Below are 140,192 nucleotides of genomic sequence, written 5' to 3' on the forward strand. Positions count from 1 at the left end.
CTGTGGTCAAAAAAGCAAACCCAGTATGTTGCATTTCACTTCAATCTGCTGTTGGAGGTCTTCCAAGTACTATGAGTGCAAGGGTATGACCTGCACCCCCTGCTCATGACCCCTGTGGGCATCTAGCCCAGAAGGCTAGTCCTGGCCTTCTGACAAAGTGACCAGTGAGGGGCCAAATGTGATGCTGCTCTTCATGCTGCAGGCAAGGCAAAAGGTTTGCAGATCTTGCAAAGGATAACAACTTCCTCCTCTTTACCAGCTAAACCTAGTTTCTCCTTCATCAGCTAAACCAACCTGAGTGATGCTGGCTGTTGATTGCAGAGCTGAGGGAGAGCAGACAGTGTGGATGGGGAGGGGAGGGAAGAGAAAGGGAGTGGAGAGGAAAGGAAGACCAGATCAGACCAGACCTTGCTTGAAGGAATCTGCCTGCAGTGTGGAGGGGCTTTAATCTCAACATGTTCATGTGTCACTGCAGTTCTGGTATGACCTATGGCCCGTGGATTAACTTTAACACAAGGCAGCGAGGATCCTCCATCAAATAGGAAGACGTTTTTTAGCTGGGTGGCGCTGCAGGAGCATCCTTGTCCTGCCCTGCCGGCGAGCTCCCTTCTGATGCCTCTACTTTCAGGTTGAAGCAATTCCTTTGCTGCAGTGCCATCGTGAGGCTGTAGGACCAGTGCTCCTGCCGGGAACCCATGGATGAGTGAGGCGAGGGGCACAGTCCCAGCGGCGCTGCTAGATCCTGAAGCAGGGCAGACAACCTGCCTCTGCAGTTCCCCAGTAGAAGCTCTCTTTAGGCTTCAACTTGGTAGCAGTTCTCCCGAGGAGTTGTGCTCGGTGGTTCCCCCGCCTGTATGATTCAAGGTTGGGTCTTGGGTCTGAGCTGGTGATAATTCTGTTGATGAGGAGTGCAGCATAGGTGAGAAAACCCTCCTAGAGAAATCTACCACTGTACAGCTAAAGCTGGGGTGGAAATAGCATGCATGGAAGGGGGTGGTCACGCATGCAAAGTGGATGGGCAAAATGATGCAGCATGTGTCTCCCTCACCAGTTTCTCTAGTTTGGGGTCACCCTGTCTTCCAGAAGCACTGCTTTCCATGTACCTGCCACTAGTTTTTAAACAGCTGCTGTTTTCCTTCATGAAATAAGAGTAAGCCTGAGGCTACATCAGTGAGAAGGAGCTAAGATGTGCTTTCTGAGCAAGAATATGGTTCAAAATCTTTTTCCCCTCCCTTAGGCTCAACATCTATTTCCATGGGTGTGTTGTTTCTATTGTTGCTGCTACATCTGTCCACAGCAATTTCATTATCCACTTCTGCATGCTCTTCTCATTTTTGTCTCCATGAACACTCTTAAAGCAGGCTATAATGTCTGTTCATGATGGCCAAAAGTTTGTATGACTTCATATGCAGCCTGTAAAGGACTTCTCTTTACTCAATGAGAATGAGCTATAGAACATACAAGCTATATTAGAGTAATTACTATTAATTTCAGCACCCCTCACCTAAAATGGTCCTAGATCAGAGGTTTCAAATAAACCAGCTCTAACTGATCATCAATGCAATTTTTCACAGATGTGGGAGATGACAATGTCTCTTCACACCTGTGTGCACACTGGTAAGCGATATTTGGGTTTGTGTGTCCTGCGGGGAAAGTAACAGTCAATGCTGAATGGCTGGTGGCCATTTTCAGGGCGGCAGCCCTGAACAGCAACATGTGTCAGAGCCTGCCTCAGCAGAAGGCACTGAAATTACTCAGTGACCTCTGTTTCCCCAAATGCTGCCCTATCTGTGCAGAAAAATTTCCTGACCATGGCTTGGGTGCCAGAGTCAGCAGAGGTTTTGCTTCTTCAATGACTCAGAGGAGTAAGAAAGCATTGAATGCTAAGGCACTGCTTGTCCAAGCTTCCTCTTTGCTCTAAAACTTCTCATCCCTCGTCTGACGGGGCTGAACTATGTATTGTCCTTAGGACCTGCCAGGGAAGATTGCTTTAGATGATGTTTTAGCAATAAAAGATCTGAAATATCATCCCTGGGTCGTTTTGTCCCTGGTTCCTGTTTGGCTACTTACCAGGGTTGTCTGAAGCCGGTCATCAGAACTGCAGCATGGGATGCAGGAAAGAAGTTCCTATGGGATATCTAGTCAGGGCAGATGTTGCTGGTAGTGAATTCAGTCCATGGATTGGGCTAATGAGGAGATTAAGTAAAGGGAACACTGCTTGAGGGAAAAGACTCTCACTTGGCTCAGTTTTGCTCTGCATGGCAGAGTAATACCTGGTACACTTTAGATTCAAGTATCTGACTTTGTTCTCCACTGCTTCCAACATCTGCTCAGAAATTCCAGAGGAAACTGCTAGCTGATTCTAAGTCCTCATAAACTGTAATGAAGCCTGTGGCAGAATGCTTTGCTGAGATCTCATCCTAGCCACCTGACAGGACTGAGGAGTGCAAGAACCAGCACTATTCACTCTTAGACTCTAGCATATTCCAGCCAATAACCATATGCATACATTTGTTTCAACAAGTTTCACTCTCTGGACTGCTCAGTAAGCTTACATATCCCATGTCTGAGTCTAGACTCAGACATATCTGAGTCTTCCTTTATTTTGGTTTGAATTTGCTTATTACATAGTTATCCAGACCTATGAACTGCTTCAGTTTCATTTTTTTTCCATAGGGGATCTCGAGGAAGCCATTGATGCCAGACAAAATAGCAATGATTTAGTCGGGAGCACTCTTTCTGTTGAGCCAGGCTTTAACCAGCACTTATTCATACTGCTTGATAATGCACCACCCCCACCACAGGCTATGTAATATTACTTTCAAGGAAAAAGGAGGTAACTGGATAGTCTGTCCAAATACATCCAGGACAAAGTATTTTTTTATTCCCTAAATCTCTAGTTCAGTTTAGAGTATTATCTTATGCTTCCTGCTGTCATCTACAATGTCTTTCAGTAGTGTTTACTATGATAAACCACTGCCTAGTTTTCTCTCACAGGAAATGATTTCTGTGGTGAGGCCAGGGATTAGTTGTGCATCTTGTAACTGGGCCCCTTTTCTAACAGTGATTGCTGGCAGCAGCTGGCACCACACCTGTACACCACTTGTTGTATCTTACATCTGGGCTTTACAGTGAGCCCAGTCTGCAGACACTAAAATCTGGGAGAAATCTGTTCACTTGAGCTGCAAGCAAATTATTATCAATCACAGGTGATTAAAACACAACTATTATATTATTTATGTATTTATTTTTATTTGTCTTTTTAATCAACTCTGAAGCAGAACTGAAAGACAGACAGGGCTACAATCTGATTTATAGCTTCTGCTTCACTTCCTGGAAGCAAACAAGGGACTGGAGCAAAGAGCCAATGTAGGGATGTGTTTGCTGTCATCAAATGGCTAAGAGCTACAATGACTTTTTCTGTGATCTGGAGAAGGTGGAGCTATATACCTGCTTGGACAAACTGCAAGGGAATAAGACTGTATTCTGCTGTCCCTGCTGGGCTTCTTAGAAAGGTGGATGTGCAGTGTGAGATTCTAATCCTGCCTCTGGGTGCCCTGTGATACAGGGAGAGCATCCGCTACCTCAGTCTGGGCTTGTTGCAAAGGAGGAACTGTAGTATAGGGCTCTAGTCCTGCTTCTTGGATAAATTGTGAGAAAGTGAGGGCATCTGCTTTCTTTCCTGATCGGGACTTTTGCTCTAGGAAGAGACCCAGAGTGTCTGTGTGTGGGAGGGCAATGGATCTGCTGAAGAGAGGCTTCTCAATCCACAGCAGCTCTCGCACGTGTCGTGAAATCTCCTGAAAGACAAAACAAAATACAAGAAGGTTTCCTTTCACACAGTAACAGCTAATACCATTCATTCTGTGCAAGAACAGCAGGAAAACGAACTGAATTTCTGAATTTTGGACTTTTCACTTTTGAAGTTGCAACTCAAGAGGGATCTGAACCCATTAGCCCCGTGTGACATTGCAAAAGCACAGCACACTGCTCAGTCTCCAGGTTTACTGGTAGGGGTGGCATCACATCTGGTCTCTTAGTGGCACAAACAGCTCTTTCCACTTGCAAAACAGACAAATTATGGGTGAATGAGCTGGAGTCTGTTCTGCCTAAAGCAAAAACTGGTGTTTGTTAAGTTACATTGTCAACAACAGAGAATATAGACAGAAGAGATGTAAAAACTAATTTAAACCAGTAAGTCATATTGCTCATTAAGGAAATGATGGGTGACTGAGGCAGCTGGTCAGTGAAAAGAGCTTTGCCATTATTTTTTAAGTCAACTCTGAGAGTGTAGCCTTCTGATTTGACTGAAACTTCAAAATATAATTCACAAAGTTTTGCTGATCTTTCACAGTATTTGCTCAAAACTTTTCTCCAACTTTAGCTTTGAAGAGCAGTACCACACCTTGTGCAATATCAAAAGAACACTGGACTAGTATCTTCAGTGATTTTGATATTTAAAATACCAGTAGTAACTTCACTTGTCCATGCAGTGTAGCTTCCACATAATTCGCTGTGTGGCTGCTCTCTAGCCAAGTGCCATTTCCCCTAAATTGCAAAAAAAGTGTCTTTCATACTGAGCTGATGCTATCATGTTTATTTCTATAGTAACTATCTCAGTTTCAACTGTTCACAGACTTTCACTGGTATTTCTAGTTGGGAATCTTATGTGCCTGGGACTATGGCCTTAATTTGTATCTGCTCTGCTACACATTTTCCTTAAAGACCCAACGAACCACATCCTCCTCAGAGCTCTGCAGACTTGGATATTATCAAGAGTAAAGTTCTCTACAACACAAACAATTAGAAGGATAGTGCACAATCTTCAAGAACCTCTAGGTTCCACTCAAGTCTGTGAGATGTCCCAAATTCACTTGCAAGCTATGGAAAACTCTACAGAGAGGCTCATTTCAAAGCCTGATGCAATATGCTGGCTATTACTTATCCTGTCTCAGAGGAAATTCATTTTCTGCAGGAGGAAGAATGGATTACAGTTGACATCTCTAACCCACAGCTTAGTGTTTCTCAGCAGCTGAACTACCACCACACTTAATCCTAATATCCCAATGTGAGGCTTACAAAGCCTGTGAAATTCTTGACATCTTTGGTAAATGCAAATGGCTATAAATGCTGTATCTGCTTGTACTAGAAATACTCTTCAATGGCTATTGTCCGAAAAACTAAACTTAATTTGGTGCCTTCTCCTTCACCTAACAGGCAAAGTCATGGCACTAGTCAGTAATATATTTCATTTCAAACAAACAGTTAAGATTGTGCAGCCAGACTGCGGGAAATTTGCTTTTTGATGCTTTAAAATGAAAAAAAAAAATAGTGTTCCTGCTCTAGCCACTGGACCACAAAGATTTTTCTTTCTTCCTGGTTATTTGAACTTCTACCATGTGTCCTCTGGGGAAAACAACTTTAAAGTATGATGCAAAACAAACAATTTGACTCTAAATGTAGCCCTTTGTGGTTTCCATTAGCCAGGAGAAAAGGGTACTAAAATGTAAGTCAGCTTGCTTATTTTCTGAACCTTCAAGAAGTTTGGAAGGCCAGACCATATCCCTGAACTTCAGTCTAGTTAGATTAACTATCAGTGCTTGTTACAGAAAAGATGTAGGTTTGAAAGGAAAACGAGCAGACAAGTACACGTTTATAAAATGAGGAAGATGCTGTTTGTGTTCAGCAAAGTGTAGAACAAGGAAGTAACAATGAGTTCCCCTCTGCTGCCTGGGATCAGTGGCTCAGTTGCTGCAGGTCAGCTCTGACTAGATTTTTAGAAGTACTGCGAATCAGTAAGTGGAAAGTTACTGAAAAAAAAAAATCTGAGGGATATATAGGCTTCGTTTCAACTTACACAATTGCATGTGGCAAGAGGAGCAACATAGTCTTAAAGATAGGCTAAGTACTTCCAGCTGTCCAGTTTCGGCTCAGTCTTTGAATACCAGCAATCCGATCAGTAATAGTCTAACTTGCACGCTAACAGAGCTGGGCTCCGAGGGGCTAAGGTGCTCTGGGACCCGCAGACGGCCGCACCTGCATGTGGCAGAAATCCGTGATGCCCATGGCGGGCAGACTGGAGCAGTTCACAAGGACGAGACGGCGGCCAGTGATGCCGTTGGCCCTGAAGCACTCCTGGGCAGATAAGCAGAAGGAAAGGTGAATGGGCAGCGGGTCGCCCTCGGCCACTGTCGCCCACGCGGCACACTCGCTCACACACAGAGAGAGTTCGGGGCCATCCGTTCAGGCGGCGGTAGAGGAGGGGGCTTCCCGCCCGGGCCGGCAGTGCCGCACCTCGTACTGGGGAAAGCCGAGCTGCATCACCCACTCAGTCACCTTCTCGGCGCTCCAGGACAGGATGGGACAGGCGAACCGCGGCCATCCCGCGTGCGGGGGCTCCGAACCCTCCTCGGGTTCCGGACCCTCGGCCACTCCCGGCCCCGCGGGTCGCGGGCTCGGCTCCATCGGCACCATGGCCAGGCCACCAAGGCAACGCGTCCTTCCGGGCTTCCCATGGCAACCACCACTGCCACCACCCCCACTCTGCTAACACCCGGCAAGGACGCCTGCGTCCCGCGCCCCCTGGCTCTGCGGAACTTTGTGATTGGCTGTGTTGTCGTGGGGGGAGGCTGAGAGGAGAGCACGTAGGCGCCGCCCTCTCCCTTCTGTCCGATTCAAACGCACCCAGTCGGTTCTTGTTGCTCCACCCGCGTTCACTCTCGGGGTTTTTCGCTGACGGCCGCGCAGCACTCTGTCCTCATTCGGCTCTTTCCGCTGACGGCGACCGCAGCACTTCGTCCTCACTCGGCTCTTTCCGCTGCGGCGGGCTGCCGCCTTCGGCTCCGCGCGCGCCGGCCGCCCGCTCAACCCTGCCTATGTCGGACGTGCTGGCTGCTGCCGCCGGCTCCCGCTTCGAGCCCCCGGCCACTGGGACGCCGGGCGGCCGCGGCGGCCCCGGACCCCGGCACCCCTCAGGTACGGGTTCGGCAGGGGAGGGGGCAGCCGGTCTGGTCGCGGCGGGCAGCGGGAGCGGCTCCTTGCCTGCGCTCTTCGCTCCCGGCGTCAGGGAGCGCCTTGCAACCCGGCCCGGGTCCCCGAGAAGACCCCCCCAGCAGCCGGTCGGGCTGCCCGCGGGCTGCGGGGCAGTGACTGAGGGACCGCCGCGATGAGGCGGCAGGCCCCGGGACGCATATTTTAGCGCTCGCCTTGAGGCCAGGGAGAGTACCCTGAGTTTCCTTTTCGGTGGTAGGTTTCCTCGTTTCTCCAGGAAAGCTTTATTTCAGCAGTGACAGTTTGCTTCGGTACTGTATACTGTACCGCTTACGAAGAGCAGCATCAGGAGTTGTCCCTTGGATAACAAGTGCTGTACCGGGTGGGTGGGCTGCTGCACGGCGAGGGGCCGGCCGGGATGTCCAGGCATACCCCCCTGCAGCTGGCACCCGCACCTGCCAGGGGCGCAGGGTTCCACTGCCGCCCTGCACCCGAAACTGCAGCAACAGTTCCCGGCGGTTTTTTCCTGCAGGCCAAAGACTAACGTAGGTTTATTACAAACAGTGTGCTTCCCTCCGTGAAAGAGGCCCCTGTCTAGTTGGGCGCTGGACTGCCTCACTTGGGGTCTCTCTCGTGAGCCGGCGTCCCGGTGCTGTATTGGTGGAGAAACCTCCCAGCTCGAAGCTGGCTCCGCGAAACAGCCATCAGAGAGCTGATAAAGACGTGTTGCTGCTGCAAACACAGGAACTTGCCGATGCCCGGTTCACTGCCTTAATACGATCAGGCAGCAGGGCTGTGGCGCGTGGGGACAGAGCTCTCCCGGAGTTCAGGAGACTCGGGGAGACCAGGAGCCATCTTTGTAGACAGTCCTTTTAGCAGTGAGCTAGGAATTTCCATCTCGTCAGAGCCCTGTGGGAACTACATGATTGCTTTTTCCAGGGCTTTTTTAGCCCAGTTTTACATGATGCAATTTGGCCTTGTTCTGTCCTAAAGCCAGGGATGGTGGTGCATGAAATAACTCTGTTTCTGAGAGCAGTTCTGCACGAAAATCACGCATGGGTTTTCTTCTCTCAATCCTAAGGTTAAGACAATTGCAAATCTTTGTTCTGCAAGGTGCTAGGTACAGCTCATAACATGAAAAACTAACTGATGCAGCTCTTTGTTCCATGACCATATGACCTTGTCAATGAGCGGTAGCTGTACTTTTTCCTTTATTCTAAACCCCAAAATGTGTTTCACCTTCTGTCTGTATATTCTATTTGTTTTTAGAAAATGACAACTCAGCCCAAAAGACAGAGCCTGAAGATCAGCTGGTTGATTCTTTGGAGTCCAGCACTTCTCAGAACAGGTGGGAAAATCCTTTTCTGTGTTGTGACCCATATGCATGACAGCCTGTTACACCCCTGTGACCTCCTCTCTATGGTAGTTGATCGTGTGCGGGTGAAGGGAAGGGACTGGAGACAGAGTTGTCTGCTTTGTGATAGAATATGCCAGAATTGGTATAGCAAGGGCTGTTCATACAGGCTTAAGGTTGTTTCGAAGGTTATGAAGTGAGGAAGTGTTGTTCATGGCTCAGCTATTCAAATCACAGAATCATTCCATTTGGAAGGAACCCTGCGAGGTTTTGTAGTCCACTGTAAGAGCTAATAATCTCTCATAAGGAATTTTTCTCTATCTTCTCCAAATAATATTTTAGTAATTGGGCATTCCTACTGTCTATAATTCTGGTGGAAGCTGAGTAAGAAAACACCTTGTAGTGTCATCTTGACAGTGTTTTGGGTTTTTTTCTTCACTTCGTTTTCTGTGTCACTCCTTTGTTAACGCTGCTAATTGATCCCGTTATGTTTGGCTTGTTATCTGTTGAGTATGTGCTTGTGGCCAAGTCATTGCATTGGTTAGAAGAACTAATATCCTAGACAGTGGAGTTTCATTTGCCATCATACATTTGTTGCACAGGATACAGTTTCAGAAATGTGTGAGTTAATTACATCAGACAGTAGATATACCCCAACCTCACTGAAAACGAGCAGAAATAAAGTCTAGGGAAAAAAAAACAAACACAAAACCAAACCAAAACCAACCAACCAAAAACAATTTAAAAAATCCCAACAACTGAAAAACCCAACCCAATCAACTGAAAAAAACCCACAAGGTTTATTTGAGGTAGAAAAAAACCCCACAAACAACAGTGACCAAAAAAGAGTTAAAAAAAAAAAGTCTCTGCTGCCTACAGAGGATTATTCTGGCTGGTGATGGTCAGTGAGCCTGCTTCTCTCTTCTTCTGCTCTCTGTGGCAATGGGTACCGGTTTAAAGTTTGTTTCATGGTGTTATCCTTTCGCAAATACAAAAGGAATAGTGATGAAGCAGATGCAGATCCCTTCTGGCCTCTGCTTCCATCATTCCTCTGACCACAAGCTTGGGAAGATGTTTTCATTCTTGCCCATTCTTTCTCTGCTATGTAACTTTCTTTTTGTTCTAACTTGTCTACCTCCTCTTGACATAGAATCACGCACACAGAGTCACAGAATGTTAGAGGTTAGTGAGCTGCTATTGTGCTGCTGTTGTATGTTTTATGATTTGCTTCTCTGTGCAACACATTTGAATATGGCAGAGGCACCTGGGTGCTCCCAGTATCTCTTGGGATTGCTAGTAGGAAAGGCATAACAGGACACTTAAATAGGGAGAATTTTCAGGATGGCTGTCAAAACTGGTTCGAATTGTTTTACTGATCCAGCTGACCTCTGATGGAATATGCAGAATGGCTCGCAGTAGCTGGCATAGAAGTTGCTCTTTCTTGAGCGGAAAAGTTGCTGCTAATTTCTGCACTTAGTACAGTGCTGGTGAGCAGGCATGCTGTGGGGCAAGAGCAGAGAGCTGCTGCTGTCTGAAGGGCAGCAAGCATGGAGTATCTACAACTGAAATTGCTTTCTCTGGCTCATGTGGAAGATAAGCGCATGGAGATGAGGACAGGACTGGGGTGCAGACGATTCTCTGTGCAGTTGGCAGGTGCTGATCACAGAAGCTTTTCCCCTTCAGTCCATTTGAATTTGAGTTCCAGAGCAGAATGATTCCTCTGGCTGTACCCTGGATGTAAGTGCTGAATTTAGTGCGCTCCTCCTCTGACAGATCACAGATTGGGTCGCTCCTGAATGCTGGCAGGACGGAGGATTTGAAGCAAGAAGCTGGCAATTTGAAGGACCAGGAAGTTTCTGAAGTAAAAGAGAAGCTGCCTGACCAAATCCAGTCCCTCGAAGAGGTAGGTGGGTGTACTTTCTATCTGAAAGCAAGGGCAGTGGTACAGCGATAGTTCTTCCACTCTACTGTTGTGCATGTGACTATGAAACTGAGGCTTTAAGGGTTGTGTTAAGGCAAAAGTAGAGTTACCATAGATTCAGTTGTACTTCATTCTGTGCATTATTTGGAGGTAAATGTTAACAGTCTGACTGGTTTACAAAACCCTTCTTGTGACTTTGGATAGTCCTCACTTCCTTGCAGTTTTTTGGCTCACTAATCTTCAAGCTTATTTTTACCTTCTGCCTCTTGTCTGGGGCTCTTGGGAATTACTTCCCTGCAGCTTTATGGAAGGGGGAACTGAAAGTGACTGCTGTCTCGTTTGTTTTGTTGAGCAGCCAATTTGCACTACAGATGAGTCAGAAGAACTTGTGCAAGTGGCACCTAGCTCATGAGCTGTGACTTTCCCTATGTGAGGAGAAAGGACTGGCTGCAGTGAACCAGATGAACTTGTAACTAGAATGCAGCAAATGACAGTTTGATTGTGGCTGTAGTCTAGGTGCATAGGGAGCTGAAAGGGTCTCCCCATGGAGAGACTCATGTCTTGGGAATTCTTTCAGCTAAATCTGTATGGCTATTGCTTTGTTGAGAGATGACAATTAACTCAGGCAGATGCAAAAATGTGCCTGCCCAGGGACTCCTGGTGAGGCCAAGGGGTGTGTAACACAACAGTTGACTTCAAAGTTCATAACTTCAGTGCATTGGGGGAAATAATGCAGAGAGGTGTCTCTGAGCCAGCCATTCTGTTTTAACTAATAGAAACTTCTGCAGGTTCTTGGCTTCAGAAAGATGCCTGAATTATTAATGAGTTGTTTTATACACATCTGGGGACTTTCTTACCACCAGGGTCTTTATGACGATGGTTTTTATGTTCTTTGTGCAGAAAGCTGTTAGGGTAGACGACTACCACGTTCCTCAAGGAGCAGGGGATATAGTCATGATTCAGTCAGATCACACTGGTGCTGTGGATATCCTTTCAGCTGAGCTGGAGACTGCAGACCTCCTTGGGGAGCAGAGGAAAGGTGAGTACTGAGGCCCCTCCTTAGGTGCCTGCTCTGGCTAGAAAAGAACAGAGGCTATCTGCCTGCTCTGGCTAGAAAAGAACAGAGGCTATCCTGGAGACACTGTTAATTCCTGCTGGGGATTTGGGTTCCTGGCTTGCGAGTGGGAAAACTCCACAACCAAAGCTTCTGAGAGCAGGGTTCAGAACGCAAAAGCCTTATTAGAAGTAGCTTCACTGATTTCAGGTAACAGTTTGTGAGTAGTTAAAAGTTGGGTGAACCCATGATCTTTTCCCTTGTTTCAGCTCAGCCTCCCCCTCTGGCTCCACCCACCATGTGGACCACTGAGAAGATGAAGGAATTCAAAGCCAAGATGGGAAGGGAGAAGAATGGCCAGATGGTGGTGAAGCGAGGCGAGGTGGTGACAGTCCGTGTGCCAACTCATCCTGATGGAAAATGCATTTGCTGGGAGTTTGCTACAGATGATTATGACATTGGGTTTGGAGTCTATTTTGACTGGACCACAGTGACTAGCACTGCCATTACTGTTCAGGTCAGTGAATCCAGTGATGAGGAGGATGAAGAGGAGGAGGATGAAATTGAAGGTTAGTGCAAAACTTACCAGGGTTGATTTGTGGTGCTTGTTACTGTGCTGCTGAGAGAGTCTGCCAAATGCTGTAATTTCTGTCTACTTTGTTGCTCAGACCACTTGTTATCTTTGCAGCCTTTTGGGTTCTTGGTTAGGCTATGATGAGAAAACATTTAGTCCTTCCTGCTGTAGCACGTTTCAGTGACTGTCCTTCTCCAAGAGTCTTCTTAAAATTTAACACATTGAAAAATAAACTCAGAATTAATTTGTTCAACTTTTAGTTGATAAACAGATTAGAATCTGAAATTTTAACTTGACTGTTGTTCTTAGTTTCTCAGACTGAGAAATTTCTGGTGGTGAGTAGGAGCAAAAAGGTTAGGGTTTATGTGTGTGTTTTGTTGTTTTGGTTTGTTTTGTTTTGTTTTTCCCTAAGTTTTTATTGGTTGTTTTTTGTTTGATTGTTTTTTGGGTGGGTGGTTGGTTTGTTTGGGTTTTTTTCTCCCATTACATTAGTAGCTCCCACTGACTGCATTTGAGAGGATCGATTCCTGTCTTTGTGCTTCTGGAACACACAGTGACATTGCCTGTTCTGTTGCTTCTGTGTATGTGTAGCCAGGGTAGCTGGGAGGTCCGTGTCAAATTAATTTTGCAGGTTTTCTTGTGTAAGGAATCCTCTTGGAGAAGAATTGATGGCACAAACACAATGACGTTGTAGCTAAGAGCTTTCCCACCTTTCCTTTGCTTCATGTCTGTGTCACTGGATCACTGTCATATGTGTAAAAGCAGTGAGGTATCTAAAACGTAAGCCCAGGGAGAGAAGACCAGGCTGGCAGACAAGTGGATACTGTCCTATCAGTATTCCCAAGAGAACTGTTTCTCACCAAGTCCTTTGTCATGACAAGGAAAGCTGGACTTTTTGGGTATTATTTGCTGTGAGGTCAGAGCAGATGCTATGGGTAATGCTATCATAATTAGCCTTCTGTAGACCTGCCTGCCTCTGACACATTCTGGTCTTGATGGTGTTTTGCTGGACTGCCTAATAGCTTAACTGGCTCTGGCCTACTTACTTGTCTCCTCTTTTGCACTCAGGACTCGCCCCTGTTGGTGATGTGGAGAGAGGGTCCAAGAGCTACCTGCGGAACCGCTACGGGGAGATCATGCCTGTGTACCGGAGGAACAGCCATCGGGAGGTGCAGGCAGGCAGCCACGAGTACCCAGGCGAGGGCATCTACCTGCTGAAGTTTGATAACTCATACTCTCTCCTCCGCAATAAGACTCTGTTCTTTCGTGTCTATTACACTAGCTGAAGAAACAGGAAGGGGCAGGGACAGCAGGCAGGTACTGGTGAGTGCAGCAGGCTGCCACCCAGCCCTGATACTGCCTGGTGGGTACCATTGTGTGACAGAACTAAGGCACAATTCTGCCGGCTTCTCTCCAGATGCTAACTGGTTTCTCCCCACACCCTCCTTGCCTGCTGTCCCTGTGGAGAAAGGTAGCTATTACCATGTAGTTGTCTACAGGTAGCTGCTCTTTCTGTAAAACTGTGGGAGATCTGCTCTGTGTGGGCATCAGCTGGACCTTCATGTCACAGCTGATAAATGCCCAGAGGCCAGGTTCAGGTGGTCTTGGTTTCGATCTGTTGTGCTGGTATGAAAATGAAAATATTCTTGACCTGTTACTATTTCGTGAATACCTTTTCTGACTCTCCTGTTGCACCTACGTCACTAGAGGGCAGCTGTCAGCTGCAGTGAGATGAAAGCACAGCTGGCGAGTCACTTAGCCACCTATAGCCTCATCACCTGCCACCAGTACAAGTCCCCCAGCAGCCAGTGCTTCCTTCGCTCCAGTAGGTGGAGGTGCATCTGGCCAGTGGCAAGGCAAGGCCACAACAGGCAGGCCCCAAATGGCAGTCACAGTGTGTAGCTGAATGGAATGGGGGGAGGGTGCGCACGTAGGAGCCCATAAGAAGGTTTTCCTACATATTAAGAATACCTGTGGATTGTAGGAATATGTGTGATGATTAAAACTTGTGTGACCACCGGAAGCTTTTCCTACAATCCAGATGTGAAGCAGAAGAAATTGCTTACTGCTGTGCTGAATAAATACAGAAAGGTTGGTGTACAATGAATAAATGCACAGGAAATGTTTCTTAGTAGCAGCCTGGTGGTTCACTGGTATTGCTGCCAGATGGGTAGTATCATGTGTGGCAAAGAAAAGGCTCCCAAGAGAAGTATAGCTTGTCAGCTGCCATTGCTGTTGCGAAGGTATTGTTAGAAAAGAACACCTGTGCTCAGAAACTCGGAAGGTGTGAGATTTAACCAACCTTTTCTGTGAACCAGAATCACCAAGGCCATTGCTAACCCTGACCACATGAAAAAGGATGGAGTTTCAGGGCATGTGCTGGTGGCTAGCAATGGCATTAGTGAACATCTTCTGCTCAAGTACCAGCAGAATTGAACAGGGATTAAGTTAATCCTTCAGAGATGAATTTTAAATCACGTTTATCTGTAACTGTTTATTTTAATACTTTTAACTTGAAATGATTCCCTTTTCTAAGAATACTGCTGTATTTATATTTTGATACCTCTTTGCAGAGAAAGAATGTGGCTGTTTGCAAGGTGATCCCAGTTGAGTCCTGAGTTTTGTTTTTAAATCCTCTAGGTAAAGCACCTCTGCTTGATCCATTCCCTCTACTGAGAGGAAATGATGGACGAAATGATTTTGGAGTAGTTAAAGCCAAAGATTTCACTCTCGTAGGAGGGCTATATATTTCCTATTTAAGGCTATAGTGTAATACTATACAATTTACCCATATTCAAGCTCCTCTGCTTACTTACTTGCTGCCCCAGAGAGCTCAGTAGGTCAGAACTGTGTGAGAGAGAGCTGTCAATCCATGAGAGAGCAGGCCAAGATGGGAGCAGGAGGAGAAACACAAAACCTGCTGATTGGAACACAGAGCAGGTGGGGTGCAGAGTTGGTCAGGGTAAAAAAGCAAAAGTTCTTGCTGGTTTGGGTTCTGAAACTAGGAAAAAAACAAATGCCTTTTGTAAAAGAGAGTGAGAGTTGCACACGTGGGCAGGGGGAACTGCAAAGCTGCCTTATTTAAGTAGGGGCAGCCACAGGACAGCCTTGCATGGAGACAGAACAGCAGGGCTTGGTACCTGTCAGAGTACCAAGTCAAAGATGCTCTTTCATTTAGCAGCTTGGGGAGCATTGTTCCTTCCTTTAGCTTCTCTTGGGGGAGATGAAGGACCATCCTGTGGCCTTTGTACCAAGCACTTGAATCAGGCCTGAGCAACTTGGGTAAGGCATTCTCCTTTTTCATCCTTTTCCTGTCAAGTTCCTAGACACTGAGTAGAAGAAAATAAAAAGGACTTTTCAGTCTCACCACAATGTCAGCACTGTCCCACTCAAATTACTTTGGTCCTTTGCCTTGAGATCCACAGAGCTCCGTATGCACTTGCTGGTTAGTGTATGATATACTGTCTTGTGACTCACTCTGCTTTGTAATTAGGACTTGCTTATGAAGGAAAGCCTGACCTGTACATAACAATAGACACTCTGAAGTTACTGATCCTCAGTTGCACAGCTTATTGCAGGCTAGTAAGTTATCTCCACTAAAAACTATTTCCCTTATAGATTGGCCTCCCTGTTGCTAACTCATGGCTACTTCCCTCTCCTGTCTGTGTATTGCTTATATTGAGGTTCAAAATGTGTTTTGTCATCTTGTAAGAAGTTAATAAGCCTTCCCTCACAACCAACTTTGATCACTCACTGGCACACAAATAGTGTTGTGTCAGTTTTCAAGCCATTAGTTAGTGGTTTTAGTAAAGCTGCACTGTAGGTGGTAATCTGTTGCTCAGTTTTACCTGTCTGAAGTGTGGGTCAACCGTTAGTAAGGCTCAGGTCACTTGTTTGGCATCATGCCTGTCTCAGTCTTACTGACTTAGGCCCAACAGCAGCACTGAATGTGGTATCATCCCAGCCAGCATGCACCTGGTCTGCAAATGCTGTCTGCCCATAGATGGGCCTGCTGCAGTGGAACTGAAAACATTCAGTGTCTGTTACATCACTGCTTAACTTTTCCAGAAGTATCTGGTATCTCTTATAAACACAAGAGTATTTAATCTGTAGGAAACAGAGAAGCTTCACAGTTGTACAGGATAATTCCTCTTTCCCCCCCCCCTTTGTTTTCCTTTAATTTCTACATTACACAATTATGTTGTTTCTGGGGTACACACCATTCATTATCCAAGTGACAGCTTCTCTTTGGACAGATATGTAGTTTTCATTAATTTTCTGATAAAGCCAGTAGCTTGGCTGCATGACTAGTGATTAACAGCAGCCATTCCCATTTAAAGTAGAGCTTGTAGTTGGTTCAAAGAAGTAATTTGTTTCTCATGCATCCTTTTTCAGTTTGCTGTATCTCTTAGATTTGCATTGAGTCCTGCTCTCTGGCTGAGGCAGTGATGGAACTTTTTTATTATTTTAATTGCAGACCTCTGGAACTAAGTCTTGGGTTTAGGAAGCAAGATGAATTTAGAAGGCAGTTCCACTCCAAGAGGGAAATTAATCCTTGAGAAAGGAAAATTCCTTCTTTGTTGCTGTAACAGGAAGATTTTGGATAAGTGTGGGTTTTTTCCTCCCTGTAAATTGTGTATAAATTCAGAAAGCTAAATCAAGAAAGAAGCTTCTTTTGTATTTTGGGTTTGCTTTTGTGAAAGCACAAAATTGTTTTCCTTTTCCTTTTTAATATAATTCAGATCTGGAAATAAGACTTACATGTTAAGTAAGAGATACAAGACAAACCTGTAGTGCAGGATGTGTATAAAACTTAGCTTGTGTAATTGCATACTTACCATAAGAAGCCACAATGTTTTGGGCATTTCTTTTATGTCAAAGATAGTCATAAGATCTCCATTGTTTTCTCTTTTTCTCTTCAGGAGTAATGAGTTTAAAATGTATTTTATTGAGGACAGAGAGTAAAGTTGCTTCAGTCAGGGACTACTTGGACTGATCCAGTTTACTCACAAACTCTTTGGAAGCCTGCTTTATGGCTTCTTGTGAAAGGTTACCAGTGTCAGACATAGCCTAATTGCAAATTAATGCTTGGGACCCATTTAATAGTGACAGATGATTGTTAGTAGTGAGCTGTTTAAATGAGCAGGTAAGGTAAAAATGTGGTAAGAGAGAGAGCTTAGTTGTTGACTTCAGGTGCTAAGAACAGAGTTGAGTTACTATGCAGCTGAGTCTAAAAGACAGCCACACACCTTTCATTTTGGCTTTACCCTGCATGCTTGTCTACTGTAGCTGTGCACACATGTAACCTTCATCCGTAGCTGCCAGTGGGTCAGTTATTGTGGTGCTGAACCTTGTGAGGTGGGTTAGGGATCACATGTCTATTTGCTGAAAAACTTGTTCATTCTTGTGGGGAATCAGAGTAGAGATCCCTAAAGGAGTTCACATCTAACCCCACTACTTACACCCTTATTTTTTGTCTCACTACCCTTACTAAAGCCACTCTACAGAGGATTTATTACAAGGTGCCATAGGAACAGGGAGTGCGAATGAAAGCCATAGATGTCATTAATCCAAGAGACTTTTGTTTCTCTGCCCATGAGAGTGGAGGAGAGATGCTTCCTAAAGTCAGACAAGGAGAGCCCCTATAGGCTCTTTCTGCAGATTTAAGCTGTTCATTAGAGACTGTCTTACTGCTGTAAAATTAGTTTGAGTTTCCTGGTGCCATAAGATCTTTGCCTTGTGAAATCACACATTGCTGTCAGATATTGAGAAACACAATTGAGGACTAATCCTTTTGATATACTGGTGATAAACCTGAGGACCAGAGGAACACTAGACAGACATAGAAAAACATTCCTTGTGTTCATTCATTTTCTCCAAAAAAAGTGTCTGAATCCAGTGGTGTGAATGGTGCGTTTTTATATATATTGAGGTTGGATAAGAGACCAAAGCAACTAAAGGGTTTTTTCTATCTACAGGTATGAAAGAAAAGACTTTCTCCTTTTCTCATAACTAGGAAAATACTGGATCTGACAGTGTCATGTAGATGTAGCAGAACATCTCAATGAAAAACTGGGAACTGATCATGTTCAATACCTTGGTTAATTAAGACTGTGAAAAAAGGCAGTTTAGCAGGTGTCAACATGCTACATCATTTATCTAAATAAGTTATCTAAAGCAGTAAATACCAACTAAAAGTTTTAGAAGGTACGTAAAACTGCAGAGTTAAAATACATCTTGCTAGGAGGGGAATTTTCGCTGGGGTTATTCCATGTTTGCCTCCAAAGAATCTCTGGCGACTTAATCACTGGTGCTGAAGACATATAAGGCTGAGTGGATGGTGGGTCTAACTCCCCTTGGCTTTTGTGTTCCACTCTGCTTTTACATGTTGCTTTCTCAGAAGCTCTGTCACAAGAAATGTACCCTTTAGCAGGTAGGGAGAGAGAAAGAATTTTGTAATCTCTCAGTGAGTTATCTGGTATAAGCCCATCTGGACTGGTGAGTCAAATCCCATGGGCAAGATGCTGGATGCTAGCCATTAAGCTCAGAGCTAAGGAGGCTTTGCCAAGTAATGAACTTGAAGTTTAGGAACTGCATTTGGAAGTTAAAAATAATTGGAGATGGTCTCCCTGCAACCTCCAGGATGCCCAGATGGAAAGTCTGCTCTCAAGTCACTGCTCCAGGCTGCTAGCATAGTCTTTTAATGGGGAGCACCTTGTAGTTGGTCATACCTTTTACAGACCTATATTCCTGTGAACTGAGGGTTGTCTGTCAGTCCTTATCTATGTGATGTGCATATCTTTCATGTCCTGTGGTTTCAAAATTGAGTTCTCAGTGCCAACTGTTTGCTTTTTGTGTCCTCTCAAGATACAAGTTCTAAATGGAGGAGAGGATATTTCAATAAAATGTGGCACTGACTCTTGCTGAAGGGCACATAAGAAGACTATAGCGAGATTGCATTGCTTCTACGCTTGGTTTGTGTTACTTTTATTTGTGTTATGGCTGATTTATAATAGTATATTGAAACTTATTCTCTTTAAATAAACTTTTCACTATGCAACCAGAACCTTTGTTTTCTGCTTAAAGTGAGTGCCTTGATATGAAAAACTGAACTACAGACTCTCCAACAAGACAAGAATGCAATTATAATTAGCTCTGTGAGCAAAGAAGAGGCAAACATGTAACACACTGAGCATTCTGGTTGCAGATGGGTAGGGAAATACTCTGATGTCAGCAGTAAATGATGGTTCCAGCCAGGAAGGTTTATCTGTTAAACTGACTTGATATTTATTTTACTTCTTTAAATTTTCTGCAACGCTTGAAATTGTACTAAATGCCTGAAGAAGTATAGAGGAACAAGCAAGTAGCCAAGCTCATATCAGGGAGATGTGGAGAATTTGAATGTTTAACCCTCATGTGCTTCATATTAATACTTTTCACATTCATTTGCAGAGATGCCCTCTAGCTATTTTAGCCCCATTCCATTACATCATCTTTCAATCTGAAGGATTAAAAGCATGTTCTTCAGTTACCAGGTACTCTTATTACCCTTCATAGTTCCTGATAGCTGCCTACCCATCAACTTTATCTGACTATGAAGACTGTATTTATGTGGCCTGGAGAAAGCACCTGCTGCTCAGAATGAGGAATGATATTGCAGCCTGAGCCATCCTTCCTCACTTGTGAAACTCAGTAGGGCAAGTGCTGCAGAAGTTCAATTGTGTGTTTCTAATCTGTGTTTCCTTGGAGCACTTTTATAAAATAATTGATGGGCAGAAGTAATCATGAAGCAAGCTGATCAAAGGGATAGATGACTGCCAAGTTAAAGGCATTTCATCTTTTTAAGACCCCTGAAGAGAAACAGCACACTGATTACTGTGCACTTCTATGAATTCCTGTCCTTGAGCTTGGCTCAGACACAGGGCGAGGAGGAAAAATAAGTAACTCAATGGAGATGCAGGGAAGCAATGTGAAATTTACTTAACATTAGCTCTTTATCACCCTTTCTGTGATTTTTGTGGCTGAGCTGCAGCAGAAATGCTCTGATCATGAGCTGCTCAGCAAATACCTTGCAATAGGCTTTGTTGGCCCTGACTGGGAAGTGATTCTTCCCTGCTTCAGCTACACGGAGAGACAATAATTTTGCTACTGAAGCCCCGTCATTGCTTTTAGTGGTGTTGCATTATCAACATCAGCTCTGACTTTAGCAGAGCGATTCCTTGTAACACGGGTGGTATCAGAGACACAGCAGAATCCCGTGGGAACTCACACACACAGACGTCCTGCCCTCTTTTGGCTAGCCTTGTCTGTAGAGTAAGAGAAAAAAGTTTCACACCTGCTGGTTTTTATGAGAGCTACAGGAAATCCCCCGCAAAGGGATGTGTGGTTTGGTCTCTAGCGATGAGTGCAGCTTGGCCCGCCGGCGAGGTGGGCCTCGGCATGAGGGGGCCGGAGCCGCTGCCCGTGCTCCCCTGACCTTCTGCCTGCTCCCGGGGCTGAATGGGGGCGGGCGCGGCAGCTCCGGGCCCTCCTAACGCCGACCAAAGCGGTGCGGACGGGCGCTCCGCGGCGGGTGCCCGCGCAAGGGGGCCGGGGGGCGGTGGCCGGCCGCACACAGCTGCGCCGCGGCGCCTTTATGGCGGCAGCCCGCAGCTGGCGCATCCACTTGCTGCCATGCTGCCCGCCTGCCGCCGGGCCCGGCCGAGGCCGTGGGGCAGCGCCCAGGAGGGCGGCCTCACCTTCTATGTGCTGTGGGGGCTGCTGGAGCCGCCGCGGCGGCTCGGCAGGTGCGGAATGGCCCAGCCAAGGGCAGCTTCGTCGCGGCAGCGCTTGCTCCGGGGGCTGCGAGGGAGCGGTGGGATCGGATCGGCCTCGTCTGTGTTCCGGAGTGGGCTCCGCGGCGGGCCGGGGGCGACCTGCACGCCTTGCCTCTCGAGAGCTCTGTGGAGCTACCCCAGCTCATGGCAGCCCTCCCTTCCTAGGCTGCCTCTTGCTTCTCACTGCATTCCTGCGCAGTCTCAGCTGTAAATTACACAACCCCTTTCTTTTTTCCCTACTGTGGTAGAAGTGTGTTTTCAAACCTTTCCATATGTTTTTTGGACCTTCCACTTTACTCCTTGGTGGTTATCTCTTTTCTGTTGTGTTCCCCCCCCCGCCCCGCAGCCAGTCCAGCAAGATGGGTTTCCAGGCTTGGCTGCCCCTGCCATTGCCAAAGCAGCTGGTGGTGTTTGCGCTGGGAGACTGGAGCTGTTACTCCGCGGACACAAGCGTTGTGGTGGACGTGCTGGTGACCCCAGGCATTACACCGCAGCAGGTTGGAACGCTGGAGCCTGCCTGCAGGTCCGACAGGAACTGGTGGTATCAGGAAGGGTGCACTGGAAAAGCTTTCTGCTCTGCAGTGCTGCCTGGTTTTGCTGGTGTTGTTCCCAAAGCCACTCAGGCGTGCCGGTCCTCCACCATGGCACCATGGTGTTTCTTTTTAGTAATACTTTCGGCAGCTTCCTTGTGGCTGCTTTGAGGGATGGATTTTTTTTTTTTCTTTTTTTTAATTTTTTTTGGGGATATGACCAGCTAGTGTGGGAGTAGGAATTTTTACCTGGTCAGTGTCTCTTGTGGGCTGAACACCCCTGGTCACATGTGCAGGTCTCTGGTGTGGGAAGGTGACTGGAGGACAGATATTTTCATGGCCTCGTTGAAAGAGATGGACAAAGGCAACTATGTGAAGCTTATCCTGACTGTCAATGGACAGGTAAAAGAACTGACATCATCCTCTCTTCTTGCCCTGCATCCCAAACATTGTCACTGCTGAGCTACAGAACTTCCTCTCCCCTCTTCTCCTTCCGTTTGCTACTCTAAGGCAGAGCTGCCTCATGTGGATCTGTTAACGCACATATGCTGAGCCTAAACCCTCTTGTGATGATCCAGGCCCATTGCCTAAACATGGCTTTGACAAAACACATTGTACATTGCAGGAGATGGGTAGAAGAAAGCCATTTACTGGGTCTGTGGTACTTACAAGGTTGTTTTACCTTGCACTGGAGCTCTTGGATTTAGCATCTCCCAGTGCCTGGCTTTGCTTTTCTTTATTCTGTTGGTGCTGGAGATGAAAGCTGGGCTATTCCCTTGTAAGGAATTTGTCACTTGCAAGACATCTTTTGGATCATCCCTTGTGGGTGGAGCCCAGCACCCTTGGCATGTCCTTTTATTCTGTTACTGTTTCTGCTGCAGCTGCTCCGAGGTGTCTCCAGCAGTACACCAGCCCGCCCTTTCCTTGTTCCAGAAACCAGCCAGTCACCAGTGCTCCCAGCAGGTGATATGCCCCAGGGCCAGGACGTGGAGGAACCTACTACAGTATGTGTGTACCCTGGAGACTTCCTCTCGTTTTTCTCTCTCTCTTTAGTATCTTCTCCTAGGTTTTGAGTTGATACCTAGCAGACACATTTGCTGCTGTTGTCTTAGAGGTGGCCTGTTTAGGCAACTTTTGGAGCTGAGGATTCACTTGTGGTAAAGAAAGTGGTACTCTTCACTGAAATGCCTTTGGAAGGAATAAATTTAACAGTCCTTGGTGGTATATTTGATTAGTCTGCTCCTAGCACAGATGGTCTTTCTGCCTTTGCAGTTGCCTTGTGCTAGCTGTGCCCATTGCAGCCAGCAGTCTGAAAGCAGACTGCTGGGCATGTAGCAGCAGGTAGCAGCATTGCTCAGCGTTTACTTGGCAGCTGATACTGTTGGCATGCTAGCCCTTATGACCCAAAGGGAAGGAAGATGAGTCTGAAAACAGTCACCACACAAAACTGATCTCTGGCCCAGTAATAACAGTGGCCTCAGGTCTTTTTCTTCAGGGCTGATTTGACTGAGACTCTTGTCACAGGTTAAGGGTCAGAGCTCACAGGTGACTGCTAGAGCATTCAGGCCTGGGAGGAAGGACATCCACCCACCACTGAGGACCCTGGTGAACACCTGTGCCCTTAAGCCACCATCCGACAAGGTGGAACCCAGTGAGGCCTGGAAGAGGAGTCCTGTCTACCTCAAGAAGCCCAGGAAAGTTTTATTTGAACCCACAGCATCTGAGAGAGATCTCAGTGAAGAAGGTAAGTCTGGCAGCTTCCAGACTTGTTTTACAGATCTTGTCTGAATGCTGCTGGGCAAGAAGCTCCCAGACCATTTCTCTGTATACCTCAAAGGCAAGATGGGCTTGACTAGTTAAGCTTGAAAAATACTGAGAACTGTTCTTTAGTCCTGGATAAACTGCTTGATGATTTTTGTTTTTGCCTGTTGGCAAAAGGCCAGAAATAGAACATGGGATACTTTTAGTGCCAACACACTGTACCATAACATAACTCTTTGTAAAAGTGCTTTATAAATGAAAGCAAGTATTGTTAGCCTTGTTTTACAAAAGAGTAACCTGAGGCATAAGAAAGTTACCTAATATGATGTTGTATAAATTCTCCAGTGCTCTGCCTGTTCTCCTACTCACACTTGGTCCATAGAAGACAATGGTTGTTATTATTATAGAGACTATGAAAAGGAATTATATGCATAATTAGTATAATTGTGCTTACTTTTCAGTAGTGAGAAGGTAGCTGCCAACTGCTTTGAACCTTTAGCTTCTGGAGTGTTAATTGGTGTGACCAAGTTTTTATGTTAACATTTGACAGTAACTCAGTGGTCTGCATGTAAAATGATTTCTTGGGGCTTGACTTGCTTCTTACAAAGACAAATATAGCTTCATCATAAAGTCACTTTTGCTGTAGGCAATGTGAGAAGGGGGTAAATGAGCTTCCTTCGGAGGGGTGAGATACATTGGTGACAGCATGATGGCAGAGAAAGCATGCCCTGCTGTTACCTGTCTTCTGCATTTCTTCTGATAAGACTTTCTTCAAGATTTTTGGTCTTGCATCTTGTTTGTTGCATTGAGGTAGCTTTGTTCTAGGAGCAGGAAGAAGGCTAAAGGGCTTGCTTTAAATCTTAGAGCTTAGCACTTTCCAGGGTATGTCTGCTGGCTGCATTCTTTATGGGGCCATTTCTGTTTCCTCTGCAGATCTGGCAGTGGAGGAGTTGCAAGGTGAGAATCTGGTTCCTAGGGCCTGATTTGTCTTTTCAGCCACTCAGTGATGCCATTCCCTTTAATGCTACAGGCCTCTCAAGGTATCAAGAATACCAAGTAGGTTGTGTGTACATACTGTTCTTCCCCATGCAAATGCGTTCAGTATATGTGCTTCCAGTACTGCCAAGCTCTCCAATATGCTTCTGTAGCCCCTCTGAATCTCAGGCACACCTCTGGGTGCAGAGCTGATTGAGGCAAAGGGTAAGTAAGGTGTGAAATAGACTTTGATTGAAAAGTATTTTTTAGCTTGCTCAGCCAACCACCTGGGCCTGGGAGAAGAAAGGAGCAGGAACAGAGCAGTACAAGCAGTGCCTCTGGAAGCAGTTCCAAGCTTCTGGTTGCAGTATCTCAGGCCCTGACAAGCTGTCCCTGGGTAGCCCTCCCTCACAAGAAATAATACACAGGGGTACCACAAGTGGGATATTCCTTCTGGGGATGGGTAATTAATTGGGGCTATCTAACCATGTCTGAAGTGGCAGCCTGTATACATCTTAAATCCAGCCAGACTCCTTGCTGGCTCCCTCTGCTAGCAGTGTCTCTCCTAGTACAGCAATTATTTTCCAAAGCCAACAGAAAGCCTTCCTTGGGAAGCTGTCTCTTGCCACCCACAGGGAAGGAACGTAGGGCGTTTGCCTTCCCACTTCTTCCCTCTGAGCCATTAGCTGCCTTGTCCCCAGCAGGGAAGGGAACTGGGGGTGTGTTGTCTGACTGCTCACAGCCCTGTGCTCTCCCCTCCCCAGGCAGTCCCAGCCCACGGTGGTGTCATGCTATGTGCCTCAGTGACCTGGGGACAGCTGTTCTGATCGGTGGACAAGGTGTCAATCAGCAGCCCTGTGAAGATGCAGTCTGGAAGCTGGAAATAGGTAGGAACTTAAGGGTTATCAAAGGTAATGAAGTCAGTAGGACTCTGGGGTAGCTCCTGCGCATGGGAGGAGGTACTTGGGGGTCTGTGCATAAGGAGGGGACCAGGCATGGTCACCAGGCTGAGCTAACAGTGTAGGGTGCCATGAGAGGCTGTTGGGTTGTGTGTGAGGGCCCTCTAGGAACCAGAGTGTAAGTTCTGGAAAGCGTTGGGTGAGTTTTAAAGGGTAAAAGCAACAGTGCAGTTTGCAGTCTGTGTGTTATGACCGGTGGAGAAGCATGAGATAAAATTCCAGTGCCTCACAGCTTTCTGCACCTCACCAATTCTATCTTTGTATTCCCCACCTTGTTAGTGTTTCCCTTCATTCTTTAGAAACATTTCTGTATGAGGCCCCTCTAGGCCTGACGCAAAAGAGAGGAGATGAAGGAAGCAAGGTCTTGAGGAAAGATTTTATGACATATTCTTTAAATATGGGAAAAAACAAGAGCATCTTTGAACTCCCACACCATCTATCTGGTGTTGTTCCAACAGACAATGATTTCTGGGTTCCGGTGGATTTCCAGCTACAAAACAGCACACCATTGTGTTTGTATGGTCATACAGCCACCTACGACCCAGACACCAAGCGGATCTACATCTTTGGAGGAGTAAGGGAGGACAAAGACTGCAGCAGCATCTACATTCTGGACACAGTCACCTGGAAATGGCTCCTTGTGGCTGTAAGTACTGCACCTCTTCCAAGCTAAAAGCACAGGACCGGTGTCAGGTCCTGCCTCAAGGTGGCAATCAGTGTGCCCATACCCTTACTCTGGTAGTCTTGGGCCACAGTTGCTGCAGGTTTTCTGAGCTGCTTATTTGGGATTGACATATATAAGAATGCTATGTTGAAGGGCTACAAGCTTAGAAACCAGGGGCTGTGCCTACAATGAGTGAAGCAAAGTGAAAAGATAGTTGTTGTAGAGTGCTGTGCCTGACCAAGGTCATGGTAGGAGGATTCTACAAGCAGCAGAGGGAAATAGCCTCTCATTTGATATGGTGCTGTTGAGAGTTGCACTGAATGCCAAGGCAAAGACCTGGTCTTCTCAAATCATGGACTGCTATGGGTACAGCAGATCTCTAAGCTCTTTAGTTGCCTGTCATGTCCTTACAGAGAGCTTTCCTGGCTGTCACAAAATTGCTTTTACAGAATAAGCCTAGATGAGATCTTTCTGTTCTCTGTCTTCTGAGGAAGCTGGGTTAGGAGATTGACCTCCCTCTCTCATCAGAGCATTTTGGTGGTGCAGAGTATGCAAAGGATGTACTGTCTGCCTGTATGGCAAATTTCTGGCTAGGGAGCAAATAAAGTGAAAATTAATACTTGTTGAACTCACTGCGTGATGTGGGCCCCTTTCCTACAGGTCATGCAGCAAATGATGCGCTTCTCATGACAAAAGTATACTGAACTTTTTCCAGGCTAAAGGGAGGGTGCCATTGCTCACCTACCACAGTGCAACCATCTACCACAAGGAGCTCTTTGTTTTCGGAGGGACTTTGCCCAGGAAGGCATCAGTGGCAGTTGGACCCTGCAGCAACATGCTCTATGTCTTCAATCCAGAGCATGAAATTTGGTACCAGCCCATCTCAGAAGGGGAGAAGCCTCTCCCGAGGCTTGGGTGAGAGTGCTCTTATTCTAGCCCTCCAAAATAGAGCAGGAAAACTCTGCTCACCTTCCCTCCCACCCCAGTATAATTTCCTAAATATCGGGTGATTGTTCTCCAACGTTTGCTCTTTAAGACAGGGCTATGGTTTGAGCAATGTGACTCCCAGTACTTTCTGTCATGAATCCTGATGGGATTTTCTCTTTGGGTAGCAGTGGCTGAAGGCAGAGGCAAGTGTAAACTGAAGCTATGGCAACCCAAGGCTGAAATGTCAGTTTTGGGAACCTGATGAAGATACAGAAGTACAGAATATATCTGGTTGCAAAAAACCTCAAAGATCATCCAGTCCAACCCTTGACCCAGCACTGAAGGGTCAACACTAAACCATGTCCCTAAGTGCCAGGTCCACACACTGCTTGAACACCCTCAGGGACTGTGACTCCACCACTGCCCTGGGCAGACCATTCCAATGTTTGATAACCCTTTCAGTGAAGAAATGTTTTGTAACATCCAGCCCAAACCTTCCCTGGTGCAGACTACAACCATTTCCTCTAGTCCTGTTGCTTGTTATCAGGGAGAAGAGGCTGGTCCCCTCCTTGCTCCAATCTCCCTTCAGGTAGTGGTAGAGAATGATGAGGTCTCCCTTCAGCCTCCTCTTCTCCAGACTGAACAATTCCAGCTCCCTCAGATGCTCCTTGTAGGTCATGTGCTCCAAGCCCTCCATGAGTCTGGAGTACTGTGTTCACTGGCTTCCTCACTACCCAGGCATTCAGCTACTCTGCTGAAGAACAAGCTGCTGATTTTTGGGGGTCGAAGAACTTCTCTCTACCTCAGTGACATGCATATCCTGGATCTGGGTAAGAAAGTCTGTGCCAGGTGGATGGGGAAGGTCCTTTCTAAGGCAGGGACTGGGAAATGAGGCATGCTTGATGAGAAGGTAGGATTAATTTACAAAAAAATTACTGACTAGGCAATGGAGATGGAAAACTAAAGCGTGGATAAAACCTACATTTCTGGGGTAATTATGGGGAGTCTGCTTTCTTGGAAGAAGCTGAGTAACAGAGAATACAGGGTCCTGATGTGGCAGAGTATGTCAGTTTCTGTCTAGTCATGAGGCTGAGCTTTTTGAACGTTTCACTTGCATTTTTCCTGGCTGTCAGGTTTCATGGAGTACACACCAGTGCCCCTCCTTGCAGGGCAGCCTTCTGCACGCTGGTAAGATACTACTGCAGACTCATGAGCCCTCTTCCTCTGTCCTTTCTCCTTGAAGCCAGGTTTAAACAGTGCCTGTAATCAGACCCAGTTGTGTTTCTCTGCCCCTCTGCTGTGGGACCAGAAAGTCCTGTACTGTCCTAGTTGGTGCCTCTAGGATGGAGGAGGAGTACAAACTCCTAGTCTCCATGGAAATCTGCCTTTCCGGCTAGGGCAAGTTTTCTGCTGTGTGCTAGTGAGCTGTGTTGCCTGCTGTTCAGTCTACACAGTACCTGGAATACCACAGGCACACAGAAAAGAAGAAACAATCAGGACTAGGCTGCTTCTAAAGGGGACACTGTTGTCCACTAGAACAATTACCTAAATCTGACCAAAACCTAGCTAGCCTGCTATCTCGCTCCACAGAGCAAAACACAGGTGTTTCAATAGCTCCTTCTGAGATAATAAAGTGCTTTTCAGGCCTCATTATGGCCTGACCTGTAGAGGCAAACAAACAGCTCTGTCAAGGTTATTCAAGTCAGGGCAAAAGAGAAGCAGAAGTTAGCTTCCATTCTGCAGCTTAAGCCCCCAGCCTCCTGCTGAAGTCTGCCCACCACTGCCCATTGCAGACTGAGGTAACTGCAGCAGGTTTTCTTGTAATCACCTTTTGCCTTTGCTTTTGTCACAGTTTTCATGCAGCTCTAGCTGTGTCAGACCAGAAGGTTTTGATCAGTGGAGGCTCCAATGCCAAAGGAGCCCTGCAGGATGCCTTCATCTTTCACCTAGGTGAGTGATTCTCCCTCCCTGTTTCCATAGCTCTATGGGGCTGCAGTGGTGTTTTTGAATACCTAGGCTGCCCCATTTGTTGTTTCATCCTTTGGGCTAGGAATGGGCTTGTCAGTGTTAATAGCCCCTTTCTACTTCAGATACTCTTTCATGGAGCACAGTGATCCATCACGACCTCTGCTCTGTGCCCCGAGCTGGCCACTCATTGCTTGACTTGACTCCTGCCTACCAGATGGATGTGGACCAAAAGAACAAACAGGAGCATAATCTGCACACAGTGTTGGTCTTTGGGGGCTCCAACTGTGCTGGGTCCTTTTACAACAGCACAGTCAAGATCCAGCTGGACCTAGGATAATGCACAATACTCAGAATGAGCCTGTAACAGAAAGGGCTTTTCACCAGCCTGAATACAGACATGCATGGCAATAAATGAGTCCAAGCAATGTGGCTGTCCAAGTATCTGTATCTAGGCAAATGCTAGCTTGGCCCAAGAGATCATGGGTTTGTGAAGTCCTTCTGAAGGCAGTGGTATTGCCCTCTTATGGTAGCCAACATACAGCATCAGACTGGCAGAAATGTCCTCCCATTTCTCTGGCTTGGTACCTGGACTTGAGTGCCAAAATGCTCAGTGGGATCTGAACTGAGCCTGCACAGGAACACAGTCACAGGCTTTTGAGTTTCCCTTCTTGCTCTACAGGTTTCTGGGCTGGAATTCTTGAGGTGTTTTCACTCAGGTAACAGTGGCAGGTTGTTCAGGGAGGTCATGGATGTCCCCTTCCTGGAGGTGTTCAAGGCCAGGCTGGATGAGGCCTTGACCAACCTGGTCTAGTGGAGGGTGTCTAGTGGAGGCCCATGGCAGGGGGGTTGGAACTAGATGATCTTTAAGATCTCTTCCAACCCAAACCATTCTATGAATGGGATTTACTCCTGCTGCTTGGAAGGACTTCACAGTGAAAATACAGGCATGATTCCAGTTTGGAGGGAATCTGAGGTGGGATTCCCTTGGGCAAGTCTGCAGCTGAGGACTAGGAAAGCACCCAGAGCAGTGTAGAGGGTTGGAAGAGAATGCCATAATTTTGAGTGGGAGTGAGCTGGTTTTGTCTTGCTGACTATGACACAACCACCTTGCTTTGTTTTGGACAGGCTTTTGTTACCAATCTCACAAGTCTGTTGCTAGACATAAGGAAGAGGTACAAGTCAGCTGTCCAGGAAGCAATTCTCTTGTCATTGCAAGGGGTGGCAGACCTGCTGACTGATGGCTCTCACAAGACCTGCAGGACCCAAGGAGGGTTGGGATTAAGCTGTCTCTGTCAGAGGCTAGCTCTTAACTATTTATATCCACAGCACTGGTGACTATGCCATAGCTCTGAAGCAGCAGCAAGGACACGCAGACCTGCTAGGTTAGTAGCACACTATGTGCACTGGTTCCCTCATGCACTTTGTGTAGATGGTAGAAAGAAGGCCCTGTGGAGAGTCCAGAATCAGCTCAATGCTTCACAGTTGTTCCTGGTCACATTCCCCAACCCAAAGCCATACAAGTGGGACTTCTGATAATTATGGATGCTTCTGCTTTAATTGCTTCATGGAGATACATCAGATAGAAAAAACATAGTCAGAAGTAGCTGCAAACTTTCCAGCACAGGCATAGCTCCTGTAAATCACCCAGGCTACTTCCAGATCCTCTGTCTGTCTTCCCACTCAAATGACAGTGAGACAATGGTAGTAGGGCTTCTGGCTGGTACTGAAGTCCTACTCAAACTGTACCTGTTTTCTTCTTTGATGCTTCAGCTTACTTGATTTAATGAGTAGAAGGGCTTCAAGCTCGCAGCTCTGCAGGAGTATCTGGCTGCCGGGATGGGTGGCTTACTTTGAATGCCTCTAACTCCAGGAGAGCTTTGTTTATTCTGGTTATTGTAGGATATGGACCCATGTCCACTTTGTATCTGCAAAAGGAAATGAGTTTGTGATCAGAAGGGCAGAGCAGCATGCTGTGCTTGCCTGAGATGCAAGAAAAGGTTCATCCTTGTAGGTTTAAAAATAAGTAGTAGAGGAAAGGTTAATTCTTCCATCTTCAGGCTCTTACAAGTGTGCAGCATAGCTTAAGAAGGCACTATGTTCTTCCTGGGAATGGTGCAGCCACTACTAGCATAGGTTTAAGGTTTTCAACAAATATAGTCTGATTAATCTTTTCCCACTGTGTGCAGTGTAAATATAGGGAAGATGGGGAGAGAGGACGTGGAGCATGAGCAGCCTTAATTTTTCTAAGGGCATAGGATCAGGTTTCTCCCAGAAGCCTCTGGACACAGCACAGCTTCTTATTTCCAAGAGCTTCCAAAAGAGACAGTATTTGTGACATAGAAAAATGAATGCAAAGAAGAATCCCTAACTGGATAGGCCAGGCAGGAGGGATGCTCTTCTAACAGGCACAAGGAGCAGCAGAAGCTAAGCTCTGATAGCCCAGCACAAGGAATAGGTGCCCTTGAAGAGTGCCTCAAGCTTAGCCTTAATTACCTTTCAGCATTGAAAACCTGAGGCACCAAGCACAGATCAGCCATGGAAACCTGCAAATGTAGCAGAAAAAAAGAGGTCAGAGTAACTCAGAGCCTGCTCCATCACATCTCACTGTGGCAGCAGGCTTGGAAAGCAGGAGGGAAATTATTTTGTCGTCCAGTACAGAGGACTTGTCATGACAACCTCATTCTTCAATCCAGCAGTAATAATACAACAATGGTGCATGGAAAGGAACTTCCTAATTGTCACTAGCAGAATAAGCCATCAGCCTTTGGGGAGTTTCATATTTACCAGCTAATTGTGAGGACCTCAAGGACACAGTGCTTCTATGGCAACTGCCTCTGAGCAAACAAGTCTGCTGGCAAGCTGCAGAGGGAGGCAATGGAGGGAGGAGGGAGTTTGCATGGCTGGGAGAAGATGAGTAAATTTTGCATGTTTGTATTGCAGGATTATCTAGCAGCTCCTGCCAATGTCAAGACTTGATATGTGATAGTGCCTTTGCACACAGGCTCAGGGACTCACAATCTGAAAAGACTCAAGGACTTGCTGCTTAGCAGTACAGAAGCAGTTGCCCTCATACCACCCCCCAGGTCACAAAGTCCTGACTGCCCTTCAGAGGGCACTCAGCACAAGATCTTGTAACTAGCCTTTGTTCACCAAGGGTTCCAGTTCCATAAGGCTCCTATTAGAAAATCCTCTGCATTACAGTGTATTGCAGGAGCTTTCCTGTTTTGTCAGCCTTTTAGAGGAAAGATCCAATTTCCTGCTAAGTAAGACTACTAAATGGGAGAGGCCCAAGTGGCCTCTACCTTGGTAAGGGTCAGAACAGCTTGTGTGTTAGCTCTCTGAAATCTATCCATGTTAAAACTGGACAAATAGAGCAGAAAAATATGGTACAGCTTGGTTAAAGGTTCCACAGAGCAGAGCTAAGAATTGAATCTGTGTTTCTTGAGCCAAGCCTTACCCCTATGACAGAACTTCAAATCTCTTAAAAGATGAAACATACATAATCTGTTTCCACATTCTATAGCAGCAGCAAGATCCTAGGTACAGCTGCAGAGTGGCCAGCAGCAGGTTATAGGTAGGGACAAATAAACATCTTTGCAACTACTTAGTAATGGCCTAAGTAGGATCCATGCAGCTGTTTCTCTTAGGGTGAAGGTACCACATGTAACTCCAAGCTGTGCTGTCCCCACAACTTCTTTCCTTTCCTATTTTATGGAATATACAGGGATTCTCAGTTCTTCAATGGTACACAATGCTCTCTCAGATACTTACTTCATCCTCCACACAGTAGCGCCCAGCAGTGTGCTGCAGAATCTGCTCCAGTGCTGTCAAGAGAAGTGGAACATCGGCATGAGACACAGGAAACTCATTTTGAAAGGGACACCAAAGATCTTTTAGACTGTGGATTATGAACAAGTGCCTTTTGACTCTGAGATAAATATCAAAAAGGAACTGTATGGAACAGAACCTAGAAGGAACAGAAATCTTACAACAGTGTAGTCATGGGAGCCTTTACAGTCCTTCAGCTTTTTGGGACCAGGGTTTTCAGCTGCTTCACACAATGCACCTGAAATACTAAGAGGGCACTGTGGGGGTACATAAGTGGAGAAGGGAAAAACATAAAGGTTCAGTCAGTTTTCACCTTTGCAGAAGTGAAGAAGTGCCTTCCAGCACATGGGAGAAATGGATTTTGAGGAAACAAAAAGCACCACATTTCTCCCAGGGAGGTAACTAAATACTCTACTACTTGCTAGATTCTGTGGGATTTTGCCATCAGGTATCTTACAAAAGCATATAAATATAGACTGATATATCCTTAAAGCAAAAGGCACTAATCTTGGAGTAGATGCATGGAAAGAACTGCTGTCAGCCCTCATATGTCAGGGTGAATCAACTGTTGCAGTATACAGGAAGCCTTAGGCCTCCCCCTTGCACCCACAGATTGCCTTGGACAGCATCCTTCCTCTGAGACCCTGGAGAGCTACCAGTCCTGGACAAAGGACTCAGCAGGAAGAGCACTATCTCTGCCATCAGGGTAGGACTCCAGCACACCAGCTTAGGAAGGGCTGAGGAAAGTAGAACCCCAGAAGTGCAGCATTCTGAAGGGTCAGTTGAAGTGCTGATCATTTCGGATGTGGGACGCACCTTTAAAACCAGATGTGATGCAGTTCTGAGCCCATTCCATTTTTTTCTCCCCCATTTGATTCAGGATGCTCAGGTTCTGCAAAGGCAAGCAGTCTGCAGGTTAGATTGACTACTGCTGGTTGCAGCTTGCCCACTGCCTCATTCAGTGGAGGAGAGGAGTTGAGGACTTGCCAAACTGGAACCGCCAGCCTGCTGGATCCGCCCTGTTCTCACCCTTACTGAACAATGTACCCTGCTGTCTTAGAATTGTCCTTCTGTAACAGCTTTGTCTCTGACCTTTGGGTTGCTCAATTGTCTTCTTTCTAAAACATCCTAGCCCAGCAGTGAAACTGTGTGGGTTCTGCTGTTTCTGGAAGGAACCCTGGGGTGCTATAGGATTTTCTCTGTAGGCAATACATATTGTCGTCATTGGCAGATGAGGCAGAGGCCAAGCAGAGATTGCATCTGCTAACAGCCTTAAGGTCTGCCACTCTAGTGGCTGAGCTTTTCAGAGATACAGACACATAGAAACCCATCCTGGTTTTCTCATTTGTAATGGGTATGAGAAGACAATACCTGGAGTGGCTGAATGCCAGAAACAATGTGATCAGCAATCATTCTGGCTTGGGCTCTCTTCTTTGGATCCTGGGGAAGGAGCCTGGGGTTAGGATGGGTGTCCTCTAGGTAATGAATTATAGCTAGCTGTAATGAACAAAGAAATAAGGGGAGGTTATTGGAAAGGTATCTGGGAAAGGGAAGCTGATCCAAGAGCATATGACAGCTTTTGAATGAAGGTTATTACCAATCCAAAAGCCACAGAACGTCCCCTTCAATGTCTGTTTGGGAACTTGTTGCCAATTAGCCCAGTTGTAATTTCAGGCAAACCCTGGCACAGCCATCTAAGTCCGACCATAAACTGCTCAGTCGAAGGTGAAGATACGAACCAAAGCTGAACTGAGCTTAAATCCTTGACAGCAGTTTCGTATCACAGGCTGTGTGCTATTTCTGCCCCAAGTGGGATTGTTTATCACAACTTCCATCTCTTTTCCAATACACAGATGAAAGTTCTGGTGGAAAAGATGTGGCAAAGCCATCTCCAGACTGGGTGGCTGGTTGGACTGAATGGTTAACAGGGATGTGGTAACTTACTGACTGAGAAAGGATGATGCCATCAATTTTCAAGGCTGGGACTTGCTGCATTGGATTAATTGCCTTGAATTCAGCAGAAAACTGTGGAGACAAACCTGAAATTAATGTATCAAGAATTTTTTTTTCCTAGAACTCAGGTTTTTTTCCCCTTTACCTCAGTATCAATATTTGAGTAAGTTGTGCTGTACTATTAACCTACAGCAGGCCTTCACTGGCACTGAGTGATCACTTATCCAGGGCCAGACTGCCTTACCTACTGATAAAGCATTGCTACAAATCCCAGGACAAATAGTACTGCAGCAGTGTCTCTATTACTGTTCTAGTTCTCCAACCCCATCTTGGCCCATACTGGCACATCAAGCTGGTGCTACTACCTGGTGTACAACTCCCTGCTACAGCCCCCTCAATAAGTTCTAAGTGAAGATCTCTTCTAGCAACCCACCTCTTCCTTTGACAAGCCTTTTGCAGCCCCTTGCTATATCATTTAGCATCTTTTAGACACACATCCTCTGCCACACACACACTTTGTGGTGTTGAGAGAGGTCAAGCCTGTGTTTAAATTGCAGTGCAGTTTCTCTGAAGTCTGTATGCCAGACCTGTTCAGTTGTATCATGCTAAGCAGGAGCAAAAGACTTTCAGCCTTATGAAATGCAGTCACAGATGTTCAAGAGAGGGAAAACCTCCTGCAGCCATTTTCTCCCTCTGTCTTGCATGCCAGGGAACACTGGCTGAAAGCAACTATTAATTACAGAGGAAAGGTGAGGAACTGAGTGACTTTGGCTGTGAACTTTCTAGTCCTAATCTCAATTCTCCCAATAATCCCCAAATTCAGCACCCCTGGAGACAGTAATGGTAGCTGTGTCCTTACCTGCTGCCCCCCATCCTTCAGGAGGTTGACTGGCACCTGGTCATAGGAAATCCCTTTCAGAGCAAGTGCTAGGGAAAGCAGAGTGTACAGCTTCAGACAGGCACAGAGACCAGTTCCATTGGTAATGGGCTCAAGGAAATGTTACCATCTCAGTTTGAGACAAGAATGGCTTTAAAACCACAGAAGATCCTATCCCTCATGAAAATTAGCCTGAGTCCACCAACAGAATAGAGTTCTGGCATTTGCCAGACCAAAGCACTAAGGATCAGTCCTGGCAAAAGTATTGCATTTTTCAAAATAAGCTTTGTCACTGCTGCACAGCCCCTCCTGATCTAGCTTACAGAAGGCAGGGGGGCCTGAGCTCACCTGCAAAACAAGTAGGGACTGTTCCCAGCCTTACTTAGCTCTCAAGACCTGGGCAGGGCAGAGACTGAGGCAGTACCTGTATAAAAACAGTGTAGGGCCCCTCCAGATAATGTGGAAGAAACAGCTACCTGCAGCATGTTAGCTGTACAAAAGGAGTACTTCCTCTAACTAGAGGCAGGCTGAGTGACGCCCTCCTGTCTGCTCCTCTCCACTCCTGCTGCAGAAATGCCTCACAGTTCCAGGTTCATGTTTGCTGATCTTCCTCTTAATAAGTGACTGGTTAACTGTGTTAGTGAAGGGGAGGATACTGCAATAATACCAAAACAGTAAGAGATTAACACTGGATCTTACCGATTCTCACTCTCCATGAGCAGGAACTTCGGAAATAGCTATAAAGGACTGGCTGAAAAGAGAAACAGATAAAATGCTTATATGGTGGTAACACCAGAGCGTTGTAAGGAGAACAATGCACGAACAGAAGGCATTTCAGGAACTGTAAGACAAGGAAAAGCAACATTTGGGGCAGAAAAGGCTCCTTTCTGAAAGTAACTCTTTTTTGGTGCACCCGTAGTGTCACTGTCCTTCATGCTGACCCTCTGATACTTAGTTGCACTTGATGTTTCCAGCAATGCACAAGATCACCCTTTACACAGCTTCCCTCTTTGTCAGACGTTGCTACCTTCTAACCCATCTTAGATTTCTAGAACAATTCCCCACGGATTGGTGTTAAGCACCCGCACTGGGTATTTGTGTGGCAAGAACTAGCTTTTCCAGCCACACAGGGTAGGGCCAGGCCTCTTTCCAAACAAGAAGAGTTTCTGCTGTTTGAGATGAAGGCCGAGAGGGTGAACAATTAATCTCTATCTGCACTCTAGCACCGAGGCAGCTTTCCCAGATGATTCTACCCTGTTCAAGCTCTCACCTTTTCACATGCCATGGTCAGCGTATGCAGTCTACTCCGCAAACTAAAAACCACCTTTTTGCTTTCCTTTTTAAATCAGCTGCAATGGGGGAAGGCTTCTCTCCTAAAGCCAATGAGAAAAGGACTATGCCCCCAGTCAGTGCCCAGGATACAAAAGCCAGCCAGTCAGATCCAATCCTGAGCAACTGCAGTCAGCTGGGTCCACATCCCCATGCATTATGTGGCAGCCCCAGCCCTGGTATCAGAACCAGGAAGCGCATTTAGGAACCATCCTTATTTCCCTGTCTTTTTGTGCAGCAATAAAAGAAGATATCTAGAGAGCTTGCCAGGCTCTCAGCAGTTTTTAATGCAGAAATATATCCCTGGGGAACAAACCAAGGATCTGAAACAATGTGCAGATTTTATGTTTCACTAGGGCATGACTGACAGCTCCCTGAGCAGCTTTGTGGGGAGGGCCCCTAGGGTCTTCCTGTAGCCCTCTTCCCAACAGTACCAGCCAGTGCAGAGGGCTTTTTATGTTGCAGGCTACTGTGCTCCTGGGCCATCTTTGTGCAAAATATGAACCTTGCTTTTTTTGAGTTAAAATCTTTTCTTTACAAACAGGAAATAGGTACTCATGCATGTCTCTAAATAAACCTGTAATTCTTGTTTCTCCTTCTTTTCAGATTCCCAAGGCATGTCAGGACACTCTGTCTCTCCACTTTCCTCAAAAGCATAGAAATTATACCAGAAAAAAGCAAGGAGGGAAAAAAACCCAAAAGGGCACATATTTGCTTAATGGTACAAAATCTGTCAATAGAAAACCAGAAGTCCCAAGGCTCTCTGTGTCTTTTTGTAAACATGATGTTTCTCTTACAGTTTAGAGTGGTTTAAATATCTTTAAATGAGGTATGCACTTGATTAAATTAGTCAAAGTTTACTGGAGAAATGGTATTTAAGTTAGAAGGTAAGTGATGGCAGTACTGGCAGAAATTTTCTGGACAAAATATATACTGATTTCCTTAAATTCTCTGGTTCTGGAAGCAGAGCACTAGAAATCTCTGCTATGCTTTTTTATTCAATGTCTGGCCTGCTGGATTGCAAGGAAAGAAACAGAAACTGTGACTTCAAAAGGGAAACATTCAGCATTCATAACACTATTTTTTTTTTTCTCAGAAATTCATGTCCTTCACCCCATCTGTTTTGGACTCTGGCTTCTTAGCTGGCAGAGTAATTTCTCCTGACCTCCTCTCTACAGATCTTTGATTTTGCAGCCTGCAATATCATTTGTCAGAAATTGTGCTAATTGCTTCACTCTATGATTTCAAGGCCCCAGAAGACTTCTCAAAAAAGAACAGGAAAAACAAACCATTCCTCAGCTGGGAACTATGTCTCCAGAGGCTGGGGCCTGGAATGATCTCTGAAGTTCATGCTGTTTTGCTCCCAGTGGCAGGGCAGATCACAGGCAAAACAATCAGCTAAGTAAAGCCTAGAAATAGCAGGAGTATTTTAATCCTCAGTGGACAGGTCCCAGAGTGACTTTATATCTAGTCCTCCTCAGAGGAGGCCAGGAAAGTAGTGGGGAAGGACTGCCTCCATTTAAAACCTGGTGAGGTACAATCCCCATAAGCTGCAGGCTAGACCTGTTGGAACTGGGAAGACAGCATGAGATTTGCTTGATGTCTACTGAGATTTCTGATTTGGTTCTGTTTTCATTTCCAGTATTAGTGGCACAGTGAGGGAAATCCAGGATTAAATTCTAATCCAAAATAAAAATCTGAAAAATTAATTTCACTGTTTAGGAAGATGGAAGAGTCACCCCAAACTTTGCCTATTAAGGTCTCAGGTTTCCAAGCCTGACCACTTCAGTATGATCTTCTCTGGATACCACTTCTTTCCAGGCTACATTAGGGATGCACTTGCAAACGCAAAGTCTTTCACCTGTTTCTTGAGACCTATCACTCCAGCAGCCTGCACACACCAACAGCACGCAGGGCAACCACCCACGTGGGACATGAGAGAGAAAACTGCTCCTTCGAGGCTTGTGTAGGGGAAAGCACGGTGACTGAAAGGCACCGCTTGTATCCTGCTGCCTTGAAAGATAAGGATATAAGAGAAAGTACAGCTTTGCTCCAGATCTCAGTACCTCTGCAGCAGCTGCTGGCGTTAACAGCCCACACGGCTCAATTTTCTCAAGTGAACACCAGCACTGCTTTAAAACGCACTAGTTTTACTTAGCATGGGCGCAGATTCCATGCTCCCCACTGAGGCAGAGAGGAGGAGGCTGGGGCTGCAGAAATCTATTGGAAGAGACTCTGCACGGGGGTGCACTCCCCCCGGTAACCACCATCGGGACCTCCTCGGGGAGCCCGGGGCAACCAAAGCCGACTTAGGTCATCCCAATCAGCTGTCGAGGAGGGCGGCGAGCCTGCGCCCCCAACCCCATAGCTCTGTCGCCGCCATCGTCCCCCGAGTTCCTCCCGCCCGGCGGGGACGCTGTGCAGGGAGAGTGCGTAGCCAGCATCGAGTACCTTGGCTGCGGCAAAGCTCATCCCGCGCCGCGACCCGTTACGCGGGCTCGTCACTCGTCAGGGTCAGGCCCGGCTCGCTTCAGAGCCGTCCCCTCAAGTAGAGCTCGGCTACGAGAGCCGCGGTGGGGCAGGACTACATCTTCCGGCGTGCTCCGCACCCCGCCCCGGACTCCGTCTCCCAGGATGCGCCGCGCCCGGCCCGGCGCTGCGCGCGGCGGAGCCCCGCGGATGCTGCCGGCTGGGGGCGGCCAGGCCGAGGCGGGCCCGCGCAGCGGGCGGCGGCGGCGGGAGGCCCGCCGGTTGCCAGGGGGAGCGGTGAGCTCCGCCGCCCCTCCCGCTGCGGCTCGCCGGGCGGCGCTGGCCCTCGTCACTCTCCTCAGCTTCGTCTCCCGCTTCTACCGCCTACCGGAGCCGCCGCATGTCTGGTACGGGCCGGGAGGAGGCCTGTGCCTCTCCGTCGGGGCATTGCTCCGCGGGCGGCGTGCCGGCCCCAGACGCCTGTTTGTGGGTGGGTGTCTGTCTCCACCCGGGAGGTGCCCCGGAAACAGCCGGCTTTGGCCCCTTTGGAGGGGAGGGGAGTGCGCCCAGACTCCCAGCCTTCGTCCCGTTCCCAAGCACGCATCCGCCCCTGTCTCGCTCGGCTGCGAGCGAGTGCTCGTTTTCGGCAGGTGCTGGGGCGGGATCCTGGCAGTGAGGGCTGTGAGGAAACGCCGTGCTCTCTGGCCAGCCCACTCGCGTCCCCACGATGTCACACAGAGGGGACCGGGGTTTGGGGAGACTGTTCGGTGATCCGTGAGTTAACGTCTTAACATCTGTAGCCTTAATGTGGAACGAAAAAGGGCAGGCTAGAGGTTTTGGAATGCTAATACCAACTTCATTAAAAGGGACCCTCCCTGGAGTGGCTGAAGAACTCTCCATGGTTTCCCAGTGAATTTAGTGCGTTGTCTCATTTTGAATGTGTGATACTAACATTCTGTATGATGCAAAGCATGGGTAAAAGGATCTTCTGGGATTTTTTTTCTGTCTTCAGTGTTATCAGGTTGATGGCTGATTTTGTTTATTTTTTACCAGTTGGGATGAAACTCATTTTGGGAAGATGGGAAGCTACTACATTAATCGAACCTTCTTCTTTGATGTCCATCCCCCGTTGGGGAAGGTAAACTGCTCTTATGTTGCAAGTTTTAGAAGCTGACAAAAGTCTTCCACTTACTTCTAGCTGAAAGGTGTGATTAACACCAACAGCTTTCATAACTATTGTTGACATCATGGTAATTGTCTTTTTATATCCAGAGCCTCAGCTTGCATCTTTCCTTCTTTGTGAAAATACTTCTAATACGGGAAAGCAAAACTATATTGCATGTTTCGTGTTTGAAATAAAAACACGAATGTGGTTCTTACATGATTTGGAGGAGACATGTCATAGTTCATAAAGAACCAAAGAGTTTGTGACAGCGTATGTGTAAACGAGATGCCTGCCACAAACAACTGAAAGCCTCGACTTGCTGTTCTGTAATCTAAGAACTTCTTCTAGCAACAGCGTATAGTGTTGGTGAAGGTGGACTCCAGAGAAGTAACCTTCCTTTCAGGCTGAGTCATCTTAAACTATAATAATAGGGAGCTATGGGAGAATCTACAGAGACAGAATTCTCTCTGCTATATCACACATACTCTTTCTGTTGACGTTATGCTTAGTAGTCAGCAGTGAAAGTCCTTTTGATCCCTTCTGATTTTGCTTTTAAACAAAAGGCACTATGCGTGCATATGAATTCTGTACATAAACTTGTTTGGATGATATGTCTGGATAAAGTAGTTATCCTCTGGATCAGATCTGCTGCTAGCTTGGATAGTTCTTCCTCCAATGATACTTCCTTGAATTTTTTTTTTCTTTGCCTTTCCTCTTCAGATGCTGATTGGACTTGCTGGCTACCTTAGTGGCTATGATGGTACATTTCCTTTCCAAAAGCCAGGGGACAGATATGAGCAGCACAACTACATGGGAATGAGAGGGGTAAGGCTCTCCAGGCTAGTATCAAGCTGGTTAGCTCTTGTGGTTTTCAGTACAGAGTGTTGTCTCCTAGATCAGATTAGAGATCTGTTTAGCCTGGTACCTGTTCTTTAAATTCCTCAGAAAAGTGTTAGTGGATGTATTGTAAGCCTTAATGACTATCTGTGAGAGGCCAGGTAAGAAAATAAAGTGACTACTGAGGCCAACTCTTGCTGCTAATTAGTAGGACTACACTGCTAACTGAAATGGAAATTTTGCCTGTTCTGTGGAGGGAACATTTGGCTTCTGCCCACTCCGTTGTGCCTGGCTGCTCTGCTGAGGAGCCAAGGACGTTGGTAAGCCAGAATCATCCACTGCCACCTGCAGTTTGCTGCCACCAGTGACACTGAGCTGAGTAAGCTGGTGGGGCAAGTCAGGCTAGGGGGTGGAATTGTATCGGAAACTCTGGCTGTTCTGCTACCTAGGAAGACCAAGATTCATAAAACTGGCAGCAAATAACACGAGTCAAAAGAAGAAACAGTGGCAAATTGCTTATACTTAGAAAGAAGAAGAAAAACTGGGAAGGTATATTGTCTGGTTTTAGTTTCTGGGTCTCTAGCTATTCATGGTTCTAGAATTCCCTGAGCCAAACATGGGAGAAGTGCTAGAAACAGACACTGAAAAGAAAAAAAATACTGTGATGCTGCCTTTTTTTTTATGATATTTGTTCTCTAATTATCCTCAGTCTCATTTGTGTAGTGGAGGTAAGATACTGAACTGCTGAATACTGTGGGTGTGAACACTGAACCTGTGGGTGTATTTTGTTCTTGGATTTCATATTCCATTATCCTGTGAAGAGTATGGTGGATGTGTAGTGCACCTACTTGACATATCTTTTTATGAGTATCTGTCTAGCAAGTGAATGACCAGCAGTTGTTGCTGACACCTTTACAGAACAAGCCATTGTCCTTCTGTGAACAGTGTCTCTGTTCATTTAGCTTTTATCTGATTTTCTTAACGAGTCAGTTCAGACAGTGCAGTACCTCCTGCTGTTGGCAGGTGTGGAAGATGAGGGAAGGGATGCATGTTCACCTTGGGGAGGGTTGTAACTCCAGTGATCTTCTTTTCCTGCAGTTCTGTGCGTTTCTTGGCTCCTGCCTGGTTCCCTTTGCCTACCTCACAGTGTTGGAACTGTCAAAGTCACTACCAGCAGCCTTACTCACAGCTTTCATCATTATTTTTGGTAGGTGTTGCTGCTGTGGCAAAATCAAGCAGGTTAATCGTTCAGAGAATTTAATTTGTGTATTATTCTTTGTTAACTAGCCAGAAGATATTGATGTTAGTGAGAGAGGTTCTTTAAAGCAAAATAATTCTGTTTTATATATATATGAAGCTTGGAACCCTTGAGAATTTAGAATTTTGTTTAGTTCTGATGTACTTCTGTTATCTGTGTAACCACAGCTTTGGACTACATTTCATCTCAGTTTTAAGAATTTTTATAAAATGGGTGGTCAGGAATGATTTTGCCCACTAGTGAAATATTGATGACTCCCATACTAGTTATAGAGGTATTTAACAGCCTGTTGCATTACTGTGGAAGAGTTTACAATAAGAAATGAATAAATTTCCTTGTTGAATCGAGCCATGGAGACATTAACATTGCAAAGGGAGTTACCAAACTGGGATTTTGTGAGGACACACAGATACTGAGGCATAGAGACTTAAATAACTGAAGTCATGTTAATTTTTTGTAGGTAACATCTGAAAGATGACTTCTCCTGTAGCAACCCCTGGCACCATTCTGGTGCCTTAGTAGGTGGATCATGACTGTCTGTAACACTCTCCATCTGAATATATTAGCAGCACTTCCCAAGTGGTGTTTTGCAAATACTGTTGTACTGCCTAGGCTTTGTAAAGGCTTTTTTCATTTGTTGCACAAATAAAAGTTGAAATGTTCTGATCTGCTTCTGCTTCTGAAATTTCCCCTGTTCCCCTTGTCTTGACTACACTGAGGAAACTTGCTTCCTGCAATCTTAGATTCACTTTGAAACTGCAGCTCTTATTGACCTCATTGTGCATGTCTTTCCAGATACAGGCTGTATTACCTTGTCCCAGTATATTCTTCTGGATCCCATTCTGATGTTCTTCCTCATGGGAGCAGTCCTGAGTATGGTGAAATGTAACAGCTGTGCAGATAGGTAAGCTAAAGATACTGATTTTGTTAAACTATAGGTACTCGACTGTCACACAGATAAACTAATAGAGCTTGTCTGTCAGTAGTCTGGGTGAATGGCTGAGATGAGATTGCTTCAGGTAATGTGAAGTGAAAACAGCTCATGGTAGGGGAGAGAAATTTTTAGTATGAGGGTTTGTGAAACTGGGGAGAAAGTATTGTGGCTAAGGTAAACCATGAGAGAGACTTAGATTACTTTAGCATGAAAGAAAATCCCAGCAGAAATAGTATTTATGGAACTGCAAATCTTGAAAATTAAGGTTAAAGCTTTTTTAAACTTGACAGGAAAGAAAGCTAGTATAGAGTGTTGTAGTTTAGAGAAGGAGGAATGAGGGATGGTTGTAACCTGTCCCAGTGCTTTTCTCATTAGTGGCAAAACCACTCATTTTTTAGCTTGAACTAGTCACTTTGTCTCTAGGAGGAGAAAACACAGTTTATTTGTAACTGTAATCCTGTAAGCACTTATAAAATGCTGCTAGCTGAGGTAAATAGTGTGATTTATTTGGTATAGAGTAATTGGCAAAAATTTGAGGGAAATACAGCCAGGATGTTTCTGAATAAAGCAGTCAAGTTGCTGATGATATTTGCTGTAGACCCATTCAGAGATGGATGATGATTTCTATGTATTTGGATATGTCAAAAGGCTTCTTTGTGGCTGGGCTGTACAGAGTAGCCTCCCCATAATGCATCCAGAATTCAGAGATACAAAAGCTTAGAATACTGTGTAATATATTAGCAATTGGTTTTATGAAACATTCAAGAACAGATCATATCAGTCGTGACTGCAGCACACATGGTTAAAATGCAGCCTGCAGCATCATGTAGAGCCATTCAAGGCCATCCTCACCTACAACACATATCCCAGGGACTGCAGGCACTAAGTTACAGGGCAGTATTTGATTAGCTCTTTATGCCTTGACTTGAACTTATTTTTCATTCTTAGAGCTAATCCTGTTTTCAAACTAGGTGATCTTATGCAAATGAAAAGCCAACTGTAGTTACTGTGTTGCTTAGCAGGTCACAGGGATTCTGTCAAGTCAAAATACAAGCATCAAAGGTATAAGGAGTCAGAAAAGATTTTAAATTTTGTCATCTTTTCTTTCTTTTCTCCATGGTTCAATGTTAGTTTAGTTTGGAGTTTGCTTTTTGTGGCAGCTTTTGTTTGTGCTTGGGTTTTCCACTGTGGCCTTTCTGCTTTAGCAAAAGTGGCTGTTCCTTTTTCCTCTTCTCCTACATGTCCGTAGCTTTCTGAGAGAAATAAGTTTGCATTTCATGGAGTAAAAATCCTCTTCTATTTTCAGACATTCCATGTGTCAGATGTTCTTCACACTGGTGTTTTAGCATATACCTGGTATCACGCTCCTTTCATTAAAGGGGAGATCCAGAGCTGCCCAGGCTTATGTCTTGGGCCCTTCTGAAGCCTGTAACAAGGCTTCACAACCCTTTATCTGAAGCCTGTATGCTTTCATCATTCTAAAACGAATGAAAGACTTGTCTTTCTGTTCCTCATGGGCTCCTGAGAAGATGGAATGTAATTCTGCAGGGTAACTGATGTGCTCTTCATGTTCCTGATCGCAGATGCCCATTCATGCAGCTGTCATTCGTTTACTGACCTGCTCTGTCTGTCCTGCAGGCCATTTTCTGCCTCCTGGTGGTTCTGGATGAGCCTGACTGGTGTGAACCTTGCTGGAGCAATGGGGGTAAAGTTTGTTGGCCTTTTTGTAGTCCTTTTGGTTGGCCTGAACACAATCTATGACCTATGGGACTTGCTGGGGAACCTCAGCCTGTCACTGGTGAGTGTCAGGAATTTAAGATGAAGGTTGCAATGGAAAAACTATTGCCATACTTTTGGAAAAAAAAAACCCAACAACAAAACCCCATACATGTTTAGCAGCATATAATGTCATAAGAGCACAGCAAAAAGGTTGCTTTTTCCTACCCTACCGAATGCCTTAGTTACTTGGTTTTTTTCAGTCTGGGCTAAAAATGCTCATTGGAAATGGTTGAGAGTACAGGGGCATGGGCCACATAGCAGTAGCATGTTGTAGTGCATCATGAATCACAGGAATGCTGTGCAGCTTGCTGTCTCCACAGCCAGTCCTGAGGATGGAGGGGCAGCCATAGATAGCCTGCTTGTTTTCAGATTTACTTCTTAACAGCTTTAAGAAATTTGCTAGTGAGTTTAAGTGCCCTCTTCTTATGTATTGCATTTTGTAATTGGAAACTGTAAAATCTGATTTACCATTTGCTGTCTTGCAACCAGCAGGAAAATAAATTTTTCAAGCACATCTTTTAAAAGGCATTCAGTTTTTTCATCTCAGCCTTTTCTGAAGCTTGAAAATTCTATTTTTTTTCACTTAACTGTTTGTCCTGTTTGTATCATAAACAGTGGGGGTTTGGGGTGACTTTTTCTATTCCTGCTGTGTGATTTGTTTTCTCTGATAAATGTGAATCAATATAGGTTGCCAACATGCAGTGTTTCAGCTCCAGAGAAACACTTGAGCAAAGTCAATTAATTGCATTTGAAATGGAACAAATCCATCATGTCTAAGCTTTCTGCAAGAAGATGGGTGCACAGTGATTTCATTTGTGCTGCTGGCAGCAGAGGCAGCAAGCCCTTGAGTGTTAGAATATGTAAAGAAATTTACTCCAGAAGGAAGATGCTTTCTGAATAACCATTTGGTAGCCTTGTCACTTGAGATTAAAAAACCCAACCGACCAAAAAAAAAAACCCCAACAACAAAACCCCAAACAAACTAGTGAGGATTAAGCCCCTGAAAGCCTGAATAACTTCTCTCTGCATTTTTAGGAAACTTCTCATGGTTATTTATGTGCAAATTGGGACTAATTTGATTTCTAGAATTCTCGGCTTGTTTTGATCCACTGTTCTAGTTTGCTTGATATTGTCCTTCATGTGTGTCCTCCTTTTTTGACTTTGCATTAAAGTCTGTCGTTAAAAGAAAACCTTTTCACAAAGGTTAAAGCATATTGTGGTAATTTTGAGCAGTTCATGTGCCTCTCCACTGGGTAAATTTTGCTATGTACCATCAATCAGCGTTTTTCCAAGTGGCAAGTATTTAATAAGTATTTGGGTTTCACCCATTTTGAAGTTAGATGTGGATATTTAGCAAAACCTTTTAGCTATTCAAATGTTTGGGTTTTTTTTCTCCTGCAGCTATTTATTACCCACCTTATGTTTTACAGTATTTATTTGCCAGCAGTGTCAGTAGGATGTGAATGTGTAGTTGCTTCTTCAGCATCTGTGTACAAACCACCTTTCCAAGTGGCTTAAATAAAATACTCAGGTTTTGTGTTGAGGCAGCTGAAACACTCACAGGTTTTCCTGCTGACTTTTCTGTAATTTCTGTCTGAGCTGCAACAGAAGTTGCTGTGTGAGAGCATCCTTGCCTAAGTAAGCTGGTTTCTGCAAGTGAAGCATAGCTAGGACCTCCAGAAGTGCAGATTGTAGGGAGACTCTGGGGAGTCCAGTCCAGGGAGAATTGTTGGGAGAAAGTTTTCATTTTCCTTTTTGCTTAGATTTGACATTTACTATTCTGGAAGCCATCTCTTTGCTGTGATTTTGTGTCAAGTTAAGGTCCTTGTTTTCAAAGTATTCTCAGTGGGAGCTGTCCAACCTCCTTTCCCAAAGTTGGCAATGCTCAGTACTTGGAAAAGTTAAACTCTCCTATTAGCTGTGTTTTGTCTTCCTCCTGAGACCATGAAATTTCAAGGTGCTACAGTTCCAGCTTTTGGAGATGCACAGCGAGGCCTGCCTAAGCTTTTTTCTCTCTCTAGGCCTTTTTGAGGTAGTTCTGCAGCCTTCTGAGCTTGCTTGTTGGGCAAGCTAGAGCTATAGGGGTGCTGCTCAGAGTCCTGTGGAGTAAGGAGTGGAGTTATTCCTGCAGCTGCACTGTTTGATCCAGATTGTGTTTGTTACAGGTCATGCTTTGGAAGCATTTACTGGCTCGTGTACTCTGCCTCATCCTGCTCCCGCTTGCCCTCTACACAGCTATGTTTGCTGTTCATTTTACAGTATTAAATAAAAGGTATTTCACAATGTTTTCTCCAGAAGAGTCACTTGTCTTTATGCTGAATTAAAGCCTGTTGATGATGGATTTCTCCATTTTCAGTGTCAGAAGCACAGCCACAGGCTGTGTCTGTGCTAAATTCCTTTCTTAGAGTTCTGCATTGCTGTTGCTGAAAGGCTCTGGCCAGGAAACTGAAGTTGAACTTGAGATTTTCTGAAATGCCAAGCAAGTATACTAACCAAATTCTCTGTCTCCTTTTAAATTTTTCCCCCTCTCTTTCCTGGACCTGAAAGTGTCTCAACACCATTATTTTTCTTTTTGTTTTTGTGATTTAAATTAAACCAAAAAGCATTGCATTCCTGAAGAATGATTTGACTGTGATTAAAAAACCTAAGTGTGCCCAAAAGGAGGTCTCTTCTCTGAATACCTGCAACCAAGAGATGTTTTGTTTGTTTGTTTGTTTGTTTGTTTTATGTGAGAGAGCACAACAGCTAGTAAAATAGCCAAGTAATATTTTTCCATATTCAAGCATATGAGATGAGGTGAATATAAAACTAAATCTGTTATTTTTCAGTTTAAATCAACTGGACTTACTACTAACCTCTTAGCAGAAATGAAACTTAAGGGGCCAAAGAGAGAGGCTTTATTATATCTAACCTGACAGTGGGTCAGTTTATTTGTCATAAGAACACCTCCAAAGACAGCTTTGTGCAGTGACAGAATATACACTTCAGTGACCTCAAGGCCTTGCAGCTCTGGACAGTATTTTGCAAGACCATCTCTGTCTGCTATGATTCACAACATTAGAGGTGTGTGGATCTAGGGGCACTAAAGTCATTCTTCTGATGCCTTGCCTGTTTTTTGTCATCTTCCTTCTGTAAAAACAATTTGGTAATGCATAACAGTTTTGCCAGACTTTGAATTGTCACATTCTTTGCTCTCCTTTGTAGTGGTCCTGGAGATGGTTTCTTCAGTTCAGCATTTCAGTCCCAGCTGATTGGGAACAACCTGCATAATGTCTCTGTTCCAGAATGTGAGTGCCCAAAGAAATAAACCACTCTGAGTGTTGTCAGTGTACCTGAGAGTTTAAATAAAAACAAGGTCTCCTTGTGACTCGGTGCAAGGCAGTTCAGGTTTTACCTTTGTGGTCATGGTCAGATCCATGCTGTTCCTCTGCACAGTTTTATGTATCAGCAGAAGAGAAGAAGGATGCAAATAACACCATGTTTAGACATGGTCACTAGCCTTTTCATTGTGTTCCTTCTAGAGGGAAAGATGCCATTTTGAGGGATTTGACTGCTTTGTATGCATGCATCTTGTTATTTTTTTAGCCTTTATGTTGCTTGGAAGAACAAAAATAGATTTGTCCTGTTTACCTTAGGTTTATAGCTGCTCAGTTGTGGGATTTTTTTCAAAAGATGTGTAAATGAAGACTATCAACTCCTTTGTAACACATCAGTGCTCCTGGTTCAGATGTGCTATATTCAGCATGCATATGAATGTAGGGGAAAGGTGGCTCTGTGGTAGTTTCCTAACACTCAGGTTGGCTAGGAGCTACTGAGCCTTTAAGATGGCTTAGCTTTCTGGTTACTTCAGCTTTTCTTTGGCAGGTCCCTGCTCCAGAGCTGTTACTGTGAGAGCATCAGGTCTGTTCTCCCAGACTATGTTCTCTCATTGGTGTTGGCAGGCTGCAAAGGAAGGTATCTTAAGCCAGAGAATCAGCTCTGCTATCCCATAGCTGAGCTTGCCTCCATTCCCTCTGGAATTGCTCCAGGGGTCCAGCAATGGAGTGCTTCAAATCAATGACATGCTTTTCAGACTTGGTCATGTTTTAATTTGACCACATACTCCTATATAGGCAAAGTTATTTCAAACCTCTTATTACCGAAATTACATACAAAAGAACTAGCACTTCTGATAATTTTAAAACTAGGTGGGAGAATTTTAAGTGCCTCAGCCAAATGTTATGTAACAGCTTTAATGAATTTTGGTGGGGGAGGGAAGATAAAATTGCAGTGAGCTGTGAGGAATGATGTGTCAAACAGGAAATGAGCTGTCATCAAAACCAAGTAGGAGAATGCTTGCCTAATCAAAGTGCTGCAGACTAGCTGGGGGGGATATTTATAGGAGAGCTGCCTTATGCTTGTTTTGCCTCCTTCCTTCCTATGTAGATGTGGCTTACGGGTCTGTGGTCACAATGAAGAACCTTCGGATGGCAGGGGGATACCTTCACTCCCACTGGCACCTCTACCCAGAGGGGGTTGGGGCTCGCCAGCAGCAGGTTGGTGTGCTTGAGGAGCTCTGCCTCTGACTACAACCATCAACTAGCTCCCACTGCACTTAGCATTACGGGTCACTGTGACAGGAGCTATGTGTTTACTCAGCATCTGTTACCAAAAATGGTGCTTGAAAGCAGCCTACTACATTGCACCAGAGAGGTGACTTACAGCAGCAAGGCTTCGTTGTAGTAGCATGACCGCCCTCCATAGATGGAGGCCAGGAGGATTTCAGAGTAATCTTCCATAATGAAAGTGCTGTTGTTACCTCAAGGAAGGCTATAAAACTTATGTTTCAAACAAATGCCCTGTAGGTTTCATTGCTGTGTTTACCTTACATGAATTACTGCCCTTTTGAGCCTTGCTTTCCTCCTCTGTAGCCAAAGAATTTGTAAGGCTTTGCTCATTAAATTAGATATCTCTACATTCATAAGCTAACCATAATGAAGCTATCTGAACCAAGAATTTCTGATTAAACAAGAGATAAAGAGAAAATCAGAAGTCAGGTAACTATCACTAACTAAGCAGTACAAAAATGAAGTGAATTTCTCACTTTGTCCATCTTCATCAAGCTTCCCAAATCTTTTCAGCTCTTGCACCTTTCCCAAGATGTATTTTGCAGTTTGCGTGTTAGTGTCTAAAAATTGTTCTGAGAAAGTTGCTAGAGAAAAACAAGTGTCTGCTTTTTAATTCTCCTCAGTCACTGCAGTGAGGAAGGTTTCAGAAATGAAAACTTTGTCTCAGTCTTCTTTTCCTGCTGTTCTTCCCAACCAATTCTCTGTGTGGCATTCATGTTGATTACTGTAGATGACGTCAGACCAAAACTGGCTCAAGGATAGACAGAATTCAAGTGCAGAGAAAATGCTTTATGACACTAAAAGCAGTGAAGTGAGAACACTGGTGGGAGTTTCCTTGAGGCTAAGCGGAAAAGGGTGGAGATGCTTACTATGTAGGTAGGACAGGGATAAAGATCTGGAGAGTTTGGATTCTGTGGAGAGGGAAAGAGAATTGAGAACCTGGAGGAGATTTAGGTAGGAAAACAATGAAGGTAGTGATCTCTCTCTGCCTCCTGTTTTCCTTTCCCTTCTAATGATATAACCTCAAGGTATGACAGTCCACCTCCAGCTCTCCATTTCCACCCCCTCCACCTGAGACATCTCTCTATGTTCTGCCTTTCACCCACCCACTAGGCTATCTGCGCCCACCTGAGTGGGAGGCACTTGTCTGAGGCTGGGCTAGAGTCCCACAGAGCAAGGCTTGTTGCTTGCTGGAAGAGGAGAATGAGCAAAGTGAGTGCAGTTCCTCATGCTGCTTCAGACGGTTGCCTTGGGGCCAGGTGACCTGCCCTGCCGTGGTAGCAGTAGGATCAGTTACTCTGTGTAAGGCTGAGTAGGCCAGTTAGGATCAGCTGTGTAGCATGTGCAACTTCAGCAGATGATCCTTAAATCCTTGCCTTGCCTAGATCTTTTGGCAGAAGTATTATGATTGTCACAGGCAACCAGTTGTTGTCAGTCTCTACCAGTGTTGCTCATTTGTAAAGCCAGTGCTGTTTCCATCTCCTCAACTGGTCAGTGACTATCCAAAAGGTTGAGGTTTGGATGTTCTGTTGCTGTAGAAGGAGCATCTGAAGTAGGATGAGAGGAGCTCAAGCTGTCTTGGAGGCCCATGATGCGTGTGAACGGGCAATAAGTGTGATTCTGAGTGTCCAGCTTATACATTGAATAAAAAGTGTGATCTAGGTTAAGGAGTGGCCAGTAAGGAACTTTCTAGTGGTCACTATCATCAAAATCATCCCAAGGTTTATGTGTTACTGATGCATTCATTTGGGACTGCAGTTTGCTGGCAAATGTGTGTCTGCTATCCCCAGATTTTTTCCTGTTTGGTAAAGTAATTTTTCCTGTGCTTTCAGGTCACTGCCTACTTGCATAAGGATTTAAATAACCTGTGGATTATAAAGAAACATGATTCAGATGCAGGTAACAAATACCAGTAACATGCCTTTTATAAAGCTGGTTCAGTTTTTCACTTAAATATTCTAAGTTCCCTCCAAGGTATGGGTACAAGGGGGAGATGAGGAAGAACAAGAGTAACCTGGCTCCATCTTGATCAGTGCTGTTTGTGTCTACTGTGGTTTTGGTTTTTTGTCCAGATTGTACAGCTGAAGGTTGCATTGACAGCATTTCAGCTAGGTAGGGCTGCAAATAACAGAGAGGAAATTAATCTGAACTCAGTTAATATTTTATACAATCTGTTGTTATGGCTATGGTAAACACTGGGTCCTGGTACATTCTGGTATCTGTGCTGATTGATTTGCATGGATATTTGCCTGTGACAGGAGTGCTGAATGTGGAGCTCTGTGGTTTGTACATGCATCTGTTGTTTTAGAATATCATAGAGTGTAGCTCAGGCATATTTGATCTGGCAGAGTTTCCTTTCTTCTCCTGAAGCTTGTGTTTATAAAAATGGACAAGAACTGTCCAAACAACAAAAATGCAAATGGAACAAAATTATCATCAGTGTTGCAAGACTAATTTTATAGTTAATTAAAAAAAATGTAGTTATTGTGTTCAGTGAGCCTGACCAGGCATCCTGTTTTTTAAGGGGAGCAGTATGTGCTCCTTCGGGTGATATTCTTTGGAGTAGCCCTCTGGTCTTTAAACCAGAGCAGTTGTTTACACCAGGCTTAAAGCAGACAAAAATTAGTTTGCCTTGTATTGTCTGCTTGAGGCTTGAGGGAACTTTCAAACACCCTGATCTGTTTGTCAGTGCATTGATGTGAATAGTTTGCCTTCCTTCGGCAGATCCGTCAGACCCTTTGAGCCCTGTGGAGTTCGTGAGGCATGGAGATATTATTCGTCTGGAACACAAAGAGTAAGGATCATTTCTGGGATTCAAAGAAGATGCATGATTGAATAGATTGTGACAGAGGTATCTGTATATCTGCATTTCCAGTGTGGGGTTTGTGGATTTTTTTTCTATGGTTTATCTTTTGAAGGGTGTAAAATGGGAAACTTTTAAACAGAACCGTCATTAGAATCACCTACCTAAGTAGCAGAGGCATTTTTTTTCAGCTGTGTAACGTGCAATATAAAGAGTAACTATTCTGCAAAGAAGCAATTTCAGAACCCTCATTCTATTGCCTGTCCCAACTCTCTGAATTTTCTATGCAAATAGAGTGTGGTGGTTTTTTATAAGTGTGCTGCACATGTCTTAGTCCTCTGGCTATAGACAGTATCCACCCACTGAAGTTCTTGACAGCACTGAGATCACAGCAGTGAAATGCTTTGAGCACAAATATTGGCTGATGCCTTCAAGGAATACCTGAAAGGAAGCAAGGGAACCCTAGTGGCTTGATATTTAATTTTCATCTAGCCTAATGTCACTATGCTACAGTTCTCTGTGCTGTCACAGCTTTGATTTCTTAACAGAAAACTCTAAACAGAAGCTCTGAACTTGTGAGCCTGGAAATCATGTCACATCGTATCCAGTATTGTGTGTTTACAAATTGTTGCCTAAATTTTCAGAAGTATTTTAAGATTGTGTTTTTTAAAGCCTTGAATTTTAGGGTTTACTACCAAAGATATGATAATGAAGGTGATGGAATCTTGATTAGGCAATTGGTCTTGACTAGGTCTCCAGAATGGGAGATAGAACTCTGGTGCTGCAGAATAAATCCAGCAGATGGCTCTGGTCTCCTTGCATATGAGCTTTATCCAGCCTGAGCAGAGGGTTTCTGTGCAGATGAGGCTGGGCTGGATGCAGCTGCATTGTTGGTGGGGAGTGTTTTGTTGTCTGAGTGGTTTTATTAAGGACTGATCAGGATATAGTTAGACTTTTCTGGCTTCCCCAGTTAGTAGTTCCTATTAGGACAGTAGGCTGTTTATCTGCATCATACACAGCTTGTGCTAATATTAGTGGGCCACTGGTTCTGCCCTCAGAAAAATCTATGCCTAAGTAGTACAGTCTTTCTCCTCAAGAGCAAAACTGATAATCAGTAGAGGTCAGAATCTTGCTTTTCTTCTTGCAAGAAGAGGACTGTTAGTCCCACCTTGCAATTTAAAAACAAAAACTTGTAACCAACATTGTCTTTTCCACTTGGAGGTGGTGGATTGTAGCTTGGGGATTGGATTTATTCGTGCTGTCCTCCTTTTCCAGCACTGCCCCATGAGAGCTCAGGCTCTCATGGTGGGAAGTGGCAGTTTACCTCTGTGGCCCCTGTTGCTGTTAAGGCTGCACCTTGCCCTGCCCTGTTCTTGTCTGGAATTCAGAGATCAAAGCACTGGCAGCTCTCTGAATGGCTCAGACCAAAGTTCTTATCACAGATTGACTGAAACATAAAAACAAAACAAGATTTGCCTTTTTATTTCAGAACTTCAAGAAATCTTCACAGTCACCAGCATGAGGCTCCTCTGACAAGGAAGCATTTTCAGGTCACTGGATATGGAATAGTGAGTGAATGGCAGGATAAAACAAAAGCTCCATCTTTGGGGGAAAGTTCATACTATGCCAAGACAGTCTTTTCTGGGGGTTGGTTGGTTTTTTTTTTTAATTTATTAGCCAAAGTGATAAATGTGCATCATCCGTGCTGGAGGAAAAACTGATTTACCATAAAATAGTTCATCTCATATTTAAGGTCTATTTAATGTGAACACAGACAAGAAAATAATTTAAGCTTTTACTGTCAGTCTACCTTTGGCTACATTCAACTGTTGAAATGCCAAACTAAGCAACCTTGAACTTTCTCTGGCAGGTATTATTTAATATATTTGGCCTTGCCACATAGTCAAGTGCTTTTTTTTGACAGAATGATGACAGAATTTTGAATCATGAAAATGAAATCTGCTTTGAGGGCTGAATTTTCAAATGCAAGGGGCTGTTGCCTAAACTCCTTTTGCGAAGCAGCCAAGTTAATCGCATTTAAAATGTAACACTGAGCAACAGTCACATATGAATTGGAAGAAAAAAAATTAAGGTTGGCAAGATAAAAAGGCACGTGTGAGTAGTTGCTCCTATCTAGGATTGTCCCTTCCTGATGGGAAACCTCTTAGGTGAAGTCTGAACAAGGACAGCATGAGCTTTGTTTAATTTCGCCACCATTAGAGTTTTAGAGCTTCATGTTTGCAGGACTTTAATCCCCTATCTCTTCTAGTTGGTAATTTTTTTTTTTTTGTGGTGTTGTTTTGTTGTGTTTATTGGTTTCTGGTCTTGGGGTTTTTTTTGTCCTATTGTATGTTTGCATGATAGAATGGATCAGGGGACTCCAATGATTTCTGGCGGATTGAAGTGGTGGGCAGAAGGACTGGGAAGCTCATCAAAGTCCTGCGGAGTCAAGTCAGGCTAACTCATGTTGCCACAGGGTGTATATTGGGATCTTCTGGAAAGACTCTGCCAAAATGGTAAATAGCTTGTAATCCCCCTCCACCTCTGCTGATGTGTTCCTTTGCTCAATGGTACTTTCAAACCAGGCAATATGCACGTTTCCTCCATGTGTTTATCTGTAAAAGAATAAAAAAGTCACTGGCAGGTACTAAAAATAAAACCAAAGGGGAAGATCTGGGTTAGGGTTATGCAGTCTGCTACTGCAAAGCTCTGAATAATGGTATCTCTTACTGAGAGAGCAAAGTGTCTCATGGATTTTGCCCTGGGTTTGGCTAGAATAGGGTTAATTCATTCCAGAAGTTGGGAGGGTCCACAGCTGAGCCACCCAGTGGGGTGTTCTGTACCATGCAGCCTCCTGTCAGCTATGTAAGAGGGGCTGGGGCAGGCAGTCCAAGTAATTCTTGGACACAGGGTTCAGTGGGGTGCAGGCCTTGAGTGTCATGTTTTATCTTGCTCATTTTTATGTATCACTTCTTTACTGTTGTTTACTTTGTATTGTTCTATTAAACTCTCTTTATCTCAACCCATGGGATTTTGCATTGCACTCCCAATTTCTCCTACCATAGTCCTCCAAATTAATTTTCATTGGCATTAATTTATTTTGTGGTTGGAAGATCATCTTGTCATTTTTGCATGCAACCTCTGAAGCAAGGGGAAGAGTAACAAGCTATTAGCAGAGGTCAGGATATCCTTAAATTATATATCTTCATCATTAGGAGGAGGTATATGCAGAGACATCCAGACTAATGCCAAGCAAGCTGCTGTATCTGCAAAGCTGTGCTGTGTGGGATGCTAACATGGATCCTGAAGCAGCAGGCTGTGTGCTCATGTTGCTTCTGATTCCAGAACAGCCTCCATTACTGCTAGCTTAGGTTTCCCATCACTGTGTCATGGTAAAGAGGGCTTCTAAGAAAGCCTGTGGATAATGCTCACACAGGCAGATATCTCTAGTGACTGCCTGGTCAGGAATGCCAGTGCCATTTAGACTTTACCAGTAAAACCAATATGATTGGTTTCAACCCAAAAATAAATCACTGCCTCTGACAATAGCGTTCAAGAAAGGGAGTATTTCTTTTTCCCTAACACAAGTGCACTCTGTGAGTAGAAGTTACTGTTACAAAATATTGATGATGTTAAGATCTGAGGGGAGAAAATACTTGTTAACTGCAAATAAGGATGGTTGGAGTATATTTCTATGTCTTTTTAGGAGTGTAAAGGGAAGTAATCACTATTAGAGAATTAAGTGCTGAAGCCTGCTGAGTAGAAAATTCCTTGTTAATCTGTGACATTACTGCAGGGTTTGATGCATTTTCTCCCTAAGTATTTGGCATGGCCTGCTAGAAATAGGATGAAAGATAGTATGAGCAGTTGGTGGGATCCTCTGTAGTCATTCTTTTGTTTCTGTAATACAGTTGTTTTAGGCATGACTTGACTTAATGATGGTGATTTTCTTCTGGAGAGACTTTAAAAGTTGACTTGAAGTACAGTTTCTAGTTGTCAGTGTGCATCATCTTCAAAAATCCCACGGCATGGACATGGTTTTTGGGTGTTTGGGTTTTTTTTTTGTGTGTGTTTTTTTTTTTTTTGTATGTGTGTTTTTTTAGTTTAAATGCCCAAAGTTAACTGTTCCGCTGTTCCTCAGGGGCTGGGAACAAGTGGAAGTCACCTGCACACCATACCTGAAGGAGACTCCCAATTCCCTCTGGAACTTTGAAGATCATATCAACCCTAAGTGTAAGTTATTAATTTCCTTTTCCTTTGAGAGTGAAAGTTAGCTTGTTAAAGGAAGGAATGAGCCATCAGATCAGATAGAGCCATAGAACTGGCATTCAGTGTTTGGGATTTGTCTGCTCTTTCCCAAATCAAGTACAAACTTGCTGTATTTGGGCCAGTTGTTCAGAGGTGCATGGCCTTTTTCTACTTCACTATTTGTACTGTAAGCTAGTAACCATACTTTGAGTGTAATGCAGGTATAAGGACTCCTAAGGACTTGGAGATCTTCATAGACAATAAAGGTGTGAAGTTTTATAGGCACTGCAGTAAAGGCTATTAGTTTTAACATCATTGTTTTAATTGGGAATCTCTGTCATCAATATGAGTATGTGATATACACTTTAATGATTTATTGCAAAACAAAAAAAAGCCAGGATCCACACAGTTCTGGTGTAATTTTTTTTCCCTTATCTTACCAGGGTCATGCTAAATGATGGCTTTGCAGTACCATCAAGAAATGAATAGAAGTGTGACAGAGAGCTAAGTTTCCCAGTAATGACAAATGTGCCTTGCAGCCATATCCAGGAGTGAGATGTGTGTAACAGCCTCATTTGGCCTGAATTATTTGATACCATTTTCATTCCATGAATTGCAGATTACTTGGGCTAAATTCTGACTTAAAAAGCCTGCTGTTCTTCATCCTTTCAGAGCCAACTGTGTGCAAACCAAAGGAGAAAAATCCTGAGCTGTCAATTTGTAGAACTTACTCTTCTATTGTAATGCATTTTATGTTCCCACGCTCATGGCTCATTTACAGACAAACAGTAGCCTATGTCTGTAATTTCACCTATAAATACAGAACTGTATATTTCATGGTTTTTTATCTGTTTTTTTTGCTCCTGAAAGTAAAGGAGGGAATCTAGGAGTTACATCAGTTGTAAAATTAGCTGGGGGATACTTCTGACTGCAAGCTTCTGTGTTCAGAATGTGAATGAACTGGATAGGTAATTAAAAGAAGTGCTAGAAAAAGATTTGCACAGGAGGAGAGAGTTTAGTTTATTATGAAAGAGGCAAATGAAAGTAAAGCATACAGACTTCTAGCCTTTATTTTTCTCTCTTTTTCTAAAGTGCCCAATATCAGCTTGGATGTTTTGAAGCCTTCTTTCGCAGAAATTCTGCTGGAATCCCACATGGTTATGATCCGGGTAAGACATCATTAATTCTAGATTATAATTTTCTCCCTGTTTTCTCTTGCATCAAAAAGATACAGCAGCATCTTAGGTATCTTGGTGGTGGCTGCAAGCTAGGGCAGAATTTACATACCCCAGCAGCCTACTTGAGTTTATAATTAGAAAAAGGAGCTAAATCTTCCAAAATTTTGGAAGCCTTGAGCTTTATGCCTGGCTCTGCTGTTGGTGTGATCTAGCTACAGTTGTGCAATTCCTCCGCTGCTGAAATTTGGTTTTGCAAAGAGGAGTTGGAAATTTTCCCTACCCTACTAGAAGGTTTTCAAGTTAAATTCTTACTTGTGAGGCAGGAGGATATGACTCTGGTCAGTCAGGAGAATTATCTGAACAGACAGGTAGGAGAAAGTAAATGTTTGGATTGAAAATCAGAAACTTCTTATTTTTTTGAAGTTAAATCAAAGTGCTGAATTTTCAGATTTCTCTATTTATCCCTGATATTAAAAAAAGAGCTGTATGTAATACTTTCAAGGTGGACTGCTCTTGTTTTTTTCCCCATGGCTGTTCTTTGTGCTCTTGGCCACAGCCTTTCTGTTTCCATCTTTTGTCTGAAAAACAAGGAGTTAATCTATACAGAAAGGAGTCTAAGGTTTTATTTGCCACTGTTTGTGAAGCTCTTCTCAGATTCCTAAGAGAAGGAAGGTAGTCCAGCAAATTAATATTAATGCTAAGCATTTCCATGGCAACCAGTGATAATACTGTCTCAGGTAAGGAAGCACCTGCATGAGTTTCCATGGAAATAATCTTTCTGCGGCTTTTTTTTTTCCAGAGTGAAGGAAAACCTGTCAAAGTAGTTCCTTAATGAACAAAGAGGTTTTGCTTATGCAACATGTGTAGTCAGTGACAGAGAAGCTGTAGGAGAGACATGAGGGAATAGTGCCTCTAATGGTGCCCAAAGAACATTTTCCCTTGCACAGTAATATTAAAGCATTCATTGTCCTCATTGTGACCATCTCCAGCCTTTATTCAGGAGGAATGTTCCTGTGTGTTTGTGTACTCAGACGTTTCTGTGCAGGCTTTGCCTCATAACTGCCTTCTCATTTAAATTGTATCTTACCTGTAGGGAAACAGTGGCCTCAAACCAAAGGACAATGAAGTTACATCCAAGCCTTGGCACTGGCCCATCAACTACCAGGTATATTGATTATTCCACCTTCCTTTCTGTTTTCTAGTGCTTTTGCTGTGCTTCTTGAAGCATAGCACCTCTTAATTTCATTAAAGATGCTGTCAGCTTTATTTTGTAACACCTTGGCTGCATGAATGGGAATTTGCCTCGCCTTTGACACTGTGCACAATACAAACTGGATTGCTGGAAATCCATTTCACTCTCTTCTGGTCTGTTTCCTCAGGGCCTGCGTTTTTCTGGTGTCAATGAGACTGATTTTCGGGTGTATTTGCTGGGAAACCCGGTAAGCTGGAGTGGGTGGTTCCATGCCAATGTGCTCAGCAAGTTTTAGCTTAGCCTTGCTTCTTCCAATGACAGCAATTCTCTGCCTCCTCCTCCTCCTTTTCAGTCGTTTCTCTCATTGTACTCTTATGCTTGCATGTAGCTTTTCATTTGCTCTCAACGCACAAGTGTCCAGCCTGAAGTCCTAAATCTTCCTTTTTCTTCCTATGTAGGTGATTTGGTGGCTAAATCTGGTCACTATTGGGTTATATCTTCTGATAGCAGTTTCTACTGCAGTTACCCTGAAGAGAGGTGTCCAACTGACACCTGAGCTCAAAGGTGAGGTCAGTCTTCCTATCCCTCTCGCACTATAGAATCCCTGTTACAACATCCTGGTTTGCTAATGCAGGAAAGCTCATCTTGGGCTGCTGCCTGTGTTACAGAAATCATTCTATGTTGTATTGAAACCCTGGAGATCCAACAAGTTACACTCAAGGCAGCTGCATGTACAAAACACTGAGATACAGAATGCCTCGAAAAGCATGAATGATGTGACTGTTAACAGAGGTTCCATGCCAGAAATAATCACTCTGATGAATAAATCTCACTTTTACATGGCAGACCATTCCTGATGAGTTGCCAAATTTCCTAAGTCTGCAAGACGTGATAGGAAATTTTCAAATTGGCAAGGGCCCTGATACACCTACTTTGCCAAAGAGAAGAACTCTGAAAGTGACTCACAGGCAGCAAATGTGATCAGTGGCCCCTCAAAAGTCTTACCACTCCATTGCTGGAGAGATTGGAGCTGGATGGGTATAAGGTGGCATTTTAAGGTATAAGTCTCAGTAGGCTTTCGTGGCTTTATTTTCTTGCTGGAAACAAGGGCTTAGATTAGTCAGTAGCTGATATGTTAGCTTTGCAGGTTGTCACTCAGCCTAGCATAGGAGTTGCTCATGAAATGTTCAGAAGTCAAGATGCTGGCCACAGCTGCTGTCAGTTCAGCTCAGAAATGACCAGTTGTAAGGCTGGTCTTGTCAGTAGGAGAATCTGGGTCTTGTCAGTAGGAGAAAGTGATAAAACATGTCAGGGAAACCTTACTGAGGCAGAGATCTACTGGTCCTATGTCTTTTAACTTATTTTGCTTTGCAAGCTCCCAAGAAGTGTTTCCTAGTAGAGATACTTACCTCACATAGGTTACTGATCACAGGCTTCCTTTTCACAGTTGCCTTTCAAGGCACCTTGAAAGTGTGTGGGTGGCAGGACCTTTATCTGCCAAGGGTGAGAAACCACTGAGCTTAGGTTATTGAGCAATGTTATAGAATCACAGAATGCACTGGGCATGAAGGGACCTTTAAGGTCATCTAGTTCTACCCCTCTGCAGTAAGCAGGGATATCCCCAACCAGGTCAGCTTGCTCAGAGCCCCATAAAGCCTGACCTTGAATATCTCCAACGGGGCCTCAACCATATCCCTTGGTAACCTGTTGTAGTGTTCCACCACCCTCACAGTAAAGAACTTCCTACTGTCCAATCTAAATCTACTCTTCTCTAGTTTAAAACTGTTGTCCCTTGTCCTAGTGCTACATGCCTTTGTAAAGGGTCCCTCCTCAGCGTTCCTGTAGGCTCCCTTCAGACACTGGGAAGCTGCTGTGAGGTCTCCCTGCAGTCCTCTCCAGGCTGAACAGCCTGTCTTTGTAGGAGAGGGTCTCCAGCCCTCTGATCATTTTTGTGGCACTCCTCTGGACCTTCTCCGTCAGGTCCAACCCCTTCTTGTGTCTGGGGTCTTTGGGCCCCAGAGATGGGCACAAAGACCTTCAAAGCTGGACACAAGGAAAAGAATGTGAGCTTCATATAGTAGTGAACTGGGCAGATCATCCAGCAGAAGTGCTTGAAGTTGCTACCTGTATTGGCTGTAGGAGAGACAGACCAGTTGCATCAGTGCCCTGCTCTCAAGTTCTGCATGTGCTCTGTACTACTGTAATATAGATGGTGTTTTAAAAGGATAAATATTTCCTGATATTTGTGAAAAGCAGATTATGCAAGAAAAAACAGGAATTTATGATTATGAAAATGCAAAGATGCAATGATTCCTCATTATGTCCAATGCCAGGGTTGTAGAGCTTTTCACAAACCCTAGTAAGTGATAGTTTGACCATTCCAGTTTATACCAGTGGTTGCTTCATTCTCTCTGTGGGAAGTGAATTCAAAAACGTGACATGAAACTATCATTAGCTATTTGCTAAGCTGCATGCAGCCGCCAGAGCTCCTGGTCCCTTCTTGAGGCTCTGAAAGATGGGCAACTTTTCTTCCCAGGAAAGGCTGGAAAAGTGATGATCTGAATGCCTGTAGTCTTATTGCTGCAGAGAGAATTCAAAAACATCAGAAACTGAAACGATGTCGTTAGTGTGACGTATGTCCTGAGCAACTGCAAATTAATCTTAACATAGAGCATGATCACGCAATCATCTGCCAGTCTTTTGAGACCTACAACTTTGCATATCTTGCCTGCTAACTGTTCTCCTAAGGTGCTTTTATGCTTTTAATGAGCGCAGCTAGGATGCTGCAGAAGCTGGAAGCAGTTTCAGACCAGTACATGACTTCCTGCAAAGATAACCATCTGTTGAGTTTACTTGCTTGTGATAAGGATTGCAATAAGGAACTGTAGTTGAGTTTTTCTCTGCTGAGGTCTGTTTATTTGTGTTCCAGAACTGTCCAGAATTGTCCTGCGTGGTGGAGGGCAGATCACACTGGGCTGGCTCCTTCATTACCTCCCTTTTTTTATGATGGGACGAGTTCTCTACTTTCACCACTACTTTCCTGCCATGCTTTTTTCCAGCATGTTGACAGGTAAGTGCTAGAGTCTGGAAGAAGACAATTCTGGTAACTGGATTGTTTTCAGGCTAAACAGTGTTTATTTATTTACTTTTAACAGGTTTTCTGATTGCTTGTGCAAAGTGCTTGAAAACATTGACTAATTCAAAATGTTTTTCATAAAGCAGCTTGCATTGCCAAATTGGCTTCTTTTTTTTTTTTTCCTGTTAACCACCATGGAGAGGCAGTTATGTCTAGTGCTTAGGGCATTTAAATTTGGGAACCTGATTCCTGTTGTCTGCTATGTCACTGTTTGCACATATGCTTTTGTACAAGTTGCTTCCCTTTGTTTGCTGCCCCCACTTTTCTGTCATGTCTGTTTATAATTCAGTCTTAGTAGTTCTTCCAGTGATTTTTGTACCAATTTAACATGCTGGAGCCCAGATCTCTTTTGCATTTATTCACAGGGAACGGTAAGAAAAAAGAACCTTCTACTGATACAGCACAATACCTGCAGTTCTGGAGGTTATTAAGATAAATTAATTTAACATTTACAAGCTTTTCTGGTGTTAACAACACTTTGTCATCCTAGTCTGTGCTGAGCATAGTAGGTTTTTTTTTCTTTGGCCTCTTCATTGCTCCTGATTTGTACTTCTTCGTTCTCCTAGGGATCACCTGGGACACACTACTGAAGTTCTGTGCTGGATTCTTGTCACCCAACACCACAGCTAGAAAAGTATATGGAGGGGGGTTCTTGACACTGATCCTACTCATTGTGTACAGGTGAGCACTGGAAGCTGAACTTCTGAATGCATCACAGTTTCTGTCTCAATGGAAATCTTACTGTCAGTTAATTATCCTTAGTCTCTGTCTCTCTTCTCTGCTGAATTTGTCATTAAGCTTAATCCCAAATCCTAAAATTTGATTATCAGATTTAGTATTTGTGTACCAGTAATGCATTATACAACATCTTTCCATTGCAGGGACTCTTTCTTTTATCCCAGCACTCAGTGTGAGTGCTGTATTCTCCTCTAAACCCTGCAGGTTGGTCGTTTCTGATTCTAGTCTCAATGTTGGGTGGTGCCACGGCCCTCCAATACAGGCAAATTCTTCATAGTTCTGGTTTTCTGAGATGGCTTTTTTGCAGAGCTGTTGCTTTCTAAGAGAAAAGACCACCTGTGATGGAACTGTGCACTGTGTATATATTGTGTTCAGCAGAGATTAGAAGAAGGTCCACCATGGAGCTTGGAGCAGGCCAAAATCAAAGGTCCCTTAGGATAAGATAGGTAATCTCGTGCAGAGATTTGAGACAGCAAACTGTGCAGTCTTTGATGGACATTTGATGTCTTTCCACAGCTTCTACCTCTTCCATCCTCTGTCTTATGGGATGATAGGACCCATGGCCTCTGACCCTAGCAGCCCCATGGCGGGGCTCCGGTGGATGGACTCCTGGGAGTTCTAGAGCCAGCAAAAGGAGCCTGGGAACAGCAAATGAGGACCACATGATCTGCTGCATGTCAGGCTGATTTTGGTGCTTTGGAGATGTGTGACTGTACCATGCTCTCTATGGAGAACTCTGGGTATAGTAGCCCTGTTGCTATGGCTTTTGCACTACCTGCATTGGAAGATGCAGAGGATGACCATGAGAAGGTCCTCTTGAAAAGACTCACACTCTGAATCCTTAGACTCCTGGATAACTGACTACTTAAATCTCTGTTCTTTTGAGCAATATGTGTATTAATCAGACAGCAGTGGCATTCTAGCTGTCAGATGGGTACAAGTTGGAGACTGTGGGTAGTTGCATGGTTGTCATGCGTGTTTGTGTCTTCCTTCTGGTAATCCAAGCATCTTTCAGTCTGAGAGCCAGACAGTGTCTGAGACATTAGGATTTTTATCAAGATTAACAACCTTTCTTATGGTGAGGTTTTAGAAAGCTTCATGTAAGTATCTTGGTGCCTCCATTCTACCTTGCCCTGCTGTCTACATTTTTTTTTTTCGTTCTGACCTTGAATTTTAAAAATTTGACTGAAAAGGAGCCTGCTTGAAATCTCCTGAGCCACTGTGCCTTGCCTGTCTCACAGGCCCTCTGCAGAGAGAGAAGATGAAGGTTGTTTATCCCTGTATACTGCCTTGCTTTCCAGTCACCTTTAATCATTTATCACAGTCACCTAGCAGGCTTGAGCTCAGAGCCAGACTGTTCCAGCTTGGCACTACGTAGCTTCTTAGCAATTCTCTCTGAAATTGCTATGGAAATCGTAGTGTAAATAGCAGGTGATTTATTTTCTGCCCTAAGTATGCTGTGAAGATCAGCATCTGGGGGGGGTATGGGAGACTGAAATGATGCTTTGGAGTTTTAAAGACAGCTGCCAGTCATTCATGTTTTGATCCCAGCTATTCCAGTGCCAGTGTCTGTGCTTTTAGCAGGGGAAAGCATTGTCTTAGTGAATGTGGCATCTGCAGCACTAGCTGTCAGTGCTATGGTATCTGCAGCAACCCTCACATAGATGGCTGGTCATCAAATTACTGTATTGAAGAAAATCAGGCCAGGAAAAAAAATCTTTGTCTAGTGAATGTCAAGAGCTGTTGAATGTTGAATCCACCTCTTCCAGGAAAGCAGTATCTTGTTTTATCAGGTGCCTTTTTCCTGTGTTAGTCTATTTTTGTAACTGTCCCTTTTAGTCTATCTTACTCTTCTTCCACTTTCAGTTTCTTGTTACACCTCAAGGTTGCTACCTTGCAGCATCCAACATGAATGACACTTAGACCCCAGCTATGCTCCAGTGTCAAGAAGTAATATTTGCAAAACTCTTCTGTATATGTTTCAAGGATCTCAAGCCTTTAATTTCAGAGTTCTTGCTGTGCTTCACAGCCTTGCAACAAAATTACAGGTACAGGGAAAGCAGCAACTGAGTATTTTTAAACATGAATTGTGCATTACTTTCTCCTGCCAAACCTTTTTATAACACAGAAGGGCTGTGTTCCTGTAGTTGTTTGGCAGGGAGAGCATTGAAACTCCAGTCAGACTTGATTTCATTTGTCTTTAGTAGAGATCAGTAGCTGCTTGCTATTGTAAGGCTCTGGCTTGGTGTGTCACATCTCTGCTCAGAAGCTGACTCCTGTAGATTCTCACTCAGATGGTATGGACCTGTGCTTTTGGTTCTAAAGGTTTTGAGTTAATCACCTGCTGATCACAATGGTGGGAAGTCATTGTGCTAATTAGCTGCTGAGTTTGATGATACTTTTCCACTTGCTATTGCAGGAAGTGCTCCCACCTGCATGAGCCAGTGGCTCACAGAGATGATATATAGCCAAGTAGCATGAAGAGGGAGGGAAGGCTGCAAACTTTGTCAGATCCTCCTTGATCTGGCAGCAACTGTGACTTGTTAACTGTTGGCAACATGGCAGGCAGACAGTGCAGTGCTGCCTATGTAGCAGTGTGATTCAGCATCTTCTGTTCTTGTGAGATTACTGGCTTAATACCTTGCAATCCTGAATATGAACTTTCCTTAAAGCAGTCCCATTGCCATGAGGAGGATTTGCCAAAAGAGCTGATAAAAGCCATGAATTTAAACACACTTGCCTTTAACAGTAATAATAGAGAACACTAAGAAACTTACGTTTTGGAATGACAGTTTCTAACACTCTTTATTCATCAAATGTAAATCTACGGAAAAGCAAAGATCGACTTAGTAACCTTGAGTAGTTATTGTGAAGGGGTCAGCTTTATAGGTCTGAGGTGTGTTCCTTGGTCAGAATCCCTCTGTCCTTTATTCTAATAATCTTTTGGGTGAGGTTTGGACACCTGAAGGTGGCAAATGTCATACTCCTATGCCACTTTCCTGTGCACAAGCCTAGTTTTTGCTTCATTCAGAACAGACAAAGTTTTATTTTTCTTTGACTGCCATTTCAGAAATCCTGAGAGCATTTGGTAGGCGTTGAGACTAACCTAGCTATTCCACAAGAGGGAGCAACCTCCAGCAGAATCTTTTTAAAATGACTTTTATTTATTTATTTATTTTATAAATAATTCAGAGTTACAGTTATTAAAAGGACTGCATTTGAAGACTGTAGTCTTCAAACACTGTCTTCATGACATTTCCTCTGCACTCTCTGGACTCCAAGGGTTAGGATTTCAAGTAAGTGTAAATTGATGTGGCTCTGTTTTTCTTTCTGTTAGGAGAAAAGTACTGAAAAACTGTTTTAGTTAGAGTTTGATCATCAGTATTTGCTTCTCAAAACGAAACCTGTCAGGCCGTAGCTGGAACCAGTAACCAGTATTTTGTAAGATCAATAAAATAAAATAGTTGGGATTCCTTTGCTGACTTTGACAAAGTGTCTGAGTGGTGCAGACGTGAGGCAGTGGGTGCAGGGCACTCTTTACATTCTGAATGGAATTTGGGCTGCTTCAGTTTTTCCATTTGTGCTTGTGGAATAAGTTAGGTTCATTTTGATGAGCTCTTATTAATCCTCTTCCCTACTCGTGGAAAATAATTTTCTGAGGCCAAAAGATATTCTCCGGAGCAGCTCTCTTTGAACTTTGCTTGACAGAGTACTTTCATCACTGGCAAAGTATTTCATCAAACTATCCATGGAGTCAAACCACAAAAAGCTGCAGGCTGCAACATTCCCTGCTTCAAATTTTTTTTAAAATGTGTAATCATTCTTTGGAGGATAGCTAGAGGGCTGCTAGGCTCATGTAGCGTCATCCTAGACAATTCAGCCATCTTAAAAGGTTTCTGTTAACAGTAGCTTCAGGACATGCATGGCCTGTTTTCAGGAACTGGACTCATCTTTTTATGAGACTGAGTGGGGTTTGAGTGGAGATTCCTCTGCCAAGACTGCCTTTGATCCAAGTGGAGAACTTTGTGTCATGCATTGCTTATGCATGGGAGAGCCACCACCAACTCTTGGCTGCAAAAAGTTTTCTTTTTGCAACTTGATTGGAAGGGCTTATTGATGTACAGAGGGCACTGGCAAGACCTCCCTTTCTTTATCTCCCTCCTTCCTTCTGCTGTTTCCAATATGCCTGTCATACAGGGCATGTCTTTGCTTCCCCTCCAGTTTTTAGGCTGTGCATCCATTCCTTATGGGTACATGAACAAGGAGCAGGACAAGACACCTCATAGTATCCTGAGTGGATGAATACCTGTCACATGCACTGAGATCAAAACCAGAACCTTGTGGAGAAGTAAAACAAGTACATTATTTGATGGTAAACAAAGGTGTTCTTTGGCAGTTCCATCCTGTCCTTCTGTCTCTGAGAGTTGTTTTTAAGGGGCATGAAAGTGAACCATCTGTGACCATGGAAACACATGAAATTCTCCATTGCCACACTTAGCAGCTTCCTTTCCAGAGGCTGTGCACTCTGCACACGAGTACCACTATAACACTATTTCCTTCTCTCAGGATCCTGCTGGCAAAGTGAAAATCTCCTTAGCAGTGCCCTGTGCCTCTGCCAGCTGGGGAATATAGCTAAGATCATTTTTTCTCCCCTTTTCAGCAAGTGACCACACATGTTGGCAAGAATGTCAAGTGTTAGAACATCATAAAGCTCTTTCCTGCTGTGAAAGGAAGACTGAGGATATGAACATCACCTCCATAGCACACTTGATTTTTTCAAGGGGCTATGGGATGCAAGCAGATAGGACTGAAAATTGTCGTTTTTGATCTTTAAAGTGCTAAGACCTTAGTTGAATGGCTTGGTTATGAGTTGCTTTACTTTTTTAACTCCCTTATGTTTACTTGAATGTCAAGGGCTATGATTGTCACAATTAATATCTGAGGTAAGGGATGTAGTAGCACAGAAACACTCCTGCTGAATTTGCAGTTGGTCCTAAAACTTTGCCAAGTAAGTTTATTGTATTCTCTATCCTTGGAGAACTTGCCCCTGACTGAGCAAGAGTTTGGAGCAGCAGTGAGAGGGGTTCTTTTGTAATTCTGTCCTATATTCTGAACCTTTCTTACTAATGCTGTGTGTGTGTGTGCATCTGTCCATGACCTGAACAGCTTCTAACTGAGGTGTAATTACTGCTCCAAGCAGTGTGGATGGGAGAATGTTCCCTGGAGCTAAAAATGTATTTTATATAGGAGATCATGGAAAATGAGGTAGAATTTGGAATTTAATTTTGTAATAAATACCTCTTTTTCAAACATTCTCTTTGCGTCTAGATCTTGGGGTGGGTTACCCCTCCTCCCCCTGGCCTTTCCTCTCTCCCTCACAGACATATTAGAAATAGCAGCATGAACTTGAAATGGACTCATTGGAGACCTTGATTTAGGACAATGGGTCCTACATTGGCTTTTAGCACAAAAATGTTGCTGAACTGCAATTTTAGGAGGTTAGGTTTTACTGCAGTCCTGATAAGCACAGCAGAAAGGGAAACTGATCCATATGGATGAGAATAGTGATGAAGCAGATGTATTTCTCCATGTTAAAGATATGTTAAATTGTAAATACGTAAAACATGTCAAGAATTAATGGATATATTCATCAAGCTTCTGGTATGTTGCTTATGAACTCTTCATTTGACAGATCAAGCACTTTATTCAGGAACCCAGTGTTTTTCCAGAAGTCATTCTTATGTTGGATGTGTAGTGTCCATAATACCAGAGCAATTCACAGGTCTGTACAAATGAGGCCCTTACTGTAAAGTGAATGTGGAGTCTGTAGTGAGACTGGGATGTGGTGCATCAGAATCTGGCTCTGTGACAGGCTGTAGTGACAGGGCAGCACAGACTTTGGAGTACAGTCTTACGAGGGGGGTGCCATCCTTGGTGTGGAACTGGATGGGAAAGAAACAAATACAGCTGCCTTAGGTGAGGCCACACAGCGATGTCCAGATCAGTGCTGGAGGAGGGCCAACCAGTGTGGCAGACATGTTCCAAGGGATGCTAAAGTAAAGCCAGGACAGCTAGAAACTGGGCTATGGCCTGCACAAGATGATACAATAGGCTAAATGACAGTTACTGGAAAGCCTGTTGACATCTTGTATTACAGAATACATCTGGCTGGAAGAGACCTCAAAAATCATCCACTCCAACCCTCAACCCAGCACTGGAGGGTCAACACTAAACCATGTCCCTAAGACACGGTGCTTGAACACCTCCAGGGATGGTGACTCCAGCACAGCCCTGGGCAGACCATTCCAATGTTTGATAACCCTTTCAGAGAAGAAATATTTCCTAATACCCAGCTAAACCTGCCCTGGCAGAGCTTGAAACTGTTTCCTCTACTCCTGTCTCTTGTCATCAAGGAAAAGAGGCTGGCCCTCTCCTGAACGGCTACTTTGCCTCAGTATTTGTCAGTGCCACCAGTTGCTGCATGAGAATCCAGCCCCTGGAACTGGAAGACAGGGATGGGGAGCAGAGAGCAGCTCCCACAATCCAGGAGGAAGTGGTCAATGACCTATTGTGCTACTTGGATGTGCACAAGTCTGTGGGACCAGACAGGATCCACCCAATGTGCTCACCAAGCCACTCACAGTTACTTGTTAACAGTCCTGGCTAACCGGGGAGGTGCCAGCTTACTGGAGACTGGCAAATGTGGTACCCATCTACTAGAAGGATCAGAAGGAACTACAGGTCTGTCAGTCTGACCTTGGTGCCAGGAAAGGCCATGGAGCAGGTCATCCTGAGTGCCATCACAAGACAAGACAACCAGGTGATCAGGCCCAGTCAGCATGGTTTTTTTGAAAGGCAGGTCCTGCTTGGCCAATCTGATCTCCTTCTACAATAAGGTGAGCTGCCTAGTGGCTGAGGAAAGGGCCACGGATATTGTCCATCTGGACTTCAGTAAAGCCTTTGACACTGTCTCCCACAGCACCCTCCTTCAGAAACTGCAGAAAGTGTAAGTTGATATTTGGATATTGTCTGATCAGGGCTATCATTCTGGAAGGAAGGACTGCTGATACAGAAGCTGTGCTGGAGCATAGGGAGACAAACATGAGGAAAAGGCATGAAGTACTTCTCAGAAAATATCAGATAAAATTTGAGGTAAAACTTCTCGCCACCCTCTAAGGGAAGAACAGCTGCTTTCTGCAGGCAAGTACTCTCAGGTGGGTGGATACTAGTGACTGATGCCTTCTGTATTTGATTTGAACCTGACAGGTTTCTAGACTTCTGAATTCCAGCCATCATCCCACTATATGTTCCTCAACAAGAATAAGGCTTTTTTATAACACACTGTTTTAATATAGATTTTGTGCTCTGACTTCAAGCTGCTGCTTAATTTTTTTGCTAACCAAACAGAAACTCTTAGTGCAAGTTGCTTTCTCTGGCCCCAAATCTCCCATACTTCTTTGCTCATTTTCATTGGTTTTCTCATATGGTTTTGCAAAGTGTACAGTGTTTTCCAACATCAGTCTCCCCAGTTCCATATGCTGAAATAAATCTTCATTGCTTCCTGGTTTTCATCCAAGGGTTGTGATTGTCTCACACTGTGAAGCTGTTTTCTGATACACCTCTTTAACTCTGCAGCTCTGGCCCGTGTATAATGCGTGCTCTGGCAACAGAAGGTTTGTGCTTTACCTGAATGGTCACAGTCTACCAAGTGTTAGGATTGCTGTAAATTGCTTTGTCCATATTTACTATTCTCGTAGTCCTTGTTTAATCTCCACATTTCATCCAAAGCTAGTCACCCTGCTGTCTGCCAGCTGACATCCTTGCAGATGACAAAAGATAGCTTTCAGGTTTTCACCATGTGTTTTAGGATGAGGCACTTCACAGAATCATAGAACGGTCTGGGTTGGAAGGGACCTCTGAAGGTAATCTAGTCCAGCCCCCTCTGGAGAAGCAGAGGTATCCTCAACTAGGTCAGGTTGCCCATACCTGTCAAACCTCTTCTTGAATATCTCCAGGGATGGGCCCTCAACTACCTCCCTGGGTAAGCTGTTCCAGTGTTCCACTACCCTTGAGCTTGTTCCTAACATCCACTCTAAATCTGCTGAAGTTTGAAACCATTGCCCCTTATCCTACCACTACAGGCTTTTGTAAACAGTCCTTTTCCAGCCTTCCTGTAGGCCCCTTTCAGGTACTAGAAGGTCATTATTAGGTCTCCCCAGAGCCTTCTCCAGGATGAACAGCCCAGTTCCCTCAGCCTGTTTTTGTAGCAGAGGTGCTCCAACCGCCTGATCATTTTTGTGGCCCTCCTCTGGACCTGCTCCATCAGGTTCATGTCCTTCCTGTACAGAGGGCTGTAGAGCTGGGACTACCTGGGTTTCTTCACTGACCAGAAAGGAGTTTAGATTATTCACCCATATGAAGGCATCTGTTTTGGGTCATCTGAGTCCCACCCTGGCAGTGTGCTTTGGAATGCTTTAGAGGCTACTCTCTGAGAAGTAGGAATGGTTGGTTGAGATGAGAATGTGAACATACATAAGGTGGTACATCTTTATTTAAGATATGTGAACTGTGTGAGAGCAGCCAGACAAAGCCAGTGCAGCTGTAGAAAATGGCTTTAAACAGCTTGATAACTTTTCAGGCAAAATCCCACTGGAACCAAGTCTGAGGAGCAATATTTAAATAAAGGTCAACAAGAGCACAAGCACTAATTACCCCAGTGCAAAGCAAGACCAGGAAGAGCCAAAGAAGCCAAAGATGAGAAGAGTAACAAGTTAATTAGTTGACTTCAGATACAAGAGAGAAGCATCCAGAAACTGAGAACTCAAATTACTAAGGATTGCTGTGAAAGAGTCCTACAGAAGGGGAAGGCAAAAAGGCTGCTTCGCAAAATGGGGACTTAATGAGGAGTATCAAAAGGTAATTAAAAGCTGTCAGGACATAGGTAGTAAAAGATGGATCAAGAATTAGACCACTACTTGGCAGAGACAGGCATGAACTGATAGATCTCTCTGAAAAGTTGTATACATCTTAAATGCTTTAATAATAAACTCCCTGCTGGGTTTTTCATTATTTCTGTTGTTCTGACCCAGTGCTTAGCAAGTTGCCAGGCATATTAGCTACAGAACCATGTTGAGCTACCAAGGCTGGAGAGCTTTGGGACCACATCTGCTTACATCCCACTGGCTTGGAATGCACCCACCTCTATTATTCTGACTTATGATCAAGTTCAGCCTGCATATCAAGGCTGACCCCAGAGGCAGACTTTCTGAACTCACTTTGGTAGAGTGACTTGCAAAGGGAGAGGTTGCTTCTTTGAAGGTAAGATGAGCGTAGCAACTGGTGGATTATCACTGTGCTAGAAGGCACAAAGTGAATAAAAAAACTGAGGTAAGGTCTGAGCATCTGTGACTGCCAGACCTGGTCCAGGAGCCTCTTAAGTCAAAAAATACTCAGGCTGCAGCTCTCTGTGCATATTCCCTTTTGGCTTCTCTCCTTGCTTCATGCTCTGTCAGCCTTGGATTGTTTTCAGCTGCCTGTGCAAATGTTCCCCAGCTGGCTCTGGGAGATCCAAGATGAACCTGGGGATGTCTAGTAGCAAATAGAAATCGAAAGACATATTTTCATTTTATTTTCTTGTCAAATCCTCTTCCACTCAGTGTTGTTCCTTCCTCTGCCTATCCCTCTCTCCTTAGCCCAAATGCTTGAAGTCAGTACTGCTGCCCTGCTCTCCCTGTGGGCACAAGTGGTAGCCAGCAAACTCTGCAGCTGCTGCCTTCATTGTTTTGTAGGCAAGATTGTTCCGTCCTGCATCTCTTCTGCTTCTTGTTATGCAACTGTATGATTTTCTTTGGTACATGGCCTGAGGAAGTATCTTGAAAAGAGTGATGGGAAGGTTGCATGACTTCTGCTTCTACCTGAGGATGGAGACAGAAGTCTGGGGAAAAGAGAAACCTTTGTGGGCTGTTCTTTTGAAATTAGGGACAAGGGGAAAGAAAGGGAATTAGCTAAGACCAAGGAGTCCATATCTAAGGTGAGTAAGGAGCCTGAAGCAGCTAGATCAGTATGACATTATTTATGAAGACTCACAGATGTAGAACTGGAAATGAGCAGGAGTCCAAAGAGGAATTTGGGTTTGTTGGTACAACAGCTGAGCTGGAAACTGACAGTGCCAGAAGAGTGCATGCAAAACAGTCATGCCTGGGCCAGGCTGATGTGGTGTCCCTGTTGAGTGAGGGTTGATCTCTAAGCACCCTGAACCCCAAGGGTAGGGTTAGGGAGCTCTTGCTTGCAAGCTTATTCCCAGTTCTGTGTCACTGTTCTATGAGATTGGGCAAGTTTCTTTCCCTGTGGGTAAACCGAGGCACTGAACAATTAAAGCTGACACTTGGCAAGAGGAGTTATAAGTGTTGGTATCAGAACTCAAAGGGACTGCAGATTACAGCAGTGAGACCCAGTGCAAATTAAAAATGTGTGTGCTTCCAAAGCCCAAAAGAGCTTTAACATCCTCTTTGCAGGTCAGTTGGTTTCTGAAAGTGGCCTACATGTGCTTTTGGAGCAGTCTGTTGCTGACCGGATGTTTCTTCACTCATGAGAGCTCCAAGAACAGTATTGTAGCAATCAAAGAATGTCTCCAAAAAGAGCAGAGCTGCCAGGCTAGGTCTGTGAAAGTAAGGGAGCTGAGGACCACTGAAGGAAACCCTCACACCAGGGAAACATCTGCAGTGCTCAGTCTCTTGACGCGTTCTTGGAGCTTCCTCATGCTTGAAGGCTCACAAAACACTTGGACAAAAAGGGAGGTTTGCCTGCTTGTTTTTCATTGTACTTTATATCCCCTCTAGACTCCATCTGAGCTGTCATCACATCACTGCTGTGGCAGCAGGAGGAACTCCTCTGACAGCCATGTAACTCTGAAGAAAAAGCTGCTTTGCACATGGGGAAGAGCACGATGTCTCCCGAGTCCTTGCTCTTTTAAAGTCATGTGGTGGTAGTGGTTCAGATGTTTCTTATCCCTGAGCTCTCCCTCTCTTCCAGTTCAAGTCCTTCCTTATAGCTCTCTGCTCCTGTGCTGGAAGATCTCTACTGTCAGAGGGAAAAAAACTGCTGGTTTTATTAAGAGACAGTCCCTTTTATTAAGGAATGGTTTATGTACCAGTGGCAGCAGGCAGTAAAGGAATGGATTTGCTGTTCAGAGGGGCAGGAAGGTGGAAAACTGCTCCTGAATGTGCCCCTATCCTGCCCAAAACAAGTTGTTACTAGTATCAGGGAAGGAATTGATTCCCTTTGGTCCTTAGATTATGCTGAGTGTCATACCAGTGTGGAGTTTGGCTGCCAACAGGTGGGCAGCAGGGGTATGGTCAGGATATTGTCCCTTTGGTCATCTGGGGCACCTGTATCTTCACAGATTCACAGATTGCTTCAGGTTGGAAGGGACCCTCAAAGGTCATCTTGTCCAACCCCCATGCAGTGAGCGTGCACCTCCAACTAGACCAGGCTGCCCAGGGCCACATCAAATCTGATCTTGAGTATCTCCAGAGACAGGGCCTCAACCACATACCTGGGCAGCCTGTTCTGCTATTTTACCACTCTTGTTGTAAATTACTTCCTTATGTCCAACTTAAATCTACCCTGCTCCGGTTTAAAACCCTTTAAAATCCCTTATCCTGTTGTTACAAGCCCTTCTAAACAGCCCTGCCCCAGCTTTCCTGTAGGTCCCCTTCAGGTACTGAAATGCAGCTATAAGGTCTCCCAAGAGCCTTCTCCAGGCCGAACAGCCCAGATTCTTTCAGCCTGTCATCATAGGAGAGGTCCTCCAGCCCTCTGAGCATCTTTGTGGCCCTCCTCTGGACCCCGGTTGTGTTGGGGGGGTCCCATAGCTGGGCACAGTACTGCAAGTGAGGTCTCACCAGAGCAGAGTAGGGTTGGCAGAATCCCTCTGTCCATGCTTCTTTTGATGCAGCCCAGGATGCAATTGGCCTTCTGGACTTCAAGTGTGCACTGTTGGCTCATGTCCAGCTTCTCATCCACCAGTACCCCCCCAAGCCTTTTTCTTCAGGAGATGTCAGGCTCAGAAGTCTTGTTGCTGACATTTGTATCTTTTCTGTGAGTGCTCAGCATGCAGCCACCATCTGCAGCATAAAGGCAAGGTGTGGGGGAGAAGACTTTGGACAAGGGCCACCATTCTCCCTTGCTGTCATGGCTTCGCTCCTATTGTCTGAGATATCCTTGCCATCAGGAACAAAGACTGAATCTGCATTCTGTTGTTGCCCTGGGATATGGTAGCTAGTGTAGTGCTTGCAGAGACTCGAGGAAAGGTGTCCCACACACCAGCTGAGCTTTAGAAGCTGGTCATTCTTAACTACAACAACTTGCTTTTGTGATGCTTCTCTTTCTCCTCTACAAGCCAGCAATGAATATATTCAGAATGTTGCTAGGCAAATACTCAGCCTGCCTGTTCTGTTCCACCTTCTCATTAGCAGGGTCAGGCTGAACTGTCCATCCAGGCTCTGGTGAAGCTCCATGTCAGCATGGTTGCCAGAACTGACTGGAATGTGAGAGTAGCTCGTGCAGATGTGTGCAGGATGACCATGCTCTTCGCTGGTGTGCTCAGCCACCTGCAAGATAGCGAAAGGTTAATGTTCATGTTGGCACTATGGGGCTTGTGTTAGCCCCCCTGCACAGGTTAACCTGCTATTTCCTGCTGCCCTTTCAGACTCCTTGCAGCTTCAGCAGTTATCATTGTACTAATTTGTCCTCAGTCCCCAATGTGATTTTGTTTTTAGTGGGGACTGCTTATGGACCACAAGATGGTGGTCAACAGCAGAGAGCACTGTGGCCTGTCAGGTTGCATGTTCTGAACACTCAGCCATGAGATGGCCCTGCATCTTGTGCCCTTTATTTATTATTAAATGCTTTCTGTTTATCCCCTGTTCTCTATGAATGTAGGCATGTAGAGGTCATATGCTTTTCAGGCTTTTCTTAGTTATAATGAAAGCTAAAACGCTGTATTTGCAACAGGAGCCCTTAGAGAACCTATTTGCATCTTTCTGGGACCTTTGACATGAATTCTTTTCTAGCAATGGCATTCAAAACACAGTATGCCTGGAACATCATTTGTTTTCTGGCTCGGCAGCCAGAGATCTAAAATACTTGTGAAATTCCCAGGTCCCATCTGACAGTTCAATTTCTTTGTGAGTTTGTTGGACTCTTTAAGACACCAGCTTTAGGATAGGGTTCTCCAGCTTCCTTTAATATATATGAACCTTTTCCTATACAGCATCTTGTCTGATGTGTGCTGAGAATGTGACATCTCAAAAGCCTGAGTAATTTATTCTGGCACTTGCAGAGATGTCTCAGGTGGCTTCCTGCTGTCACTGCAGTCACTGCTGTCACTCCAGCTCTTTAGGAGAAAGGCCCCTGGGAGACAAGCTGGGGCTGGGGCTGAGAATATAGCATTGTGCCTTTGAACTTGTCTCCTCCCAGGGATTATTTTCAGTATTCCAATGAGAAAGGCCTCATTTCTGCCTGCGCTGATTCGGGGGGTTCCCGTGCTGGGTCAGAGACTGCTGTTTTCTCCCTGATTTCAAGAAGTAAGTTTGATGTGTAGAACCAGAACCTGTCATATATTTGGCACAACTGTTATTTCAGAGCAGACTGTGATGGTTTCCATAACATTATGTTGCTTGCATCCTCTGCAAACTGTAACTTGCATGACTGCTCTGGCTTACCTGGCTTCTATTGTGCTGCCTGAGACCTCGCTTGCCCCTTCTCACTTTGTTTCCTCCATTCTGCCTGAATCCCAGGGCCAAATTAAAGGCAGCATTTCCCTTTGTCTGAGCGATAAAGAGAAGATGGGAGTCCTGATTATCTTTGACAAAGATGACATGTCTTCTGATCTGTTATTAATGACTTTGCCTGGTTCAGCTGGTTTAATTAGCCTCAAATTAAACATGAATCTTGCAGCGTCTAGACTGCATCTTCCTGTGGAGATAGCAGGTGGCTGTGGGGCATCCTAAGTTGCAGTGGAAGTGGCCAAGAGCAGGAGGATACTGTAGGGTGGGAGCAATGCTCATGACCTCCACAGCGAAGCTGTGCTGGGAAGGAGCTGTGCTGAACGGGTAGCAAACACAGTGGGTCACGGTGGTCCCGGCCTCGCGGTTCCACTGCTACCATCGGCCCGACAGGGAAATACCAGCCACGAACGAGCTGAACTTTGTTCTCTGGCCTGCGGCAGTGGCTCCTTGTGTGGGCAGTCGGGGTGTGTGTGTGTGTTAATATTTTTTTTTTTGTTCCTTTCCTTAGGTGGGAAACACAAAATGACTTCTGCCTTACCAGTGAGGAGGAAGGAGAAGGTCGCCGGGGAGCTGCAGCAGGCGGCAGGGCGGGGCGCGGGTGCCCGCCGCGGCGGAGGCGCGGGGCTGGACCCCAGGTGAGCGCGGAACTGCCCGCCCGCCCACCCGGGGTGCGGGAGGGCAGGGGCGGACGGCGGCCCCACCACGGCAGATCGAGGGGCGGGCAGCTGCCTCTCGGCGGCCCCTCCGTCCGCGGAGCCAGCCCTGCTGGGGCCGGTGCTAACGCAGCGCCTCAGCGAGGGCGACGCGGGGCAGGTCCCCGCGCCCCGCCATGGAGAGTGGGATGCCGCTGTCCGGTGTGCAGCGAGCGCTGATCCGGGAGAGCTGGCAGCGGGTGAGCGGCAGCCCCGTGCAGCACGGCCTCGTTCTCTTCACCAGGTGAGTGGGACGGCGGGGACGCGAGGTGGCTACGGGCCCCGCAGCCCCGGCCGCCCTCCCGGACTGACCCAGGGGCGACGGACGGGCTCCGCTTCTCGCAGAGAAACGCTTCCCTTCGCCCAGCGACGGCTCCGGCCGGCTGCCGCACGCCGCCCTCTCCTCGGAGGGGCTGGGGCCCCGGGGGGAGGGCCGTGGGGCTGAGAGCCCTCCACCGCGAAGGGCAGCAGTGGGGAAGGCCGCCCGGTGAGAAGTTTGTTCCAGGGAGATGGAGAGCGAGGCAGCCGGCAGGTTTTGTGTATCTGTCCTTTCACCACCCGCATTGCCAGCGTTGCTTCAGCCCTTTGAAGAGCTGCGTGGCCGCCCGGCTCTGGGAAGTGGATGGAAGGGACCTCAGGTGGTCCGTGACAGGGCACCCTGCAGCCCAGCCAAAGCACTGGCGAGGGGCTCAGCCTCCGAGCAGAGGAAATGGTGTGGCGGGGGAACGACTGAACCCCAACTCCTTGCCTCTCCTAAGCAGATTCGTAGCTCGATTATGGGAAGCAAAAAAGCAAAAATCGATGAAAAGTCGTTTAAAAAGGATAGTTGGAGAGATTATGACCAGCTTAAGGAGAAGGCTCTATCAGGTGGGAGCCAAAACTTGCAGAGCAGAGCTGGGAGCAGTGACAGCAATTTGGCAGTTTTAGTGGAGGGGGATGCACCAGCTTAATATGCAGAATGGGGAGAAGAGAGACTGCCTGGCCTGAACTCCTTGTGGCCACCATCGACAGCACCAGCCTGTTAGACCTGCTTGAATGTCTGTGGCTGAATATGTGCTTGGCATATGCTGGTGGGGTGGATGAGAAGGAGGGAAATGGAAGCTGGTGATGGTGTGGGAGAGTGGGACATTAGGTGAGTTTATATGTGCCCTCCTTGCTCAAGTATGAAAGGTGACTGCTGGAGCTTGAAGGCCTTCCTCACACTTGGAAGCTTTTGGGCTCTAGGGGGTCATGAAGTGGAAATATGAAGAGTTGATACAACAACCAAGACTTTAGGAAGAAGGGCTGGGATAAGAGAAACTCCAGTGAATTTCTGGTCCTCAGGCATCTGTCTGAGTGCTGGGACTGTGAGCTGGAGAAATAGAGACTTTTTTGATTATAGGTAACCAGGATTGCCCCAAACTAAGATTTCAGAACTTCTGGGTCCTTACAGATGGAGTAGGTGGGAAGAAAGGCAGAGGGGGCCTGTGAGTGTTGATGCTGATGAAGTTGTTCATGGAGTGAGCAGAGTTCTAAATGAAGCTGAGGAAATGAGAAGATGCAAGTTTCTTTCTTGCTCTTGCAGGTTATTTGACTTGGACCCTGACCTGTTGCCCCTTTTCCAGTACAACTGCAAGCAATTTTCCAGCCCTCAGGAGTGCCTCTCTGCCCCTGAGTTCCTGGATCACATCAGGAAGGTGAGAGAGGGGCTGTGGCATGATCTGAACACAGCATCTGTAGAGGACGGAGCCCTTAGGCAATGGTTTGGCAGTGTGGGGTGTCTGGCTGGGGAACTAATGGGGGTTACTCGTGCTGGCAGAAAGTGTTATTGCCAGGTCAAAGTGCCCTACAACAGTGGGGTGATGATGAGGATGCAGGTTGTGGTGGGTAAGAAGAATCATGCGGATTTCCATGTCTTTATCTTGGAGTGGAGCTCCTCTTGCGAACATTGGAAGGCCTCTTCTGCTGTGGTGAACTTCTGTTCTGAGAAGGACTAAAGCCCTCTGCTTGGCCACCTGCTGACTCACTGTTCTGGAAAGGCTGTCGGTGTGGCTGCAGAGCCAGAAGGCCCACAGAATCTCTTGGACAACCTCTGGGGGAGTGCTCAGATAGTCATTTTCCTCCCCCTGAAAGAGAGATGAGCCATACTGGTGTCATCTTGGGGAGCTCACACATGGACAGAATTACACCTGGTGCAGCAGATACTGTGTGAGCCCTGAGGAGCAGCCATGCTGGGTCAGGGCTCAGCCTTGGCTTGCAGATTCTTTCATAAGCTCTCTGGCTCCATCTTTAAACCCGTTTGGTGCCTTGTTTGCCTGTCCTTATTCCTTGTGCGAGGCTGTTTCAGGATTGTGCTCTTCTGATAGCTGAAAGATTTTTGTTATTTTCCATTCTCTATTTATTGGCAAAGTTAAGTCCATTTTTACTTCTGCTATTATTGCTCTGAGCTGAAATAGCTCTTTTATCTTGTTGGGGGCAATTTCCCTGTTGAAATTAGGGAGTACAATTCTATCACCTCTTGGCTTTGCCAAGCTAACCGTGCCCTGGCTTTAATCTCTTCTAATTTGTTGTGTCTGTTCCCTTCATCCCACATTAACCCTTCTCTGTCCTGCTTCTGTTTGACTTTTCATGCTCCTAGGAGATCACAGTGGTACAATGCCTTACCAGACCAGGTTTCTTGGCTGTATCATCCACCTCATTCACTTGAAATACTTAGTTGACCTTAGAATTGGAGTTGCCTTACTTGCAACTGCATTGTCGTGACAACTTCTGGTTGGAAACTCTAGTCCCTGAAATTTCCAGGGCTCCCCTGGCGTTGTCCTGGGATCCTAAGAGCTGTAATGACTGCATCAGCATTACGTCTTTGCCTGTAGCTGCTCTGCCTTAGGGATGTTTACCTGCTCCAGGAGGTCAGCAGTGCTGCTTGCAGTGGCATCTCTGGTAGTCCCCCATGGAAGGGTTTGGTGTGTGCTGCTGCCATCATACCTCATTGATGTGACACACAGATTGCACTAAAGCAAAGGAAAGATCAGAGGGCACCTGCTGGTCTGGGAGATGGTTGGGCTGAGAAGGGCAAAGTAGAAGGGTCAGACTGTTACTCTGGGAGGGCAGCAGGACCCTTGTTGTTTATTGCCATTCTGCCTCTGTGTTCCTGCAGGTGATGCTGGTGATTGATGCTGCTGTGAGCCACCTGGAGAACTTGTCCTCTCTGGAAGAATATCTCTACAACCTTGGCAAGAAGCATCAGGCAGTCGGTGTGAAGGTTGAGTCTTTCTCGGTGAGGCATCCTCTCTTGTCCCACTACAGCGGTTCATGCAGCCCTCAGCTGTCTCCATCCCTCCGTGCCCACCTGCTGGGTTCAGCTGGATGGAGAGGAAGTTGTTTGCTCAGGACAGTCCCTGAGCTGCTGATACCTGTGTAGTGATATTGGCCCTTGAGCTCCCCTCATTTTCTACCCTCTCCCAATAAGCTCAGGGAGAAAGAACAGAGGGGAGAAAGGGATTTACCATGTTTGAAGACTACAGTTGGGTTACTGCAGTCTCACCTGTGACAAAGGGCTGCAGACTCAGCCTTTGCCCTGGACCCTGGATCTCTGCATCAAATGCTCTGGGCAAACCTCACTGCACCTGGGAAAGAGAGCATCTACTTCTCTGTGTCTGCACTGTGTGATGGGCTGCCTGCACCTGGACCCTTTCTTCCTCCATGGCAGTAAGACAGGAACACCCTCCGTATTAAATCCTTGCTTATTCCTTTCCTGCCATCAAGCACAGGCAGAAATGCTGGATGGCACAGTGGGAAAGGGCAGGGTAAAGGAAAGGTTTCTAACAAACACGTGGATCCCTCCTGATAACCACTAGATTTGATCCTCTTCAGAGGGAGCAGGGTCTCCTTTGCTTGGTGTGGTGATCCTCACTAGCCCTGCACACAATGTGTGGATGCTCCTGGGTGGAGCTGCTCATAGCAATGTGAGGAGCAGTGCCCTGTCGAAGACCATGCTGAGCATTCAGCCTGGGGTCTCAGCCATTCTCCTGGCATCAGGGCATTGCTCAGCTCTGCTGATCCACTCCAGTGCCAGGGAATGGGGCTGGCTATTTGCATCTGGAAGCCATGAGGATGGATATGTGCCTCTGTCCTGGTGTTATATGTGCAGTGTCAGCTCTTGCTCCCTGCCTACACTCCCCACTCACCTAGGGTGGGCTAAGGGTCAGCACAGGGCAGGGGGGAGGGGATGTCACAGGCTGGCTCTGGGCCCCATCTGTGCAATGAGGGATCAGGTGGCCTGGCCCTGCTGGTGGAGGAGAAGCATCTGCTCTGCAAAGAGAGAAGTACAAAAGGCAGTGAAGCGAGAGAAGGGGCTGCCTGTCATCCCCTTGAGCTGAGCTTGATGCCTCCGTGTTTGGTTTGCAGACTGTTGGTGAGTCCTTGCTCTACATGCTGGAGAAATGCCTTGGCACTGCCTTCAGCCCAGACATGCAGGAGGCTTGGAGCAGACTCTACGGTGCTGTGGTGAAAGCCATGCGACGTGGCTGGGACACTCTCCCAGAAGGGGACTAGATTCTGCCAGCCATCCCTGTCCCCAACCACGCAGCCATCCTGGGTAAGGGGAGCACTCATGCCATGCTCTCTGCCTTTCTCCACCTCTGTCTTTCTCTGTGCACTGGCCCATTGCTATCTCTTCAGTCACTGTGCTTCGGGGCTCTCCCAGTGATTCTGCCTTGCTTTGACATGACCACATCTCTGCCTTTGCCAAGGGCTGGCAGGGTACATCTGCAGTGAAGCCTGGAAGTGCCACAGCACAGGTATGCCACCCTGCCCTGAGTTCCTTCCAGCTAGCTGGGGTGCCAGCACCTAGGTACCTACTCTGGTTTTCAGCTGACCTGTCTTCCCTCCTTTTGCTACCCACCCCAGTTAGATGACAGCTACCTTAGGCCTCTCAGGCTTCTCTGCCTGAGATCCTATTTTCCATGTTCAAGATCTGCCAAGTCTGGCACTGCTCACTTGTCCTGTGCTGCTGTGCCCAGTTCAGCTGTGGCAATGGTGGTTTTTGGCTCCCTCCAAAGGCAGGGGAGACAGAGGTGGGAGATGGCTGTGCTATGCAGCCATCCTCCTCAAACCTTGTGTAGAGCTTTTCCCCTTGTCCCTTCACCACCACTGTCACTACCGGATGGTTAATCCTGGTACTCTCTTCTGCCTTGCCCCTTCCCTCCATGACTTTCTCTTGTGTCAGCTTGGCCACAGCTCAGTGTGTTTCCTAAGGATGCTTCAAGCAGTGGCATCAAGTTAACCCTGAAGTGAGGTTAGTTTTAGCAGATCTGGGCTGCCAGCTGAAAGGCTTTGTGTTGCTTTGGCTGGTCAGTTTAACCTCAGAGCCAGCTGAAATGCAGCAGCAATGGTGGCTCTTTACTGCTTTGTTTTAAGGACAGTAAAGTAAACAGAAGGAAAAGATGTCTTAAAGTAAAAAATGAAGCTTGCAACAGATTCCAGAAAACATTTTGGCTCTTGGCCAGAGGAAGCACAGCTGAAATTTCTCTGGTGATGCCATCAGGACCTGGAGCACTTCCCAGCTGCACAGTGCCCATCTGCAGAACTACTCACCCTTTATTAATTCCTACCAGCCATACTTGAGACCCAGCCACTTTGGAGCAGAACAAAGCCCCCAGTTAGGTGTGTGCAGCAGGGCAGTGGTGTCAGGACAGGAGAAGGAAGACAGCATCTGCCAGAAGAAATCCCAGAAAGTGGCTGAGAGGCAGCATCTGAAGGCTCTGAGGGTAGCTGAATTTGAGCACTTTAAAAGTGTTCATCTCTATGGGGAAGTTGCTCTGGGACAGGCAGAACCACGTTTACAACCATCACTAGCCCCAGGGAAAGGACTGGAGGAAGTTTTCAGTCACAGGCAGTGTAGCTCCCTTTTTTACTGCTCCTTACAGGCAGGATGGAGCCTGGTGTTGAGAGCTGAGCTGCTTCTGTTCTAGAGACACATTCCTCCTGTGCCCGGATGTCCTCCACTCTCGGGCAGAATAGAGATGGGGCTTTGGGTCTGCAAGACCAGGCCTAGTGGTGGCCATGAGCTTCCAGTGAGCAAGGAGCTTTCCAGCTGTTTGGGTGGGGTGCTGAGGGGTGTTGTGGAATAGGCAGTGAATGCTCCCATGTAAGATGCTTGCTGCCCTCCCCTGGGGAGCAGGCTCTGCTTATGCAGGTCTACAGCATGGTGTGCATTCTGGCCCACAGCTCTTTCCATCAGCTGGGTCAGGTGAGGGTCCTTCCCATTCTTGTGCCAGGCACTAAGGGATGGAGGAGCTGGGGCTGGAAGGAGGCACTAACTGTGATGGCATGGTACAGGGCAGGAGAGTTTGGGAATGGGGACATCCTGTTTGCAACCCTGTTTTGGGACATCAGCCTTCAGCAACGTAAAGCAGACCTTCTGACTCTAACAGGTAGGCAGCTGTGTGATGGGTATGGTGTGGGTGTTCCTGCTACTGCCCCAAACCATCCCTGGTCCCTCTAGCTTTCCCAGCTCTTTGACTTCTCTTCTGTACTATGTTTTGTGTAACTCCTAAGAGAACTGATCTAGTCTGTGTGCCTCTTTATACCCAGCTGTACTGTTTAATAAAGAACAACAGTGAGTCTTGGCCATTTTTGCTGCCTTGTGTTTATTTTAATATAAAAGGCCCAAGCAAGGAAAAAAAAAAAAAAAAAAGAGGATGGCAGAGAGGGTTTTACTGGTTTCATGTTGGCTCTAACTTTGGAGATGGTCACTGGGTGTGATTGTGCAGTCCAGATATTGACTGACATGAGAAGGCATCCAGCACCAAATGTCTGTTGGGAGCTTTTGTGCACTGCAATTGAATGGGAGAGCAGCAGAGGGGCTAGCAAAGGCATCCTGCTGCTGGTTGCTCGTTACCTTTCCAATTTAACAATCTCTAATGGCATGAGAATTTTAAGCGATCAGCCTAAAAATCCCCTTTCTCTTGTTCAGCTGCTGCTTTTGTTCTTTGAGACAGCATCAGCTCACCCACTGCTGGTTGCCCACAGCAGCAGGGCACAGCCTTGAAGCAAAGTCCTGCCCACTTCCATGCAGTGAACAGCCTGCCAGCTTGGACTTCAGAGCACCCCAGCAACCCTGCCCCAGGGAACAGCTGGTGAGAATGCAGGAGGTCCTGTTTCCCTCTTCCTCAGGTATGTTCAAACTTTAACATTGGGGATTTTCAGCCCTGGGACAGTTGGACACTTGGCACTGAAATATGGTGATCCCTAGAGCAGGTAAGCAAACTTGAGGACTGTAAAAGCATGACCTGGGCAGGAAATCCCAGCCCTGCCATGAGAGAGCATGGTGAGCATCCTGGGAAAGCCATGCAGCCCTGCCTTGGGAGGTGGCTTGTTCTAGAGGGCAACATGCAACAGGCTGTGAAGTAGAGCAGCAGCGATCTGAATGCAAAGAAATCCTCCTGTGGTTCAATGATGAAATAAATATTCTAGCTCTTCCTGGCCTGGAGCACTGCTGCCAACCCCTGGCTGCGAGGGGCTTATGTACAAAGCAGGCTGTGCAGTTTCCTGAGGGCAGGAGTGGCAGGGCACAGCCTGATGGGGCTCACACCACCTCATTAGGCTGGGAACAGCTTCCTTGGCGAGGGCTGGGAGAGCCGTGAGGTTAGGGGGCAATCACGGCCCTTGCTCACAGCAAGAGCTCCTGCCTCAGCTCCCTGGTCAGCAAGGCCCTGAATCTAGCCCTGTTGACCACTAGTTATGAATTGTGAGTGGCCTTTGTGGGGGCATGATGAGGAAAAGTTTAAAATTTTCTGGTTTGTGGTTGTTTTTTTTTTTTTTCCACACAACAGGAAGCCTTCCCTGAGTCCCCTGTCTGGGACCTGTAGAAATTTGAGTATAAAGAATCAGAGGAGGGGAGCAAACAAGTGCTGTCTGCTCAAAAAACTAGAGAAAGGCTCTCAAAATGGAAGGCGTCCCTGCCCCATGGTGAAGGTGGGATTGGAACTTAGATGATCATTAAGGTCCCCTCCAACCCAAACCATTCTATGATTTCTAAAATGTTGTTCAGCCCCTTCCCTGGGACTTGTTGGTGGCAGTTCATTTTTGGGAACATCTGCTCCCTCCCCAGGTTAAGATGGGTCCCCCTGCTACTCCCACTCCTTGCTCTGGTCCTAGAGGACCTCCAGGCTGCCCTTCTGCTCCCTCCAGGCAGTGTCTACCTCTTTGGTCATGTCCTGAGCCAGCCCTGTCTGTGGGGCAAGGACTGGCAAAAGGGCAGGGGAGGCACATGCCTGTTCCAGTGCTGCACCCAGCCCCCAGTGTTTGGGAGGGTGCCAAGGATTGTGGCAACCTGAGAGGACATGGTGGGGTGCTTCCTCATTCCTGTGCCTTTGCTGCTTCTGCCCCCTTGCTGGGGTTTTCTTTTGTCGGGCCCATGGTGGGTGGCAAGGTGCCTGGAGGTAGAGACGTGTCCAATCAGTCTCCTCCCCCCTGAAGCCTCTGCAGGACGACCCCAAGAAGGGTCAAAAGCAACCTGCAGGTGGAGAAAGGGGCAGGAGGTGCAGAGGTGACATGAGGCAGCAGCTGGGTGAAGTAATTTTATTCAAGGCACAGTCATAGCAATAAATCACAAGAAGGTACAGACCTCTGGCACATTCTGACAGCGGGGCAGCCCAGGGCAATCAGAGCAGCAGCCCCAGCTCCTCGAGACATGGTGCCACTCGCAGGCACTTGCTTCCACACAGAGAGACCACCAGCACCCTCCTGATCCAGCTGGGGGCAGGCAGTGAGGGCAGCAACTGAGCTGCAGGCAGCCCCAGGGACATCTGGGCAGGAAGCTGTGAGCTCCCCATAGTGCTTGTTGGGGCTGGGAAGAAGAGGCTGAGCTTAAGGCTCCTGCAAGGCAACTGCTCAGTGGCTAGTGTGCTGCAGCCATCACCCCAGCATGCAGAAGCATGGGTGGGACGGGGGCCCAAGAGCTGCCAGCTAGGAAACTGAGACCCACCAGCCCACAGGGAGGGCCCAGGGCTCACTTAAGTCCAACAGAGACCCACGGCTTACTGCTGGGCTGCCCCCCTTCACAGGACTGACATACCAGGTCCACCCTGCCAGTGGCACCGGTAATGCTGAGTGGTGCCAAGGATCTGCCTTTGCAAAGCAGCACTCCCCCTGCCAGCAGTCTTGGTGCTATCAGAGCTGCATTGTTGGTCCTTCCCTCCCTGCACAGCCCTGGGATGGCAGCTAGAATTGTTCTGAAGCCAGCAGGAGAGTCAGGATCAGGAAAATGGGCCCCAAGGTCAAAGCAGGGCCAAGCGAGGAGCCAGCAGGACGGGGCAGGTTAGGCTGATGGGAGAGAGGCCAAGCAGGGCGAAGATCAACCCTCATCCCCAGAGGCCTCCACAGCTGCTGTGGAAGAGCTGGGAAACACCAGGGATGCTGCCCAGGCAAGGAGCTGGGACATTTACACTAACCTCAGCAGGACTCGCGTTCAAGAGGCAGTGTGGCTGCTGGGCAAGCATCCCATGGATGCAGCTTGTGAGTAAGGGTAAGTGGTGGACCAGGACCCAGAGGATGGGGTCCTGCCAGACCCCCCACCTCTCATTTCTCCTGCAACAGGATGGAGCCAACCCTACAGAGAGCCTGAGCACAGGGGAGATGCTACCCAGGAGGGAGAGATGATAAGGAAATGCCCTTACAGCCATTAAACAACTGTGCCTTGTCTTCCTGCTCCTCCCTGAGGACCCAAGGCCACAGGCATGGTGCAGCAGTGGAGGGATGGAGTGGCAGAGCAGGGAAGAGTTTGATTTGTGTTTTGACATCGGCCTCAGGGTAGGGCCACTGGTGCTTAGGCAAAGATGGGAGCAGCCCCTCAGCAAAGCACACTCCACTCAGCAGTCCCTGCTTTATTGGGCAAAGCCTTGGAGGTGGCAGCAGGGGTGGGCAGGAGCCTGCAGGGACAGCATTTGGGGAGGCAGTGGGACAGCTGCCACGAGCAGTGGGAGGGCACAGTGGGAAGCAAGGTTTAGAAGTGGCTGTCCCATGCCCCTGAGGACCTGGAGGACAGCATGGGGGTGGGCACATTCGTTTGAGCTGTCTGGGCTGCTATCCCCCTCACAGAGGGGCCAGGGCTTCTCTCCTGCCCCCCAAAGCATTGCCTTTCAGAGAGATCCTCTCCCCACATCACTGCACCCTCTCTTTCCCTCTCTTCAACCCACCACAAGCTGGAAAAGGTAGGTGGGTACAGGGGCAACAGGGGGATTGAGCCAGTCCAGGCAGCGGGAGGGACCAGCAGAGCCTCCTGCCACTTCACATACAATGAGGTCTCTCCTTCACATCAATCCTGTTCTCCCCTAGCCCTGTCAGCAAGGTGGCCCCTGCCAGTACTGGGAAGGCTCCTTCCTACTCCCTGGCACATACTCCACTTGGCACAGCTGGTCCTTGCCCTGGTGGATGCTCACTGGTAGCGGGCCTGGATCTCCATCACCGGGCCACTCCTGTACTCGCCCTCTACTGTCTCCAGTTCTGTCTCAAAGCTCTGCAGCCCTCCATCCTCCCCGTCCTCTGCTGGCTCCATGTGGTTGCCCATGGTGCCATAGGACTGGTGTGCTGGGGAGGCTGCCGGCGTCAGACTCAGCTCAGGCTCCTGTAGGACAGTGGCCACAAAGAGCTGCCCCGGGAGGGGGCAGTGGAGCATCAGAACCTGGGGGACTGAGACCGGGGTGGGGCCACAGCAGGGCTGGGATCGGTTACTCACGTTGGAATTGGGGGTAGAGGAGACACTGCTTCGCTCCACATCATTGAAGGCGCCCTCAGACTGATCAGACATCTGGGGAGAGGGAGGTGGGGATGAAATAACAGTTTGGGGGTCTGCAGCTGATGCTGCGGCAGCTGGGCACTACCTCAGACTCCCCAGAGAGGCAAGGAGGGGAGGCAGTGAGGCAAGGAAACAGGACAAGCACATGCCTGCACTCACCTGGTAGCTAGAGGGTTTCCGTGGCTGCAGCTTCTTCAGACAGAGGCCAAGGAATGAGAAGATGATGCAGGCAAGGAGGACCACAAAGGTGAAGAGGGTGACAGGGCGAGTGGGACCTAGAGCACAGAGACACTGGGGCAGCACATGCACATCCAAGGCCCTGCTGCACATCCAGTGAGTCCCAGGCTGGCTCCTGCTTTGAGTATTACAAGCTCTCTGCCCTCCTCCCAAAACACTAGGTGACACCCACCTCTTCTGCCAGGTCTCCATCACACATTCCCCACTCCCATCCCCCTTCCTACCCTCCATGCTGTGCCTAACTTCGACATATTGTCCCACTAAGCATAAGATGTGACCATCAGCAGTGCCAGGAGGCAGCCCCAAGCTCTCCCTACCAAGGCGCAGGACGGAGAAGAAGAGCAGCCAGAACATGCAGAGGATGGGGGCCACCACAACCTGGCTGATGGCAGCAATGTGGAGGCGCTGGTTCAGCTTGGTGGGGATGTACACGTAGTAAATGTTGTACCGGTCCACCATGTGCTTCAGCAGCATGTAGAGCAGCCCTGGTGGGAGGAGAAGGACCACTTAGGGGGGGGCAGATTGCAGGCTACAGCAGGGCAGGCCCAGGGTACAATGCCCATGGGTGCCCTCCTGCACCACGCAGGAAACTTATGCTCCTGCACTGCTGCTGGTGGCTGGGACAAGCTGTTCTTGGCATGGGACATGTTCATGGCCAGGGACAGCAGGACCGTGGCCACAGGATGGCACTCACCAAAAGGGACGATGATGGGACAGGTGATGCTGTAGGTCATAACGACAGAGAAGATGCAGCAGGTCCAGGCGTACTCCAGCCCAAACTGGAATTGGTAGGCTTGACTCTGAGGCATGATCAGCAGTGTCATTAGTGCCCCTGCCACTGCAAAGGCTGAACCTGCTTTTGCATCCTGACCTACACACCTGCCTCCCCCTGTTAGCCCCTGTGAGGTCTGCAGAAGTCCCAAGCCTCCCCACTGGAGCAGGCCAACTTGAGTTTCTGTGGCAATACATCCAAAACCCCTTTCCCACCCCCCTAGAGTCAGGAGGGGGTGAAGACCAGTATGGGAAGAGGGGTAAGGAGGAGAGCACCTTTCAAGGCTGTGTCAGCTGACACCTGGGCCCCTTCCCCCAAGTCACACCTCAGAGCAGAGTCCCAGGCCAGCACAATGCAGACGTTGATGACGATCAGTTTCTTGCCCTTTTTTGGCATGTGGAATATGATCTGTGGCATTTGCAACACAGGACATGTGGGCCATGAGCTGATATAAAATGGGTTGGCTAGAGAGCACTAGGGGCTCTTCCTGTGGCTTTCCCCCCAGCACACGTGGACCACACATTGCAGCCCAGAAGGATTCCTCAGGAAACAGAGACACTAGGAGGACTACCCACAACTGGCACCAGCATTGTGAGTGTATTTGGCATCTGCCTGGGTCTCCGGGGAATACCTTCTTTTGTTAGTAGGAGCAATATACTGCTCTTGGGCCCTATCATTTTCCAAATACTGATCTTCACCCATTTGTACCCATTCCTGTACTCTGGGCGACATTGTGCCACCGAGCAACCAACCTGTAAACAATATTTTTCTAAATCTGTGTATAAATGACATGGGTGGCAGGAGTTCTACATTAATAAAATCATTTCTATTTCTGTTAACTTCCCACCTGCGCCCCTTTATCCCCAACACTTTCCAGCAAACCCATCCCTGCTGTGCTGGGGGTCACACATGCCTGGAGGTGACCAGAGCCACATACCCGCTTGACGTGGAGCCGCTCGGGCTCAGACTTGGCAAAGCAGAGTCGAGCAGTGTAGACAAGGAGGCCTGGGATGCGCAGCAGCTCCATGGCCGTCCCGATCAGACTGGAGGTGACCACGTAGTTGACAAAGAAAGCGCCGTTGTCTGGGAGGAAAACGCACCTGGCCAAGGGATGCAGAAGGTGAGAGGATGCTCAGGCAGGTGGCCAGGAGAGCAACCAGGGGCTGATGTCAGGTGCTCCCTCGTGCCATGGAGGTTTGGGAGCTCCTTGATACTCACTGGAACTTAATATCGGCCTCATCCAGAAAGTGGGTATCAAAGAGCCAGCGGAAAAAAAGGTCCAGGCTGAAGGGGGAAGAAGGAGAGCGAGCTGCCCTTCTGAAGGAGAGGAGTCACAGAGCAATATGGGAGGCATCTAGTGGGCATATGCTTTTCTCTGACCTGGGTGGGTGACACCCTTTGGACTCTACCAAAGCAGCCCCTTCTGCCACATGAGACCACTGTGGCTGGGTGCTCACCTCCTAGCCAGGATTGCTGTAGCTAGGGTTGGGCTATACAAACACCTGACTTGATCCTTTCAGGGTCTGCTAAAGGGCTGACCCCAAGCAGACACCACCAGCACTCCTGGCATCACCTTGGCAGCCTGGCAAGCTGCTTCGCTCCCCTCCTCCCTTGCAGGGAATCTTTCTGTCTGTAACCATGTGAGCTCAGCACAGCTAGACAGTGTTTTCTTCCCCAGAGCCAGCCCTATTTCAGCAGCAGTGGGTCCTCTGCCCTTTGAGGCTGGCTTATGGGGAAGTGAGGGGCCCAAGTGTGCTCCTGGCTGCCAGGAGTAGGGACTAACAGCATGGCAAGGTGGTCTGTACCTGCTCAGCCCCAGTGAGGGCAGGATGATGACCATGAACACCAGGAAGAAGAAGCACTTGTGCATGGTGAGCTGATTTTCACTTGACCTGCAGAAAGTGGAAGCAAGAGAAGAATATTGCACTTTTCCAAGGCAGAGCAGCCAATGTGGGAGAATCTGAGCTGGGTCTCACTCTTCACCAAAGTGCTGCTCCCAGCCCCAGGAAGCCAAACGCATTTGATCTGTTCATCTACTGGGGCCTTGTAAGAACTTTCTGAGGCCAGCGGAAGTCCCCACGAGGAATCTGCTGTATTGAAAGCTCTTGTTCTCCCAGCCTCTCATCTCCATCATCCCTGTCTCACCCATCTCTCACCATTCCTGATGGTGTAGGCACCCAACAAGAGTCAGCTAGGTGTCTACAATGAGTTCAGAAACCCACGTTTCCCTCAGGATGTGGTGACAAACCTCCTGCAAGGACTCAGAAGACAAGGATTGAGGGCTGGGGCTGGTGGAGGGTCAGAGAAGGCACATGCAGGAGTTTGGCACACTGCTAGAAGACTTTGAGTACCCCAAACTTCTACTTCCACTCTGGAGGTCTGGGAGCATAGCTATGATGTGCCACCCAAGTGGGGGACTTGGTGCTGCCAGTCCACCATCACACTATCCCTTTCACAAACTTCTTCAGATTCACATCAAAACCAGATCCGCCTGCCTTTAGCAGCACTCTGGAAGGACTGGGGGTAATTTCAAGGAAATGGTTCCTCTGGGCACCAACTTGGGGCTCTTCCATGGAGGGCAATACCCAGTGGGTTCTGCAGGTGTCTGCCACTCCACTGCCTGCCACCCTGCAGGCCAAGTCTCATGAGTCCTCCCATCTCCCACAGCCCTTAGGGAGTGTGGGGGTGAGCCCCTTTACCTTGTCCAGTGGGACTCGAAGAACGCTGAGTAGTAGACGAGGAAAGGCAGGAAGACGGAGAAGGCCCAGAGCAACAGTGTGGGGAAGAACTGGGTGATGATAGGGTTCTACAGGAGGAGAGATGGCAGACACCCCCGTCAGGAGCCCACCAGAACTCAGTCATGCTTGAGGCAGCTTCCTGGGCCTCCCAGCACAGGATGATATGTGCAACAGGTGGGCTGGGGCATCCCCTCCCTGAGCAGCAGCGTTTGTTTCAGGAATTAAGAGCCTGAGGCTAGCCACAAGCACCACAGGTATGCACTGAGCCCCAGTGCCCACCCAACAGCTCACCGGTCAGTGAGCAGGAAGGCTATGTGCTGCTGGCAGCTCCTAACATCATCTTGGGCTCTTTCCACCCCTGTCCTCTTGCATGGACACTAACCTGCTCTATTCCATGGACAACAGCACTAAAGCTCAGGTTTGCACAGGTGCCCTGGGGCTGTGCCACTGGAAACACATGGGGATGGATGGCAAACAGGGGCATGACCACTCCTTGCCTCTCATTAATGCCCATCCCAGTGATGGCTCATCTTCTCAAGCCAGAGTAGACCCAGTACTCTCCCCCTGTAATGGACCAAGCTGGAAACTGAGACCCTTTGGGAAAGCTGGCACAGAGCCCCAGGGACTACCTTGAGGCTCTCCACAGGGTGTGTGACATTGAACATGTCCATAGTGTTGACAATGATGGCTGGTGTGGTGAGGAAGAAGAGGAGGATGAAGAGGCAGGTATTAAGGAGAATGAATCTCAGCCACCAGGATGTGCCACGGACAGATAAATTCTCCCTGTGAGAGGAAAACATGACTCAGACATGGTGTGAAGGAAAAGCCACGTGTCCTGGGCCTCCTAGTCTGGCTCCCTGAAGCTCTGCCTCCTGCTGCCTGCAGCAGCCATCTTGGCAGCCATTGCTGTGAGCTCACCCCTCCCCTCTCTACTGTAATGACACCTGCAGAAACCTCAGAGCCAGAGTCTGTACCACCAGGAGACTTTAGAGTCAGGCTGGAGAAATTGGAGCCTGGCAATCACTCCAAACCTCACGTGGCTGAGGTGATCACCATCACCCCTGCTGACTTCTCTTATGGACATGGGAGGGATTGTCAGGCCCTGCCACACTGAGAAAGTGCCCTGTAGATATGGGCACAGGTTGCCTACAGCTACGTAGGCTTCCTGCTGTGGGCTCCCTATAGGTATGGACACTGGTTCCCCTTGGCTGCTCCCCTCCCTTCCTCCTTCCCACCACAGGGTTCACCAGATGATATCGCTGGGTGCAGGAGCATAGCGAATGCCCCACTGGTGTGACTTGACGACGGTGGTGACAGAGGACTGCTGGGGGTGCTTGTGGCAGCGAATGTGGCTGTAGTCCTTCAAAATCCTGCAGGAGAAGGGAGCCAGGTGTCAGGTTCAGACTTAAGGGTTCAGGACCCCACACACAGTTCTGGTCAGACCCTTTCTGCAGCCCCAACAGAGTGGCCATATCTGCAGATGGCAGGCACAGAGGAGACAGACCCGCTGCCTGGCTTTGGCTGGAGAAGCTGGCAAGGTGCCCCAGTTCCCCAAGAGTGGTGGTCACTAGGCTAGGGGATGTCCCTGTGTCCACTGATGAGGGGAACTCACACAGCTGTCATCCGCTCATCCTGGAAGGTGACGAAGGCCATGTCAAGCCGCTTGAGGGTGATGCGGTTGCGCTCAGCGTTGAACTCATCTGTCAGCTTCTCCTCCAGCTCCCCATAGTATTGCTCTGCATCCACCTGCAGGAGCAGCCAGGGCTGCATTCACTGGTCTGGGGCATGGCGGGGGCGAGCTGCCACGCTCTGCCTCGCCTGTGGTGGGGCTGTGCTGCCTGCAGCCCTGCCCACACCCTCCTACCTGCTCAAAGCCACAGAAGCGGCAGCAGAAGAGGCGGGCACAGGGGTGGGTTTTGATCATGATCTTCCCCTCTTTCTGTGCCTTGGTGGTGAAGTAGAGGCGTCCCTTCATTGCCTTGCGTCTGCCAGGAAGCAAGCAGGGGTGAAGCTCCTTTGGGGAGTGGCAGCCAGCCAGCCAGCCTAGGTCCCTTAACATGGTAGGCAGAGGCAGTGCACCCCCCGGCAGAGGCGGTGGGGAGCTGCACGCACTCACCTCTCCCCATCCAGCTTCATCAGCTTGCGCACGTCGAAGCAGAACTGGACGTTGGTTACAGTACAGCTGGGATAAGCCTCACTGTGGGCACAGGGACACGGTGGCATCAGGAACTGCAGGACAGAAGTAGGCCCCTGCCTCAAGCTTGCCAGCCACCTGGTGAGGCTGTGGCACCCCGCTACTTACTGGAAATGCTTGATGATAAGGGAAGGGTCTGTGATCTCCTTGGGGATGTGGGTAACCATCAGTGTCCGGGCGACCTCAGGAAGGAGAAAGCACAGAGAAGGTGGATGGGTGTGGGGGTCTGTGGGACCCATCACTGCCACCCTGGCCACCAGCTACCAAGAAGGCAGAAGTGAGCCACATCACTGATTACTACCCCAGAGGCTGCTCAGCAGAGACCTCCTCAATACCCATTCCCAGGCCCCAGCGGCATAGCTGAATGCTGTCACCCCCCAGGCAAGATGGGCACAGCACAGCTTCAATCTCAAGAGACAAGGCAGCAAGATATTTGCCTCTGGGGTGCTAGCCTTTCTCCAGAAGCTGGAGAAAAACAGCTCTTTCCCTGCCTGCTCAGTTCTAGGCTGTTTCTAAAGCCCTCCCTACATACTGGGAACATCCCTTCTGCAAAGCACGGAGTTGTCCATTGGCATTGAACACAGCAGAGCTGGAGGAGGAGTGGTTGCTCACCTTCTCATTTTCTCTGTATTCAAGGTGGACAGAGTGGTGAGCCATGCAGAGAATGGTGAGGATGAAATAGATGAGGGCGAAGATGCTGTGCAGCCACAGGAGACGGTCTCTGGAGGAGGGGAAGAGGAGACCAGTGAGCAATGTGGCAGGTGTGTGGCATGCAGTCCAGTCTGCCATTCAGTGTCTCACCCATGGCCACCTCCACTATCCAGGAGGACCTCCCTGAGCTGGCCACTGGGCTCCCACCCTAGGGATGAGAAGGGGAGCATCCAGGATGTTGGCTGAGATATGAGGCTGCCCTGTGTCCCCAAGAGCATTTCTGCCAGCAGCACCAGTGTGACAGCTGCTGTGATGGTGCTCACATGTGGTGCAAACAAACACCAGACATGGGGGCTACACCAACTGGCATGCTGCTCAACATGAACCTGTCCCTGCCACACACGGGGTTGTGAAGAGTGCTGCTCCTGGGGGCTCCCAGCAGTGCCCACCACAGCAGCAGCATCCATAGCCCCCCCTGGACACAGGAGTCACATACTGTGTTGGGATGTTGGCGATGGTTGTCCGTCCAAAGTGGGTAGGATTGTGTCCTGCAGGGGAAGAGAAGCAGGAGGTTAAAAGATTAACCCAGCAAGGTGTGCATGACCATGCTTGTGGGGTTCATGCCTCTGATCTTTGCTCCCTCCTTTTCCTCAGGTCTCCACCAGGTTCCACTGCCCTGAAGCAACCTGTCTCTTGCATTCCCTGATCCCACAGCTGATGGTGGATTCCTCTTCAGAGTCACATAATTATTGAGGCTGAAATAGACCTCTGAGATCAAGTCCAGCCTATGACCTAACACCACCACATCAACTAGACCATGTCACTAAGTGCCACATCCAATCTTTCCTTAAACACCTCCAGGGATGGTGACTCCACCACCTCCCAGGGCAGTCCATTCCAGTGCCTAATTACCTTTTGCATGAGGAAGTGTTTCCTAACATCCGACCTAAACCACCCCTGGCACAGCTTTAGGCCATGCCCTCTCATCTTGTCACAAGTTGCCTGGGAGAAGAGCCTGACACCCCCCCCCCCACACCTGACTACAACTTCCCTTCAGGTAGTTGTAGAGTGTGATGAGGTCCCCCCTGAGTCTCCTCCAGGCTAAACAACCCCAGCTCCCTCAGCCTCCCCTCATAAGACTTTCCCTCCAGTCCCTTCACCAGGGGGGATCCTGACAAAAAAGGGCCTCTGTCCCTGCAGCATAGTGCTTGCCTCAAACTGGGGAAGCTTGCACCACACTCCTGAGCCCTCTTGTGACTGGGGAAGAACCTACCCAGAAGGTCCCCCGAGAAGTTGACAGGCAGGATGACAGCCACAGAGAGCATGCAGACCAGCATCAGCAGGACCAGGAGGTGCCGCTGGAAGGAGAGGTAGGTGGTGGCATCAACCCCACACTTGCTTTGAATCTCCTCATCCCTGAGGGAGAGATGAGTGAGTAGGAATGAGAACGAGAGGTGCCTCCCCACCAGCTCCCTCCCCAGGGGCACTGGCTGCTCTGGCCTCACACAAGCCACACCAGCTCATGGCATCCTGCCCATGGCATGTGGGATTTGGGCACAGAGGGAATGAGTGACACAAGCAGCCCTCAAGTTGCTATCCTATTACAGGACCAGCTCCTACCAGAAGAGGCTGAAGCCCTTTTCCATGGGACACTATCCAGAGCTCAGTGGAAATGCAGAGGGGAGCCTTCTGCTCTCTCTCCAGGGTGTGTGTTCTAAGGAGGCTCTCCTCTGCCACTTGTCCCAACAGCCCTGGGTGATGGACCACCACCTGTGGCCACTGGCTTCCCAGGGGTGGGCAGCAGTGGGGCACAGCCATGATACTGAGGACATACTTACTTCATCTGGTAGATAGAAATGAGCCAGGAGCAGAATCCCTGGAAGGCAAAAGAGTTGGGATGAGGTGGGGTCACCACTCCCCATTGAGGAGATGGGGAACAACATGCACTGGAGACACATGTGGCAGTGGTATGATGCCTGAGACCCTAGGACTGAACAAATGGAGGCAGAACCCCAAGCAGCCCAGTGATGCTCAGCTCAGCTGGCTTACCTGCAGTGATGGCAAAGGCCTTGGTGATGGCCTGTTTCCAGCAGGACATCTCTGCCACACAGGCTTCTGTCTTCCCTCCTCTGCCCCTTCCCTCATGGTCCTCAATATGCACAGGGACTCAGGCACAGGCTGGATGTTGTGCAGTGGCTCACAGCCTGTCACTGCCTATGCAGTCTCTCTCCCATACATTATTTTCATGCTTTTCTGACACCAGAGGTCATGCAAGTTCAAGGTCCCTCTGCAGTCTGCCTGGTCATGGTTGTACCCAGCAACACTCAGCTACCTGGTCGCTCTTTTCACACTTTCTGGAGGGTTTATGCTGACCTTGGATGGGAGGAACCTCAGGCAGCCCCCTGTGGGATTGCCTTAACCTGCTCCATCAGAGCTGGCAGTTTCTTCCTCCTCTCCACCTCCTGGCTTTACCCACACCAGGACCTTCTCTCCTACCCCACAGCTCAGTTTAATTGACAGCAGCACTTGGAGGTGCAAGTGTCTCTGTGTCCCTGACAGCTCTGCAGTGGTTGGACAGCCCCACAGCACATCCAGACTGACTTCCTTCCTACACCTCACTCCAGGGCTCTGCTCCAGAGAACATCTAGGAGGTTGTCTGTGCAGGCTCTAAGCTCCCTGGTGTGTAATTTCTTGGGATTTCTAGGGTTTCTAGTAACTGTACTGATACAACATCGTTTACCAGCTGATTCCCAACTCTCTAGGATCCCCACGTGCAGGAGAAAGGTTGCACACTGCAGCCAGTAGCTTGGCTATTTGTCTCAGGGTGGGTGAGAAGTCCTCTGCCTGCTCCTGGGAACTTGTCAGGCTGCTTTTATTGCAACTTCATCCTCTAGCCCCACTGCCAGATAGATGCTCCAGTGCCTTCCCAAAGAGAAGGGCTCTCTATAAGGAAATTTGTTCAAGCTCCTCCTCACTGGATAGAGGCACCATAACTTTACTTAGCTCTCCTGCTACATTGTCATCTTCTCCAGCAAGTGTTTTCCATCTTCAACATCTATAGCCCTAGAAACCCTCTGGCAGGTTTCCCATTTCAAACATAAAGAAAAATCCAGTACTTTCATGCTCTCTACAAATTTCTCCTCTAAAGCAATCTTCTTCCCCTCTTAGACTATTTTATATCTAACCTCACAGAGTTTAGATTTTCCTCACTTGGGAACAGACTGACTTTTAAAAAAGATGTCTTCTTCCTTCTGATAATCTCCTTTGAGCTGCTCTTTAGCAGTGTTGGCTTTCCCTGTGGTCTTTGTTTCTCTTTTTTTGTTTAATAAGCAATATAGATTTGCTCAGAGCATCCAGTACAGAGCCTTTAAACAGGCCTCCTCCTGTCACCTGCAAGGATTTTGCTTCTCCACCTTTCCTGCCTAGGTGTTTTTTTTTTTTTTAAATAAGTCATGCCATTTTTTTTCATAATCACACAAGTGACTGATTTTTGAACTTTTGTTACAAAAAAAAAAAAGGGGAGAAGGAAAGGGAGAAGGAAAGGGAGAAGGAAAGGGAGAAGGAAAGGGAGAAGGAAAGGGAGAAGGAAAGGGAGAAGGAAAGGGAGAAGGAAAGGGAGAAGGAAAGGGAGAAGGAAAGGGAGAAGGAAAGGGAGAAGGAAAGGGAGAAGGAAAGGGAGAAGGAAAGGGAGAAGGAAAGGGAGAAGGAAGGGAGAAGGAAAGGGAGAAGGAAAGGGAGAAGGAAAGGGAGAAGGAAAGGGAGAAGGAAAGGGAGAAGGAAAGGGAGAAGGAAAGGGAGAAGGAAAGGGAGAAGGAAAGGGAGAAGGAAAGGGAGAAGGAAAGGGAGAAGGAAAGGGAGAAGGAAAGGGAGAAGGAAAGGGAGAAGGAAAGGGAGAAGGAAAGGAGAAGGAAAGGGAGAAGGAAAGGGAGAAGGAAAGGGAGAAGGAAAGGGAGAAGGAAAGGGAGAAGGAAAGGGAGAAGGAAAGGGAGAAGGAAAGGGAGAGGAAGGGAAAGGGAGAAGGAAAGGGAGAAGGAAAGGGAGAAGGAAAGGGAGAAGGAAGGGAGAAGGAAAGGGAGAAGGAAAGGGAGAAGGAAAGGGAGAAGGAAAGGGAGAAGGAAAGGGAAGGAAGGAGAAGGGAGAAGGAAAGGGAGAAGGAAAGGGAGAAGGAAAGGGAGAAGAAAGGAGAAGGAAGGGAGAAGGAAAGGGAGAAGGAAAGGGAGAAGGAAAGGGAGAAGGAAAGGGAGAAGGAAAGGGAGAAGGAAAGGGAGAAGGAAAGGGAAGGAAGGGAGAAGGAAAGGGAGAAGGAAAGGGAGAAGGAAAGGGAGAAGGAAAGGGAGAAGGAAAGGGAGAAGGAAAGGGAGAAGGAAAGGGAGAAGGAAAGGGACAGAGAGGGCAAAATATGTCCATCTGTGCTTGTTTCCAGCAAAGCCTGGTTTGTGCCTGGTGTGGAAGAGAAATAAAAGATGTCTTTAAAGCCCCTGCAGCCCACCACATTAGAAGAGGTGGAGGTGTGTCATGCTGGGACCAAAAAGTCTGAGGGCACACAGTGAGGCTCTGGCCATGAACACAACCAGTTCCCTGCAGCTGGCAGGGACGGCCATGCAGCTGGGAGATGTTCACTCTGGCAAGAACATCCCCTCTGGGCTGCCATTCAAGGCAGAGGACTGAAAACTGAAAACCAAGACAAAGAAACCTACCAACTCTCCCAGGAATACCCTGCTGCTAGAGGGTGTTAAGGAGGAAAAACCATGCTAGACGATTTAACTTTGCCTTTTTAACTTCTGACCTGGATTTCTGGTGAAGAGCAGGTCAGGCTGGGCCAGGAGGAGCCCAATCTAGCTCCCACTGTCATGGACACTGGCACTCACCATGTCCTTGTTGTCAACATCCAGAGGGCTGCTCTCTGATGGGGACTTCTCCTTCTCGCTCTGCTCTCCGTAGAAAAGCGATGTCAAACTTTCGAGTGAGGGAAGGAGTGGAGCGGTGAGGAAGGAGAGAAGTAGCAGACAGAAAAGGGATGAGCACCCTCAGGGAAGCTTCTCCTAGGACAGCAGCCCAGGAAATGCCTCCTCGCTCCCCATATTCTCCACTAGGGCTGGACTACCACTGCGCTCAGGGCAGGGGCTGCATCTTGCTGCCTCCATGCCATCTTCGCAGCTTCTCTGTGACTGGCTCATGCTCCACAAGGATGGCTTGTGGAGAATTGGCCTCAGCTCCAGGACAAGGGACTGCTGAACCACATTTTTTCTATTCCACTTGTTTCAGTCCTCTCAAGTGGTATTACAGTAAAAAGGAAGGTAATTTTAAGCCTCGATTGGTCCTTTGATCTCCCTGGTGAAAGGAAACATCTCCTGTCTATTGCCAGACTCATTCCAGAGACCAAGGCCAAGAGAAGCTGGAGACGGTAAGAAGACAAGAGAAAGGCTTTACAGAATTTGCTTCTGCAGGCTGCCCAGCCTTGCAGAGACCCCTCCTGTGTGCACCTTGCCTGCACAAAGAAAGATACTTTGCTGCCTGGGGTGAGCTGCACTCCGGCAGCCAGGCAGCTGCAGGCAGCACAGCCTGCCTGGAAATCTGGTCTAGGCTCTCCTTTCAGCAGGACACCAGTATTTTTTGTGGAATTCTGCATGTAGCCCAAAGGATGGGCCAGGCAAGATGCAGGGGTGACGTAAGTAACAGTGTTGCTGCATGTCTCCCTCTGTCTCCTCCACTGGCCCACCCTGCTCATCCTCAGAGTCATGGGAAGAGGCAGTGGCTCAGTCCCCACTTCAAAGCAGCTCTTGGGCCTCTGATCTTCCTAGAACAGTTCCCTCCCTGGCACAGAGAGCACCATCACCAGATGGTGCCTGCAAGAGGGAATCAAAGCTGGCCTGAGCTTTCCCTCTACCTGCAGCAGATGGTGCCTGTGCCTTCAGAGGCAATGACAGACAGGCCATTTGTAGTGGGAAGGAGGGACAAGAACAACTGCTGAGCTTCTGCATGAGCCACCCTGCAGTGCTGGCCCTCCTGACAGCACTCTTGGAGAGATTGGAGCCATTACCCATGCTGGCCTCGCATTCTTCTCACCTGTCATTGTCCATCAGCAAGGCCAGGCGCCCATAGTCCCACGCTGCTTTCCGAAGGCAGGAGAAGACCAAGAGCAGAAGCTGGAAGAAGGGGAAGAGGAAAGTTGAAGGTGTTTGCCACAGGGTCTCCTCACATCCCTCCTGTCTGTTTTCTCACTCACAAGCCCAAGTTTGTGCAAATCTCTTGCCTCAAGGCAAACTTTTGCTGCTCCATGATTTCATCACTGCTGCCCAAATGCCACCTGCTACCCACCACAACATGGGCAAAGCTCTTGGTTCCCTGTAGTCACCTTTGTTCCCCTAATAAGCCAGGTATACCAGCGACAGGCTCCACTCGTGTGGTTATCAGCACGCCCACACCACACCCACCCCACACCCACACCACACCCGCCCATCTGAGCTCACAGCCAGGTGCTGGCACCACAGCTGAGGGCTGTAGCGCCCCCAGATACGGCACTGTCCTGGCCTGCTCACCAGCCAGAGGATGAAGTTGATGGCAAGGACCGTGGGCACCCCGCCGAAGGGCAGGCCTTCCAGGACGGTGCTGCGGGAGCGGGCGCTGAAGCACTGCTCCTCTGTGCTGTTCACCAGGGCCTCCAGCAAGCCGAGCGTGGCCAGCGAGGTGGGGCTGGCACTGCCAGGCATCGGCTCCACTGAGTACACACTCTCCATTGATGCCATTGTGGCGCCTCACCCTGCAACACAGAGAAACAGGGTTGCAGCTGGAGAAGCCTTTGCTTGAAAAGGGGCCTTGGTTCTTTTAGGTCCTCCAATGAGCCCCGAGATGCTCACTGAGGGCAGGAAGAGGAAAGAACTGGCTGGAGACCCCAGAGCTTCCCCAGTCCCTCTCTCTCCCAAGGAAATGCTATAGGACACTGGGCAGAGGGTGATGCTGAAGAAATCTCACAGTCACCTCATACCCTTTCCCCACTCCACTAAACTGCATGGTACTTGGTTGTCTCCACCATACCTGAGACAGGTCTCTCACCACTTCTGCCCCTCAGTCTTGGAAGCTGGGTTGAGCCATGGTCACCCTGGTGTGGTCAGCAGACAGGAATGAGGACCTGAAGCATTTGCTTGAGTTTCTGAGAATAAGAGCAACGATGATGTTAACAACTGGGATGTGGGTACTGCACTTGCTTTGCTTCCCAAAGCCAGATACCCACTGTGTATGGAACATCTTAAGCCCCCTCTTTTCCTCTGGCATCATGATCTGTGTGACTCAGGAGTTGTGGGACCTCCCTTTCATCTTTCCACCAGAGCAGAACCATTTGTTCCAAGATATCTTGATGACTCAAGAAGAATCAGCTACTCAAAATCCTGAACGTCAGGCCACCCCACACTTCCCCAGGAACTGATACCACAGGCTACCATCCTCACTGGTAGGAAACACTTAAAGGCCATTAATGGTGAGGACCGTGACTTGTTTCCAAAACATTTTCTACAGCCATGCTTTAGGTAGGAGAGGAACCTCTCCAAAACTGCAGTGCCTGGGACCCCTGAGATGAGGCACCCTACAGCATGGCTGTTACTTACGGGATGCCACAAACCTGCACCAGGTGGTGCTGAACAGCCACTGCATTCACCAGGACAGGAAGAGAGCGAACCAGCAAAGCAAACACTAACAAACCTAGGATGGGGGCAGCAGAGACAGAGTCTCTTCTCCCTGTGTTCTGACATGTCACTGTGCCTTGGAGCCCCACCAGCACCTTTAGCCAGCTGCTGCTGGCTGTGGTGAGACAACCACAGGTACCTTGGGACACTTGGAGATCTTCAAGATGTTCTAATTATGGTCTATCAATAGTTCGGGAGTGGTGTGGTGATGGTTTCAAAATGACAACCAGGTTGGGTCCCTAATGTCTCTTTTGAAAATGCTCCAAGCTAGGATGTGTAACACTTTTTAGGTAGGTAACCCCAGCAGGCTGAAAGCCTTGCTCGCTGGAGTTACCAGTGTAGGGGGGACTGACAGACAAAGAATCATTGTCTTTGGAGGCCTGGAGCAACAAAAGATCATTTTGAAGATGGCCTGGTTCTGAGCAAGGGCTTTATCAGTTGTGATCTCCAAGGGGTCCTTCCAACTGCAGTTATTCTACATCTCTGTTCTTGGGAACTTGTGCTCCTGGCAACAACATCTTCTGGCTTGCCTGAAATTTATAAAGGAGCCTTGCCTTGTGGACATGCTGAGCACAGTCTGTTGTGACCAGTATGTTGTCCAGGGAGTTTTGTATTCAAGTCACTGGGCATCGATTTCCCTCCCTTCTTTTTATCTGTATTCCAGCCACAGCCTGGACCCTGCTGTATTCCCTGCAGTCACCTAGTGACAGCTGATCCCTTCTGCAAGATGCTCACAGACCACATGGACAGGATGGAGGTAGAGGAACAGGAGCCATGGTCTGATTAAGGAGTGGAGGAGGACGCAAAGACAGTGAACACCTCCAGGGACATAGAGATGCAAAGTGTTTATGGCAGGTTTCTCCCGTCAAGACCAAACAGGGACAACTCTTCTTCAATACCAAAGGAAATCTGACGGAGAAGCCCTTGGGGAGCACAGAGAGAGCATGAACAAATGCCTTGGCTTAGAAAGGGGATCTACACAGATTTGGTTTTGTTGGGAAACATTTAATTCTGATGTGTCAGTGTGACAGATGGTGGTAGTTTTATGTGCACTGCTGTAGCCTCAGCCTCTCTCTCAGACCATGCTGCTTCCTGCTTGAGGAGATAAATCCTACTCTAAAGCTCCCGAGAAGCCCAGATATCCTCCACCCTGTGACTGAGCAGAGCATGGCTGGGGCAGGAACTGACACAGGTTACACACCTCAGACACTGACTTTCTTTGACATCTTCATCCAGGGATAGACTGAGGGAGGTTTTCAAACACATATTTGACACACCCCACACCCTCTTAAAAAAAAAAAAAAGGCTCTGAAAGACTCTGACAGCCTGACAAATTCAATAAGGTGAACCAGGGATTCCCAGAATCTCTCAAGATGGCTGAAGAATGTAAGAACTAGTCTTGGTTCCTGCAAACACAGAGATAGCAACTCACTATCTTCTTCATTTATGAAGGATAAATTCCAGAGAAAAATCTCCACTGGAAGCCAAAGAGTGGCTGGGATGCTTGGACCAAGACTGAGCCCAAAAGAGTCTGAGACTCATCCCACTCCAGGGTCAGGCTTGGCATCTGGTTGCCTGCAGAGATGCCTCAAAGATATGTCAGAAGCCACTAAAGTAGAGGCATCAAGATCTTCAGGACATGCAGACCCATGGCAGTCCCTCTCACTGTGCATACGGTGCAGTGTCACTTGCATCATGGGCTTCAGTGTCTGAAGCAGATCTGCCCATGTTGCCTACAGCATCCTCAGTTCTCCTCAGAGGTCCCTAGCCACATACATATTGATCTGGCCAGTCCACATTGTCTGAAGACATCATAGCCCAAGCTGGGACAGCTGACTATTAGAATGGTTCCCAAAGGAACGGCCAAGTCACCTGAGATGTGCTGTTACTGCTCCAAAGGACATCTCAGTAGACTTGGGGCTGAAGTACCATCCCTGCAGTCAGATGTGAAGTGGGGTATGGGCCAGGAAAGCCTCCCTGTAGTGTCCTCAGTTGTGGCTTGCCTCTCAGTCACAGCTGGGAGTCCTGTACCTCCAGGCTCAGCATGGCCCTATTGGGATAACAACCCCTGAAGAGGGAACTCCAACAAGGAGAGACACATGGAAAATGACATGGGGTCACTGGCAAGCAGCAGCTCTTTGCCCTGGCCTAACTGCCTCCTGCTTGCCATTAGGTGGCTGTGAAACCACCTGGGCCACAGGGACCTCTGGCCAGGATCAGCCTTTTCCTATGGAGATGTTCCCAATCTGTTCTCCCCATATGCACATATCCCTGCCTCCCTTCCTCCTGTAAGCAGCAGAGCCATCGCCATCTGGCATTTTCAGCTGCTAAATAATTCATTGCCTTTTTGTTAACAAGGAAAGTGTGCCTCTGACCTAGGGAGCTGTTGGACCTTCAGCCAATAAGCAAGGAGACTCCTAGCAACCTCTGAGTCCCTTCTCTGCTACCACCACTCCACTACCAAGTGGTAAGGTCCAGCAGCTTGTTTCTAGGCACCATTTGCACACTTGTAGAAGGAACATCCTGCTGGAGGATGGTAGGATGAGGGAGATTTTCACATGAATTGGTACAGGTTGTCTTTCACTGTCAAGTCCTTCCCCCCAGTAGCAGATACTTTGCTCCTGGAGGCCAAACACAGTGAGGTCCTCCGGGAGGTGGTGCTAGTATTTCCTGCTTCAAGTTCTGTGCCCTCAAGTCTCCCAAACACGAGCATTCCCTCACCCAGCAAAACTGCACAGCATGGCTGTTTCAATGCCAGAGCCTTACTGCACAGAAAAATTTCAGGAGCAGAAAAATCCTGAAGCCACCAGTTCAGCTCTGTCCCCTCTCTCTTGGGCACCTTCAACTACATTGCCCAAAGGAGCCACAGCATCATGTTCAGGCCTGTAACGCAGCCCTTGCAGCTCCTCTGAAGCTAATCACAAGCTCATTCTCCTGTCTTTTCCCAGGTCCCTTCAGCCTTAGATACCCCTGGAACCCACATCCAAATACCCCAACTTCTAGACTGTTTTCTCCAGCTAATCTCACCTTTTATGGTGCTGCTCCTAGAAGAGCTCAGGCAAAATTATATAGCTGCTGTGTTACCATTAAAATAACCATTGGGAACAATCAGCTAAAAGTAAATCATGTAAATGTTCTAGGAACAGCACATGCTGCAGAAAGAGTGAGAGATTTCTGTTCACATGCACCAGGAATAGCTTGAACTCAGACCTGGAGAACATATTCAATCTCCATCCAACTGGAGGAGATACCTGACTTGATATACAGAGTGAGAGACCAGATGGACACTGTAGCGCAGACTTGATCTCACAATTAAACACCTAAGCTAAATTTTCACACCAGACCTATGAGATAATTCAGCATTTTGCAGTACTTGGCTGATAGCACTCTGCAATTGGATCTTAAAGGAACAAACCAACCGCACAGCATCACCAGACCAGTTCCCATTCCCAGTTAGGCCACTGCCATTGTGCTTTTTCTGACTGTTAAGGGCTACAGGAGGAAATGTGACTGTGAGTAAGAGAGCTGAGTGAGTACCTTCACCTCCAAAGGGTGTCAGGAGAGCTTCCTGTTAGATGTGTATGAGGTAGCACCTCCAGATGCCAACCACAGACAGCTGATCCTTAGAGCAGCTGCTGTCATGGATAAGTGACAGCAATGGGCAAGTCAAGAAACACAGGAGCAGACAGGACTGCAGCTGGGAAAATGAATCAGTAACATAGGGGCAGAAATTGCAATACGTGATCTACCAAATCCAGGCCTAACTTAGAGGAACGGTGCTAAAATAGGCTCAGAAAGCACGTAGAGCTACAGAGAAAGGCAATCCTTCTTCCTCCTCTTTGTGATGGTTGTGCATGGACAGTGAATGGATGAGGTTTAACACTGAAAGAGATTTGCTGGATAATTTCTATGAAGCATTTCCAGTGTGTAAGGTTTGCCTTGAATATTCAGTGCCCTGTTTGTGCTGTTGATACACCAGCATATGCTTCTCCTCTCTGGCTGGGTGGGCACTCATCCAGAGAATCAGATTTCCAATTAAAAATAAGGCATGTCTTCTATGCAAATGCAATTTTTCAACGTTTATCTTTCCCTTCAAGCACCCTGCCAGCAAATTCATTTGCTAGGGGATTCATGGACAGCTGGAGCAGCAAAACACCAAAACAAAGCCTTGGGAGCGCTTGGATGACTAAGCTGGACTTCTTGGAATGCCTGCACTCACCCAGCCTTTGCTGTCCTGCTCTGGCAGGGAGGGGATTACTCACTCTGGCTGGCAGGTGGGCAGCCAAGGTGCAGGGCTGCTGATGCTCTAGCCATGTGTAGCCAGCAGAAATGCCAGGCTGAGAAGCTAGGCCTATCTCCTAGAAAGCAAACATCTCTGCTACTTGACTGCTTCTGCATCCTTTTCCCTTTGCAAGGAGATGTGGCCAGGCTGCGGGAGGGGAAAAGTAGAACCACTGTAATGGGAAGATCAGGTTTGTGCCCTGGTGTGCCCAGGACTGGGCAGGGAGGCGAGCCTCTGGCTTCCCATCTTGCAGGGCTGCAGTGACTGACCTTGAGTGAGGGACTGCAGTGATGGGGAGACCAGGAAACCAGAGCCACTGCCACTGACTCAGCACAACTAACAAACAACCTCAGGCTGGGAAAAGGCTCATCACTGCACTGAGCTCAGCTCACACCTTGGCAGAGGCATTTTGGCACAAAAGGGCATGGTGACCTCTTGTCCCTCAAGCTCAGCGTACAGGATCGCAAGCACACTGCAGGCTTCCTCCATCCCTGAGAAGGATGAGCTCAGAGGGGATGGGACCACAGACATGACTCACCAAAACCCCACAGGAGTCTAATGCATTCCTCCCCAGCTCTCCCTTTGTCCTGTCTCTTTGTGTCATGGTTTCCAAGTCCAAAATGCAAAAAAAGGGTCAGGCTGCTAATGGTCCATGGAATGGGACCATGGCATGAGGCAGCAGCAGCATCTGTGGGCAGGGCTCTTTGCACCACCTTCAGCATTGTCAGGGTAGGTGCCTGCAGAGGAGACCAACCTCACTGTGATGGTGCTTACCTCCCCTAGGCTGTGATCCACAGATTCACAGGAGTGGAACTATGCTCCCCTGAGGAGGCCAAGGAACCGGATGCAGGGAGATTGGTAGCACAAACACTGACACTCATGTGAATGCTGTGCCCACACCCTGCTAAGGCCATGGCACAGTCAACCCACCAGTAGAAGACCCTGTCCCATCTCCAGCAGAATGGCAGCTGCCTCACATGGGATACACCAGCCTGTCCCACTAGCCTGCTGGAAACCAGACACATCTTCCAAGCAAGGAGAACCGCACCACGAGTGGCAATCTGGCTGGTGGGCTACAGAGGCTAGAGTCCGTAAGATCTGGAGGCAAGGACCACTCTGCAGCAACAGATCACAGAATGCATCAGGTTGGAAGAGACCCCTGAAGGTCATCTTGATGACTCCTAACACGTATAAAACACCTCAAAGACTAGTATTGTCATTGCCAACAAAGATATGATTACTCAGAGAAGTATGAAAGACTCTGCAGCCAATGTCCCTTGTCCCCATGTCACCCACAAGTGACCACATGTACCAGGATGGTGAATATGGGTATGTGAGCCAGTGAGATCAAGGAGGAAATGAGTGCAAGCACATGGCTCATAGCTTAAAGATGGTGCAAATAAACATCACCTTCCCCACCTGTAATCTCTAGCACTGCTCTTCCAGAGGGGTGCAAATGCCTGCTGGGGCAGGACGGTAAGGGTGTCCCACAAGCCCACCCAGGCCCTGGTGATGCAGACCTCACAGCAAGTCCCCTACACTCAGTGGTGAGCCCACATTTGGCACCACCACTCTTGTCCCCATTTCTTCATATGTGTGCCTGGCCCTCAGTGAGCATCCCACAGAAAGAGATGGCATGGAAGCACAGGAACCTACTGCAAGGGACTATATGGGTAGTAGGATGAGGGAAGATGTGTTTGGTCCTGGGACAGAAAATATGTGTCTTCCCTGCTCTCCTATCCTCACCCAGCACCCCCAACCTGCTTTGCCAGTACTGACAACCAAAACATTTTAACCTACCAGAAGGGCAAGACTGTGAATCCATTTTGGGGAATCAAGCAATGTTTTCTGCTCTCAGGAGTGGCAAATTGCTACCACCTTCAGAAAACCCTGTGCAGGTTCATGCCCCAGAGACTCACCTGAAACCAGTACAGCATTTGAAAGCAAAAGCCTCTCCTGCCACAGGCCCCCCAGCTTCTGCTTCCTCCAGCCTGCAGTTCTTCCCCAGCACTACTGTGCAGACCCTGGGTGCCATGCTTTGGCACTGGGACAGACTAAGCTTCATGGATGAGGTTTCTGAATGAGGTGTCATCTTAGCCCCCAGTCTCCCATGGGGCTCCCTGCAGGACACCATTCCTGGCCTTCCTCTGCAGTACAGCAGCCACCTGCAGAAGCCCCATCTCCCAGAGGGATGCTGTAGACCAAGCACAGCAGCGCTGACACTGCAGAGTTCCTCAGCACAAGAATAAAGCCAAACCTCAGGCCATGGAGAGCAAATGGTGCCTACAGTGAGAACTACAGCCTGGGAGGCTGGTTTGGACCAGCGTGTGGGAGCTGCCATGCACAGAGCAGCTCTTCTCCAGGGCCTCTCCACTCATGTGAAAGGAAGCCAGCAGCTGCTGGAGCCAGCACACGGCGACTGGCAAAGAAGAATCAGAGCAGAGTGTGTTTGTTCCACCCCCAGCCCTTCCTGCCACATGTGACTCCCCTGCACTGCAGGCTGGCTCCCACCCGTGTTTGGGCTGTATTCTGGTACCCTGCTGCGCACACTGTGTGCTCACCCCACACTCGGTGTGTGCAACGCACTGAGTAAACATCAGCTAACTGGGCTGCAAGGTCCCCAGGGCAGTGGCCTGTCACTCATTCTGCAGCATCCACCCTCAAATCAAGGCTCTTCAGCACAAAGGATAACCCAGACCAGGTCAGGCCCAAGCACAGGGCAGGGAGCCACTGGGCTGCTGGTGAGTGGTGGCTGACAGCAAAGAGCCAGGAAAGATGAGAATGGACTTTTTAACAGGACCTGTAGAGACAGAAAAAGGGGCAATGGTTTTAAACTAAAAGAAGGGAGATTTAGATTAGATAAGGAAGACATTTTTTACAATGAGGGCAAGATCAGATTGCCCAAGGAGGTGGTAGATGCTCCATCCCTGGAAACGTTGAAGGTCAGGTTGGATGGGGCTGTAACCACCTGATCTAGTTAAAGATGTTCCTGCTCAGTGCAAAGAGGGTGGGCCTTTCAATCCAAACTTTTCTATGATTCTATGAAAAAGCCAAGGCTGACTGTGGGGAATGGAGGTTCAGGTTGCTCACAAGAAGGAAAGGGGCAGGGATTCACTCCAGGGCTCTCAGTTAACATACATATGTGCACATGCATGGAAAGGAAAACAGTATTTCAGGAAAACACTAAAGAGACCTTCTGGTACCACCAGGTCCCCACTCTGAGCTGGGATGCTCAATGCTGCTTGCAGTCCCCAGAGCAACCCCTGTGCTTGCAATTAATGAAGGCTGATAAATACAGATGAGGACAACTCCCAGATCCTGCTCCCTGCAAGACTACTGCCACAGCCAGTCCTAGGGAAGGGCTTGAGCTTCAGGGCAAAGGGCAACCTCACGTTGCTTATCACCTACCAGCTCCAAGACCACAGCATGCTGTGCCCATGCACAGCCAGCCAGGAAGCAGCAGCTCCCATCTGACATCAAAAGCCAAAGAAGGCACCTCTCAGTAAAGCTGCAACAGCAGTGGGATGGTGAGCATATATGGAGAGAGTGCTCCTCCTCCACCAGGTAATTGTGCTCAAACAGAAGACTTTAAGGAAGCAAAGTGCCATTTCCACTAAGAAAAATACTCCCTTATGGAAACCAGGAACAGCTGGGAGCCAGCCTGAAGCTGTCACTACAGGTCATGGGCATGTTTCACAGTGCCACAAGGTGCCAGGAATACTGTGGTCCCTGGACATGGAGGAAAAGGCAGGATGGAGATAGCAGAAGAGGCAGCTGTTTCCTTCCTGAGTGCCTTCCGCTGTTTGGGGAGCAGGGAGCTGTGGCAGGTGGAGAGCAGAGTGGGAGGTTTATCTGCTATCTTTTATAAAGCCACCTGCTGCAGAGAGACTGCCAGCCACAGCAGCATCCAGCACAGCTACAGCCATCATCAGTGAGTAGAGGAAGCCTCATTCTAGAGCAGAGGGAGGGAGAGCACTGGCAAGGAGAGGACCTAGGCTGTGCATAAGAGGGGCACAAAACAGGAAGCCAAATACTGCACTGCTTGGAGCAGGCAACTCTGGTGGCACTGCACCCCAGTGTCCTGCCTAGCCAGGATGGCATGGCATGTTTGGGTAAGGCAGGGACCTCACTGCTGAGCTGGTGGAGAAAGTGGGTGCATTTCAAATCCCCTGCATGGTTGCTTTCAGCTGCTGGGCTCCAGCCAGCCCTCCTCATGACTAAGGCCCATAGGGGAAGGTGTTTGGCACTCGTACTGCTAGGCTCAACTCTGCTCCACTCCAGGCTGCTGATGCCTGATAGGAACCTGGGTACACCCTGCCACCTACCACCCTCATTCCACAGCCTCCTGGGGCCAATCCCAGGTGGGCAGCATCATACCTGTCCCATTGATGCCCTTCCTTTCAGGCTCCCCACACACCTCCCTCCACACCATTCTGGGAGACCGAGCCTTTGTCATTCTCTTCCTCTTTGCTCCTCCCCAGCTTCAAGCAGCCACAACTTCCCCTGCAGCTGATACTGCTGCAGGAGCATAGAAACACTCCTGCCCTGGCCAGCTCCCCTATTTGCAAGCACACAAGCTTCTTCCTGGGAACAGTGGATTACAACACCATACACACACACATGCATACATAAAATATAATTTTAGAGCTAGAACATTTCTATCTCCTGTGCTTGGTGCCAGCAGCACAGCGAGATTTGGGCTGCAGCAGGAGCCCACGAGCACGCTGCTCACCAATCCTGGCCCCACCAAGGCTTTCCTCCCACCTCTGCCCAGCTTCTGAGCAGATTTGGGTAACACCAGATTACCAGGATGAATCACACCAAGCTGGGAGCATGGGAGATGGCAGCTCAGTGAAGGCCCTGGCACTGGTGGGTTGCACAAGCAGGGATGGCCCTGGCAGCTGCTGCACTAGCCACATCCAGACATGCCAGAGGGATTAGCTCTCAGCATACCAGTTTGAGTCAATACTGCATCAAAGAGAAAGGGAAGCCTGTGATGGTGAACACAGAGTCTTGCAAGAGGAGGACAAGAGAAGATGGCTCAGATGCTCCTCAAGGCCTGGCTTGGCCACATCCATCCCTTAGGGATACATCCACAAGGGATCCATCTAATCACCATCCATCCCCCAGTGTGCAAACAAATTTGGTCCTTGAAAAGGAGGAGAGAAAAAGCTGAAGTCATCTCAAAGTCTGAGCACTAGACAGTGCTGCCTTCTTCTGGGCTGTGGACCAGCCACCTACCCTCCCACCAAATCCTGACCATGTGCAGAGACAGTCCAGTGCTGCGTTTAGCTGGGGCAGCAGAGGGAGCACACAGTCAGTCTCCCAGGGTCACTGGAGCATGCATCCAGATGCCTCTGCAGCCCACACAGCCTTCAGGAGAGATCAGAGGAAAGCTGCTGCTGTGACTGGGCAGATGAGCAGATGTGACGTGTGGCTCTGCAAAGCACTGATGGCTCCAGCCTTCTCCCAGCACAATAGCTGCTTGCATGCACCAGCAAGACAACTTGTCCCCAACACTCCCATCCTCCTGGAGAATTCTGCTTGCTCAGGACATCCATGCATAGCCCCAGCCACGTACCTACCGCAGGGCAGAGCTGAGCAGAGCCAGGTAGAGCAGATAGGCCACCACAGCCACCAGCCTGCTCTTGTCCATGGAGAGAACCTGGCCTGCTGAATGGCCCTGAAGCATCAGAATTAAGAGGGAAAGCACGGGGCTGTTGGGGTGGGCACATCAGTGCATCCCATGCCAGCAGGAGCAGGGATGAGAAGCATGGTGAGGACCAAGGTTCAGGATTCCACCCGACACACACCTACTGCAGGGTGGATGGTCCAGCACACAGGGCTGAGTGGGACACAGACAGCCCCTGCAGCTTCTGAGACAGAGCCTACACCTACCACACTACCTTCCTGCTCTGCCCTGGCCATGCCCACCAGCCAGCAGCTGCCCACAGCCAGGGCAAGGGGTGTTGGGAGTGACTGATGTGTCAGAGAGAAACACGAGAAACTGCTTCTTTCCCTTCATGCAGAGAAGGGAGTGTCAATTCCAGACATGTATAGCAGTCAGGCTGGGAAAGGGACAAGGAATAGCAAGGAGGGGAGCTGTGGGCTGGGATGCACAGAGGATGTGGTAAAACAGATGGCAGGTTTGGCAGCAAGGTGGTCATGGAGCGACCTGCAAGCTCTTCCTGCTACAAGAGCAGGCAACACAACACTGTGCAGGGGCTGTTAGCCCAGCCTGGCAGGTTTAGAGGGGATTGCATCCTTTCAAACATGCTACATTGAACTACTAGCATCAGAGGTGATCCACATGCAAATCAGCCTTAGAAAAAGACTATCTGGGATCAAGTGGAAAACAGGGAAAAATATCAGGATGGCCACTTTTAGAGGCAGGCAGCCAGAAAGATTGTCCCTGTTTTTTCTGCACAAGCCTGCCTTCCATGCACACAGGGCTGTGGAGCTCTTGCAGCACTCTGCCCATCCTGTCAAGAGCACAGGGTCCCCAGGCAGCCACCCTTTGTGCTCCACAGCATCACCACTCATATGGAAGAGAAAAGGAAAGGAAATTAAATATGAGATGCTGTAGCAGATGGCTGCAAAAGCAGCCTCCCTAAGCCTGTGCCCCCCTGTGCCCTTCCAGGGCACTTTTGGCACAGCACTGCCAGCACTGGGAACAGAGCTGGCCAAACAGGGGATCCAAGCAAGGAGCAGTCTTCCAGCAACATCCACTGCAAACTTCTCCTCAGCACAGCAGCTTTTGACACAATTAACAGGAACCAGGCAGGCTCTGTGTGTGTTTTAGAAGAGATGCTCAGGGATGCAGCACTGATAAGGAGGGGTTTTCACAGTGGCTGGGTGGTGTGGTCTGGCCCAGCCCAGCCTTCTGCTTCTTGCCTGGTTTTGGGTATGCTGTTCTCTTTGCCTGCATATCCACCTAGCACATTCCAAACCTGCCACTGTGAACACTGCTCTCGCCTGGCTGGGCTGACCCTGCAGTGAGCAGCTTGAGATCTTGTATTTGGCCTCTGCAGTACCAGCAAGACAGTAATTAAACAAGGAAGTCTCCACCTCTTCATTCACTACGTGGCTGCTGTAAGAGTCTGGTACACGCTGTACTGCGTAGCTGCTCTCCCTGCTCTAGAAAACATCTCCCCACTTGGAAAAACAAAGAGCCTCCAGCAAATCTGAGAAAAAGGAAGGTGCACGAGACCTCGGCACACAGTCACACACCACCTCCCAGCCCGGTTTCCTGGGACAACCAGTGCTTCCAGTAAAGCATGGGCTCGTTGCACCCTGAAGCACCCTCTCACCAGTACCAGTGCCACTTAGGAGAGACAAAAAGCTGTGAAACTGCTGTGGAGCCGCTGGCTCATCTTGATATCCCTAAGCTGACCACAGCCCTGAGAGGGCAAGCAGAGGTCTGCACAGGTGGCCAAGCCCTCCTCCAGAGTGGCAGGAACCAACATTTAAATCCCTGGGAAGAGGACAACCTGCAGGACACATTGCTCTCCAAATCCTGCCTGGCTGCTTTCCATGCATGGTTGCAGGGCACATGGATGTCATGCTGGAGAGAAAGGACCAAATAAAGGACCCTGCCTACAGCACTGAGAGCAGGATTAGACCTGAAGCTCAGCAGGTCCCATGACATGCCTGCACATCCCTTCTGCCCCAGTGGATGTGAAGGACACAGCACTGGCACAGCAGACTCCCCTGGGCAGTCAAGGAGGTGGAGGGACACCTCTGAGTATCACTCCCAGCCAGGAGTTAAAGGCTATAGACTGTACAGAAACTTATTCTGATGCCAGGATAGATATTTTCCACAAAAAAAAAAATCCTAACCCCAAAGAAAGTAGAGTGCAACCTCTTCTCTGCTGAAAACAACTGCAACATGACTTTCACAAGGGCCAGAAATTCACCTCCTTGTTATGGAGGGAAAGACCTCCCCAAAGTCTGACTCTGTGCCAGGGCTGTCCAGCTAACCAACTGGCCCCTCAGACTTAGGATGAAGGAATCCTGAAACTTCCAGGAATCCTGGAACACACATAAAGCTGTAGTTATGACAGTGTATATACATACCCAAGACATGGCTTAGGGCATGGTCATAGTTTCTCTAGGTCCAGTTAGTAAAGTTTGCATAGCTAGGTTTATCCAGCCCAGTGTGTAGGACATTAGAGGACTCTATCTACAGAAATATCCATTCCCTGGCTTTCCTGCCATGATTGAACTAACCTGAGTTAGTTCAATCTAACTATTCTCAGGAGGTGGCCTAGCCCCTGTAGCTGTTATTAGCAGTATTGGCTTTGTTGGGGTGTTTTTTTGTTTCTGAACATGGAAGAATGTGATGAAATTTCATGGAAGAAAACACAAGAAATTAAAAACTTGAATGAAAGAAAATTAAGCTTGATGAAAACCTCAGAACAGAAAAATCCAATGAAACCACCTGACAAGATTAGCAGCAATGTAATACAAAAAGAAAAAGCAATAAAAAGAACTTGGAACCAGAACAAATAAAAGAATTATGACTTTTGGAAACACATACTGGAGCTAAAAGTAATCAGATTTTGCCTGAACTAAAATATTTTTAAATTACAAGACAGTAAATTTAAAACTGGAAGTTCTAGCAGCCTACATGCTAAGCCCATGGATCATTCTCACCTGTGAAAAAATGCCAGGAGAAACTCATGCAGTATGTCCTTGCTACCAGAGCCACTCAGTGGCTGAGCACCTGAAACTAAAGCTTGATGAAATGCTAAAGTAGCTCTGACAGTAGCAACCTTTTGAAAGCAGAGGGGGGAGAAAAATGTTTCAATTAATTTAGTACACTGATTACTTTAGTCAAGGTTCAGAAAATCACTGCAGGTGAACGTGGGAGAGTCTGATTCTCTTTCCAAGCCCAATGAAGATGAAATGTGAGAGTATAATCTCTACTAGTTCCAAAATCTTAAAAGCCAGAAATAATCAGGTTATATTTTACATCTTCTGTTTAGGCTTGATCTTAGAGAGAAGTTCATCACAGAAAGAGAAATTGCCCATTGGAATGGGCTGCCCAGGGAGGTGGTGGGGTCAGCGTCCCTGGAGGTGTTTACGAAAAGACTGAATGAGGCACTTAGTGCCATGGTCGAGTTGATCAGACATGGTTGGGTGATCAGTTGGACTTGATGATCTTGGAGGTCTCTTCCAACCTATTGATTCTGTGATTCTGTAGTAAAAGTCTGTTCCTTTAATGCAGTATTGCAATAATATAATATAGTATGGCAACACAGTATTGTTAAATTCATTATATATACAAATAATGCTTTCATAAACTTATTCTTGTTTTCTTTTGTGCACATACATTTTAAGCAGCTTTATTTAACCAACTGGAAACCATTTTTTTTAAATGCTTGATTTCTGCCTTTTGAATTGAATTTCATTTTGCACCTAAACACAGCTGGACCAAATTTACAGCAAATAACAAAGTGATACCTAATAAACGAACGTGTGGCTATCCATTTTCTAATGGAAGAAATATAGATATCTAGAATCTAAATAACTGTGTTACACTGTGGACCCATTCACTTAAGCATGGTGCAGCCTCCTGTTCAGCCCTGAACACCACAATATACTCATCACTGAGAAGCAATTTGTCCTTAAGAAAATGGCAGAAGTATACAAACATGGCAAGATTAAAACTTGGTACTTCAATTGTGGCTTTCTGGTCATTAATTAAATCATCACTTTAATCCACCCATCCTACCCAGCTACAGGTCGAGAGCCAAATAAGGTGCAAATCAAACTTACTCTGAAGTTTATCAACTTTGGTTTGTTTTTCTGCCATGTTTGCCACTTCCCTTCCACACAGTTCTGCCATCTGCGAGTTCTCCCTGAGCAAAGAAGCCTGGAAACACAAGCAAGGGTGCACGTTCCCAGCCTGAAACCTGCAACTCCTGGGAGTCTTTTACTGGTGCAGAGATCACTGCTTGCAGGCTCAGGGGAGCTAGGTAAACTTCCAAACTTCTGGTCACTTCGCTAATGCTGCCTTGGGGATTATCCCATGGTGACCAAATTCGTCAGAAGATAGGACAACTAAACACAGAAGGGTTGAGGCTGAAAGGTGATTGTCTAGTTCTGACTCCCTTCTCAAAGCATGGACTACCAGAAGAGGTTGCTCAGGGCCATTTCCAGACAGGTTTTGAGTATCTCCAAAACCAAAGCCACCTACTGTTACAACCAGGTCCTCTACCCAGCTAGGTCCCAACTCTCGGGCTAATGGGGGCTGTCCCTGCACCAGCTGGGTTCCTAGCTGCACTGGTACCCTGTGGCCCATGACTGGCCACTTCCAAGCCTCATGAGCACCCCTCAGCTTGCCAGTCCTCACATGACATCTCAGCACCTCAGCCTGTGCCACTTCCCTGGTGTGTCATCCTAGCATGCACCATCAGGCTCGGTAGTGCAGCAAGGCGACCTGCAGCAGGGCCATATTCATTTGACCAACGCAAGTCCCCAGGCCTTGTCTTAGAGTTCTACAGGTTCACTTTGGACCAAAGTTGAGAGATGCTTCCCCAGCCATCCTTCCAAGTGTGGAATTTGCCCTAAATTCCCCACTTTTACCTTCTCTGAATTTCAGCGTCTCCTAGCCCATCCAAACCAGCACATCGAGCACCTCATCTCAATCTCCATCACCTCCTGCCCCAGCTATCTTCTGCCACCAAATCCCAGGTAACAACCAAGTGCTCTCCAGTGAACTAGGGATAGAGTGCCTTCCCTTTGAGGAGGAACTCAAAATTACATGGCATGGCAACATATTTTTCCACCTCTCATAACGTGCCTTTTAGCACTCGAGGTGGAGTGCACCTCAGCTCATTCAGATCCTGCCTTTCTCTCAGCTCACCCACGATCTGCAGATGACAAGACAGAAGATGCTGGGTCTGGGGCTAGGGGAATCAGGTCACTCAAAGCTTTCACATGCTCCCACTGAATAGAAGCACAGAAGCTCATTGCTCTGGTACTCTTTACTTGAGATCAAACAATGACAGCATAGAAGCCCCTCCTTGGTCAAAAGAGTATCCACAGCATCTCATGGGGACTCTGCTGGGAACTGCACAACTGATTCCAGTGTTGAAATTTTTCTATACTGTGGCATTCATGCTCCCCAGAGGCTGGGAAACATTACAGTAATTTCAATTAGGGAAGCATTTTCTAAGCCAAAGAGGTTCTCTTTACAGCCCTTCACGTGGCTGCAGCTCTTACGCCAACACAGCCATCCACTAAGACAGGGTTGTACCAGGACAGGCAAGGCAGGACACCACTGGGGCTTAGGTAACCACCAAGATGAGTCATAAAAAGTGAATGTAATCAGAAGGTGTGAGATCAAGCTATGACTGAACTGATAGAGAGGAGAAGGTGAGAGAGGGACTGGGACAGCAGGATGAGAAAGTTTGTACTCCATGCCTACTCCACTTCTCCTCCCCATGTCTCCTGCGGGACCTGCCATGCCCGGTGTTCCCCATTAACCAGCAACAATAGTGGCCTGGGGGATGGGAAGGACTGCACACAGCTACCTGGCCAGGGCTGTCCCATTGTTGTTGCAAGAGTGAGAGCAAATTGCTGCCATTGTACCCATGTAATAACAAGGTGTGATCACTGCCTAATTACCAGACCCAGCTACAAAAAACAGTAACTTCAAGGCAGCTTTTAAAAGATGTTTATGCATCTTAAAAGTGTGCGTTAATGCCAAGTGGGATCCTCAAAAGCTCTAAGAACTCTCATTGTTGAGGGATCTAATGGCTGGTTAAGGATTAAATGTAATCAAACCATAGCTGAAGGAAATTGGGACTGGAGCTGTTTCTCCTGAAACAATCTCAAAGCAAACCTGAGCACAGTGTATCAGCAATGCAATGTTTTCTTCAACCTTAGGGCTAAGTACACAAAATATATTTACAGCAATTAAAGTAGGTAAGAACACCAAATGCAGAAGTGAAAATGGTAAAAGGCTTTGGTGTTTATAGGACTCACGGAGGAGTCACATTTGCACAGCACACTGATGTTTGCCTAAGAGTTTAGATGACTGATTAGTTTAATATCAATTGAATTCACTTGTGGGTGTTAGAAACATTTCTCCCTCTCATTGCTGCTTTGGGAAAGCTCTTACAGTCTGTTAAGAGGGGAGTGTTTCCTGCAAGGAATATTTTAAGGCATTGACACTCCCTCCTTTTACAACTCTGCAGACATAGGCTCTGAACCTGACCAGCATCCCCAATAAGCTGTTTCTGTCCCTGTTTGCAGGACCACCCTATGCTTACCACTGTCAGCAGCCACCAAACCAGGAATGAACTAGTTAACCTTAGGGAGAGCTCTGAAGAGGAGAACAGCTACCAAACAATTCAAATGTTATCATGCTAAAAAAAAAAAAAATAAAAATCTGAAGGGCATTCAGATAGAGTTGCAGGAGTCAGAATGCTGCCAGGGAAGAAGACAGAGGTTTCAGCTTAACCGGGAAGCCGGAAAAGCCCATATGTGCTCTGGAGTCAGAGGCTGTAGGGGTGCCACCAGCCTCCTTGCTTTTATTTATTACTTATTTGTTTGCCAATGGCTGTTTGCCAGGCTACTTAAGACAAATCCTTCCTGAAAGAGCTGTTTCTGCTTCCCTCTCCATCTGGTACCCAGCCCTGACCACCACTGTGTGGAGTCACAGGGAAGACAGCAAGGCTAAGGTTCAGATCTGGTCTCAAGGCCAGTTTTACTGCCTTCTGCTTTTTCCACTTTCTCCCTTATGAATAAATACCACAACTCACTTCAACAGCCCCTTTTATCCCAAGTAGCACATTTTTCTGTCTCTCTGCTGCATAGAGAGATGGCCTGACCCAACACACAGCACTGTAAAACCCCAATATGGGGCAAGGTGATTTCTGGTATCTCATTTGCCCATTCAGCTTTACCCCCACATCCTGCTCCCCCCTGTACTCAATGAAAGGGGAGAAGGTAGGCATGTATATCAATAGCAGAGATGGTGTCGAAGCAGTTAAAAGGAGAAAGAAATAACATCAGCCAGCCAGACAAAGGTCTCTCTTCTTTTCCTGGCTAACACCCGCTCTGTTCAGGTGGTTTCTGAATTGCAAACCCCCTGTGCAGCACTGCTGCTTCCAGAGAGGATGGGGAAGCAAGCAGGAGAAAGCAGGGCCTTGATTCATGGACAAATCGGGATGAAGTTGTAAATTGGGGAAGAACAGCTTAGCCAGAGCATTAGATCATCCTGACCTGACAGCCCTTTCAGAGTCATCAGTCTCCCCAAGCTGTGTGAGAAGCGGGGAGATATTCCTGCTCCTCCTCCCTAATAGCTTTAAGCATTTCTAACACCATCAGGTGTGGCTCCTGTAGGGAGGATTCTGTGGCCAGGATGACGTGGGGACTGAGCAAAAGCCATGGCATGACACAGCTGTGGGATGACATTTTATCTCACATCAAAGGACAGTTACGCAGGCCAGCACGCATGCAATGGGAGAGGACACGGAGGGGCTCGGGCTCCCTCCCTGCTGCTGCCGCTGACTTCCTCTGGCAGGCCAGGGAAGCCCCTGCTCCTTGCTGGGCCTCAGATGCTCATGAGGCGGGTGGAGATGAGCCTTAGTTAAACCCACTTGGGTGGGTGAGAATGAGGGCAAGAAAACAGTGTCTGAATAGAGCTAAGCGCCCAGAAATCTCCCACAACAACAAACCAAACCCATCCCTGCAGAGTCGCCCTGGCGACCTGTGCTGCCAAGGTGGGGCACGCACACCCGCCCAGGGGGTCGTGCAAGTTGCCGTGAGCATGCCCCCAGCAGTCCCAAAGCCGGGCCCACCTGGGACGCGCAGCGAAGCACGGCGGGGGATAATCCCCACGCACGCCGCGGCGTGCTTCCCACCCCGATCACCCCACCGGCAAGAGCGTCCCCGACCCTTTCAGCGCCCCCGGTCACCCCTCGCTTGAGCTCTACTGCCTGCCGGGATCACTGTCCGCTGCCGCGGCCGACGCCAGCTGAGCCCCGCAGCCCAAACCGCGGCTCCCGCCCCGGACTGACCTGCTGAGAGGGGTGGTCCTGGCTCCGCTCTGGGCCCCGCGCCTGCCGTGCCTCTCTCCTCCCCGCGTCTCCCCCGCGCCGCCCGGCCGTGGGCTGCCCGGCCCGGCCTCTCCAGAATGGGAAAGGGCCGGGGCCGCCGCCGCTCCGCCCCACCGCCCGCCCCGCTGCGGCGGAGAGGCCGCGGTCCCCGGACTTTCCCCCCCTCCTCACCGATGCTTGAGCGCCGAGGCCTGCGCTGCCGGCCGCCGGGCCGAAAAGCGGCCGGAGCTCCGGTCCTCGCTGGGGGAGTCGCTTCCCAGCCCGAAGCAGGGGTGGGCAGCCCCCACTGCGCTGCCTACCGTGCGCCCCGCAGCATCCGCGCGAGGAGCGGGGGGCGAGGCGGCGGTTCCGGCTCGGGAGTGTGAGGAGCTGCCGGCACAACGCCTGGGTGCGGGGCTGCGCGTCTCAGGCTATTTCTGGGTCTGAGGCTGTGCCCGCCGCAGCACCCTCTCCGAGCAGCTTCCGCGGCGCTCGGGCTCCTCGGGATGGCTGCCGGACGTGTGCCACTGCCAGAGGCGAAGGGGTCTGCCGGGCAGTCAGCTTGGGCAGCAGGCACACACGGGGATCAGCCTCCAACACAGCGGCTGGGGCAGGTGGCTGGGTGCGCAGGAGACCTCAACGGCATTTGCAAACCCTCTCCCGTTGATGCAGCATCGCTCCGTTGCTTGGCTGGGGTGATACCTAAGATAATTCCTAGGGGTCTTATTCCCGCACAGCAGCTGTGCGTTCCTGCTATCCGAAGTGACCAGCAGGTGGGACAGAGACCTGACTCACCAAGGTGCAAAAGAGCTTTGAGGAACTGGTTTTCCTTAAGCATCCCACCGTGTTCCCCATCTCTCCAAACCATGAGGATGCAAGCAGTGCACCCCGGGCTGGAGAAACAGCTACCATCACACCTGCAACTGGGCTACCGGAAAATAGCCACCAGAATGCGATGGCACCCAAGTCCCGCTAACATTTGAAGTGCTTCATTGCTACCACCTCATGTGGGGCCCCACATCTGTGGCTTCTCCAGATACTGAGTAAACAGTGTTGCTCTGCAGCAACCTCCGAAGACTCGTTTGGGCTCATTTTATGTCTTTCAGGCTGAAAGAAGCACAGTCCATTGGCTAAACTCCTGCCATTTAAACGGTCTTCCAAGTCTGACAAACACAGCTGTGAAAGTCACCAGGAGAAGCATCAGGGAACCAAAACATGCAATATGCTGTCAGCCAAGAACTTCCCTCCATACTGCAGTAGGCTGGCACAGCTCATGGACCATAATGGACCAAGGGGTAAAAGACAGGTGTCTCCTATAATGTCCTTCTTCCCTCCCCCACCCAGGCTTACCAAGGCTGAGGGGATTTCAGCTGATTTCTGCTTTGCTGGAGCATGGTGCAGAGCACAGGTGGCCTATAACATGATGCCTTTTGATAAAACTTTGCTGTAAATGATACTTTTGACCCCATCTGGTGACTTCTAGGAGCTGCCATAGCCCAAACAACAACATATGCATAAAATGTTAGGGAACAGCTGAACAAAAAAAGAGTTCTGAGAAATATGTCTGTATCCTACAGCATCACCAAGGCTTGGAGACCTTGATTGCTGCCTTGCAGCAGGTGAGGCAGTCTGCCTCAAGAAAGAGCAGAGAGAAAACTTAGTACGTTCTCTGCAAGCTCTGAGAAATGGGGGCCTGTGGGAGAAACAAATCTGCGGGTATTTTCTAAAACGCCTTGCAAATGTGATCTGCTGCTGGGTCCCAAATATTTGAAACCCTAATTCTCAGCAGGTGCAGACTGTGTGTTTCATCAGCCAAGGGCTCTCTGACCTGCTGAACTGGAAATCAATACACTCTGTCACTGAAACTGGCAAACGCTGCTGGGAAATCTTTACTTCTGAGCAGAGCTGCCAACCTTACTGCTAGTGAACTGCCCCAGTCCCAAAGGAATGAACACCTGCTCCCCACCCCTTGACCCACCAAGACATCAAGGATCAAACAAAGCTGGCCAAGCCTACACTGTGCATAAGACAGCTTAGGGTTAAGGTTGCGGATACTTATTTCTTCCTAACTGATCCAGATTGTGCCTAGCTGGAATGGAATAGGATAGGATAGGATAGGATAGGATAGGATAGGATAGGATAGGATAGGATAGGACAGAATAGAAATAGAAATAGAAACCAAGAGGGAAACACAGAGTCCAAACAAGGAGAAAAACTCCTTCATTTTCTCTTATGTATTTGGCCTCAGTGCTGTGATTTTGCCCAAGAAGAGTCTTACAAGGGTTCAGACATCCCATGATTTTTATGTCCCTTCACACTCCTGGCAAGCACAAGCAGTGTGTGTCTCAGCCTCCAGCTCTGTGTGCGGAGGAGCCTGTTACCTCCTTCCTGTGCTTCCTATAACCCTGCAGCAGTGCGGGAGAGACACGGAGATGCAGACCGAGGCAGCGGGAAGATGAGACACAGGGAGTGCTTCACAGTTGGAGCTGTAGCACTGCATCCTGCTCTCTCTGTACTGCTCTCAGTTGTAATTCCTCTTTTCCATCATTTATGGCTTTAATATTTAAGCTGAATTTCTCCAGGCAGGCTCAGGGATTTGGGCTGAGTTTGTCTAGAGGGATTTCAGGCAAGATTGTGTAACTGTTCCTGAGAACGACATCTGCAGAAAAACATAATATTTTGTCCATGTTTTAAAAAAAGGCTGGTGGTTTCTCCTTGGCCATCTCCAGTGTCTCTGAGCTTTGGAAAGAAATGCTGGCAAAGGTGTGGCCTTTACCCAGGTATATGCCTTGGAATATCCCTGCGGATTAAGTGCATGTCCCTGGGAAACTGCAGTTTGCCCAGGCTGGGGGCAGATTTGAAGTGTGTAGAAACGAAAATACTTGTTAGTTCCTGCTCTTAGAGCAAATGAGACTGTGTTTGTGTCCCTGACTGACAGCCCAGCCTGGCACAGCATGGTGCTGCTGGGATGTCCCCATGCTTCTACTTCCTGTCAGGATAGGCCAACTGCCCGTGAACAGAGCCATTGTCTGGGGCTTTCCTGTAGGCAACCATCAATGCGAGCCCTCACCTCCCTAGCACTGGGACAGAGGCCAGCATGAGATTTCATGAGGCCATGTGGTGCAGATGGGTCTGGACATGGCACCTGGCAACGGGGGCTGGGAACAGCCAATGGCACAAAATGGCTGGTGCTGGTGCAGGACAGCCCTAGATGTGACCCCATACTTTCTTACCTGCAAACTGCTTCAAGGACAGAATGAATTGTTCCCTTGGAGGATTTTTTCTTCATCATTCCATTATGTTCATTCTTCAAAAGCAGGAATAAATATCTTCTCATCCCTGGGACAAGTGTGGGATTATCACCTGGACAGAGATGGAAACTCACACCTGAAGAGACTAAAACTGCAATTACCCAGTGGTGCTGGGTGGTTTCCTGGGCATTAAGCACAGCCCAGCACTGCAGCCCTTCTGTGTTAACTTCATCTCTGGCTGTGTGTGCTTGGCATTTCTTCCAGCTGTGGCACTGAGCGGACACTTGGAAAATGAAGCTTAATCTCAATGTAAGGGAAGTGTTAGTGAACCACCCTGCCTTGCACAGCCCAGGAAATAGTGGCAGGAGAAAGGCTGCTCCCCAAGGCAGTGTTACCCATCCTCCCCCGAGACCTGCCTGCCTTTCCCAGCACTGCTTGCCTCCTTCCTGAAACACCTCCTGCCTGCCGTAACTAAGGAAACAGGGCTCCTGTAGGCAGCAGCTCCTTTCAGTGGGCCTCAGAGTGCAAAGGACCTGCAGGCACCATCCTGGGTTGAGGCAGCGCCAGTCCCATTCACAGCCTGGTCAGGGGCCTCCAAGCTGCCCCACAGCCCATTCCCAGATCCCAAATGCCAGGCAGTACCTCTCGCATGCACCCCTCAAAATCTGGGGCAAAGCTGTCTGTGACAGACCCACATCCCTCCAAACAGAAAAGGGCTCCCTGGCCTTCGCAGGGATCTGCCTGGCAGGAACCCTTGGCCCCAAGCAAGATGCTTCTCCCTTCCCACAGGAGACTTGAGCTTTGTGAAAAGAGAGGCTGGTTGAGCTGCAGCAGAGACTGAGCTGCCATCACAGCAGCCACCTCAATCCCATTAATTGAAAAAGTTAATTTCTTAATTTTCAAGTGCTCACCTCAGACCTTTGCAATGCTCTTTGAAGGCAGCTTGCCATTGGGAACTGTAAATAGACCAGGGCTGCAGCTGCTAAGCTGGGAAATCGTCTCTCTCCTATGCCAGCTCCCTCAAGGTTTGGTGTCTGCATGCTTGTAATTTCAAATTTGCTTCAAACATCACCCACCACCCAGGCTGTGTGACCAGGCACTAATGAGTTACATTAAAATATGCTAATTGGCTCTTCACATTGCCAGTCAGGCGGGACAGTGTGGCTCAGTGCTTACAGGCACTAGATTTCTCCGTGGCTCCAGATTGCAGTCTGGCCTGGGGAAGCAAGTTGTTCCTTCAGTGCTACCCCACCACTGCCAGCATTGCCTCTAAAAGCATCATGGCTGGGCCTTCAACAGAGGAAGTTCAACTTGCCCAAGCCACTGATGCAGTTTAAATCCAACTACTCATCTCAATGAATACTATCCCTGGTCTTCCCAGCTGTCAATCACCACTGCCTCCAGGGGTGCCTCTGTGGGTGCTCCCACCAGGTTCTGTATCACTGTAAGCGACCGGTGTAGCTTCTTGCTTGAGGCTTTCCTCTCTCCACCCCAGCATGCTGCCACTAACCAGATGTTCTCCACTTTTCTCTCCCCAGACCCTGCCTTTTGTACCACAAAGTGCCTCACTCAACCCCTTGAAGGACACATTGCTGATCTAGACCTGCAGGCTTGCACTTGGTAATGCCAAACCAGGATTTGTGTAATGAATATCCTCAATTCCTGTGCAAATAGCTAGTTTGCCCTTCCCCAGAGCTCAGACCTACTGCCCACCTGCCCTTTCAGTGACTGATGCTCTGACCTGGCCCTGTGTCTGATCTGAAAGCCCAGAGTGTGATGTGTTGCTTGCTTGTGGCTCTAGAGATGTACACACAGAGGAATACAAGTCCATTCACTCTGTGGAAAATACATCTCCTTTTCTTATGCATGTATGCGTGAAAGAGAAACAAAATTAATACATGGTTATATGGAGCTTGAAGGGGAGGTCATGGATCAGAGTCAGATCAGAGTCAGGGATCAGGGCAATGACCCCTCTGCAGCAGGAGGTGCAACTGGTAATTCCTGACAGACAAGAAGAAGATCCAGGCGGAGCACTTGACCTTCTGAAGCAGGAAATGGCATTTGCAATGATGCTTCAAGCAATGAAAGGTTGATTGCAGATACCAGGGAAAAGTGATGGTAGCTCTAATGAGAATGTCAGTGGACTATGGGGGAAGGATGTAAGATGACAGGCTGAGCTGGGAGAGCCAGCGAGGAAGATGCACATCATGTAATGAACCATATTACCATGCTGGCCAAACACAGGGCTCTGTGCAGACTGTGTCTCTGCCCACATGCTCGACCTTCCTGGGGGCAAACACTCAGTGCACTGATGTTCTCCCCAGCTAAAACAGTTAGCAGCAGTGCAGCTAGCTAATGCACAGTGGCATGGTCCTTTATGAAAGGCATTAACTCCAAACAAGCTGTCTCTTATGCAAAATACTCAAAAAAGCATCCTTGCTAACTAGTTCTTTGGCCTATCCTCCATGTACTGCATAGTGTTAAAATTAAAAAAAAAAAATTAAGATAAAATAAAAAGGAAGGCTACCCTGAGCCAAAAGAAAAAGGGGGGGGATTTGTGTGCACTAACATTTGATTTCTGGAAGCAGCTGGCAGAAAACACCTTGAGAAGAGCAAATGCATCTTGAAAGAGATTCATAAAGCCACATAAAATGTGAGCATCCACAACACCTTGCAGCAAGGTGTTCCTCGGCTAAGCCACTTGTGTGAAAGGCACAATGTCTCCTTACAGTTCTTCTGACCCACTCATCAGCTACTTTCACCCACTTCTCTGCCTGCAACATGCAGTCAATGCTTGAGCCTTTTCATCAACATGAAGGGAGGTTGTAGCCAGGAGGGGGTTGGTCTCTTCTCCCAGGCAACCAGCACCAGAACAAGAGGACACAGTCTCAAGCTGCGCCAGGGGAGGTTTAGGCTGGAGGTGAGGAGAAAGTTCTTCACAGAGAGAGTGGTGGCCATTGGAATGGGCTGCCCAGGGAGGTGGTGGAGTCACCATCCCTGGAGGTGTTCAAGGGGGGATTGGATGTGGCACTTGGTGCCATGGTTTAGATAGTCACGAGGTGTAGGGTGACAGGTTGGACTCGATGATCTTTGAGGTCTCTTCCAACCTTCTTGATTCTATGAACATAATTTCCTTGCTCATGCTGCTGGCTTTACCTAGGGGTTTACCACATGTGTAATATATCATCTTCAACTTCATCATGATCTTCACACCTGCTTTCTCCATCCCCTCCTTTCACATGCACTGAAATGAAACCATCACTCAGGCAGAGACAATATGGGGTTTATCAGGCTGGAATCGCACCAGAGAACAGTTGGGAACACTCAGCTGAACTGAAACTGTAAGGGAAATGTGAGTGGATGGTATGCTATTAATGGCTAATAATGTTATGTCATTATAAAAGCAAAATCCTGAAGCACTTGTGGTCACTGATGATTACAGCCCTGCTTCTAGAAGGTCCTTATCTGCCTTCCCAGGTGGCTCAGCAGCTAGCAGCTCTGCCACAGCTTCAGCAGATCTCCAAGAGCCCCAGGCTCTAGCAGGCTTTCAGCCGCCCAGAGGAAGACCTCCCTGAGGGCCACCGCAGCTAACCGAGTGGGAACGGGGTTGGGAAACGGCTCGGCGATACTTTCCGGGGCGAGGCTGTAGCCAGGGCTGCGCTCCCCTCCAGTCCCTCCGCCGCTCCCGGCGGGCTCGCAGCGGGCTCCCAGCGCCACCTGCCGGCTATCCCGGGCATCCCCGCCGCGGCCGGCGCCGGTGCGGGCTCGTGGCGCGGGTGCTCCCTTGTCCTTATGTGCCAGCCCACCCCCAGCAGTCAGAGAGCAAAGAGCAGAGAATCTCAGAAGTCTTCTCAGAAGTGATTTATTACGGTGTTGTAGAATCCCTTGCATTACAGAGTCTCCGAGCAGCTAACAGAAGTCCCGACCATGTCCCTAGCAGCAACCCTAAACCAAAGCCCTAGCCAGGAGAAGTAGCTAACAGTAGAAGTCCCTAGCAAAGCCCTAAAGCCCCTAGGCTTCCTTAGAGCTCGGAGTGGCTATTTTTTACACTCTTTGTTATCAATCACTTAACCAATAAAACCCAACCACATATATAAACTCTTTGTCCCAATAAGAGGTGCCAGCATGTCAAGGAGCTGGCTTCTGCAGCATGCTCCAATCAAAGGGTGCCAATGTGAGGATGTTGTTCTTGGCTCACATGGAATGTTAGTGTTTTTGCTCTACGCAGCGTGCTAAGTAATTGGTCAGCTGAGGAATCATGCACTCTGCACATGTCCAGCAGCTGCCCTCAGAACAGTGGCTGCAACAGCAGTACTTTTAAAAGTCTGGTGCAGTGCTTTTAATGCTCCACTGTGGAAGTCCACTGGTCCTGCACTGTAGTCCTCTCCTGGGTTTTTCTCGCTCAATCACTATGCTTGCAAGAAGGGAAAGTAAAGCCAAAGGTGCCATCCCCACAGTGGACACTCTGTAGGCCTTTGACCCATATTTGCCTTTGTAGATGCACAGAAGCTTGGAGATAAGGAAAATTATCATCTAACAGGAACATGTGCTGTCCTCAGGCAGCCTGATGTTTGGTTGCTCTTGATCAGGTGCCACTAACTTAACCATAGGCTTATTCAAAGCAGTGCTAAGGGCTACTAGAACCTGGCAGACATTTACCCGTGATCAAATAATGTCTTTCTTTTCCTCTAGCTGAGAAAATAAAGTAGCATCTCAATTATTCTCCTGTGGCTCATTTAAGGAGAGTGTGTGACTGGACCAAGGTTTTACCCTTCTGCCTTGCCCAGCCCAGAAAGGGCATTGGCCTCAGTGGCCTGGTGTTCACTCCTAGCATCTGTAGGGATACTCCCCACCCAGGCACAAAGAAAGAGTGGCCTCCCCTGAGAGTCCAGGCCGCACAGGGGCTGGAAACAGGTGAATGTGTGACTGCCTCCATCTTCCTGAGGAGGTCCTGGTTCTGCCTTTCACCCTCTTCCTGAACAGGGCTTTGAATTTCTTTTGCTAAAAGCAAGCCTAACCTGCTCAGAGAAAAGATGCTGTTGATCACCAATAGGGACAGGAAGCTCCCCAGAGGATGCCCTGACTGATCATGAGGCTGAAGAGATGTCTAGCTCAGGGATGCACAAAAAGTACCTCAGCCTACTCAGGGATCAGTGTGGGAATCCCCTCCACATGAGCACCTGACTGGCAGGGATGATGGCACTTCTTCTGCACTAAAACCAGAGCTTAAATCTGTGCTCAGAAAGTGAGGTTTCTGGGCTCTAACTCCTCTAAATCTGTCAGACTTTGAGCCCAACGTCTTTCATACCAAACTGCCTAATGGATGGAATGGACTCTGTTCCTTTAATAGAGCCAGGCAACTGTGCGTATGACAACATGAGGACAGAGAAGGGCAAGAGGCAAGGTAGTGGCTGGAGGCCATGGTGCTGTTAGTGCATTTTATGTAATGAGTGATAAACGTAAACTGCATCCACTGGGGCAGGTGGAAATGAAGCAGGCAGAATCCAGCCCTCCATGTAGCAAACAAGTAATCAGTTAAAATCCTTGCTGGCTGCAGCACGGCTGGGGTAGTGGCAGTGTGCAGAGCTGCTACTGCACTAGTCAACAGCCACCATTTTTGCAGAGACAGAGTAATTTAGGAACTGCTCTTTACAGACCCACTGCAGGAGTACCTTGATGACAGAGCAGCGGCCATGTGATGTCAGGGAGAGAGATTGTTTTTCCCAGAGCACTGCTGCAGCAGGCAGGAGGATTAATCCAAGTCTGCTTTCAGGAACTGATTTAATACTGGGTTCGTTTATCTGCAACTCCTACTGAAACATTTCATATTTCAGGTACGATTTCACTGCTTCCAAGGCTGAAAGGCTTCCTTCTCTAGGGAGCAGCAGTTCTGCACGAGAACAAGTAGGAGCCCAAGAGAAGCAGCAAAGGGGAAGGGCTATTTCATCTTTAGCAACTGGTCACTTCCATTTTGGAGTCGGAGAAAGAAGAACTACCTGGTGGGTGTTGAATATTCAGCATGTAAACAGTGGCTTAGGTATGAGTATGTGCATGTATTATTGTTATTTATTATTGATAGGATTCCCTAGGTGTGCATGATACTTCACAACCCAAAATGAAGACCAGGGCTCTTGCACCTTGATGTGCCCAATATAAGTTTGACACAACATTCAACAGCAACAGACCACAGCAGGTGGGAATTAGGCAAGCAGCTCAGGGTGCGGAGGAAGATGCCACCAGTGTCCAAAAAGGCAGTGCACAACTTCTGGAGCAGTAGCTGCTTTTGCTACTGCCAGCAGATTGTTTCAGACTACCACCTTCACATATTCATACCTGTCACTTTGGGTTTTAATCCTCCCTTGCGATAAACACCATTTCCATTTATTATTTTAATTCTCTACTTAAGACCTCTGTTCTCAGAGTGTCCTGCCTGAAAATGATGCAGAATGAAAGGAATCTCTATTCAACACTTTTCCTCACTGTGGTATCACCTAGATGTGATGAGACTACTCAATTGGCTTGAGATTTTTGGCTCAGGAGCTTCAAATCAGTCAGCTGAAACAGAAAGAGACATTTTATTGTGCACTTTTCCTACTAGATAGAGTACCTTAAAAGCAAAAAGAGGAATCTCATAAAATCCCAGGGTGACATCTTATTGTCTGGGTATAATATCCAATGCTGAAGCCTGCTGGGGATGATGGGAGTTTGAGATCACCCAGACTCCTGCAGAGGATGCTTAGAGCTTTGCAGGAAGAAGCCATCGTAGTTACTTCCCCCTTATCTCATCCTCCTTTTCACTGCCTGAGCTTTTCTATAGGGGCTCTTGCCACTGGCATTTAGCCATTGCTCTGGTGCCAAGCCAGTACTGTGGGCTGAAGGGGGCAGTCATAAGCAATTGAACAGAAAGATTTTGGGTCCATTGGAGGGACCCTCCCCACACCACTACGGGCACACGGCTTGGGGCACCTCTGTGGCTGGGGGGGATAGATGAATGCATGGCCCTGTCCTGACCTCAGGCCCATAAGAGCCTTCCCTTCTTCAACACTTCCTTCCCACCTATCAACATTTTCTGCTGTTGGGCTCTGACACACTGAACTTTACTTGACTGCAAAAGTTTGTTTCCCAAAACCACCAGCAAGCAGCAAATGAGTCAAATGGTAATTTTTATGACAGCTTTCCTAACACAGCAGTGCTTTGTATATCGTGACCTTGTGCACTTTTTTTCAAACAGGCCTGGGGCTTTGCTGCACAGGTCTGCTATAGAACTGCCCAGAACATTATCAACAGTGTCATATCTCAACTCCTTGTAAATACATTGGCCATTTGGTCTTTCACCTCTGCTCCCAAAAAGAGATGCTTATATGACTCCAAGAACGAGAGAGATAGGCTAGCAAGGACAAGGAGATGCAAAAGAACTTTCACACAGGATGAGGCCATGTTAGTGATTGCTCTGATTTTTTGTGGCAAGAGCTCTGTATTCCGTGTTGAACATCTGTAAACAGCTGGTGTCCTTCAGTCATAGGACTTTCCTTGTTATTCATCACCAGTGTCAGAGAAATGGCAGCTCCTTGGTTGCAGGAGGAAAAGCAGCCCCAAGTAGCTACCACCAATTCAGGCAGAACAGCAAATCAGATAATGTTTTGAGGCATGGCCTTCCTTATACCCTAGGCATCAAGTCCTGGCTTTAAAAAAAAATTAAATCCTGTGAGTTAGAAGGCCTGTAAGACACATCCTAGAAAGTAATCCCTTTTTTAACTTGTCTAAATATACCCTTAGTGCTCAAACTACTGGGACCACCTGAGTTTTGGACTTTCTGACAGAAATGACAACAGCCTGGTCTCTGTGGTGGGTTGCTATTCAGAGGTTCAGAATGAGGGTTTTCTTTAATAGACTTAAAACATCTTTTACAACCTACTCAACTCATTCTTCATTTGGAGGCAACTGACCTTTTGTCAATAAGCCTTTCACCTTGTCTTCTGAAGTGCTGGAAAACCATTCACTAAAGAACATCACCACAGGGAAAGGCAGAGAACAAGCCCTTTTGAAGAGCGAAGTGCTAGGTGCAATTTTTCCACCTCAGTTCCATTTCTCCTCTTCATTCACATGGCTTATTGACCTGAAAATGTCTCTCAAGTACAAATATGCAGCCAGGAATATGTCATTAGGTGGCAGATTATTTACTTATTTACTTTAGAACTGTTTGGATTAGTTTTCAATGTATACCACTATCTGGGTGATAATGCATCCCTGCGTAAATACCTTGTGCACCAAACATTACCTCCTAGCATCATTTTACACTGAATCATAAGCTGTGAAGTTTGTAATGAGAAAAGAGCAGCTTCACCAGCTTGGGGAAAGCTCTGCACACTGAGGCAGGACGTGTGGCTGTATAAACTCCTTCTCCTCGTCAACACTGTCCTTGAAGGAAGGAGAAGGGGAGGGCAGGTGAAGACTGGCCAGATGGGAGCTGAAAAGGAGGTTCAGTATCTTAAGTCATACATTCAGATACAGTATGCTCTTGACAGTGTGCTGAAGTTGTGACCATCTGTCAACTGTTTAGTTATCATCTCTTTCCTTGTTAATAAGTGTCCTCCTCACTGAAAACCCCAGCACAACTGATGCAACACAACTGGCAATCTAGGTCAAAATGATTAAAACCTGGCTACCTGAAACTATGCTGTCAGTCTGTCTGATCTCAGTGCTGGCTGCCCTCAGCTCTCAGGTATTTGCACAACAGATACAATATCCTGGGTCCCTCAGTCTTTCTTTCAGAGGTTTCCAAAACACAGCCTAAGAGGAAAGATTGAGACCATAGGATGGCTTCAACTAGAGAAGATGTGGTCACCACTTTCAAGTATGTAAAAGACTGCAGAGACAAAAGGATTTGTCTGTTCTCTGTATCCACGGGCCTAAGGACTAAGACCTTAGATTGCTGCAAGGGAGTGTCAAATTAGATATGAGGACATACTCTGAAAGGATGACAATGAGCTGAATGGATTGCCTGGTAATGCTTAAGAATCACCATCACTAGAGATCTTTGGGACCTGATTGAACTCTTGTCTGCAAGGGATAGGAGTACTTGGGGCAAGGATATGGAGAAACTGGGGAAGATGGTTGAGTTGGCCTCTGAATGTCTTTGTGCACTCTGAGTTGGAGCTTAGCATTAGTTTGCTGTTTCAGGAAGATCAGACATTGCTGACAACTTCAGCAATGTAACCCAGAGCTGAGGTCCCTTTTCCTATCCATTCATGTCTCCATGTAAGCAGACTAGAAGGCAGAGCTGCAAGCTGCCAACCATGCTATACTTGCTCTGTTGCTAAATTGAAGACATCATGTCTCACCTGCTGCTTTTTATGGCCAATCAACTTCCCCTAACCAAACAAGAAACCTCTCCAGACATTGTGGGTGTTCGAATTTTGAAAGCTAACTAACTAGAAAAAGAAAATAAAAACCCCACAAAAACTTCCTAAGGCTTGTATTTAAGTGATCATTTGAGGAAAATGGCACTGAATTTACCACAGAGCACATTCATTTATTCCAAACTATCATAGCAAATAGCAGAGATTAACTCACTTGTTTCAGAGAAAAAAATCACCATCAGGCTGTAATCTTGAATGCTGAACTAATGGGGCTGTCTGAGGCAATATACCTTTTGAGTTGGAAGAAATGGTGCATCACTTGGGATGCAATTTAAAGCAAGACTTTGAAAGATATTGGGTAGGTATAACAGAGCGTGGTGTCAACTGGAACTGTATTTTATTCTGCTTAAAATGTCTAAACATAAGGAAGATTTGGGGATCAAGATACCAAAACTGTCATCTGCCAGTCACCAAGTGTAGCCCAGTTTATTGAACTAGATTATGAAAACACCAGCTGTCTGACAACTGTATGGTTTATGCCACTGGCTTTCTACCCTGCTTATTAAAGGGACATATTGTGAAAGGGTCCATACAGCTATGTGCAAAGCCCCTCTGCACAGCTGCCCAGCAGGTAAGCATGGACTGGTAGCACGCATCGACATCAAGCACAGGATGAGAGAAAGGGGCTGGCTACAGAATCACAGAATGTTAGGGGCTGGAAGGGACCTTGAGGGATCATCTAGTCAACTCTGTATACATTTCTGGAGAACATCTATGTTGTAGGTAATAACAACAATAAATTGCTCTTACAGGTGTTACTCGTGGCCAGATGCCATGGTGTTCCAGAGAAAGGCATCTAGCATAATCTCTACTCTAGAAAGGAAAGAAAGGAAAATCTTGACATAGGGGTGATAAGATGTACCTGTTGTTGAAAATCAGGGTGATTACAGTACTCCACCCCCTGGGTCACAACCAAACTCTGTCTAGGGAAGCTCTGTCTCCCCAAAGGTGGAAAAGGAAGATAATATTTCTGAGTGCCACATATCCAAATTCTCTCATGATGTTGATTTTAGAGCAGGAAAAAAATCAAATTGCACCAAATTAACTTCTGTTCTTGTTATTCACTTACTCTCTGTGTTAATCTTCTTATTTACCCATCTCTTATATACATGTGCATATGCATAGGCAAATTCATCCCCAGGCAACTTCTCCCCCATCCTGCCAACAGCTCATCGTAGCACCACAAGCAGCACTGAAAGAAGAATTTATAATTTTTTTACTATATTCTAAAATATGAAAGCAGTATTTTGACAGTGAGAAATCATAAACACCAATTTGCAGGGGAATTTTAATGTGCAGATAATCTTGCTTCACCATTCTTCCATGCCAGTGGAAAATAGTTCCCTTCCCTTCCTTTCACTTCTCCTCCCTTCCCTTCCCTTCTCTTCCCTTCCTTTCCCTTCTCTTCCCTTCCCTTTAGCTACAGCTTATAATACTCCCTAGACAGGCATGATTAATGTCTTTCATGAGATGCAGTCCCTTCAGTCAAGAATCTTTCATGACATGAAAAGGTTTCTCTGTAATTCTTTTTATTATTATTTTGATGTAAGCTGTTAAAATATGGAGAAAACACTGTCTGATTATTTAAAGATAAAATCCAGGCTGGGTCATGTATCTTTATTGCAAGGCTCAGACTGCTTTAAGTTGATGAGTTGAGAGAATATTGGAGGATTTTTATTCTCAGTAGTCGTGACAGGAGAATGAGGGAGGTGGGAGTGAAAGCTCAATCGGTTCTGAGCAGCTTTCCCCCCAGCTCTGCTGAAGGTGTCTCTTAGTTGTTCATCACTGCCAATCCAGTGCCTGCAGATATGGTTTGCATTTTCTTTTATTATTGCCCATGTTTGTCTCAGAAATGTTGAATCATGAAAGTTACCTGTGGAAAAAAAAAAAAAGTTATTTCTGATAAAGAGCGCTGAAACACTTGGTTGCAATCATCATCCTTGCTAGCGCACGAGCAAGAGACAAACACAGCTAGACTCTCCTCCAGGCTTCTTTTCCTAGAATCTGAGACAAGAAACACACTTTAATTTCTCTCTGAACCTTCAGGCAAAGAGAGAGTCTCTTTTGCAGAAACAGAGTCTGTGCTTCGGGGCTGGTCAGTAAGTCTAAGATTTAGTTAGAACCATCTTTCTTTGACTTTTGATGAGTGCAGAGTTTGAATGTCTCCAGGGGCAAAGCTGAAGCCCAGCAACACTCTCCTCTCCCTTTTTCCTGTCATGGGTGGCTCATCTGTGGAGGGAGAGAGGAATGCTTTCCATCACAGCCAGGGAGGTGCAGCGTGTAGGTGTGTAGGAGAGTGAGAGGCTGTGCACAGAGCCTTTGTAGACAATACAAGGATTGTGTGGGTGGGCAGAGAGGGGTGAGGGTGTGCAGGCGTCAGAGGGTAAACACGTCTGCAAAGCTTCTGCCAGCATGTCATACTGCCCAGTTGCCACCTGTCTAGTTCAAAGCATTTCCTAGCTACCCGCTGTTGCTCTGCAACCCCAGGGACACTTTGTACCTGCAGAGATTTTGCTTCAAATTTCTCCTTGCCTCAGATGTCAGTTCCAACAGGGGCAGATTTGGGGTGGCCTGGAGACACTCACCAGGAAGGAAGGATGCGTCGTGGGATGGAGAACGGAAACCTCCCCTCCCACCCCTCTCCTCTTCCCACTGGAGTTATCAGGACCTTATACCCCATGCACACCCTTCTCCTTCCCAGGGTCCAGGGTCGTGAGGGGAGGCAGAGGGACCCGCAGGAGGTGCGGGTGCGCTGAAGGGACAGCGCCGGGCCGAGGCAGGCACAAGGGCAGGGATGGGGACAGGGGCAGAAGTGGGGACAGAGACAGGGGCAGGAGCACAGACGGGGACATGGAGAGCGACCGAGCACGGACAAAGTCGAGGGAAGGAGAGGACGGGACAAAAACAGGACTGGGAGGAGAGAAAGAGGGGGAGGAGAGGGGACAAGGGCTGGAAAGCACAGGGCTATGGAGACAGACCGGGCAAGAGACCGAGACAAACGGACACGAGGCAGGGTCAGGGAGAGGAGTGACAGGGACGAACCGGGCGAGAGAGAAAAAGGGCAGGAGAGGGAAAGGAAGAGGAGGAAAGTGGAGAGGGAGGGCAGGCGTTGACCTACGCTCCTACTCAGCTGCCGTGGGGGGTCTCTGTGTGGCCGGAGGCGGTCGCCGCGCCGGGCGGCAACAGTGGCTCCACCGGCGCCAGACATGTCAGTACCGGGCGGCCCCACGGTGCGCCCGAGGACCAGGGGACTAAAAGGTGGCGGCGTGCAGCTACCAGCGCTGCGGGAGCGAGGCGGGCCCGATCCCCCGGGCCGCCGGAGCTCTGCAGATACTGCGGCCCCGGGAAGCCCCTATGGCTGCCGGCGAAGGGGTGCTCGGGGTGCTGGGGCACCCAACTCCCCACCCAGCTAGCCCTTGATCCCCCGGTCTGTCCTGTGCCCTAGCCATGCAGGCTGAGCCCCACGGTCAAGGGGTATCGGAACCAGGGGTGTCCACCGGGCCGGTTAGGACCCGCCGTCCCCGGGCGGAGCCTCGGCTGTGGTCGCGGGGCCGCCCCGGCTCGGTAGCCCAGCGCCGCAGGTTGCATCCGGACGGCACTTGAGCAGCTGTATTGTGCATTTTCTAATTTCGTGCAGAGCAGGGCAGCGGTTATAGAGGTAATCTGTAGATCCGCGGCTTTAAAGGATAAATCAGAGCATTGGATTTGATCCGTATTGCAGTGGATTAGAGCAACCTCTCCCCCCTCCCCTTCTCCTCCACTCCCCTCCTTCCCCCCTTCAATTCACTCCCCCCTCCTCCAGCACCACCTTTTTTCCTCTCATGCAATACCAAAACTGACCCTGCCTGGTAGAGGGACTGTGCTAGGCGAGCAGAGCAGTGCCCACGTCGCTGGCACACTGTGGGAGCCGGCTCTCCCCTCCAGCCTCCGCAGCCTCTCCGGGGCATCGCTGCTGCAAGTTCCCCGGAGGGAGACGCCGGGGCCGGGGAGTCTCCTCCGGGCGCCGAGAAGCGGTCGCTGCCCACGAGTTCTCCCTTTGCCCCGGCCCATCTGCGGTCGTAGGGCGGCAGCGAGGGAGAGCGGTCCCCGGAGGGCATTTCCCGGAGGCAGCGGGACCGGGACCCGGCAGGAAATGGAAGGATGAAGTGTGCAGCCGGAGCGGTGATGTTCCTTCTCTCCTTGCTTTTCCCTGCAGGAATGTAATCCGCAATGCTAGTTCTCAGGTTGCTCAATGTTGTCGCTCCAGCCTACTTCTTGTGCATCTCCCTAGTGACCTTCGTCCTCCAGATCTTTGTCTTCATTCCCAGCATGTTCAGAGACCCTTCTATCACCCCACTTTTCTCTCCTGCTCTGCTGCATGGGGCCTTCTTCCTCTTCCTCTCAGCTAATGCCCTGGGCAACTACGTCCTTGTGATCCAGAACTCCCCAGAGGACTTGGGGAAGGGCTTAAACTTGGGCAAAGGAACCGAAGTGGTGACGGACTGGCTGGATGGAAGCAGGTCCCCTGGCTCAGCCTTGCCCAGCACTCACTTCTGTAGACTGTGTGCCAGGGTCACCCAGAGGCATGACCACCACTGTTTCTTCACAGGGAACTGCATTGGAAGCAGAAACATGCGAAACTTCATCATGTTCTGCCTCTACACCTCACTGGCTTGCCTTGACTCCCTGGTGGCAGGCATGGCTTACATTTCTGCTGCACTCTCCATGTCCTTTGCAAACCCACTGGCCTTCCTTACTCTTCTGCCTCACTCCATCAGCCAGTTCTTCTCAGGTAAGGACTCCTTCCTTGTGGATGAGAAGCATCTTCTTCCCCCAGGGCTCCTGGGGTTGGAGGGACATGATCTTTCTCAGGTATCTGTGTGTGGGATGTGCTGGTGGGAAAATGGGCAAGAGGGAGAATTGGTTGTGTTTGACAAAGTCCTTTTTAGAGGCTAGAGACAGCCTTTGCAAAGAACTTTGCTTGACCTGAAATAAAGGATGGACCTACCCTAGGTTGAAACCAAAACCCTGTGCATTAGGCTCTGGAAAACAACCCATAGTCAGCTTGCCAGTGATAGAACTGGGCTAGCTGTTGTACTGCCAGTGAGGGAGATTTTTTTGTCTACCATACAGGCAGAGCTTCAGGTCCTGTAGGTTTGTTTGTAGGTTTCTCAGATCCCAGTGGAAATACTCTCATTCTCTTCATCCAGGTCCACTTCCTTCTCCACTGTTACCCAGCTCCTGCCTCATGGCAGCACAAGCTTACTGAGATCTTGCCATTCTCTCAGCACATAAGGATTGGTGCTTGGGCAACAGAAACCAAGAGAGGAGTTAATGGGACATGATTAGCCACCTCTCCCATGACGACAGGCTGCATCAGAGGTCCACAGAGAACCAGAACTCTGCCTGCTCTTGGCGAGATCTCCACACCAAAAGCAACTACCTCTTTCTCCTTGTCCTCATCCTTTACCCTTCCTTCTGCTTATCCCCCTTTCTCCTTTCTGCTTTTCTTTCCATAAACCTCAACAACCTTTCCCCTTCCTGATTCTGCTCCCATAGCTCTTCCTCTCCTCTTCCAACCTTGTCTTTTCACCTTTCAACACACCTTTAAACTTTCAACTCTGTCCAACCTGAGCTACACAAAACCTAGTCCCAGAGAAGGGACTATGCAGGCAGCTGAGACAGCTACTCTGTTCTGAAAGCAACTGTAGAAAAATGCCTTTCCCCACTATGCAGCTCATGCCTCACATACTTTGATCAGCTTTTGTTAGACTAAAATAGGTATTCCATATATTTTAGCTTTGCAGATTCAGCAGATCTCAGTAAGAAGGGCCCAGATTCTGTTTTGGCTTGTGCACCGTCACCAGAAGTGTTGATTATGATCTGAGTGTAAAGATTCTACCGCTGGATACAGGATTCAGAGAGGCCTCAGCCTTCTTTTGGGATTCCAGGCTGAGTTTGCAGGGTTGCCATCTGAAAACACAGATTTACCTACTTGGCAAGTTGGCAGATTTGTCATGGTAATCACTGAGAGACAAATAAACACAAAATCCTGCCATTACATTTTTATGGGGTCATTTTTCCAAGTAGAAGAATTTTTGTAACTAATTGCACGAGCTTCACTAGCATTAAAAAAAATGGGACTGATTTTCCTCTGTGCCTAAGCTCCGCTCAGTTCAGCAGCCTGGTAGGGGGAGCAGGGACCTGAGAGGAGATTATCAAGGAATAAGTTCTGTCTTTCTGACTCTGAAGGCTCATCTGCACTGAACTGGGTCCTGAGATATGTATGAAGAGCTACTGAAGTGCCCCAGCTCTGGTGTCAGCAACTGTAGTGCCAAAGACAGCATGTGGTCAGTGTTTGAATGGGACACAATGGGGCTGGGAGCTGGGAGCCAGGATGCCTTTGAGAGGCAAGCAGCTCCCAGCACCTCCTACTGAACCTCTAGCTTGGCTGGGGTGAGAACTGCTACCTCAATATATGGGCTTGTGTTGTCTTGGTTGCTTGAGAGGAATGGTCTGCTGGGCTTCTACCCAGCACATTTAACATTCAGATCAGGAAAGAAAAATGCAGACTGAAATAGTTACCTGGGAGGGTTGTCCACCCAATATTTTTAAGCTAACATAGTTATTAAAGGACTGTTGTAGGTTATTTCTTCGCTATCATGCCCTCTGCACTGGAGGAGAGGTAAAGGAGAATGAAGGAAGTCTGATGGCCTTATGTCAACTAAGTGTTCCCTGCTTTCATGCTAGGAAAATTTTCACTTGGTTTGCTCTGCCCAAACTGTGCTCGGGCATGGAGTTTAGAATCTGATCCAGAGTCTATAATTTCAGCCTGTGATTCAGCTTTTCTGGCACA

General features: G+C 47.8%; 6 protein-coding genes across 7 annotated transcripts in view; 4 read left to right on the forward strand and 2 right to left on the reverse strand.

Moving 5' to 3' along the window:
* The first annotated feature begins 6,875 nt into the window (after positions 1 to 6,875).
* On the forward strand, positions 6,876 to 13,179 carry TMED8 (transmembrane p24 trafficking protein family member 8). The gene is made up of 6 exons (XM_054400723.1): positions 6,876 to 6,975; positions 8,260 to 8,338; positions 10,118 to 10,247; positions 11,166 to 11,304; positions 11,589 to 11,888; positions 12,962 to 13,179. Exons 1-6 carry the CDS (start codon positions 6,876 to 6,878, stop codon positions 13,177 to 13,179), a joined length of 966 nt encoding a protein of 321 aa, XP_054256698.1.
* A 16,865-nt stretch (positions 13,180 to 30,044) lies between these two features.
* On the reverse strand, positions 30,045 to 38,952 carry GSTZ1 (glutathione S-transferase zeta 1). Of its 2 annotated transcripts, none has more exons than XM_054400383.1 (9): positions 38,932 to 38,952; positions 35,851 to 35,902; positions 35,134 to 35,201; positions 34,266 to 34,346; positions 33,693 to 33,818; positions 33,138 to 33,213; positions 32,265 to 32,317; positions 30,987 to 31,036; positions 30,045 to 30,418 (listed from the first exon to the last, which is right to left on the reverse strand). In XM_054400383.1, the coding sequence occupies exons 1-9, from the start codon at positions 38,950 to 38,952 to the stop codon at positions 30,292 to 30,294; spliced, it is 654 nt and encodes a 217-aa protein (XP_054256358.1). In that variant the 3' UTR covers positions 30,045 to 30,291. The 2 variants fall into 2 exon arrangements, with proteins under 2 accessions (XP_054256358.1, XP_054256359.1); XM_054400384.1 differs by lacking the exon at positions 38,932 to 38,952 and adding an exon at positions 36,422 to 36,436.
* A 207-nt stretch (positions 38,953 to 39,159) lies between these two features.
* On the forward strand, positions 39,160 to 63,446 carry POMT2 (protein O-mannosyltransferase 2). The gene is made up of 21 exons (XM_054400405.1): positions 39,160 to 39,356; positions 40,003 to 40,087; positions 40,835 to 40,939; positions 42,050 to 42,158; positions 43,005 to 43,113; positions 44,782 to 44,941; positions 47,088 to 47,194; positions 48,127 to 48,209; positions 49,348 to 49,457; positions 51,362 to 51,428; positions 52,254 to 52,323; positions 53,822 to 53,900; positions 54,697 to 54,848; positions 56,474 to 56,565; positions 57,673 to 57,749; positions 58,852 to 58,923; positions 59,138 to 59,197; positions 59,409 to 59,514; positions 61,880 to 62,020; positions 62,653 to 62,767; positions 63,341 to 63,446. Exons 1-21 carry the CDS (start codon positions 39,160 to 39,162, stop codon positions 63,444 to 63,446), a joined length of 2,202 nt encoding a protein of 733 aa, XP_054256380.1.
* A 13,997-nt stretch (positions 63,447 to 77,443) lies between these two features.
* NGB (neuroglobin) lies at positions 77,444 to 81,839 on the forward strand. Its single transcript, XM_054400759.1, has 4 exons — positions 77,444 to 77,550; positions 78,871 to 78,982; positions 80,443 to 80,562; positions 81,693 to 81,839. The coding sequence occupies exons 1-4, from the start codon at positions 77,444 to 77,446 to the stop codon at positions 81,837 to 81,839; spliced, it is 486 nt and encodes a 161-aa protein (XP_054256734.1).
* A 5,884-nt stretch (positions 81,840 to 87,723) lies between these two features.
* On the reverse strand, positions 87,724 to 101,412 carry TMEM63C (transmembrane protein 63C). Its single transcript, XM_054400294.1, has 22 exons — positions 101,215 to 101,412; positions 100,742 to 100,821; positions 99,544 to 99,631; positions 96,514 to 96,551; positions 95,949 to 96,091; positions 95,172 to 95,223; positions 94,637 to 94,745; positions 94,133 to 94,206; positions 93,947 to 94,027; positions 93,695 to 93,815; positions 93,443 to 93,576; positions 93,078 to 93,200; positions 92,460 to 92,613; positions 91,792 to 91,898; positions 90,898 to 90,984; positions 90,311 to 90,376; positions 90,030 to 90,192; positions 89,015 to 89,120; positions 88,638 to 88,805; positions 88,243 to 88,358; positions 88,024 to 88,095; positions 87,724 to 87,936 (listed from the first exon to the last, which is right to left on the reverse strand). Exons 1-22 carry the CDS (start codon positions 101,410 to 101,412, stop codon positions 87,724 to 87,726), a joined length of 2,493 nt encoding a protein of 830 aa, XP_054256269.1.
* Positions 101,413 to 137,566: 36,154 nt separating this feature from the next.
* The window catches only part of ZDHHC22 (zinc finger DHHC-type palmitoyltransferase 22), a 4,000-nt gene continuing 1,374 nt past the window's right edge, over positions 137,567 to 140,192 (forward strand). The window contains exon 1 of the mRNA XM_054400757.1: positions 137,567 to 138,128. Within this exon, the coding sequence (XP_054256732.1) occupies positions 137,567 to 138,128 (562 nt within the window). The remainder of the gene's footprint in view (positions 138,129 to 140,192) is intronic.

The sequence above is a fragment of the Indicator indicator genome, chromosome 4 (assembly GCF_027791375.1).
Source record: "Indicator indicator isolate 239-I01 chromosome 4, UM_Iind_1.1, whole genome shotgun sequence".
Taxonomy (NCBI): domain Eukaryota; kingdom Metazoa; phylum Chordata; class Aves; order Piciformes; family Indicatoridae; genus Indicator; species Indicator indicator.

Coding starts and splice junctions, on each gene's coding strand:
- TMED8 (XM_054400723.1), top strand. CDS start 6,876: ATGTCGGACGTGCTGGCTGCTGCCGCCGGCTCCCGCTTCGAGCCCCCG. Junction 11,305..11,588: donor CCTTGGGGAGCAGAGGAAAG/GTGAGTACTGAG, acceptor CCCTTGTTTCAG/CTCAGCCTCCCCCTCTGGCT. Junction 11,889..12,961: donor GGAGGAGGATGAAATTGAAG/GTTAGTGCAAAA, acceptor TTTTGCACTCAG/GACTCGCCCCTGTTGGTGAT.
- GSTZ1 (XM_054400383.1), bottom strand. CDS start 38,952: ATGAGCTTTGCCGCAGCCAAG. Junction 35,903..38,931: donor TGAGCTTTGCCGCAGCCAAG/GTACTCGATGCT, acceptor TTCTCTTTTCAG/CCAGTCCTTTATAGCTATTT. Junction 33,214..33,692: donor CTGGCATTCAGCCACTCCAG/GTATTGTCTTCT, acceptor TTGCCTTTGCAG/AACCTGAGCATCCTGAATCA.
- POMT2 (XM_054400405.1), top strand. CDS start 39,160: ATGCTGCCGGCTGGGGGCGGCCAGGCCGAGGCGGGCCCGCGCAGCGGG. Junction 51,429..52,253: donor GAAACATGATTCAGATGCAG/GTAACAAATACC, acceptor TTCCTTCGGCAG/ATCCGTCAGACCCTTTGAGC. Junction 54,849..56,473: donor GGAAAGACTCTGCCAAAATG/GTAAATAGCTTG, acceptor GCTGTTCCTCAG/GGGCTGGGAACAAGTGGAAG.
- NGB (XM_054400759.1), top strand. CDS start 77,444: ATGGAGAGTGGGATGCCGCTGTCCGGTGTGCAGCGAGCGCTGATCCGG. Junction 77,551..78,870: donor GGCCTCGTTCTCTTCACCAG/GTGAGTGGGACG, acceptor TTGCTCTTGCAG/GTTATTTGACTTGGACCCTG. Junction 80,563..81,692: donor TGAAGGTTGAGTCTTTCTCG/GTGAGGCATCCT, acceptor TTTGGTTTGCAG/ACTGTTGGTGAGTCCTTGCT.
- TMEM63C (XM_054400294.1), bottom strand. CDS start 101,412: ATGGAGAGTGTGTACTCAGTGGAGCCGATGCCTGGCAGTGCCAGCCCC. Junction 94,207..94,636: donor AATACAGAGAAAATGAGAAG/GTGAGCAACCAC, acceptor CTCCTTCCTGAG/GTCGCCCGGACACTGATGGT. Junction 93,816..93,946: donor ATGAAGCTGGATGGGGAGAG/GTGAGTGCGTGC, acceptor GCTTCCTGGCAG/ACGCAAGGCAATGAAGGGAC.